The sequence below is a fragment of the Saccostrea echinata genome, unplaced genomic scaffold (genome assembly GCF_033153115.1).
Source record: "Saccostrea echinata isolate AGI-Se365-2 ecotype Australia unplaced genomic scaffold, CSIRO_AGI_Sech_v1 ptg000013l, whole genome shotgun sequence".
Taxonomy (NCBI): domain Eukaryota; kingdom Metazoa; phylum Mollusca; class Bivalvia; order Ostreida; family Ostreidae; genus Saccostrea; species Saccostrea echinata.
Window position 1 is genome coordinate 224,866 of NW_026889762.1, and position 144,179 is coordinate 369,044.

The 144,179-nt window shown below is 32.5% G+C and overlaps 4 protein-coding genes and 1 long non-coding RNA gene across 6 annotated transcripts; 3 read left to right on the forward strand and 2 right to left on the reverse strand.

Annotated features, from left to right (window-relative positions):
* The first annotated feature begins 16,611 nt into the window (after positions 1 to 16,611).
* Positions 16,612 to 17,662, forward strand: LOC133186405 (uncharacterized). The gene is made up of 3 exons (XM_061321661.1): positions 16,612 to 16,823; positions 16,992 to 17,151; positions 17,467 to 17,662. The coding sequence occupies exons 1-3, from the start codon at positions 16,623 to 16,625 to the stop codon at positions 17,652 to 17,654; spliced, it is 549 nt and encodes a 182-aa protein (XP_061177645.1). The 5' UTR covers positions 16,612 to 16,622; the 3' UTR covers positions 17,655 to 17,662.
* A 22,706-nt stretch (positions 17,663 to 40,368) lies between these two features.
* Positions 40,369 to 75,277, forward strand: LOC133186211 (uncharacterized). The gene is made up of 12 exons (XM_061321443.1): positions 40,369 to 40,422; positions 40,778 to 41,009; positions 41,224 to 41,340; positions 41,423 to 41,501; positions 44,950 to 45,038; positions 45,322 to 45,344; positions 45,531 to 45,563; positions 48,320 to 48,406; positions 49,800 to 49,875; positions 64,928 to 64,947; positions 73,927 to 73,981; positions 74,961 to 75,277. The coding sequence occupies exons 1-12, from the start codon at positions 40,369 to 40,371 to the stop codon at positions 75,251 to 75,253; spliced, it is 1,158 nt and encodes a 385-aa protein (XP_061177427.1). The 3' UTR covers positions 75,254 to 75,277.
* A 4,654-nt stretch (positions 75,278 to 79,931) lies between these two features.
* LOC133186406 (uncharacterized) lies at positions 79,932 to 83,053 on the forward strand. Of its 2 annotated transcripts, XM_061321663.1 has the most exons (4): positions 79,932 to 80,117; positions 80,582 to 80,641; positions 80,873 to 80,967; positions 81,861 to 83,053. In XM_061321663.1, the coding sequence occupies exons 1-4, from the start codon at positions 80,104 to 80,106 to the stop codon at positions 82,883 to 82,885; spliced, it is 1,194 nt and encodes a 397-aa protein (XP_061177647.1). In that variant the 5' UTR covers positions 79,932 to 80,103; the 3' UTR covers positions 82,886 to 83,053. The 2 variants fall into 2 exon arrangements, with proteins under 2 accessions (XP_061177647.1, XP_061177646.1); XM_061321662.1 differs by lacking the exon at positions 79,932 to 80,117 and having other exon boundaries at positions 80,236 to 80,641.
* On the reverse strand, positions 81,027 to 83,308 carry LOC133186407 (uncharacterized). The gene is made up of 2 exons (XM_061321664.1): positions 83,218 to 83,308; positions 81,027 to 81,794 (listed from the first exon to the last, which is right to left on the reverse strand). The coding sequence occupies exons 1-2, from the start codon at positions 83,275 to 83,277 to the stop codon at positions 81,030 to 81,032; spliced, it is 825 nt and encodes a 274-aa protein (XP_061177648.1). The 5' UTR covers positions 83,278 to 83,308; the 3' UTR covers positions 81,027 to 81,029.
* A 4-nt stretch (positions 83,309 to 83,312) lies between these two features.
* Positions 83,313 to 83,916, reverse strand: LOC133186408 (uncharacterized). Its single transcript, XR_009721035.1, has 3 exons — positions 83,809 to 83,916; positions 83,476 to 83,706; positions 83,313 to 83,361 (listed from the first exon to the last, which is right to left on the reverse strand). It is a non-coding gene; the product is annotated as an uncharacterized LOC133186408 (long non-coding RNA).
* Between the last annotated feature and the right edge of the window lie 60,263 nt (positions 83,917 to 144,179).

Sequence of the window (144,179 nt, forward strand, 5' to 3'; positions counted from 1 at the left end):
TTTGAAATAGAAAATAAGCATAAAAACAAGGAAAAATAATTAGTATATTTCCATGTTGATGATTAATCACATTCATATATGAATGAATATGATAAAAATCAATGATTATCATTTTGATAAATACTTACAATTTCATATAAGTGTATTAGACCTTTTTTCTTAGGAATATTAAATAGATAAGTCAAAAATTGCAGCAGTAATAAGAAAGACGTTATTTAGCGAAAAGAATACTTAAGATGAAGGATATATTTTTGTGTTTATCATCCAATCTGTATAGATCTACGTTCAAATAGCTAGTTTAACATAATAATTCAAAGACATTTCAAGCTTTTATTTATTTTTTTCTAGAATGTGTTGAATCAAAGCAGAGGGTGAGTAACAAATATGAATAATGTACTTTTTATCTTTATAACATATTCTAAACAAGTTTACGTAGATTTCCTGCAATTTATATAGAATAAAAATAAATACAAAATTGAACTGTTAAGCATTCTTATGTTTATTAATATTGAAATATTAATAATCATAAGAATGCTTAACATATGTAAGACAAGTGAAAATAGCATCTGAAATCATTTCACATTTCAGTAAAATTTTCACAAACATTAGAAGCAAAATTTAAAAATTCTTTTAGAATCACAAATTATGGGTATTCAAGGAATATATATTTCATTTTTTGCTTCCTCAGTTTTTCAGCAATATGTATTAAATAGACACATTGAATTTGGAAAGTTCAAGTCTAGTAGAGAAAATAATCTTATTAACGTATGGGCTGACAAATTCAATTTTGTATGAACGTACTCAAATTAAGAAATAATAAATGTATGGACAACGCTACGTCCATTGAAATGTTTGTTTTTCTTATGTCAATTTATTTCTCATTTCAAAAAACTTGGTTAGAGTCAATGCAGCCGACCTCAAGACCATTCAAATGAAGAAAGTTCTTGTTATAAAGGAAACCTAGGTAAATGTATGAATAAGAGATATTATTTACATTTACGTATTCTTTATCTCATGTATCTCCTCGACTTCAACCATTTAATAAGGGGTATTGGAATTGCATTATAATCTTTTTTTAGGATTTGATCGCACAAGTTTTGAAGAAGCTTTGAAGGAATTTCATCTGGAAAATCATATGAAAATCTTTCTGGAAAAGGGGATAGATTGCATCCAAACATTTCTTAAACAGAAGAAGGAAAATTTAAAAGATTTAGGTATGAATGAGAATCAGGTTTTAAAATGCCAACTAGCCATGTCAGCTATTGAGCATAAATATTTGAAACATGGAAGTACGAAGGTACCAAACACACTGTGAAAGATAAAATATCATACCTCCTGAAGAATAAAGTTTTCTGCTGATGATGCGGACTGAGAATGTGCAAAACCTATCGATATCGTGACATGCTCCAAATAATAAAGAGCAGAGAAATATTGTGTATATATTCGTGTAAACAATGTTCTATTAGAACAAAAATATGCTCTCAATTCAGTAGAAATTGCAGAAGCTAGTGCTGAGAAACAAATTTGATTTGTTCGTTTGCTTTTGAAAAGTTTTAATTATCAATAAATATCATGACAATAATTTCTTTTTTGACAATGTTCAAACCATGAGATATAAAATAATTTGTTTGAGAGAATTTATTAATAATGGGAATAAATACATATGTAATGGTTTGGGCCGTGGATATCGGCCTTGGTAGATCAGTCGGTAGAGCACCTGAATAATGATGCAGGGATCCCGGGTTCGATTCCTGGTCCAGGCATACAATTTTTTCTTTCCTCACTGTTACAGATTTTGGTGCCGTTTACCACCCTTGGACTTGCAGATAAAAGTCCTGCCAGGGGCTAATAAGAACTTGAGTTGTGTCTTCGAGGGCAAAGACAATTTAAGGAGGGAGGAATGTAATGGTTTGGGCGTTGGATATCGGCCTGGGTAGCTCAGTCGGTAGAGCACCTGACTAGCTATATAGTATTGCAGGGATCCCAGATTCCCGGTCCAGCCATACATTTTCTCCTTTCCTGTTACACATATGTGAAATGTTTTATCATCACTGATGGAACGAGAGAAGCCGCTCGTATTAAGAATACGTTTACGCATAAGATAAATTTGGATCTTTTTATGAAATACATGTATTCATGTAGACGCAAGAGGGTCCAAAATAATATTTTGGATTTTCATACAAAAAGAAATCGATAGTTATGTTAGGTTTATGACACATAGAATGCCAATTTAGCTGTCAATAAATGGAAAAGTATGACTGCTTAACTGGTGTAAAATGTTACTTTTTTGCTTTCTTAAAGGTTTACCAATGATTTTGAGGACTTCTTTAAAAGATGTCTATGTGTGTTGTAAAGCACATTTTTCTGTAACAAACACTAAGTAATCTTGTCAAAATTCGTTATGGCTGACAGGTAAACAAAATAATTATATTTTTTTCCAAACGTTACGAAAGTTTTAATCCCCCCCCCCCCAAAAAAAAAAAAAAAAAAACTTAAATCATTTATTCATATGGGGTCAAATTTTCTTGGTACGAGGAGAAAATATTTGATCTTCAGATTTGATGACATCATTAAAATAAAACAGCTGAGCTGTCAGATAATCATTTTTATTTAACATTCCAGGGGGAAATTGATTTGTTTATAATGATGTAACAGTTACCGATAGTGCCGGGATTAAGAATGAACGTAGTAAAATGAAATTTGTTTTGTTTAGTAAGAGATACAATGAATAAGACTAAGATGATTCTTATGTTATTTTTTAATGTCAACAAACTACATTTAATCTTAAATAGGAATAAGGTATTCGGTTCTTGTTTTGTCATTGTGCTCTGAACAGGAATATCTAGACACATTAAAAGAATGCGAGGGTTCGATGTACAAGTCCACACATAAATCATTGTTACTTTTTAAATGAGATCCAGTGGCATCCGTCTCATTACTTGCACTTTCATTAATGTCATCATAAATGTATACAGAACTTTTGATCGACTCTGGTTTTGATAATCTCTTTACACGTAATATATCTGAGTGGAAAGCAAGTACGTCTTGAGAACCTACATCTATATACTCTTTTGTAAAAGACGACGTAGTTACATCATGATAAGACTTGGCAGAAGAAGACTTAGACCTTTTGCAGCAAAATTTCAACCAGAGTACTGTTAAGACTATAAGTAGCAGCACCGACAGAACAAGCGTGCATATCATCCATTGGGATATCAGTATTTCTTTCTTTTTTGTAATGAAAATATAGATAAAAGTTGTTTGTTCATTTTGCTCAGCTGTTTCGGGATAATTCATAGATGTCCTTGACGAATTATATGTAGTTTGACTTTCCCGCTGTTTTGTAACTGATGTCCTGGGTGCAGTAGACATTTTTGCTGTCGTAATTTTGTCGTGTATTTCTAGAAAAAAATATAAAACAAATTATTGTTGGATTTGAGAAATTCTAAAAGATACAATAAGTCATGCTTATAGCGAACACGCTTATAATGAATTGACGTGAAGTGATTTCATTCCCCTTGACTTTAAAATATATTGAACACTTAACGGATATAAAGAATTACGCTTATAACGAAGCGAAATTGTCCGTCCTTGGCACTTCGCTATAAGTTGTTTTATTTATTCAAAACAACTGATTAAATAAAAAAGAATATGTTAAAAAAAAAAAGATGTAAACATAATTTCTACATCGATTCTTTTAGGAGAACCTTTTTTTTTTTTTTTTTTTCAAAATTAACATCTGAAAATGATATCCTATTCATAACTGTACCACATTCTTGATTGTTATGCCATTATTTTCACACTGAATTGTTCGCAAATTATCTGTTTGCTCGATATTGACAAGGGGAAGACGTCGGATGTAACTTGTAGACAGGGGATGCTTACCCCTTCGTATTTGCTCTGCTCCAATTTTGCATTTTTACATTGGATCTTTGAGCTTGATTACTGATCGTTAACTAATATTTCATTCTAAAGAACATGATAAAGAATTCATTTATAAATATTCAATACACTAGAAGAAAGAAAAAAAAATACATAATTTTGTAGTGATATGGATTTTTAAAATTGTACACCTCATCTACATGACTGTATTAGTAAGACATTCATAATCCAAAAAGAAAAAGAACAGAACATAACAACATGTGCATTTGTCGTAGAAAAGCTTTTTTTTAAAATAAATTCTATAGTTTTTTTTTGTTTGACTTTAAGAATATAACTTTTGGTGGTTTTTAAATGAGCTGAAAAGTCAGCAACATTTCAGATCAATAATTTCGAACAAATGGCATGCGTGTTTTTAGTTTTGAATCCACCAGAGGTAGAGAATACTAAATCAGTAGTAAGCTTTCAATTCTTATGTTACGTGCTACCAGGTAATTTTAAAACTAGCATGTTCAAAATACACCAGGAAGTGTATTTAGTGTGTGTATGAAGATTGTGCCTTGTTCCAAAGAACCGTTTGGCAAAAGTTCTTTTGATTTTAAAAGTTGAATGTTTAATAAAAATTGATAAAAAAAAAAATCAGAATGTATCTACTTTAACAGAATTTAATATACATATATAGTAAAAATTAGGATAGCGGACTTCAGTTCTCTGGACAATATTTATGATTTCTTTATTAATCTATAATAATACGAATTCTGGGCACGAGATTCAGATCATTTCCGTTTTTCGTAAACAAGCGTTTTATTAAAAGGAAATAAAATGAATCGATTTTAATCAGATGATCTTCAGTCAGAGCCTAATAAAAACTTTTGTAGTCTGATTTTTAAACACAATAAATTTTGGGAGACATTATGTATACTTATACAGCATTGCTAAAACAAGTCTGAATCAGCACATGAAATAATCCTTCATGTTCCAAAATAATTGATTTAACAAATAAACATGAGATTTAGATTTTCTTATTTCCTTTTTCCCAGGACAAGGTTGGCCATTTTGAAAATCTTGCATACTACTTAAACAAATTTTATACTCTGATGTCTAACTGAAATTGCCCTAGACATCTGGAAGATAGATATGAGGGGTGATCAAAAAATTCGCGAACTATCTCTATATTTACAAAATCACAATTAAGATCAAAATGAAATTGCACACATATATTCATAAACATGCTCTATAAACAGCAGATGAAACGTAAAGTTTTGCTCATTGTTTATGATGACACAATGTGAAAATTATGTCAATATGTAGATGACTTGTGACAAAAATGGTTGACTCAGTCGCAAAGAATGGTTGTTAAGTTTAATGTATATCTTGGAAATTTCTTGGCAGTAGCATAAAATGATTTGTACAAGGTATATGAGGACAAAAGACTTGCCAGAAGTTCAATCGTTAATAGGATTGATTGCTTTAGTGAAGGAAGGGAGATGGTTTAAAATGATGTTTGTTCCGGTGCCAAGTGAAAGTAAGCTGGGGAAAAGTTGAGCAATTTGTTAGGAAAGATCGCCAAATTACAGTTAGAAAATAATTGAATATCTTAAAAATTATATAATTATTAAATCCCTAAAATATCGTTTACTTTAGCCTTTAAACATATCAGATATGATTAAAAGAAGGCGGATATTCTTTATCCACAATGGATAAACGATGCACCCAATACAAAGGAGTCGGGTAGTGATGGTCACCATGCTCATTCTGGGGAAAAAATATCCTTATCCTATTACCGAGATTTGGTCATTTGTGACAAATGGACTATTCTTGCTATAAAAAATAACTTGCATGGTAAGATATATAAGATCCAGAAAAATCTTTTAACTTCTTTGAACTGAACGCCAAGGAATATGTCACGTGACGGCCTGGATCACGTGATCGTAATTATGAAGTTGTGTAGTTTTTGATGCATGTTACAAATGAAACAGGAAAGGAAACCCAAAAGTGAAAAACAAATTAACAAAACTTTCAGCACAATAATAACACCTTTTACAAAAAGTAGATTTCACATTCCAGTGTATTTTATCATCTAATACTGGTATTTGCAATTGTGTTAGCTCTTTCTATTGTTTAACGTTCATTGGAATAACCAATATGATTTTCCTAAAAAAATGTAAACAAAAATTATTAAAAGAAATGCAATTTTACTTTGAACTTTAAGTACATAAAATTCTGGCACCTATAATAACACATCCAGCAGCAAAATCACACATTGATCTTTGGCAAGTACATAATTGTTGGCAGTTTTCACCAAAAGTTGGATACAAGCAGACAGACGAACATTGGTTGCCTGTATATCCAAGTCTGCATTCTGAAAATTAAATTCATCTTTGAATAATGTATTCTATCTCTTGCTTTATTTACAGTTGATAGGTTTATTTCAATACATCATGAAACAATGCTTATCTTACTTATACATTTTCCTAGTGCAGTACTCCACTTATATCCATCACAGCAAACCAATCCTTGCGCTCTGCATAGACATGAAAATACCTCGCATTTAGCTTTTCTTGATAGAACCATTTTTATAATGCAAAAGCAGTCAATAAAGGTTACCTTTTTAAAAATGACGTCAATGTTAAATGTTCATATATATTCCAATAGTCCAAACGGTGAGTTTTCTGAGGTTTGAATGTCCTTATTTTGCAACGTTTCATATACGCAAATATATCAATACACAAGAAGTACATAAGTGGGTGTATATCGTATATAAGTTATCGATAATGTTTACCAAATACTACATATTTAAACAAATTCAAGAATTCACATGTTTTTCAAAAGAAAGGAAACAAATACCTAATGTCAAAAAAGCCCCCAAACAGTTAAAGAAAACTTAAAACTTTGAACTTAAAAAAAGGGTAAAATAAAATAAGTTTTGTTCTATATGAATACTAAAATAATTTTCTTTTGATTTGCGTCAAATTCAATTTCCTTATGTCAATTGATCCCAACTCGCATTTTTTCGGAGGTCAATGTTGTCATGCTTTTGATTTAGACTGTTTAACAATTATTATTCTTTGTTATCTTGACATTTTTTTTAAAATGAGTTACAAATACATAGGCATGCGTGCATTTTTAAACGATTTTGAAAGACATTTGCTTTTTCATACATATGTGCCTGTATATTCTTCCTTCAAGATTTGACCCGAACTTTGCCCTAATTTGGGTCTGCATCAACGCTTGGACTTGAAACTACATTCTACGAAAAAAATCCTATTAGACTCTTTGTTAGATACAGTGGTTTGCTGTCATTCATTCTATCTTTGTTTCCTCCCGTAGCAGATTGCACGAATATGAATACATCAATTTATGGGAACATTATAAATGAATAAATAAATAAATACATATCAACATAAGAAAAGAAAAAAAGAAAGAATATGATGTGTATATTAAATTACTATCATTATCGTCAAGAAAAAAAATCGCAGCAGACTGAGAAAAAGGTATGTCAAGTGCATTTGGTAAAAACGGTTAAATATCTCGAGCATTAGGAGACTCATAGAGGAAGAGATTGAAATGAGTAAATTTGACTTAAGTTATTTTAAATCTGGTAGGTTAGCAGAGGGCTAAGACCTGACATAGAATAATATTATGATACTAAAAAAAAAAAAATTATAGAAAACTTACCCCTCACATAAGTTGGCACTTACTCGGAAGATTTTCAACATGGAAAAATAAAGTAGAAATGTACTTCGTACTTCAAAGAGATGCATATGTAATTCTCTGTGAGGCATAAACTAAACTGAGTACTTATTTAATGCTATCCTCAAATTTTCAACAAATAGATTTCTATTTAATTTCCCCGTATTATAATCGAACCAAGCCGGAAAATATTGTTGAAAATGACTGAACTTTTGAAGATGAAGGAAGTTTTCATTATAGTAAAATTCATTAGAAACCACATTAATTATATTAACACTAAGCTTGTTACAATTAATAATTAATCCTCATACTTTATATTCTAAGTGCACTTTTATGTTTAAAAAAATTAATTAGCATATAAAAGGTTTTATCAAAGTTGAATATATAAGACATGTGAGAAATTAGAGCAGACAGATATGAGATCCTTAATAAAAGCAACAACTAATCGAAACTCCAAAATAAATTCGTTGTGGTTGCAAAATATTATCCGAAAATCAAAGGATTAAAAAAAACACATCTTAAAATAATGGAACAAAATGAAACAGACATAAGATGCAAAGAAATATTTACATCGGATCCAAATGTAGCTTATAGCAAGGACGACAGCATAGGCAAAATAATTATAAGATCACGTTTATACAAGACTACATTGCTAAGGTGGACCCCTGAAGAGACGGGTCTTAGGGCAAGTACCCATTAAAAACCCGCCGAAACACTCTTTACTGTATTACTATATATATATATATATATATATATATATATATATATATATATATATATATATATATATATATATATATATATATATATAATTCTGTATCAAAAAGGAAAGAATGTCGAAAAGTTTGGTATAGAGTGTCGGGTCCTATTAAATTTCATGGACGAGTTTGGCTGTTTGATGTCCCTTTATTACACCTTGTATCATCCTGTGAATTCTTTGAACGCGATCAATTTGTTCTTAATTTATTGGGGCTTCTCCCTCTTGCCACTTTAAACATTTTTATTAAAACTTAAAGAACAATAACACATTGACGCTTCCTAGCTACTTTTTTCATCCGCTCATGATTGTAGACCTCCTGAACATCACAGAAACTGAATGATTTGTTAAATTTTAGGAGTGATTCATTTAATGTAGTTTTAAAGTTATAAAGCTAAAATCTGTAAAACTATCACACTCCATATGCTGCAAAGACTAAGTCGACTCTCTCTTAAAAAAGCAACAAAAAGCAACAGCATGGGCGACGAGTTTGAAATGCCATCAAACCAAGGAGCTCTCTCCAACAAAAACAAACCCCATATCGTCATTAAAAAAAGCTGACAAAGTAACACTGTAGTCATCATGGACAGAGAAAAATATATCACTGAAGCACTACGTAAACTTAAATCAAAACACTACATTGAAGTTGACAAACCCGATTTGTCATATCTACATAATATCATGCAAGAAAAAGTATGCGATATGCATATTAGAGGAATACTGGACAAAGAAAGATATCGCTTTCTTAATGATAATGAGTCGTCCCTTAAATGCTGACATTTATACTTGCTCCTTAAAATACACAAGATCAAAGATAATATCCTGACCGCCCTCTCGAATGGCACTTGCAGCCTCAGACGGTTACCACCTGGGCGACCAATTATTTCCCAATGCGATACACCAACACATAGAATTGGTGCTTATTGTGATTACTTTCTAATTCCGATAGTTAAAAAACAATCGACCTACATAAAGGATACAACTGACTTTATCAATAAAATCGAAACTTTATGTCTACCATCGCAGATTATACTGATCACTTATGATGTAAGAAGTATGTACACTAACATGGAGTTCGATGAATTATTATGCGCTGTTGAAGAAGCCTACAGAAATAACGAAAGAGACTTATCAGATCTACCTTATCCCGATGTCTCAGATCTCCTCTTTCTTGTAATGTGCATACTCGAAAATAATTATTTTGAATTCAATGGAAAATATTAAAAAAAAAAAACAACAAATTATCGGGTGTGCAATAGGTTCAACTGTTTCTGCAGAGGTATCTGATATTAGAATGCTCCAGATAACCCAATCAATCACGGCTCAGCTTCAATATGCTAATAAAGTCTTGTTTTATGGCCGATTTAGAGATGATAGTCTCATCATTTTTAATGGTTCTAAGACTGAGATTCTGGAGTTCGTTGAACTTGTCAATCAGTGTCACCCGCACTTAAAATTCACTTTTGAAATCTCTGTTGATCAGTGAACATTTTAGACACAACACCCAGATAGCATGACTATGTTGGGCCAACGTTGGTAAATGGTTGTATTGTTGGCTGGTGGTTGGCGTTGGGCATTCAACGTTGGCCCAACGTTGGGCCAATGCCAATATGGTGCTTTTCTATTTTGGTCACATGTAAGTTAGGAAGACAATGTTGGCCCAACAATGGCGCTATGTAATCAATGTGACCTTTCCTGTATTTTTTAACGTTGGGAATAGCTGCATTGAACCAACGTTGGCCCAACGCTATAAATGTGCCCTTGTCCATAGTGACCAAAAGCGTTGGGTATACAACAATTGTCCATCGACAACCCTTCATATGCAGAGTAGGCTATATTTAATTTTTCTGTATGTTGGGCTTACCACATTGGACCAATGTTGGCCCAACGTATGTAATATATCTAAATGTTGGTGTTTAAAAAAATTAGTTACACAACGTTGGCCCAACATTGGCCCTCCTATGCAATGTGCGCTTTACTACAGTTTCTATACTGACGTTGGAATAATACATTTACCAACGTTGGTCCAACGTTAATATGTAATTTAAAAAAATGCAAAAAATATTAAGTGTTAGCTTAGCCGATGGGCGGATCCAGCCGGGGAGGGGTCTAGGGATTTAAGTGTTATTGAATTTACATTTAACCTAAAACTGCAGTTGGCAATCCCTCCCCCCCCCCCCCGCGGGAAACATGGGATGGGTCCCTTATGAGTTGCTTGAAAAAAATTTAGACACGAACTTTGTTTTGAGTTAATTGGTGTTTAACTCCCTCGATCGCCCTTCCCTCAGAAAAAGAAAAAAAAAAAAAAACCACGAAAATACACCTGTAACATATTAACTACTTGTGTTCACTGTGAAATCACTACAACGGCCCAGCGTTCGCCCAACTGGTGTAAACTCCATGTAGATCACTTTGAAAGGTGTAGAAGAAAAAGATGTAGTTTCATGTATGCGTAGAATGAATTAATTATGACTTGTTATAATAATACACGTATATCATATAGTAATACAAAATTTCACATATATATAAAGAAAAAAGATTGAATACCTTTTAAAAATATGTTATTTTTCTTTTTTTTGTCTGTTAACTTATTTCCGTTCTTCTTCTTTTTTTTTTTTTTTTTTTTTTTTTTGGTTTGTTTAATTGTTGTGGGTTTTTTATGTTTGTTTTTATTTGATTTTGTTTTTTGTTTGTTTGTTTTGTTTTGTTTTTTTGTTTTTGTTTTTTGCTAGTTACATGTAATAGTTAGACAAATATGTTCAGGCAACAATTTACAGACTTGTATAAAATCTTAGGAACATCGATTACATAATTGCGCTAAAGTGCTGGTTTTAGGGGGCATATTTTGAGATAAGAGCAAATTTCACTGTTTAAGAAATTAGGTCAACATCATCATTGCTTCTCACAGCAGGAGACTGGCCAGTTTCCTCGGTTACTGCGAAATCTGATATATGAGGATGGTCAGCACGTGTATCCATTTCACAATTTCGCATTTGAGCTGCTTAGTGCACACGTATATTTTTGTGAGAACAAAGGAATTTGGATATACTGCTTTGCGAGACAATATGTAAGTATATTTTATTATTTGTTTTGACTTTCCGGCTCAGTGTTTGATCTCTAACTTTTTTTACTGACATCGTACATGCACTTGTACTAATGTAGTTCTACATAGGCATTTATACACAGGAACGTACTTATATATTTTGCATATATGATGTACAATCTGAGAAATGATTTATATAATATATTTTACTTTACTTATATTATTTTACGAAGCAAATCATTCAGAACATCTTTATTCTCCATTGTACTACTTTCGTGTTTTCCGCGCCTCCCCTTTTAAGATATCACGTGATTTGCTGGTCACATGATATAATAATGGTTGTTGTTTCGTTGGATACTTGCACGCCCTGTGACGTTTGTGAAATCAACTTTTATCTTTTTGCAAGGGGGGGGGGGCATATCTGCTGTGATAAAATAAATCAGCTTGTTTTTCCGTTAATAATCATCATACCGCTGACACTTGTTTTTTTTAAAAGTCTATTAATGCTACGTAAGTGATGCACATGTATAAATTACTGATTAGATCTCTCTCTCTCGCTCTCTCTCTCTCTCTGCATGGAAAATCATGTGCTTCTTTACTTTCTGGCGATGGTTGATTGTTATATTCGATTTAAATTTTTTATTGATATATGGGACTTTTTTCTTGACTCCATAACAGTTTATATGTGTAGGAATTTCTTTAATTTGTTTTTTCCAAGTGATTAGTAAATCACTTAATTGTACTAAGAAAAAAGTATTACTTGCAGACATATAATATATTAAGACATTATTTCAAAAACTTAGTGGTACAGTAAATAGTTTTAATTTAGGCTGAATTGCAATACTGATTATTATTAACTGTTGTTAATAATACAAAAAAAAAAAAAAAAAAAAACCCACTCATTTTTATTGCAGGAAATTCTAGCAAGATCTATCTCTAATGTAAACCAACTCGAGACTTATACACAATTACATACCATTTAGAAACAAATTGAGAGTTTTACTCTATTTATTCTTAAGTATTTTTGATTGGCCTTGTGCTCTTGTTTATTTTATGATGTCAAGTAGAGGAGGGAAATCATATTGGTCTCATTGGAGGAGAGTTCGTGCCAATGTTACAAGTCATTTACAGGAATTGCAACAACAATCCAATGTAGATGTTACATCTCTTCAAGCACAAGCTTCTCCTTCTCATCTTCCAAATTATAATCAAGAATTACAGACTGATCACATTTCTGTGGATTCTGTAACTGAAGAAGTAGATAATGTGTCAGACCATTCTGACACAGAGGATGCTAATAGAGATAATGTTTTTCCAGAACATCATTTTGGTTGTAACTCAAGTGACTTAAATTCCGAAAGCTCATCAGAGGATGATGACCAAACTTGCTTAGTAGGTAAACTGCAAGAGTGGGCAATAAGTGATCAGGTTCCAAACAGTACATTATCAAATTTGCTTGCTGTTCTTAAACCCTACTTTCCTTTTTTGCCCAAGGACCCTCGCACATTACTTAAAACCAAACTTACATATAATGTTTTAGAGGTATGTGATGGGCAGTATTACCATTTTGGGATCATTTCCAGTCTTCTGAACAAAATAAAATCTTCTGTCCAATTCTTACCAGAAGGATTTTGTTTTGAAATTCAACTCAACATTGATGGCTTACCACTCTTTAAAAGTACTAACCATCAGTTTTGGCCTATACTTGGACAACTCCAAAATGTTGATGAAAAAAGTCCATTTATTATTGGCCTTTTTTCTGGCATGAGCAAGCCAGATAATCTTGATGAATATTTAAGGCCATTCATTGATGAATATAATGAGTTGAAGAGAAATGGATTTGAGTTTGAGGGAAAACAATGGAACCTAAATATACATTCAGTCATTTGTGATACCCCTGCTAGGGCATTTGTAAAGAAAGTAAAAAGTTTTTCTGGGTACCATGGTTGTGACAAATGTGTTCAAAATGGTGAGTGGATGGGGAAAATGACATATCCAGAGGTCAATGCAGGACTAAAACAGATCAGTCACTTGACCAAAGACTGGATGAAGATCACCATACGGGTCAGTCTCCTTTTGCTAACATTCAAATAGGAATGGTCAGTCAATTTCCAATATACTATATGCACCTTGTGTGCCTAGGAGTAATGAAACGTTTACTTCTATTGTGGATTGAAGGTCCTCTTCAATGTAGACTAGGTTCAAGGGTCATTGCCGACATTTCCCAGCTTTTGCTAAATTTGAAAGGTCACATACCAAGTGAGTTTGCAAGAAAACCGAGATCACTAAAAGAAATTGACAGATGGAAGGCAACTGAATTTAGGCAGTTTCTTCTATATACAGGACCTGTTGTTCTTGCTCAATTATTACACCCAAACTTGTACAAAAACTTTTTATTACTGTCTGTAGGAATTCATATTCTGATAAACAAAGGCCTTTGTCAAACATATAATGATTATGCAGAGCAATTACTCAAAACATTTGTGACTCACTTCTGTCAGATATATGGTGATGACATGGCTGTCTATAATGTTCATGCACTAGTCCATCTTGCCAAAGATGCTGCAAAATATGGCAGCCTTGAATGCATTTCATCCTTTCCGTTTGAAAACTTTTTGTCAAAATTAAAGCACTTAGTTAGGAAACCACATTTTCCTCTTCAACAAGTTATTAGAAGGCTATCAGAGCAGATAAATGTAGAGAAGGACCCAAAAATATTTCCTGTTTTGAAAGGGGTTCATAATCAGGGGCCACTACCAGATTCCCTGTTAACTGGGACCCAGCATAATTGTGTTAAAACTGAAAACAATGTTTACAAACTTAATCAGAAAGACAGTTGTGTAAGGATACAAGGGAACATATGTATAGTGCAAAATCTTGTACATGACGAATCTGAAGTACATATTGTTTACAAAAAATTTAGGCATGTAGAAGACTTCTTCACTGTTCCACTTCAGTCTAGTCTTCTTGGCATTTTGAAGGTTTCCCAACTAAGCGACAGAATACATACAGCAAAGCTGGAGGATATACAAGCAAAGTGTGTGCTACTTCCCTATAGAAATAGTTATGTTTCACTACCTTTTTCTGATGCTGTGTGGTAGGCGTATTAGTATTTCTTTGTTTCAACATTAGAAGAATTACCAGGGAATTTACTTATGTATGATTTACATGTTAGATACAATAGATGTTTACATATTGCTAATTTTTATACATGTACATTACTGTGAGCACAAGGTCAGCATTCCCATTTTTGGTTACAAATCAAGCTTTTCTAATTCAGAACCAATTAAATTTGCATTTTTTTTTTCATTTAAATACTGTATAGGGGGAAAATAACTCGCGGTGTTAGTATTCGCTATATTCACGGTGTTAATAAATCCGTGAATTCAAGAAACAGTGAATAAGTTTTCAATGACCTCATGTTTTATTTGGAAATTTGAGAAAAGACTACGATAGGTATATATACCTGCAGTACATGGGCATTTCAGTAATTAGGAGTAGTACCTGTCATTCAATTATCTTAATTATCACGCTTTACTTTAATTTTAATAGCCAACGCTACATGTTTCATCAATCAAAACACGTGGGTCATGGGTTTTGATTACTCGTGCGTAACTGATGTTACCACGTGTATTTGTTACCTGCATTATTACTGCGTATTAGTTTTTATCGACATTTTGGTTTTAAGAAATCATTCAAATAACTATCGAACTTGCTGAAGATGTGAAAGGATATTATTTCGTAGACCTACATTAATTAACATATTTATTACCGTCCAGTGGTTTTTATCGCCGCGATGATTATCCCTTCGGGAAGAAGATCTTGGGGTGTACATGCACTCATCGTAATAGCATATAGGAAAGTCATTCGACGTTTTTAATAACTGTACTTTTTTTTAATTAATCGTCAATTAATTATTAAATCTAACTATTTTATGTAAACCTACCCTGTTGTTCGTGAAGTGAATACATAACTCTGATTAATGTCGTTCTAGCTATGCTATGGATTTAATATAGACAAGGGAGGTAACTTTTACTATATAACATTTCCGCGAATTCAACAAACCGCGATCGTGTCCGAGGAGAGAAAAACGTGAAAATTACAACCCGTGAAATTAATCCCCTATACAGTAATTTAATTACTTTGCCCAGGACTGTGTATAAGTATGCAGTTGTTGAGTTTACGGATGAGAAGGAGGTGGAAGTGGTGCCCGTCAAGTGGTTGACATCCAACCATAAACAATGGTTTTGGCCAGTCTTCAAGTCAACGACAAAAGTAAACATGGCTATTAGACAAATGGTGACCCCAACATCAGACTTCACACCATTACCTGTGAAAGTCTTGTACCAGACAGGTATGAATGCATTTTTGAAGGGTGAATCCTATCATTTATTATAAATGAAAATAAAATCTGTCTTATACACATATATTCGTTAAAGCCAAAGTGGCCTTACAATGTTGTTAAACCATATTTTGTTGTGTTTGTTCTGGGAAGAGGTGTTATTTAATAATGATTTCGTGTGAACAGTTTATTAAAGCTATATAAGCATGTAATTGTGTGCATTCAATAATTTACAGATGATTTCATGAAAGCTAGGGAAAAATTGTCAATAGCAGAAGAAACATCTGATCTGCAAACAGAAGCAGAGGAAGAGAATCAGCTGAGAAAAAGAACGAGAAGGTAGTTTGATTAATATTACTCAGAAAATCTGTCCAAAAGGAAACGTACATGCAAGATCTGATGCTTTTGTCATCTAACCTTTGCTCAAATGACTGGTCTTTTCTTAGAGCAGCACTCAAAATAAATGTATTAAATTATATTCAGTTGATAACTTTTTCATATCCAGAGTTAACCCTCGTTATGAAAGCGATGATAATGAGACAGAAGATGATGAACCAGTAAGTAAGAAAAAGCCAAAGGTTGCAGTAAGGAAGTCCCCAAGGAAAGGGAAGCAAAAGCAAAGGATCCCACCACCACTCCCTCCTTTTCCAGAATGGCCTATCTCTGAGGATGAGGACACAAACATTTTGCCACCAAATCAGCCACAGTCTAAAATGCCAGATAGTGAAAGACCATCAACATCAACAACACTGTTTGAGAAATCAAAGCCCTCTCAGCCATCAGGTACATACTTATGAGGAAACTTCAAAGATACAATAGGATATCTGAATATAGTATTATGTTCCTTTTTAATCTTCATTTCTTTATTCTTTTTGCTATGATCTCATTATGCAGCTATGGATGTTAAAATGCTGACTTGCCTTGAGCACATCAAGGCACAAGTACACCAAAACACTAGACTCTTGCAAGCGATTCTGAAGAAATCTGATGAGATCCAGTCAGTTGAGGAAGGAGAGCCCAACCAATTTAACATTTTCCCCCTAAAAATAAAGGATGATGTGGACAAATTGGAGGAGAAGTTGGAAGACGTTGAAGTTACAAATCAACTCGTAAGTTTCCCCCTGCTTGTGAACCAAGATTTTATTATATTACTGTTCAAACACAAAAGAAGATCTGGTTCAATATACGGGTAATCAAATGTTTCAAGTGCAAATTTTGTTTTAAAAAAATGTACTGAAGTTATATACACAATGAATGTCTTTGGCATATACTTGTAGGTAAAGAATTTATGCACAATCGGTGGAGAAAATGTAAAGTCCACTGTCAGAAGACTCTTATCTTACCTTTTTGCCAATGACCTTGCCATTCGCATCAACTGGAAAGGGAAGGGAGGAAAAATTGCATTTTCCTCCCTTAGAATCAAGGATATAGTTACCAGTAAGAATTATTTTATTTATTTTATTCTGATTGGGTGAAAGCATCCCTCAGAAAAAAATTATTTAGTTGTTTAGTAAATGTAGATGTATAAGTTTTAATTTTGCCCCCTTTAAAAAAACTGGAAATATTGTTTTTCACCTCTCAGTTGTAGGTGTACAACTTAATTGATCAAAATGAACAGTAGACCACATACTGTCCATTACTGTAATATAGACAATGTGCAGTAAACTTTTTATTTGTCATGAGATTTAAGAACTTGAAGCCTATAAGATTAAGTATGCCATCACTATATGTCTACAAATTTGTTACTTTTAGGGACTGTCCGAAAAAACAGGCTAACAGCTGCAGCGACAGACAGCGAAATTTGTACCATTATAAAAGATTGGTTTCGCTTTGCCAGTGACCGAGAAGGGGGGCGAAAAAAAAGGGAAGAGAGGAAGAGGATGAACGAAGAGAAGAGGAAAGAGAATGAAAAAGGAGAAAGTGCAAATGACTCGGAGTGAATGAAAGAAAAGGAATGAAAACTTTTTAACATGAAGCATCATTGCTTGACACTTGATTAATTATAATAGATTTAAAATTACCAAAAGATCAAAGATTAAAATCAGCAACCAATAAGTGGATGTTATTTTATATTTTCTAATTAGAAAATTTCTGAGATGTCCAGTTTGCCCTGAAAAAAAATCATATTATTCAAGAAAGATTATTTTGAATGTCAATCAGAAATACACCTAAAATGGAGTTGACTGACTAGAAGAATGCGGAACATGTCGTAGATGACATAAATATATTATACTCTGATAGTCCTCAAATGACATTTCTATATTCTTTGTAAGTCAAATGTTGGTCATGCATTGGGTTATCAGGCTAAACTTTTTTCCCACTGTGTTGGCCCAGTGTTGGCCCTACACTTACCCAGCCGTTTACTGTTGGCCCAACGTTGGCCCTACACTTACCTAGCCGTTTACTGTTGGCCCTACACTTACCTAGCCGTTTATTGTTGGCCCAATGTTGGCCCTATACTTAACTAGCCGTTTACTGTTGGCCCAACGTTGGCCCTTCACTTATAAAGCCATATACTATGTTGGCCCAATGTTGGCATTGCGTTCATATATATTAACTTTACAATATTGGCCCAACATTGGCCCTTCCGTAACATGCCATGTACTATGTTGGTCTAATGTTGGCCCTACGATTACATAAATACATTACAGCGTTGGCCCAACATTGCCCCAACATGTTGGGCCAACAAAGGGCCACAGTGCACTTAGACATTGCGCCAACGTTGGCTGCCAACGTTGGGCCAACAAAGTGTGTTACATTGGACCAACATTGTCCCAACGTAGTCATGCTATCTGGGCAGTCTATAAAGGAAGAAAATTTCAAGAATCCAACAAACTAGATATCAAATCATACATTAAACCAACAAACAATTTTCAGAATCTACACAGAGAAAGCGCTCACAACCCAGCGGTATTCAAAGGTTTTCTCAAGGGTGTATGTATAAGACATGAGAAATATCAATAACACTACAACTCTCAGTATAATTCTACAAGACTTTAAGAAACACTTGTCAAAGAGAGGCTACTCTGATACAGAAATAGACCCTATTATCACAAGCATAATTAGAGCAGACAGAAATGAGATCCTTAATAAAACAGTGTTCAGCAGAAGAATCAGTAGTAAGACCAGTTACTGAAGATAAAGTAGACTCTATAGAAAATGGTCTTAAAATGTACAGAAAACGTTGCAGGGAATAAGAAAAAAGGTTCCGAAATATGAAAATGTAGCTGGTGAATTAGAGAGGATAGCGTCATTGATCGAAGGTCAAAACACTAAGCTAACGGGTTTTTTAAAGTATGTTGCAGAACAATCCGAAAGTAACAGCGATGAATTATACTATATGAGATCAGAGAATGCACAATTATGCAAAGAACTTGACTTAATGCGTGCAATGATCATACATATGGACCCCAAAATGCAGAACATTGAGTCCGAAATTACAGACTTGAGATTACGATGAATGCGTGACAATATTTTGATTCATAATTTAGCGTTATACAGGTGGAGAAAATCTGAATCAACACGTTCCTAATAATTTGAGGTAAAATCTTGGCGTTGATGTGAAGTTCGTCCGGATACATAGAAACAGCGTGAGAGGAACGGTGAATTCAAGGCCGGTATCCATCACTGGTAAATTGGTGGACGGCAGGAAAAAAGAATTAACTTCTCCGCGCTCAAAAACAGAAAAAGATAGATAAAGTGGATGTACCATTATACAGTACAGCTCAAGAGCCAGCGTCAATTTTGGAGGAGCGTAAGCGGGTATACGAAATTTCCGACTCCTTGAGAAAACAAAATATGAGATGTAAAGTTGAAAGGGGGCGTGGGATTATGCCGAATGGTCAGCGATATGTGGACCCTGTTCCAAAGCTGGAAATCTCAGACACACTACAGATTAGTCAAGAGGAAACAGAGACACTGGATAATGTTAACATCGTATATACTGAACCGACAAGGATAAAGAACTCAGAGATTTCTCCCACTGGACTAAAAATTCACGCGATAGAGGAGGTGAAAGAACTTTATGAAAAAGTGAGTATTGACCCTGTTTCGGCGGAAGCAGACCATCGTATCTTAATTTATAGAATTATAGACAACTCAGGGAAGTTTCAAGAAAGCTACTGGGATGAAGGAGAACATGGAGCAGGTCGCCGCTTGTTGAAGCACATGCAATCCAACGAAATAATCAACATCGGTTTAGTGATTACACGATGGAATGGTGGTACCTTAATTCCTTGAGCAGGAACGTTTCCGTTTTATGGAAGAGCATGTCAGTGATATTGCAAATCGGTTGGATGAGAATTAGGTATATCTTAATTAGTGCTTTATATTGTATAGAGCTCAAAAATCAAACCAGCAATCCGGAACTTATAAATCTGTTTTTCCGTAACTATACAGAAATATATTGCATGGTTCTTTGTTTAGTTAGCCTGTCCTCTTTCCAGTGACACAGTGAGGGTAAACACTAACTAGATAATATTGTCATATTATGACGGCACTGCAGTTTATCTAAATATTTGATTTTTAGTTTACTTTAATTTCGTAATAATAATCTACATTATCAATTAATCTTTCCTATACTTGGTTTTTCTATTTACTCTTCTTTGCTAACTTTCTTGCTTACTGAGGGAATTAACAAAACATGCAAAATTTCGACATTTGAAAATAAACATATATCCATATGTCTGAAATTAAAATAATATCTGTCAATTGTCAAGGTTTAAATAATGCACAGAAAAGAAGGGATGTCTTTCAATATTTCCGACAACAAAATCGCAATATTCTGTGTTTTATCGACACTCATTTTACAGATTGAATTGAACAAATCATTAGAAATGAGTGGGGATATAAAGTTTATTTTAGTTCTTATATTCCAAACTCAAGAGAAGTTGCAATTTTGTTTAATAATATTTTTTCTTTCAATGTACATGATCAGTTTTTAGATATATCTGGTAATTACTTGACTTTAGAGGTTAATTTACTATAGAAGATATAAAATTACATTAATGACTATATATGGACCTAATGATGATTGTCCAATATTTTTTGACAATATATCTAATATGATTACTAGATCAAATGATGAGGTCATTATCGTTTGAGATTTTAACATAGTATTAGATCCAGTTTAGGACTGTTTTAATTATTTGCATGTTAATAATCCTAGGACAAGACAAGTAGTACTTGAGATATTAAGCACACAAAATTTAGTAGATATTTACAGAGGATTTCATTCTGATGACAAAAGATTTACATGGCGGAAATCTAATCCCTTGAAACAGGCAAGGTTAGACTTCATACTTCTTTCCAACTCCCTTTTAAGGATGGATTCTTGTCAGCATTTTACCAGGTCCGGCACAATCTCTTGATTTAGCTATATAGCTTGAAAAAGCTATATAGCTTTATTAAGCTATTCAGAATAGCTTGATTTAGCTATTTTATCACACTTTTTTCTTAAATGTGTTATTTTCTCAGCATGCACAAAAAGTCGCACCTTGGTGCAGTGATAATATTCAACCTTGAACTCTTCTGAAAATAATGCATGTAAAAATCACTCATCAAATTACGTCTCCTTAAGAGACTTTGTACTCAAAGTTCTAAAAGTTTTGGGGCTATATAAAGCAATTGATACAGTTACTTCTTCATTGAAATTATAAAAGAGGCCCACTATGGTCAACAAGATAATTGACTGGTAATAATTCAGTACAATGAGAAGCAATCATACTTACCCACGCCTCGACGCACACAAGGTGGTGTACAGTTACTCAAACAATGGAAATTCATCTTTTGCTTAAAAGTATTCAAATGCTGCAGTGTTAGAACTATCTTTGATTTCAGTAGTTGTTTTGATAGCCCATTGTACATATTTGAATAGTCAAATACTTGCGATTTTTTGTCTATTTCTTACAAAACACATTTTTCTGAAAAACTGCACATAAATAGCTTTATCAAGCTATTTTGAATAGCTTAATAAAGCTATATAGCTTTTTCAAGCTATATAGCTAAATCAAGAGATTGTGCTGGACCTGTTTACGTCGTCAATGGGTCTCCATAAATTATGCGAGTCGTAAAATGCAAAATTCATATTTAATTGCACTGAAGGAAAAACTATTAGATAATTTATTAGTTTAAGTAATGTTGAATCTTTTTCTATTTAAATGAATAAATTTTTCGTTAATTTTTCTTTGATTTGCGACAATCGCCATAAAATTTGCAGTTCGGTAGCGAATGTCAACATGTCCAGATCATTTCCCGTAGAAAACCCTCTGAGGGTAGTTTTTGTAAAATTTACAAACTGTGAATATTATCGAGCATTGCAGAAGCCCAGGGACAGTTATGACAATTTAAATCATAGTTATTTATGCCCGGGGCATTCTGATCAGCCAAAGGAAAGCTTGGACTTGAAGGCCACAAACAACTCCGAGATTGCAGATCCACGTTGCCTCGTCTGATGTATTGTCGTGTGCAGTGAGCATGTAAGTTAGTACATATGTCTGAAGATTTTTATAATTTTGAAATTGAATAACATGCTGGTTTTTATTGATTTATGGGAATTCGCACGGGAATTATAGATCTGTTATCAATATATTTCGTCTGCTTATTCCCGCGCCTTGTCAACATTTGAAGAGGATATTATTATTATTGTAATTATTATTTCCATGTGTTCGTCAGTTTTATGAATAATAATTCACAAAATAGCATTTTTGTATATGATTACAACAAATTTTATTTCTAACGAGCCTAATGTGTTTAAGACACAACGATCATCAAGTTACATGTATTAGAAAAGTAAGGTGTTCCGCTTGGGTACAAATCAAACAGAAAAAATAACTTGATATTGTATGTCGAAATATACAATCGTCTAATAGATAGAGCAAAGTGAAAAATAATTGTTCAAAAACTATTTATTTATTGTTTTTTTTCCTTTTCTGTATATTTAGGATTTAAAAAATGTTTATTTATGTCTAATACACTATAATATATAAGATGTTAAACTTGTGGTAGAATCTATTAAAATATCTTCATTCATCAAAAATCAAATGAAATCAATAAATGAAATACAGATGATATTAGTTGTTTAATCTTATAATCAATTTCCATTACTTAAAAAAAAATAGTCTAAGGGATGTTCATGTTTAATTCTTAGGAGAAAAACAACCCTACTTTACCCTAGACTAGAAAAAAAAAAGATTGGAGGTCAGAATGCAGGATGATTGAACAAGTGGTGCTGGCAGATGGACTATTGAGGTACATGTATAAGAAATATGAAACAACTTTATCTAACTATCATGTAGTGCATCATCTGTGGTGCTATGTAAAATATATTACTTTTTTTTTAAATTGAAGGTCAACAAATAACTTGGACTTTCACAAGGTGGACACATGTTCAGCAAGAAATTCTCACATCAAATGAATGATGGCTGTCTGTGGAAAAGAGATTTTCTCAGAATATATCATGTCATAAGCAGGAATAATATATTTATCTGATCAGAGAAAATGTTTTGTAGAAATATGGAAGTCAATGTATGCTATCAAAATCACTGCTGCTTGTCGCGTGATTCCGTTCTTGATTTTTTTCACAAACTTTCAGTCAAAAGTAGTTTTATTTATAGTTGTATAATGTTTAATTATTTGACTTCCCTTATTTTAAAATGTATTGAAATTTGTGGGAAAAAATCCCAAGTATTCGGTACAATGCATGCTTTGTTGAATGTGATTACTTTACAAAATCTTTGATTCAAAACTGAAATCTTACTCCTAGAGTGAATTTTTCAAGCATTATCTTTCATTAGATTACAGTGTGAAGATTTACATGTACTGGTATTACAACAACTTGTAAATTGTATATTTCTAGCTCAGAGTCTATGTATTCAGTTGCTTTACATTTTCAAATACAGTTAAAAACTTGGAACATATTTCTGAGATGCATAAAAATGTGTCTGCTTTAGATCATTTAGTTAATGGGTGATTTTAAACAAGAGCATGCTGAACAAATTGCTGGTAGTGGCTGGGTTAAAATTCAGATTTTTACAAATGAACTACATATACTTAAATGTAGAAACCCTCAAGAAGTAATTTTTAATTCAATTTCAAAACAAGTTATTGACACTGATGAATAAATGTTTGTGCTACAAATTCTCAAAAAGAAATTTCATCCTTGAATAAGTATTTTGCATCTAAATGTGAAATTGAGTTTGATAGCTGCATGAATATTATTGTTGAAAAGTTCAAAGGATGTCATTTCCAGGCAAAGATGTCAAAGTGCATTTGATTGTCACTTATGATTGTTCTTTTGTTATCTTAAAACTCCAGCAAATTTTATGCAATATATAATCACATTGAGGAGATATATTTATTTGCGCTAAACAAACAATGTACTTATACTCATAAATGTGTGTAGGTATTTATTGCTTTCAAAACTCGGTCAACAAATGTGAAATATCCAATGACATAATACCAGGGACCTATATATATATATATATATATATATATATATATATATATATATATATATATATATATATATATATATATATATATATATATATATACACACACATGTATATAACTACATATACATGTATAAGCATGTATTAGTCCCTCTGATATTCATATATTGAGCATGAATGTCTAGATTCATGTGGCATGTTCACTATACATTTATATTTATTTCATGTTTATCTCATAAATAATGTATTGAAATCTTTTCTAGTCTATGAAATTTTGATGTATGATTTTTCTCATAATTTTTTGGAAGGTTTATTAATTATTCCTGGTTATATTGAAGGTTAAGTTGCTTTGAATTAGTCCTGTGCATGTGAAGAATGTATGTGAAAATTTTCTGCAATTGCCACTAGAAAGTTGATTTTTATAAAAATGTCAAACGTAACTTATTCATAAGAATAAAATGACAGAGGAAATTCGAAATGAATATTTTAAATATCATTAGTGCAAAATACCATAAAAATGAAATGTATAACTGATAGAAATGAATGTATATATGTCACAATTACACCAAATTGCTATATTTTTGGGGATTAAAATGTTTCTTATAGATTTTAAAAACACTCTGTAAATTGAGGGTTTCAGAAAGTGTGTAGTAAATTCGGGGGAATTTTTTTCTCTATAATTTGCCTGATTACCATATCTTTTTACCTTGTAAATTAATCTTGAACCTCTGAATATTCATCAGACAAAAATCTAAATATTTGACATTACATGATCAATTGTAAAAATTGAGATGAAATTTCATGTGAATTCATGAAAACTGAGAATTTTGAAAAAAAATATCGAGGAAATTCTGATTAAATGTATATATTGAATATAAAGGATTTCATGTTTTCTTTTCACCAACTCATTTCATATTTATTAGTGATCAAAAATAATTAACAACTTTAATTTCATGGTGTAAGATATTTTTTCAGTCGGCAAAATTTATTCATGTGCACAAATTTCAAAAGTTCCCTGTGTAAAAGTACTATTTTTAGGACCTATTTTCAAATGACCTTGACCGAAAATCGAGGCTGATGACACCAAAGTTTTTGGATGTTAAAATAGTGTAAACAGTCTGAATATTGAGTATTCAGAAAATCAAGATTCTTCCATTATAAGAAATATGAGAAGAATCCATCCTTAAATAGTGTAAAAAAAAGCGACATCTTATGAAGTTATAGATCAGGTCATTCAGCGGTGGCATTACATCTTCGAATCAGTGAAATTAAGCATGGATAAGGTTTATGGAATTTTACAATTCTTTAAACCAGAATATATTGAATTAATAAACAATCATATTCGTGTAATTAAAAAGCAATATGTTGTTTCAGTATACTTAAAAAAATATAGATGAGATACCAGATTCTGAAATTCAGTTGACTATTAATGATCAATTATTTCTAGAGACACTATTAATGGAAATAAGATCTGAATCAATATCCTTTGGAAACTATCTAAGAAAAGGAATTCACAAAAAGAAAAACATTTAATCCAGGATATATCCAAACTGGAAGAAGAATATGATTCTTCGTTAGAAAAATTAACTGAGAAAAATAAGAGAACTAATAAAACAACACAAGTTAATGGGAAATGTAATAAGATCTAGAGCCAAATGGATAAGTGAAGGAAAAAAAACCAACAAACTATTTTCTAAATCTTGAAAATAGAAATTTTACAAATAAAGTAATCCCTAAACTTATTAAAATAGAAAACAATGCACAAGTAGAGATAACGGAAGAAAGTAAAATTCTCTCAGAAGTTGACGATTTTTATAAAACATTATACATGCCTCAAGTTCTAGAGGATCATAATCTAAATTTTAGGGAGTCTCTAGAAAAGTTTAACCTTAAGAAAAAAACCCATAGTTTACCATAGTTTACTATAGTTAACTATAGTTAGCTATATTGATAACTTTGACACTATGAAAACTATAGTTAACTATAGTGATAACTTTGACACTTTTACTTACTATAGTGATAACTTTGAAAACTTATTTACTATAGTGATCACTATGAAAACTTTGATTTACTATGGTGAAAACTTTGATTTACTATAGTGATAACTTTAAAAATTTTGTTCTACTATAGTAATAACCATGGCACTATAGTGATCACTTTAAAAACTTTGATTTACTGTAGTGATAACTTTGAAAACTTTGATTTACTAATAAAAGTGATAACTTTGACACTTTAGTGATCACTTTGAAAACTTTGATTTACCGTAGTTATTTCTTTGACAATTTGATTTACTATAGTTAACTATAGTTAACTATAGTAAATTATAGTTTACTATAGTATTTTTTGTTAGGGAATGTCCCAAAGTTGAATGAACATGAAAGTTCTTCTTTGGAAGGAAAAAAAATCATATACAGAGGCATCAAACGTGTTAAACCAAATGTCTAATAATAAAAGCCCGGGTAATGATGGATTTACTGTAGAATTTTTCTGCATACCTGGGAGATACATAGGAGAAAATACATGGCTTATATGTAATCTGATGGATTAACTGAATTAAAACAAATTCCTGGAATGTTGGTCATGATAGACTTTGAAAGGCTTTAGACACAGTGTCAAGGAAATTTATTGAAAAAACTTTTTTATTTTTAAGTTTTGATCCATCTTTCTGTAAATGGATACAAACTATTCAATAAAACTTTATTTCATGTGTGACCCAGGATGGGTCTTTCAAATTAGGACGCGGTTGTCGACAAGATGGCACATTTTCGCCATATATTTTTCTCTTATGTGCAGAGATATTATCAATTTATATCAGATTAAAAACAATAAAGACATCAAGGGAATTGAAATAGGAAATACTGAATTTTTTAATGTCACAATATGCTGATGACACAATGATAATCTTAGATGGTTCAGAAAAATCGCTTCAGGCCTTAATGAAGGAAATAATAGAATTTCATAATATGTCAGGACTTAAGATAAATCAATCAAAAACCCATGTCAGGACTTAAGATAAATCAAGCAAAAACCCAAGTGATATGGATAGGTAGCAAGAAATACTCTAATGATAGATTTTGTCCAGAGATGGAATTTATTTGGACAACCAATTTTAAACTTCCTGGCATTTATTACATGTATGATGTTGATCTTGCAAAGATTACTAGATTGAATTACAACAAAAACTTGTTAAAATCAAATCAATTATAAAACAATGGAGAAAAAGAAACCTAACCCTGATTGGGAAAATTACAATTACTTTAATGAAATCACTTCTTATTTCACAGCTTAACCATTTATTTATATCCTTACTAATTCTACAAATCAGTATTCTGAAAAACCTGAGCAATTTACATTTTAGTTTTATATAGAAATCAAATGTCGATAAAATTAAAAGAAAAGTTGTTGCTCAGCATTATACATTTTGTGGTTTAAAAATGATTGATATAGGCTGCTCATAAAAGCCTTTAAGTCAACATGGATAAGAGAAGTTATTAATGAAAATAACTCGATATGGAAAATATTGCTTGAAAATGTAATTGACACAGATAAACTAATAAATACAGGATTATGTTTATCAAACTTAAATAAGTGTTTACACAATCAGTTTTGGATAGACACCCTTTAAATGCTTTTCAGGGAATCCAAGATAATTCAGAAATTACAGATTGGTATGAATATGTTAAAAAACCTATATGGTTTAACAAAAATTTTAAAATTGGAAAACAATCTGTTTTTTTTACATAAATCTTGGTATGATAACGGTATTATTCATGTGGTAGACCTCCTAGATAAATATAACAATTTTCTGTTAATAGATAATCTCCAGTTATTAAACCTTCGGGTAAAAATAAGTGGGCTAGTTATTTTGAAATAACTGATGTCCAATGGGAAACTATTCAAAATCTTCCATTCCTCGTGACACAGGATTGTAAATTACCATGGTTTCAATACGGAGTTAATCATCAAATTCTAACTACCAATAATCTCATGTATAAAATAAGCGAAGCTGACACTACATGTAAGTCTTGTACTTTTTGTGAAGAAGAAGAGGAAACAATTTATCATTTAATCTGGGACTGTATGTTTGTTCAGAAATTCAAAAAAAAAAAAAAAAAAAAAAAAAAAAAAAAAGTCTTTGTCAAGCAAAAGACATTGAATTAAATTTTAATGCTTAATCATTTATTTTTGGTGAAAAAGATGTTTATGAAATCTCAGAATATTTTAACACTATGTTGATATCAATGAAGCATTACATTTATAAAGTTCGTTGTCAGAATACCTGTCCATCTATACAAGGTTTTCTGATTCTATTTCAATCCTATTTTACAGCTTTGAATACACTTTCTGGAAGAAATGGGTCAACTTGTTATATTTTAATTTATTGATTTTTCGTTGGCAATCACTTTGAATGTTACAAGTGAATCTCTCAAAACTGCATTGTTCTAGTTTTTTTTTTCCTTTCTCTCTTTTTTCTGTTTCTTTCTCAATAGCGAGCTTAAATGAAACTGAGTATGTTCAAGATACAAATTGTAAAGTAAGAGCTTGCCTTTCTCTCTCTCTCTCTCTCTCTCTCTCTCTCTCTCTTTTAATAATTTTTTTACACTGATTTTGAATAAGTTTTAACTAAAATTAGTTTCTATTTGGATTCTTTTTTGTACATATATCTACATAGAGGTTCGTACATGTATTTGTGATAAGTGTGAAAGTTTTAATAAAAAAAATGCAAAAAATGCTATTTTCATTGAAAGATTACAGAATAACATACAAGCAACTTTATTTTTTAGATATCTAAATAACATTAATCAGGAATGAGATGGCAATCTCTCTCTCTCTCTCTCTCTCTCTCTCTCTCTCTCTCTCTCTCTTATTTATTGTATTTAATCACGTTGATGTGCACTGAATGTTATTACTATATATATATTACACATAATACAAAAAATACTGTTTTCCATATCTGGCGCTCTTGCTTATGGTGATGTCTTGGGATAATTAAGGATTGTGATATGGAAAACGCTATGTACAATTATCTTTATATTAAGAGACGGAGTATAGTGACAAAATGTTGCAGTCGACAGATTAATCGCATTTTGCCTTTTTATTTTGAATGAGAATCTTTAATTCTCAAGAGTCACAGATGGTGGTTTTCAAAACAAGCATGATCCCTATTTTATATCACCTATCCGAGGAGTGTCGAATGGCAACCTAAACGACAAAAATAATGATAAACGCGCTGACAAACTCATCTTTGTCATCGTCCTTTACCTACGTAGCAATACACCATTATCCACTGCCTATGAAGTTTATATCTCCTAGATGATTCGATGTTCAGGAAAATTTCCTACGTACGAACAATTTCAAAAACGAGTCATGCTACAATATATCTAGATGAGTAGAATATTGACTGACATTTTTCATACAAATTTTTGGGCCATTATCTTCTAACTGAATTGTCTAAGATTTTTTTTACCGTTTGCCCGGTCACGACGAAGATTACACGAAAGGGGATGCTTACTCCTATTTGGCACCTTGTTCCAGGTTGATTATGTTTTAGAAGTCCTTGATTGCTCTACTCCCAATTTGTATTGATCCAATGGACGAATGACTCAGGCCGTAGGGTGGGGCCACTATGGGCGATCAAAGTTTTTACAATGATATAAAAAGGGGAAAAAAGTCTTTAAAGAGCTAAGTTCACTTTATGCATAAAATAGCCCTGTAGGTATACCAATTTATTGACCAACATCTTATGTTCCATTTTAAACATCAAGATAAAGTAGAGACTTAGTGCTTTCATTTCCTATTAAAATTTTTCTCCTTAAAATCCAGGTCCTGGAAAATAAGCTTTATGGAATTGCAATGTTCTTGAATTTTAAGGAAAACAGGTATATTTAAGTACTTTCAGAGAAAAAAAAAATACGAGTGCACCCTCTGATCTAAAAAAAAAAAAAAAAAAAAAAAAATTACGCATTTCCTGACGTCATAATGCATTGATAGCCAGAAAATTACGTCATTTTTGGTAGATTCTCAATCGCCTTTAATGCATTGTCAGCAAAAACTAAGCAGTTTCAGTTATTCAGAAATTCACAGGGCCAAAAAAGGCCCTAAGTGAACCTTGTTCTTTTTTTTTCACAAGAACAGCAAAGCCATGATCAGTCATTATGTACTTATATGAAAGCATCCACAGGTTTTGTATATTCAAACAATAAAATGCTTTCTTTGGTTGAAAGTAAGGGATTTTATAATGAATCTGTTGTAATACGCGTAAGGCAGTTTTTTTCAGCAATAGCTGCAACGTTAATTCCCGTACTAACAAACTAAGAAAGACATTTCATTGTTTATAATTACATGTATGTCTGTCGTAATTATCATTTGAAATAAGATTAAGTAGATGAAATATTTTATTGTATTATTGATACGTACGTCATTGTACATTTTCATTGAAGGAACATCAACTGCTTAATTAATCTGTAGAGGTAAAATGCTGAGCGTGTTTACTGATTGATAAACGGCAACGGTTTTCATAAGAAACGAAGGAGATAATATTCAGTGGATATAAATATTTAAAAAATAAGTGCACTTAAGTATGCCATTTAAAACCTTTTCGGCTATTCATTTTAAGCTTTGAATTACAATAAATCGCAAAATTAATCGATGATTATTATGCATGCATATGCTTTTGATATTTATGCCTTGAATATTTTGTCATGCATAATACGGTTCTATAATTACAGACAAGGTCATTGAAAAGAACATGTATAAGCCTTAAAATCCGGAAATTTGAACTAGACCACTTTCGAATTTAAGGTATTCGCAAAAGGCAGAGACATTTAAATCGCATGGAAGAAGAATGTAAACATTAGGACATGATTTTCCTTATTGATTTTAAACTATGAATCGAGAGAGATTTGTAGTTTCATGGTGCGCAAATAATAAATGATTCATGCATATGAATGGATATGCATATCATTTTCATGATTTGTATCCATATATTTGCTGTCTAGCACCGAATCAGCTCAATTTTCCCTGTACTGCTAGGAGATAGATTGGAAATGAATTTCAAACCAGAATTTCAATCTAATATTTTCTCAGACGCTCGCGCCGAATTCATCGTCTATCATGAAATGTTCTGGCGATCTTCTAATAAAACTAATGTCCAAATAACTGTATCTCACTTCCATTCTCAATGACCGTGTAGAGAAATCCATCGGCATCGAAAGCAAGCTTAAAGACTTGCCTAGATGATCAAGCGGTCGAGCACACTGTTCCTGTACTGCTATGAGGCAGATTCCATAGGTGAGAACGAGTCTAACCCTGGGTTGGGGCGGAAGTGGGTATCCTAAAAGTGAATCTCTTTATGCTTTCTATATACAGTGGCGCCGCGTTTATCCGGACGCCATTTATTCGGACACTTCACCATCCGGACGATATTTTTTGGGAACCGATTTTTTCAACGTTATTTTGTCTCATTAATCCGGAAATTCGCGTTCCGTATCCGGACGGTCGATTTCTACTACAAAACATAATAGTTCATTGAAAAATAACTGGTTTATCCGGACGGTAATTTTTCAAGAAACAACATTGTCACACTTATCTTGCATTCGTGTTAATTGTTGTAAAAACATCGCAGTACAGTTAAGGCAACATTTTCTATAAAAAGGCACCAAAAACGAGACACTTAAAGTTCAACCGTCTTATTTTTTAGTATGAAACTCTATCTGAAATATCTTAACGGCTTTATGAAGAGTTTGTCCATCGCTTTTCACATCGGTATTTTTGTCATCATGTGACCCTCTACAGTCACGTGAGCTCCGATTTTAGGTCAAAATATGAAATGTCAAATTTAACCAAAAAGTGCAAGGGCAAGGCATACAATATTTGAACTTTACAATGTTTCATTGTGTCCCTTAGTATCTATTCTATCGAAAAACTGATGCTCATTCAGTCAGATTTCTGAGATATTTAAGTTATTCATTGAAAACAAACACCAGTATTCAAAAATAGGGTATTTTTCATCATTTAATCGGAAATTTTAAATTGCCTAATGAATTACAAAGAAATGAGCATCACTTTTTTAAAAACTATACAATAAAGTAAAGAATTTAAAATAAAACATACCTCTTGGGTTGTCGCCTTGCCCTTGCACTTTTTGATTAAAAATTGAAATCTTAACACAATCATTCTAAATATAGTTTTCAAACGCATCATTGACCCAGCATGGGAGATAACTCTGGTACTTAATAGAGTTTGTGTACCTCGCAAATTTTGAACAAATAATACTTATATACGGACTGTGCTGGGCTTTATTTCATTAAATCAAATCGGTATGTATAAAAAAAATCCTTGACTTTACTTTGTTTTATATATCTTCGTTCTTTTATACGCTACACAAGACGTATTTGACACCTACCGCATTTCCTCCGTTCGTCAACAATAGGCCTAAAATTTGCCGCAACATCATGTAAATCAATTGGAAAATGCCCATGGTTAAAAATATTGAAAGATTCAATAATTTGTGATACAAAATAGACAGCCGCTATCAATGATAAAATATTTATTCTTCCCCATTAGACACACAGAAATAATATCTCCAACAGAACTTAGTTGGTTTTTTTTTTTTGGTTTTTTTTATACATGTGTGGTTATTTTAGTTATCAAACCTTCAACTGTTTAGGGATTCTAGACTACGTTAAAAGTTTTAAGAACAGGAGGAAGGGATTGGGGTGCTTACTCCTGTATTTAATAACCTGTTTTCCTTTCTACAGATCTACCCCCCCCCCCCCCCCCTCCATCACTAGTGTGCCTCTGGCTCCTTTGATACCATTTACCTTACTTGCATATAAAAAAATAAATTATTAAACAGTGTTTACATCAGGTTTTACTTCTTTGTGTATTTAGCACAAATCACATTTGGGGGAGGGGGGGGGGGGGGCTTTTGTCTCATATTTTTGAGTTATTATCAATCCATGCGCAAACAAGATAATCATAGTAAAACTTTGTAATCAAGAAACATAGCTGTTAAAGAACAGGTGAACACAATATACATGCTGAAATTAAGATCTTGTTGGTACCCAAAAGCACAGACAGGCGCGTAGCCAGATTTGAAGTGAAATGTACGCAGAGAACGGCTGAGGTCCGCTTTGAGACCCCCCGTTGGTCCAGGGCGATGCCCTGATGAGGACCTACATGTAGGGGCGAGGTACCTGGAAGCTCATGGGTTTTACCAAATATTTCATTCAAAATCATGCCATTTCGATTTTCTTTAGAAAATACAAGACATAGTACTTCACATTGTTTTTAACACAAAGTTAAATAATTTATTGTACCTGTAGAGGCTGAATATTTTTTAAAATGATATATTGGTATCATCTATTCTTCTTTAACTTTCAGCAACAAATATAATTAATTTCAATTATTAACAAAAATAATGTTACATTTCAAATCATATTCTAGTGGATCACAGCATTCAATGGTTGATATTTTCTCAAAGATCTTTAAAAAAAATTATCAGTGTGTTGTAGAAGAATTACAAATTAATAAATCATAATGTTTTATTTGGTTGTGGCAATGATTTAATGAAACATTTCATTTTTTTTTTATAAAGACATGGTAATATAAAATTTGAATTTCAATCGAAACAGTACGAGATAAACTAATTTGAAACACAAATATTTGCTGGGTGGTATTGATATTTTTTCTCTTCTCACAAATCTCTCTCTCCCCCCCCCCCCCCAATCCCATTTTTTTAAATTTAAAAACGATGTGTACACATCTGCTTATTTGCGTATAGGCAGTTACGCGCCTGTCAGAATACATTCAAGTAAAGATATTCAAATCTTAACAGCCGTCAAACTTTCACACCATTGTACTGTTAAAAATTCAAAGTATTATTTATCTAGAAAATTTATTTAATTAAAAACAGCTTTTCAAATTCAAAGGCAGGCTGTGAAGGGATTTCTGAGCAGGTGCAAAATATTTCAAACAGTCCACAGTTCAAACAGTTCTTCTGGATGAAATCAATTCTGAAAACAAAATTAAATACCATTATGGAAAGTTCATTGGTGTTTTAAAAAAGTGATACTCAAAACAATGCATTGAGTGACATGGAAAGCATATACATGACTCTACTGTTTTTATTATCAAAACATTTCAATAATCTTGCTAGGAATATGTATGGTTTAGAGCTTATATGGAGCATACCTTTTTATTTTATTGGTGGAAACAATTGCTGCCTGAATAAATTGTTCAAATTGTTTGGGAGTAGCTACAACACAATATATATGTAATGAGTGAGAAACATAATGATTACTATTGTAGAATGAAATGACATTGCATTGTACAAAACAAACCATGCTATACTATATTTTCTGAAATTCATAAAATAAATGGAAACAAACTTTTGATACAAAACTTTTCTGGGAAATTGAAACCTACGACATTTGCAAAAGTAGAATTGGTAGCTATACTTAATTTAAGTAAAAAAAATCAATAGTATAGAGATAACATTTAATTCTTTCACCTATACAACATTAAAAAAATATTTAACACTGGCATACTATAAAATTAATGTGAAATGCTTTAGTGTGATCATACCCGGTGGAGAAATTGATGCATCTATTTTGATAGTTCTAGCTGATGTAAATTCCAGTTTTAACCAGTTCTGTGACAGCTACAATGACAAAAGAATTATACATATAAACAGAACATAAATACATGTATATACATATAAGACTGACTTAATGTACATGTAGTCAGACAAATGAAAATTCAAACATTTTATCTTCATTAATGTAGAAATTCCACAAATTTACAGCCTAGTGATACAGATAGTAAAAGTTCTATGATGAATTTAAAATATGAAGCACTGGTAAAAACTGAAATCTTAAAATTCACGTATTTTTGATTGCCAGAGGTATAAATTAAAATTTATAGGGTCTTATACTCTTGTATGTACAGTGCACATACATCATACACTGTGCAGTTTGACTTCACAAATACATTGTGTGACTGCATCTAAATTATACTATTTGATATCATGACGTGCTGTGCTTATATTATGTTACATGTTTGTACATGTATGCCAAAGGACAACATCATTGCATGTTTAAAAGTGTGCAACTTTCATAATGTGTGTGTTTTGTTTATGTGTGGGAAGGGGGGCCCGGGGGGGGGGGGGTTACACACAAGGCACTGCATTGTAGTTTGTGACGGACTGTAACAATACATCTTATTGTACATGTTCACGGTTATTTTACATCGATGTAAAGAATAGTATGTCTACATGTTAATACATATGCACATACACACCTTAATGAACACAAAGGGACCTAGGGAGGTAGTGTGGATCGTCTCAGTTTTCCATGTTTTCCCGAAATAACGTCATCATCTTCTCATCAAAAAGATAAACAAGGCCCAGGTCTCTTATTTTATCCCAATTCTCTTTAAAGATTGTCTGATTGTTGCATTTATCCAGTGCATATCTCAGCTGCTGTCGCCACGTTTTTAGATGTAAACAACATTCCGTGTCACCGAGTGCAAGCGCTTGACTGAAGCCAAATGCAGCCAAACGACACAATAAAAAGAGAATTATTTCGAAGACGCGTTGTTGCTATATAAGAGAAAATCACTAATGTTTATTTATTTAAACCTGAAAATACAGACATTCATTACAAATTCTCGCAATCATCATTAAATAGCTTTTATGAGCTCTATTTCGTTATATGGATCTATCAAGGCGGAGCAACTGTCATGACGTCAAACCTCATTATGACCTCATTACCATATTATCTTCATGTGTAGCCTTAACTGTACTGCGATTGGCAATGCAGTCAATTTGAAGGCGGTTACCTGTGACCTACAAACAATAGCGTCTATAATTAGCGTGTGTTTACCCCAATTCAATCACGTTTATCTTTATTATGAAGCTTAAAGAATTTAGCTGATACTTTGCATTCATTAAATAATAATCCGTTCAAAATCATACTGCTAACCGTATATACATCGGTAAATTCAGGAGAATTTTGGAGAGTTGTAAATAAAATGAACAATAAATAACGAGCGATTTCGTAATGCTCTTTATCATATCGATTGTGTTAGTGTAAAATACGACGTTAAAAAACGTAAATGTATTTGAAACGCTTTTTTTCCCACAAGACAGTATAGAAAGGTACATAATTGAAGAAATTTATATCTCTATTTAATGTACTACCGTTTACAAACGTCCATTACATATAAAACTAGCGTTACGTACAGAAGTTGACGTTTTTCAAGGGATTTTTTAATGATCGAAATTCAAACTTAGCGTCTGTAGAAAAAAATAATATTGATAATCATGATGATGGCTTGTGTTCACGAATGTTTTAATACTCTGTTTGAGTTAGCTTGCAGAGTTCAGTTAATTTTATAGTAACCCTGTGTAATGAATATACGGGGAATATACAGGGTTAGTTTATATTTGAACATTTTTAATGATGATGCTGAACAATTCTGTCATATCATATGAGCTTCAATAATTATGATATATGGCGAAATAGAACAACGTATCAGATCAAAATTTGCTCAACCCATGAAGTCACATGCCAAAGAGAAGGCGAATTAAAAAGGAGGTCTCGGCATAAAATTGCCCATCCATTTTTTTATTGTGTAATTAAAATTATATTTTAATATATTTTTTCATTAATCAATTACTGCTTTGAAAACAAGTAACCAAAATATAATTTAAAAGTTTTTTTTTTCTTTACTGTCACATTTAAAACAAGAATGTGCATATATACATGCTTAGAGAGTGCTTTTTGAGATGCGATTCAATTATCCGGACGATTCATTTCTCCGGACGATTTCGTTGGGGACAGAGGCGTCCGGATAAACGAGGCGCCATTATATATATATATATATATATATATATATATATATATATATATATATATATATATATATATATATATATATATATATATACATGTGTATATATATATATATATATATATATATATATATATATATATATATATATATATATATAATTATATATATATATATATATATATATATATATATATATATATATATATATATATATATATATATATATATATATATATATATATATATATATATATGGGATGGCAATCGAATACAGAATTACTAATCAGTTGACCGCGAGACGTCCGACCGACAGATTAACTGGTTAATATTACCAAAATAGATACGCATTTTCCTAACTTTTTCCCAAGTAAACACTATATATATTCATATACACAAAACAAAAAAAAAAACAAAAAATAAAAAGAGAAGTTAGTAAATAATTTCATTTTATAAATCGCAAAGATATATAAGAATGATATTGTTAGAACTTTTCTGACAAGATGATAAAGGTCATTCTGCATTGTCACCATAAACAGAAACTTAGTCGAACTGTCATTTAACTTTAACGTTTGAAATTTGAATTTTAAGTAAATTAGCGCTGATTTTTTTTTTTTTTTTTTTTTTTTTTTACATATTTTTAATTTCTAACCGATAACAGATTTTATAACCGATTACCATCCCTTAAATATATATATATATATATATATATATATATATATATATATATATATATATATATATATATATATATATATATATATATATATATATATATATATATATAAACCCAAATAATTTTATATGGATTTTAATGAACTGAAAAATTCAAATCCATTTGTTGCCCAAAATTGAAAGAACCTGCCTTAGATATCATTCTGCATAAATAACTTAATAAATTAACTCAGTTATAAAATTTCCCTCCCCAAGTAATTTCAAGAAGTAAGTATTCATTGCGTTTTAAGTTATTTCACAATTCATTTATACGCCATCAATTATATTTAATAAAAATTAGTTGAATTAGCCCTGATACGTTTTGGCTACTTTCCTTGGATCCACCTCTGATTCACTAACAATAAGTCCACGTGCAATAATTTCGCATTCGACTTTCATATCTTCAAAGTATTACTCAAAATTTATTTAATGGTAAATTACTAAGAGCACATTAAGTCCTTTTTGAAGAAGAAAAATAAGGATTTGTCAGACCATATAATGTGCGAAGCTAATTAAACTTGAATCACTGTTTATTTAAGGAAGATCATCGATTACATCACAAGGTGAGTTCGCCTCCTATCATATTTTTCCAGCACAAACGAAAACATAAAACCGCACGACAGCATAAGGATCATTATAATGATCATTATTCATTTTCAACGAAGGATATGTTGTTCACAATCCTACATGCCTTGTAAATGTTAGGAGCATTTCCAATTGCTTTGTAAGAAAAGCCCCACGAAAGGCCAAGGTCACGTAAACAAAATCGAAAGAAGATTTAAAAAAAAACAAACAAATTTTATGCATACAAACACATAATTGTAAATTTTATAGGCATATAAAGTGAGACCTTTGCACCTGAAACTTGGTCGAGAAAATGACTGGTTTTATCTTTACATTGATATGAGATGAACAAGCTATAAATGGAGTGTTTTAAAGTAAGGTTTTCTTGTTTATTACATTTTCAACAGTGAAATACTGTGATTTATTTATTGAATAAAAGTGATATTCTCTCACAGTGTGAAAGGATACCAAAATGATATTCTCTCACAGTGTGAAAGGATATCAAAGTAAGTAAGAAATAATTTCCGGACTGTCATAAGATAGAGATAGTAACTTGATAGAGCTAAAACTGCAAATTTCTTCCCAAATATGTTGCTAAAAGCCATGCTATGTAATGTTTTCAATCTCAGAACTGCTAAGCTGTGACGTCTCAACCGCTCAACTATGACGTCAAGCCTATGACACTTTGTTAAGAAAAGACAGAGGCAAAGGGAAAATCAAAGAAAATGTAATAAACAGAAAATTCAATGTTTTGTAGATGAATATGGAATTTATTTCACTCGTGAGACAGGATTTTTTGATATTTTCACTCGTGCTTCGCACTCGTGAAAATATCAAAAAATCCTGTCCCACTCGTGAAATAAATTCCATATTCATCTACAAAACATTGAATATCCTCTATTTATTCAATACATATGGCTTAAAACTTTTGTATGAAGTATCGGTTATTCCAGATTTATTAAGTTTGTGTTTATTAGAAACTTTGAATGTTATAAATTTATTAATATTTAGCCTATGGGAAATATTGTTACATGAAAAAATAACTCTTCATGTTTAATTTGCATGCAGGGTATTTTTTTTGTTTTTATTATCTATAAAATTAAATACTTTAGAAATTTATACCCAGTTTTACTTAAATGTAAAAGGTGAGGATAACAAACAGTGATCATACATGTACTGTCCATCATTCAAACATACACCCAAAGTAGGGAAAATAGGGAAAATAAAAAAAACTGAAAACCTAAATTAAACACTAGCTTGATTGTAGAATATCATTTGATCCAGAATATATTTTCAATAAAAAGAAAAGTAAAGCATGCAACTCAAAGAAAACCTTTGATATGGAACACCATTAATACCAAAGTTAACTCTTGGACATGAGTACCTAGAACAATCAAGAACAACAATAAAAATTTCCTATTAAAAATAATCGGCTGACCAGTCTAAATTGACTTATTGAAGATATTTATAAATAGTAACATAGCTACATGTAGCAACAGGTTAATTCTAAAGAAGAATTTACTAATACTCTACCTGTTAGACTTAATATCTTATAAAACAACAACAACAAATACATACTTTTATTTGTTTGAGATATATACTTTTTCAAAGAAACGAAATTTAAATATTACATATAGAACATTATATATATATATATATATATATATATATATATATATATATATATATATATATATATATATATATATATATATATATATATATATATATATATATATATATATATATATATATATATAATTCGAAAGTATTTCAAAGATGATGTCACAGTAAAAATAATCATAAAAGAAAACGAAATTGCAAAGTTTCCAAATTTCAATCAGCAAAAGCGCTTTCTGGATTTCATAATCCGTCTTCAGGTGTACACAACATTTGAACTCAAATGTTATGTACACCTGAAAAAAAAAAAAAAAAAAAAAAAAAAAAAAAAAAAAAAAAAAAAAAAAAAATATATATATATATATATATATATATATATATATATATATATATATATATATATATTGCATGGAATCTTTGCCAATAGGGTCTAAATTGGAAGTATTGCAACATGAGAAATTTAGGCCTAAGAAAACAACTTCATTTTGTTATTTTACTATCAGAGGTAAGTTCTCAAGTCACCTATATAACATAATCAATGTTATTGAAACAAAAATGTATTATTTAAGGATTTTTATCACATTTTTAAATCTAAAGATAACATACTAATCTAATCAATTATTTAAATTTGTTAGGTAGAAAAATAATAATTGTGACGTTTCAGTGATTCAGAGTGTGAATTTCTTAATGGGTACATTTTAATAACCAATATCAGGCGCCATTTGCTCACGTCATGTGCCAAAAGATACCAAAAAGAAAAAAAACCCAAAACAAAACAAAACAAAACAAAACAAATTGTAAATTTTTAAGAAATTTGAAGTGTGATTTAAATCCTTCAAATTATTCTATTCATGTTAAAGACAATACGCACAAAGGAGGTTACTTGCCCTGCCTCTGTGCCCACTATGAAAGAGGTACCAACTTGTCCAACAACTTCAAAAGCGCTTGAGACATTAATGAAAATGAAAAACTGTGAAAGCATATCCACCTTACAAAACTGCACAAAAGCCTCAAATTTTCGATACCACTGTGTGCTGCAAATGGATCTGAAAAAACTTGTTGAAGTATGTGCGCCATCTATATATTCACAAGGTAATTGAGACTAAATATTTTTTCTTTATTTTAATTTGTATTGTTAGAATGTTTTTTTTTTTAGATTGAATACTGTTCGTTATATCCATATATTTCATGTTATTAGTATAAGATCATAGTTTCTCTAAAAATCTCTTAGGTATACATAATGCAATTTTGGTTTTAAATATTAACATTTTTATGAAATAGCATAAAAGCTTATCATAAATTTCAGGCAAATGCGTTGGATTTGATACTGTTGGGAAAAGAATTCAACAAATTGAAGAAAAATCTTGCCAGTATTACAAAAATCCTTGTCCCATTGGATTTTCATCGTGGAATTCATCTGCCTGTAACCTTTTATTTGCTTGAGAGATTTTTATTGGAGGGGAAATTAAACTTGATGTAATGAAAAAATACAATATACCTTGTAGATGCCGATTGCTATATGCTGTTGACAGAATTAGAAAAAAATGATGGTAGAACAACGGGAAGTATAACAGAAAATGTTTGGTAAGTTTTGTTTATCGTAAAAAAACCCAGCAAAAATGGTAATATTGAAATGCTACAGAATAAAATAAATAATAAAATTGATATCAGCAAAATTCTTTATAAAATTAAATATTACTTTCGAGATAGTATTTTTTTTCAATCATACTAAAATTGCGTGTAAAATTATGTGGTCTTTATTCACTATGTTAAACAAATTAGATGTAATTATTGCATGCCTGAGGTCAGTACTATGCTTAACAATATATACCGAGCCCGAAGAGCGAGGTGAATACTCGCTCTTGTACGTGTACTTAGAAGGTGGCTTAATTACTTTATTGGCTAAAAAAATATTATTTTATTATATAATTCAATTAATAAATGATACAAACTCCTCAAGCAATTTATGCCCTCTTATTTATTTAACATTTTATGTCCTAGCTAAATGCAATGAAGAAATAGATACCCATTTGTATTAATTTTGAATTTTTAAATCTTGTTTTGGTGCGATGCAGATAAAATAAATTTCAAGAATTTATAGGGCAAATTATGAATGGGGGAAGGCATAATATGAAAAAAAATAAAAATGACGACTTACCTAAATTAAAAAAAAAATCTTTGACAAGTTTCCCGAAAAAGCTAGAGGAGAATTCTCCCAACTCCAATGTTTAAATGATTAGGGTGTAAAGGTCCATTATCTGGGGATGGGGGAACCAGCTTTTTAATTAGATGAACATACTCTGTACCTAATTAAAAGGTAGAATTACGTTTAGAAAAAAATATTGCAAGGAGATAGGCAAGCCCGCTGCACCCCGCCCACCCATCACCCTAGTTTCTAAGTGCGTGAATGTTATATTCTTCTGATAAGAAAAAGTAAAATAACATTTTAAAACTACTTGTATCAATTAGAAATTTCCATTTTATCCTTCTGTCTGCAATAATTCAGAAATGAAAAAAAAGATAGATTTCACAATCGGTATGTAATTCTTCCTACTGAGGAAGCAGGTAACAACACTGTCCTTGTTTGTATGATTCATTATTTTAAATGTATTTCAGAGGAACACAGATTTAATCATGCAGTTGGTAATTCAACTCATTTTCATAGTTTTCCTTTCTTTGGAAAAAAATTCTTAAAAATTATATGTAAGTTTTAATTTTTTAACATTACCAACAATTAAAATGAATCTGAGTTACCATTACTGTAGTTGATTCGTAAATTTTATAAAAATCCTTAAAAACTAAGAAGCATAGAGGGTTCAAGCAAATATTCTACCAGGCTTCTTTCTTTACTCCCAACTAAAATATTATCAGAAGGGAAAGACAAACTTCAGGAGTTTGCAGCCCTCCACCGACAAGTGGTGGCGTCTCTATATGAATGAAAAATTCTCGAGAGGGACGTTAAACAGCACCAAAAAAGAAACAATAAAAAGATGCTTGAGTTTCTAATTGACAATATTAATAACTATGTAGTTTCTGGAGACCAGATCTTCCAACAATCTGTCGGAATTCCCATGCGTGCCAATTGCGCCCCGTTATTATCAGACGTATGTTTGTATTCATATGAAGCAAAATTTATTCAAAAACTTTTACATGAGAAATGTGGCCTTCTACTCGACATTAATTTAAACAGATACCGACGAAGAATGATCAATTAACAATAGTTACTTCCATTCATATGTTGACTTGCTTACTGATCCATGGCGGGCAGCTGATCCCACCCTTGATGTTTTTAGAGGTCTTGTTGCTCTGCTACTGATTTTTATTGTTTCAGTGGACTTCTGAGCATATTTTTTTCCTTTATTATTCCAAACATTTTACATGACAAGAAAACTCTTGCTGTGGCCTTCAACTCGACATTTCGATATATCGACGACGTACTATCAGTTAACAATAGTTACTTTAATTCATATGTCGACTCGATATATCCCAGTAAGCTTGAAATAAATAATACCACAGAATCTGATACATCTGTTTTATATCTAGATATTTTACTAGAAAAAGACGTTAATGATAACCTAACAACAAAGCTTTATAATAAACGTTATGACTTCAACTTTTCAATCGTCAACTTCCCTTACTTATGTAACAATATACCCTTATCACCTGCATATGGGGTTTATGTCTCTCACTTGAATCGATACGCAAGGGCATTCTCTACATATGAACAATTTCCAAAACGATGCAAGCTATTGACAAGCAAGTTGATGAAACAACGATATCAACAGTCTCATTTGAAGTCATCTTTTCGCAAGTTTTACGGTCGATATAATGACCTTATCAGTAAATACAAGCTATCATTGAGTCAAATGGTGACTGACGTTTTTCATACTAATTGTTGGGCCATTATTTATACACTGAACTGTCTACGGATTTTTCCGGGTTTTTTTCCCCCGATCATGACAAGAAGCACACGGCGGGTGTGACCGGTCGGCAGGAGATGCTCACTCCTCCATGGCACCTGATCCCTCCTCTAAATTTTGAGGTCCGTGTTTGCTCTGCTCCAAATTTGTATCGTTTCATTGGACCTTCGAAATTGAATACTGTTCGTTATCTTCATATTTCACTTCATATTTCGTTACAGACGTTAAAAGTCAACTTACAACTAAACTGGAATCGGAATGACGTCAGTATTTATGCACTGTTCACAGATTTTTACTATTTGTATTTTTTCTTCGAGATCTATCCTTTTTCGTTGTCTTCACTTATGTCAATGATACATTGATTCAATTTCACATTGTTGAGAAAATGTTTGTTTGTTTGTATTTTGTTTAACGTCCCTTTCGACAAATTTTGTCCTATACAAGGTACTTACGGCCATTGAGCAGTGAGGTATCTTTTCCGTGCCAGCACCTACTGCGACACGGGATCCCGGTTTATACGGTCTCATCCGAAGGACCGGTCTCCGCGTCCCACAGTCGGATCAACTCCTTACTTCGCGACTCTAGAGCAGACGCTCTAACCACTGCGCCACGGGGCGACGTTGAGAAAAATGAGTTCTCTTTCAACATTATTATTTATATTGTGGAAAATGCAAGTCTCAGTACACATGTACTTTAATAATTTGGTTCCTCTTCTGTATCGATCCTTTTTAAGATGCGAAGTTTTTGTATCTTTTCATGGCATTACTAAAAAAAATTATAAAACCATTCATGCAAATCTGCTTTTGTGTACATCTGCATATTCTTATTTTATTATCGTGTTTAGTTTTTGTTTCAAAATAATTACAACTCAATGTAATAGTATTTTTTTTATATTATAGTCAACGTATTTTTAATATGAATATGCATCTTTTGCTTCAAATAATGAAGTTAAAGTTATTATACTTAAATTGATACTCAAATTGATAAAATGCACATTAGTATTTGCGTCATTCAATCCGGTAAGCAAGTTTTTTTTTAAAAATGAATTTCATACAGCTGGGCATGTAATGAGTTGAAATTGAATCAAATCATCATAAAATATCTATTAACAGGTTAATTATTACAACTGTGGCGGTTGCTGTGCTTGTCCTCGTGTTATCTGGCATGGTTATCATTATCATCATCAGGAAACAAAGAAAAAGTGAGTACTAAATATTGCTTTCATTTTTTCATGAAAAAGATATGAAAATTTAAATTCATAAACTCAATGTCACTTATGAACTAGAAAACATTTGTATAGAAACTTGGACCATGGACCATACTTAAAAAAAAAAAAAAAAAAAAAAAAAAAAAAAAAAAAAAAAAAAAAAAAAAAAAAAAAATTAATTCATAACATGCAAATCAACAAAGATTCTCTGAAAGACAAAATCTTTTACATGTGTATCTCATAGAGAGATGAATAAAAGAATATTCTGTTAATTTAGAACAGACAGGGGGTATCAATGATGTAAGTGAATTAATTCAACTTCATAATCTTGTAATCATATGCTTTTTCCTTTGCAAGTATCACTATTATCATATTTTAATTATTTGTCTTTATTTATCTATCCTGCTATTGGTTGTATATTTACTTTACTGCCACGCACATCTTTTTCAATATAATTTCTTGATATTTTTTACATAATTCTTTCAGGGCGTGTTCAGTTCTAAACATAATGTCTTAGATGTAAGGACGAGGATATCCAAATGGTTAACATTAAAAGTCAATCTGTATTTTTGATTATAGAAAATCCCATTTTTAGACCCATAATTATATAGTAACTCCATTTGCTATGTGTCTACAGTCCATGTAGACAAGTATGTCCGTTTTTTGTCATGATACTTTTTTATCCGTTTTCTTATGTGCTCTGGGGAGAAGACTGATTTTTCAAATAACCTTTACTCCGAAAATGTAAGTATATTTTGAAGCATGTTTATATGTATTCTTAGACAAAAAACCTGACAAAACTAGCAAATCTTCAATGATTAAGCGCTTATTTTCATATTTATTTAGAGTCCTTTTTTTCTTAAGAAAATTTTACTAACATATGAAGCAAAATTTTTAGGGAGAGTTCATTTTTTATCATTATTGGCGAAAGTGTTTAAATAGCTGAAAAGAAAATTGCTAACTATTCATTTTGCTATGCTTAATAGTAATGAGATCCTTCCTTACATCAAAACATTGCTAAAAGTACTTATAGCTGTTTTACAGGGAAATCGCTAGATTTGCCTTTCGCTTAATACTCCATTTATACGGTATTATATTCGATAGTCTTAATTTACATTCATGTACCAGTTTATCTAAAAGTAATATTGTTTATGTCTTTCGAGAGAACTAATGAATTGTGATTTTCTGCCTTACATTTACTGATTTTCTGCCTTATTTACTGAAAAAGGATTTTTTTTCCCGCTACGTACGCGGTCACAAGTTTTCTGCGGAAATTTGTCCCGGCATACTTAAAGTACATTGAAAGCAAATAACAGCAATCTAAGAAAACCTTAAATTATTCATAAGGGAATCCTGAAGAGCTTGGACACAGTCATTTACTATTCTAAACTTTTCGGTATAGATATCATGACTTTCGTGTTGCTAGAGCATTTCAGACCAATAAATAAGAAAAAAAAAACCTATGTTTATTAACTTCTTTTTTTTTATCAAAAAAATTATCAAAACTACAAATTTTGGGACGCGTTTGATAGACGCACATTTCTCCACTTTCACAAAGTAAAGTTTATCCTTAACATTTAAGAAAGGTAGAAAATTTGTTATTATTGCATTAATGAAAAAAAATAATACTGAAATTCAGAGTTGAAATGTGAGAAACCAAAACCAACACACCAGTTTAAAACATTTAAAAAAGAAATGAAATAAAATGGGCTTAGCCTTTCAAAAGAAAAATAACTATGCAGATGAAATTAACTATCAACATCTTTACAAAATTTTTTCAATGAATATGACAAGAAAATAAAATTTTCGTATTTATAAATGTAATGTATTAATAAATGTAATGTAATTTATAAAGTCCGAATTGTAAAATTTTTTTTCTTATAAATAGGATTTGTAATTATGTTCAGGATTATCCTTTGTAAAGTTAAAATAATTTGTATGACGTACGTTGATAGCATGACTACTTCGGGCCAACGCTGACTTACACTTAATGGCTGCGTTGGACCAACGTTGGCAACCCAATGTTGGCCCATTGCAAGTTTGCTTATCGGCCCTACGTTTTCTAACCTTTTTCCTAATAATTTTATTGAATACTTATTAAATCATTAACTTAACTTTGATTGGCATGTCTATTTATAAATTAGTCTGTATTATATATCCATCATTGACATTCTTAATTACCAAATGCTGACCATGGGTCCATTAAAAGCTCTTGATATTCATGTGCGACGTATATGTGTACATTGGTAAGCAAATTCGAAGTGTTGTGTGTGTTTCTGTTGAGGAGAAGCGTGGGGTTGGGGATAGGGGTTACTTTGTATGTTGATCTTTTTTTCTTTATGCGCATGCAGAAACGATCCATTTTATTACTGGGACAGAGAGAAAGAGAATTTAATTTTGCTGGTATGCAATGCACGTGATTTGTAAAACATTATGAAATCTTAATTTAAGAAAATCCCTCCCCGCTATATTTACACTTGCCAATAAAAATTAATAGATTTCTTTAATTTTTTCTATTTTCTAAATTTCATGCTATTACATTCTGCGTTGATATCGACGCAAAATGTTATAACGCAAAATGCAATAATTCTGGTTTATTACATTTTGCGTTGTTATTAAATTCCGCGTTGTAACAAGGCAGTGGAAATTTTAATTGCAAACACCATTTCCTTTTTCAAACATCATCTCATTTCAATTCAAAAATCAACTCTTTGTTCAAAAAATGTTGTATTTAATCCCATAAAAAGTAATATTAAGGAGCTTGCTGTTCACACCACAACCATATTTGAATTTCCACTTTAATAAATCTCTCTCTTCACTAAAATCTTCTTTAAGGACAAAAATAGTATTATCCAGGAACAATAGATGGTCATGTTAGGATTGCAGTTGTTTTTTTTTTTAAATATTCACTTATTTTTATCATTTTTCTTCCTCCTTCTTCATTGTCATCAGAGCAGAACCAGTTTATAACATTAGCTGCAATTTCTACATCAGCAGGAAATGCACACAGCATATTTTCCCGTCTAGTATAGTTGAAAAAAAAAGGAGATAACCTGTTTAAATATTGATCCAAAAAAAGTCTGCATCTCAAGGGAAATGCAACATAATAATACTCGTAAATATTTGACATGTTCTGAAATATTTAGTGCATAGTAAACGAAGAAGTGCAGGGCGTAATGTATGCGCAGATAGTTTAAACTGCGGATGCCTCATATGGAATCAACTGTGTTCGTCTATGCGTTTTTATATGAAGATGAAGGGTTATTTATATTCAGATCTCCAGTGAATCACGTGCTATAGCCGGGATATTTTGTCACGTGGTGATTTGCCGGATGATTTCTGGAGACTATGCTGCAAGTGGCGTTGGTGGATAACACAATAAATGCAAAGTTTAGAAAAACAAAAAAACTATCATTGTGTATTTCGCAGCTGAAGCCTATTCAAAACAGTTTTTTTTCTAGTTCTACCTACTTTTCAATTTCTACTCATCACTTTTACCATTGTAATTATTATTCAGAAAATCTTAAATTCTGTTCATATCTTACTCACTCCCATGTTGTTCGTTAAATCTTTTAATATGATCATGAATTAATATCCGATGAGAAATAAAAAAAAAATAATTGAAGCATAATAATGACAATGAATACTTAGTTTGAAGCAGGTCTTTGAAATATTTCACGCATAATTTTTTGCACATCATCATTAATTAATTACGTTCCATTTGAGAATTTTTCACTCATATTAAGAACCATATACCGGTGATTGGCTACCAAATTAAGACCTTGACTTCAGCACTCAGGGCCATTGAGCAACGCCTGCAGGGGCCTCGGTTTCCGAGGTCTTATCCGAAGGACCCATAACTTTCACTTCAAAGTGCCCAGCACTTGGCGAAGGGATAGTTACTTCCTATTTTTTTTTAGGTCAGTCGCGGCCGGGGTTGACGCCAACGACCTTCCGATCACGGAGATCACGGAGAGTTTCAGGAACAAATTTTTATTTTAATATGGTGAAGTGGTCATTCAAATTGGTTAAAATGACGAGGATATTTAACGGTGCATTGAGTAATAACGATGACTTACTTGCAACTTAAATTTGTTGTCTAGTCTACTATTGACTGACATCTTCCGTACGAAATTTCAAGTAATAAATTTTACACAGGATCGTATATGGATTTACTTTTATCGAATTATGACAAAGGGCACACAGTGGATTTGACACTGATCAACATGGTATGCTAACTCCTTCATGCCACTTGATCACCTGAATTTTTATGGTCCGTGTTTACTGTATGCTCACAATTTTTATTTGTTTGATTGCACTGGAAAATGAATATTGTTCTTTTTTCTTTTTCTTTATTCGTTTAAATTGCATGCTATTTTGATCCATTGTTGATGCAGATTCAAATGGCTTACATCTTTTGTGTGGAATTTCCAAACTTGTAATTAGTCACTTATTAATATCACAACGGAGTTGGAGGGAACATAATAATAACACGCTTGAGGGTTAGTTTGTCCTTGTTTGCCTAACGGAAGTAAAAGATTTGCGACGGGATCGATGTTAAATGTTGAGTATGTTTATTGATATACTGTCATACGAGGGGATGCTCCACTTTCCGTTGCTCTTGATTTTGTTTATTTTTGATATTGCTTGCAGACGTATAAATTTATATTTTTAAAAATTGCTAAATAGACCTTTTGATTGAGTAATTATTAAAAATACAATTATCATGACCAACATTTCAAAATTTACTTTCAGCAGCTGGAAGTTGAAGAAAAGAAAGAAGTTTCTGTGAATTCTGAGGAAGAACAAAGTCATTTATGCAATGACACTGGTTAGTATGTGTCTAATATTCATTTGAACTACACATGTTCGTTAAATTTCACTAGATTACGAATCAAAGTTCTGTATTGTTCTAGGGCAAACGTTTAAATATATTGACTTGCCGTTTCTAGACCCTTCATTTATCTGGAGAGGTACAGTTAATGAAATATCATTCGTTCCTAGAGTTTGATTCCATACTTCTAAATGAATGTCAAAGTTATTTTTTCAAAACTATTTTAGTTTTTTCTAATTAGAGACTTAAAGGGCCCATGCGATAGTTAGGTGTCTGTGGTCTGTCCGTCTTGCTTTCGGTCTGTCTGTCTGTCCGTCTGTAATGAAAATTGTGAAGCTAATGAACAGTGATCGATCTCAAAAAATCTTTAAACAATACAAATCTTTATAAAGGGTATAAAGAAGGACCTCTGGAAATTCCAGAGTAAGCATCCTCTGTCAACCGGTCACACCTGTCATGAGCCCTATATACTGATCAAAGAAACGGAACATTCCGTAGTCAAATTTGGTTCAAATACCAATTCCTAACGATTGGTATGAAACAAAGCCAAAATCCGACCAAGTGATGGTTTATTTTTGCTAAATGGTCATTAAAACGACCATAGAATTACGGAATGCTGACTTTAAAAGAGATTGTTGAAGTACCTGTAACATCAACGTATCTGTAAGTAACCTGCATTTGTTTAAAAGCCGATCCTATTGGAAGCATGCTCTTCAATATCAAATGAGTTTGGAGATGTCAACGCCATAAATAGTTTTTAAAACATTGCTATTACTGTTTTGATCTGATGTCAATATACATGTATTTTGGCAGAAAAGTTGATTATAGTTTGGTACAACATTGTGTATCGGTTTTGATTTTGATCAGTTTTGTATTATGAAAACTAAAAATTGAAAATTCTTTGAAATTCTTGTGAAACTCGATACCTTTGAAGTTTTGATTTGATTTCAAAAATAATACTTACAAAAAAAATAATAATACTTGGTTCATATATAATACACAATAATGTATGCCGGTTTTTGATTTCAATCAACGCTGATGATATGTTTACTTAAAACAGAAATTTAAAAAATTATTTCAAAATGCTACTCCTCCTACAATTTTGTTCTAATGTTAGACGATATCTATCAGATCTCGGTCGATTTTCACAAAACTTGCCTTCACAAAATAGGTAATAATAATAATGATGATGATGATGATGATGATGATAATAATAATAATAACTAGAAACTCATTGCGAGCAATGAGAGGTCTTCCGTCTGATTTTGAAAATAAAAACGTAAATCCAAGCTGAAAAGGTGATAAAAGAAATTCAGACACTCTGGAGATTTAACCCTGGTTGTCAGCGTGAAATCCAACGTGCTAACCATTAACCATTCACTTTTTTGCATCACTTCCTGTCACGACCGGAAGTAACGACGATACAAGATTTCCTCGCATTTCAAATAAAATGATGACTGACTATCAGTTCTGAAAGTTTTAGACTTCAGTCGTTTACTGTTGCCGAGCAATATCGTGAGAACAAATTCTAATTCTGAGGACAGGTAAACACGCGATCGGAAGTGAATTTTATAAAAAAAAAAAATCTCTGACGTTTCTCTATACATTTGCAGTATCTACAAAATGCATAAAAACATTTCAAGTACTTTATCGTTAAGCAATATTTATGAGAAAGTTCAATATCGAAATAACGTAGTTTATCATCTAAAACCGGAAGTTGACGTTTTTGTAGATATTTGCTGACTAAATAACATATTAAAAATTCATTTCAAATACTTTATCTACAAAAGATATTAATGGGAAAGAAAAATACTTCAATTATGTAGTTTTTCTCTTATAGCCGGAAGTTGACGTTTTTGTTTCCGGTGGGACCAACATATTTCGAAACTACACAAAAGATGCAATAATGTGATATAGGATTTAATTCAAAAAAGGAAAGTTGAAATTTTACGATTTCTTTGATCACTTCCGTACACGACCGGAAGTGCCGACGACGAACGAAAAGGCGATTCCACAAATTAAAATGTCACGTTCTATGCTCTCCAATAAGTCTCCAGTTCATATCTTTAACCGTTCTTGAGAACATTCGCGGACAACATTCCATTTAAAAATCAGGAAATTGCCCGTATCTTGGAACCAGAATGGAATTTTCCAAATTTTCCTTGTGATGAACAAACTTCATACAATGACTAATTTTTCCTGAAAGTTTCACGTAAAACCACTGAATAGTTTTCGAGAAAACGCCTGCACAAAATTTGGTCAAAAAAAAAAAAAAATAATAATAATAAGAAACAGTAGAATCACTATAAGGTCTTCCGTGAAAACGGAAGACCTTAATAATTAGAATCTCTGCTATTGCAAGCAATAGCGTATGTCGCCCCGAACTGGCTTTATTAGAAATGGTCTAAAGGTGTATTATTCTTTTTTTTTTATTTATTAAAAAAGCTTTTAAAAATACATGGTCCAATTGCTGGGATTGGACTACTGACTCTCGGATTGTAGAGGAGATAATAGTTTTGACAGGCAGGATTGTTGATTAATAAAAATTTTGATTTCCTCAAAAACCTCTTTTTTGTTTTATTGAACATGAAATACATCAGAACACACATGTTTATACATGTAATTAAATCTAACATATCCGGAGAATTGGATTCTATTGAAGGAATAATATCGCTAGTTTTTAATGACTACTGATTTCGGAATTAATTAACTAAATACAAGTGGTTTATATCAAGATAAAGTAATTGTAAATAAGATGATTTACACACACGCAAAAGAAAAAGCATCACGGCTGCGGAATATAAACTCGTATATTAGGGAAACTTGATTTACAAAAAGGAAATTTTATATCTCTGTTCATCTGTACAGAAATTCGCCGATTAACTAATTGAATCGACCAGAGGTTGATTTCGGGTGAGAAATATTTTATGTTGTTGTTATTCTGGGTGAGGCGCGCGCGTGTGTGTAAGGGTAGGGGGTTAGTAAAAATGTACAGTAACTTTTTTGACTTTACATTTATTAAACAGAATTTTATTTGGAAACTGCATGTGAAAAAAAGCATTACTCAAGAAAAAAATTATCAGAGAAAAACGACACTTATAAAAAACATACTTGCTGCATACACTATGAGGAATGTCAAAAATTATGGTCTTAATATAATTAATGATAGTTGTGCAATTTCATTTCATTTGTTAAAATAAGGTAGCAATGCTCAATAAATGTATAACTTGTATAATTATACTGTAAAAAGAAACAAATATCGTTTTCTTACAATTTCATAAAGTATTATCTTTAACGTAGGTCGCGGGTTTGCAGGCCTTTTAAAAGTGTCCGAAAACATACCATGAAAATTAGTTGTATGATTCCTCTACCTTTGTTTTACATTCTCTGAAAATTTTATAAAATTTGTCTGCATCGTTTTTATGTAATTAAATCCCAAAGATAACATTGTTGTAGTAACTTTTTCGACGTTATTGTATTGAATTATATAGGAAAAACGTCGATTTCGGCTCGTTTTCAGGCAAGATTTTTTTTCTCAAAAAATATTATTAACTTTTAAATGGTGCAGCCGAAATTCTTCCCCCTTTGGTATCTTAAAATAGAACTGATTTGAAATAAATCTATGTGAAAAAATTAACATGTCTTCGGGTTTGTTTTCTCGTAATTTAATTGTAGAAAATTGCTTTCATATCGCAAAATTTAACATTTTTAAGAACTACGTCATAAAATATCACGACGTCACGCTTGACGTCGTGAATATCGATCCGGTATACAGAGCAGAAAAAAATTAAAATATTTATAATTCACGTCTATCTGCTTTCATATGACCCACGAATCGTATCATAATAATTCAATAGCAATGAAATGATTATTAGACATGTTTCTCTTCTAATATTTTTTGTACGTCTCATATTTGTGAAAATTATCTCGAGGGACGTAAAACGACAATCAGTCCTTTAGTTTCTTTCTTTCAATGTATTTTCTTTATGTGTTGTTTTCTTACCGTTTCTTTTCATTTAGTTTTGTTTTTTTTTTCCTTTTTTAGATAAGTATGCTATTTTTTCAGCGTGCTGGCGGAATAAGTTATCCTCTTATTCAAGTATACATATGAAATGTTATTATTTAGAACATTCAGCAATGCTCTCATAGTTACGATAACTTCTTAATGAATGAATTTCCGCCAAATATCGTCCCGGCTAAATACATTGTATTTTCAGTATATATTTAAAAAAAAAATTTATTTATTTTTGCATACAGACAGAGGATAATTAAAAAAAAATCTGAACTTGATTTTATGATTATACGTATAAGAATAGAAAAAAAAAACCCAAACGAACGAGACAGTGGGACGAGAATCTAAATTTAATTTTATCGGACGTAATCAACAGGCAGGTTTTTTTTTTTGGGGGGGGGGGGGATTCAAAAGGCTTTCAATGTATATAACATTAATTCGACTGGTTGGATATGGAAAACAAAGTAGCGAATAAAATCTGTAGATAACAGCATTTTAAGCCGTTACTTACACAGGCACTTGGGGTATTTATTGACCCCCCCCCCTTTCCATTTTTTCTTTTTAATTCTGGGGTCGAGTCACCCTTTTCCTATTTTTGAATTCTAATATGTACTATATGTTATCAATAATGTACCCCTTTGTCTCTATAAGCTGTTTTTAAATATATCGTTTTTGACTGATACATAAAAGTGCCCCCTTCCATTTTTTTCTTTTTAATTCTGGGGTCGAGTCACCTTTTTCTTATGTTTGAATTCTAATATGTACTATATGTTATCAATAAGGTAACCATTCTGTCTCTTTAAGCTGTTTTTAAATATATCGTTTTCGACTGATACATAAAAATGACCCCCTCCCCCCCCCCCCCAACTTTTTTTCTTTTTTAAATCTTGGGTTGAGTCACCTTTATCTTATGTTTGAATTCTGACATGTACTATATGCTCTCGATAACGTAACCTTTTGTCTCTATAAGATGTTTTTAAATATATCGTTTCGACTGATACATAAAAAGAGAGATTTTCTCGTCGTTTAACTCACTTCTTAAACTTAAACTTCGCATGTAAAGCATAGAAAAACATGAATAATGCAGACACCAATATTTTTTTTTTACACATTCTTCTTCCGTTTCATATTTCCATTTAATTTTCATGTGCCCCTGATTAGTAAATATTTCGATTAAATCACCCGCATCTAAGGGCATCTTTACGGCATAAGGTTTAAATTGTCGGAATAAGAATACAAAAATAGGAAAAAGGTGACTCGACCCCAGATTTAAAGAGAAAAAAAAAGGAAAGGGGGAATCCATATCCCAAGTGCATGTGTTTAGTTACAGGAGGTCAGTGTCGCTAAAAAAATGTATTAGTTTATGATTCATAGTACCTTAGCAGTTTTTAATTAAGGAATAACTGTCTAATTTTTTGGTTTCATGATGTGATCAATCGATTGGCTTGCGTGATAATTTGCATAAACGCCGAAGGCGTTTATGCATAAAATTATCACTCAAGGCAATCGATTGATCATCGTCATGAAACAAAAAAAAATCTGACAGTTATTCCTTACATTTACATGCTCTTGATTCTGCAAATTCACGTGCTACAAGCCCCGCTTCAGTCTCTAATTGTCCCGCCAGGCACGTGATATTTTTTTTACCACGCCTATCGATGAACCAGTAGATTTATGTAGAAATAAAGCATTTTTACTATTTGAAATTTTATCTCGGACAAAGACATTGGAAATGTAAATACTTGGTGATAAACCTTTAAATATATATTTAAAATGTCCTTTTTAAAAATAAAGGTTAAACTTTTCATGTAATAGGGGTTTGCGATTGTTTATATAATGATTTTTTTTATTAATGAAACAAACTGTTTATTCAAATACATTCAAAGGAAAAGAGATCAGTTGAAACTTGTGCCCATATCGTTTCGCTATACCATGTGATATCTAATCAATCGCAATTTCGCGGATCTTTCCGACAAGCTGAAAATTCCGAGCTCTCCGGGATGCGATTGCATAATGAAACGCTTTCTAATACTTCCAGTGTTGGATTCGAATCGTTATAAGCCTTCATTATATTTGATCACTTCAGTTTGTTCTATAAATAATATTACACTAAACTACCATTTCCAACAAAAGTTATATCTAAATATTGTATCGACTATTCAAATCGTAAAAAGTCTTCATTATTTGTGATAAGTTGTGCCTTACATAATATAACAATAAAATACCAATTTCAACAAAATTTATAGCTTGATAATGATGTACTGAAATTTCTTTTTCATTGTGACGTCATAATCATATGTGCACAAGAAAGTCGCCCAAACTATATAAATTGCGTACCAAGTTTTAATGACGTCAGCAAACCCGCGACTTACGTTAATTGCATTAAAAAATACCTTGCATAATGTCTTGAAATTGACATCAGAAATCAAATGGAAATTCAAATTTCTGTTTCTAAATAGACATATTATTTTTTCATCACTAAAGCAATACCCATTAGCTAAACTTGGAAAACCATCAACTCGTATCAGTCCTTTCAGTACTTTGATTAAAAGAAACTTCTGATAGCATACAATGGTCACGTGACCGCGACTTTTATTAAATCATTTGTTCCTTACCTGGCATTAGCGACAAACTTTGAAAAAATAAAATATCCCATGCATAACTAGGATTGGTGATTTTTAATTCTGTAAAGTTTCAAGAAGATTTTGAAAGAGATCTACGAGAACGCTCGAGTATAAAACTAAGGTGGCTGAAGCGATGGACCTGCTCCAATTTTTTTGCGAAAAACAATTTGATCCAGTAGAAAGAATAAGCCTTTAAAGTTTCTAAAAGATTGCTTGCATAGTTACTGAGAAAAATAGAAATTAAAGAATTTTCACTTTTCGTCCGTTTCTATGGCAACGGTAGGAATTTAGAAAAAAAAATTGAATGTTTTTTTGCACACCTAGAAATTCTAATTATAATTTCTGTAAAGTTTCATCAAGATTGTCTTAGCCACCTCTGAGAACATTTGTGAGCATAATACATTTTTTTTCTGTTTTGTTTCCATGGTGACTGTGTGCGGCCAATTCCATTTTTTTTTAAAAGTAGAAATAACATTGACATATTGCAAGGAATCATCCATTAAAGTTTCAAAATGATTGCTTGAGCAGTTAGAGAATTTAGTTAAAGAATTTTCAATTTCCTCCGTTTCCATGGAAATAATTGACAATTTGATAATTTTATGTTCAAATCGCACAACTACAATTACTGATCATTATTTCTATAAAGTTTCATGATGAATGTTCAAGGGACCAGAGAGAACACTCCCGGACAAAATTCGTCACTTTTCGCACGTTTCCATGGCAACGGTAGCTATTTTGAAACTGAAAGTCTGCACTGCACTAGTACAACTAGTGATCGTCTTTTATGGAAAGTTTCAGGAAGATTGTCCCAGCCACCCGCTAGAAAATTTCCGGACAAGTTTTTAGGCGTACAATAGCAATATGTCGCCCGACATCGTTCGGTGCGACATAATAAAAGGGAAAAAGGAACCGAACAAAAATAATAAGGTCTTCCGTATAATTTGACACACAAGCATAAGTAGACTAAATGCTTAATTTAATATAAATATCACATTTTGCAGAACAAAAACCGAACATTTCTTAAAATTTTGTTCTGATATATAGTACGCTTTTTCTTGTAATTTAAACAATTGACCTCTTCAGTATAAATAAATCGAACGATTTCTTGATGGTCAAAACTAAGGAAAAAGGGGAGTGAATGAATCTTAAACCGCCTTTTGATTGTTTAGATTAGATCTTGGATCTCGAATTTTTATTTTCGTATTTCGAATCTCGTATTTCGAAACAGTAATCTCGAATGAGCCCGACCGTTCACGGTAGCTCAGTCGGTAGAGCGCTCGCTCCGTGATCGGGAGGTCGTGAGTTCGAATCTCGGCCGCGACAGACCCAAGTTGATAAAATGGGTAGCAACTGTTCCTTCGCCATGCGCTCGGCACTTTGAAGTGAAAGTTGCGGGTCCTTCGGATGAGACCTTAAAAACCGAGGCCCCGTGTCACGGAAGGCGTTGGCACGATAAAGATCCCTCACTGCTCAATGGCCCTGAGTGCCGAGTAAAGGTCAAAATTTGAAGCCCTTCACCGGTATATGGTGACGTCTCTATATGAGTGAAAAATTCTCGAATGGGACGTAAAACAACATACAATCAATCAATCAATCGAATGAGCCCTCTAGACTTTCTTATTGTTCTATATATGGGATTTTATTTTGTTTTCTGTTTTCAATATAATTAAGAAGACAAATAGAAGATCCAAGATATATATTTCATTGTATTGCTTTTTGATTTCCTTTAATGGAATTGCCATGTTTACTAAAATAGGATTTTCTGTGACATGCCTTAAAAACACAACTTCTCCTTCAGTTTTCGTCTGATATCAGTAAAACTAGAATTAAAAGTAGACTACACTAAGACAGTACACGGTAGCTCAGTCGGTAGAGCGCTCGCTCCGTGATCGGGTGGTCGTGAGTTCGAATCTCGGCCGCGACTGACTTAAATCGATAACAAATGGGTAGCAACTGTTCTTTCGCCATGCGCTCGGCACTTTGAAGTGAAAGTTGCGGGTCCTTCGGATGAGACCTTAAAAACCGAAGCCGTCACGGCAGGCGTTGGCACAATAAAGATCCATCACTGTTCAATGGCCCTTAGTGCCGAGTAAAGGTCAAAATTTGAAGCCTTTCAACGGTATATGGTGACGTCGCTATATGAGTGAAAATTCTCGAATGGGACGTAAAACCACATACAATCAATCAATAATTAGACTACACTAAGATACATAACTCTTTTTATTGGTTTTTGATTTCAATGAACAGTGTAACCATGGATACATTTATTAGAAATTTTTGTAAAATACTTAAAATTGCAACTCCTTCAGTAGTTTTGGCCTTATTTCAATGGGTCTTACATGTAGAAAACAAGTACACTACAGTAGATTATATAATTCTGTTAATCGATTTGCGATTTCGACTAGCGATATGCCATGGTTACTAAAACTAGAAATTTCCCGGACAGAGAGGTCTTGTTATTTTCTTCTTAATGTTTAAAACTTTTTTTATATAGTATAAACATTTATTTTTAAATGGAAGAGAAGGAGTTTTGTTCACCCTACTCACTAAAAAAAAACATCACTTTCAGAAGAACCATGGGCCAGAAATGCTGAAACTAATGTAGATGGGTCCTTTGGAAGTGTAGATTCTGAATTGTTCAAATCATGAACCAGGAGGTAGGGCGAAGCCACAATAGAGAATCAAAATTCAACACTGAAATACTGTGTATAGAAAAAAAAAATCAATAAAATTCTTCTTCTCATGTACCACTGGGCCGGAAAAGCTGAACTTACATGGAAGCATCCTTGGGTAGTGTAGATCCTAAATTAATCAAATCATGACCCCAGGGGTAGGGCGGGGCCACATTAGGTATTAAAAGCAGGAAATCAGGGCTGGGATTCATAAAAATTCTTAGTATAATCTTAAGTTTAAAAAATCACTTACGTTTTATATTTTATACTTAAGTCCCCTAAGTATTACTTAAATTTGGTAGAAATACTTAAGCGTAATTCATAAACATATTTAGTGCTTAAGTATTGACTTAAAGTTAAGTGTCCTCAGGAGTGTCTTAAGTAGATAATAAATACTTAAGTTTTCTTTATCAAAATAAAAATAATGCTTTACAGAAGACATTTTACTCTTTCAGTAAGAAACCATGCTATTGCATCCAACTAGAAACTTGTTTTGACTTTGAGATGTTTATTAACTGGTAAGATGCAGTATTGTGCAATGTTGATGACAAAGTTGTATCAGTTGTGATGTAATACATATGGAACTAAATACCTCCATCACAAAAGAGTGTGCTTTTTTTTCGGGAAATTGTATGCGTTGCTAGGGTGACCTAACTTAAGTGCTCTAATTTTCTCAGAATTAAACTAAGCTAAGAATTGCACTTAGAATTTATATGAATATAACTTAAGAATTTTTTCTTAGCTAAGAATTTATTTTATACTGAAGTGTGAAACTTAGCACAAATCTTAAGTATGTTTATTAATCCCAGCCCTGGAGAACACCAGGACCTTAGTTACTCAGGTGAGCGTTGTAGCCCATGAGCCTCTTGTTTGTTACCGTAGCATATATCAATCTCTCCTCCTATTGGACATTTTGTCATACCACCCCATCACCATACTTTTTTTTATCTTTTAAAACTTCTACTGTATAATTGAAGACACTCAGTTATGGTCAAAAAGATTTAAGTAATGAAGAAAAAAATACTTATTAGTTTTAGTATTCCACAGCCTGCAAGGCATATTGTCCCTGTTATGTTAATACAAGGACTGTTCGAAAATCATCAAGACATTATATCCTCTCTAATCCACGTGTTTTAATAAAAAAAAAATCGAATAACATGTTTAACAATGGCACAGAAGGGCGAACCATCCCCTCAAAAAGAGCATATCGACCCCGATGCAAAGTACCTCACTTTCGTTTCATACAGAATTAATTCACTCACCCACAGACGAACACAAACGAATGCGTTACTATTCCTGAGAGGGGATTATAACCATTGTCTATAAATGAAAGATGTTTGACAAATATTAAGATTCAGTTTAAATGGTACATTAACGTGCCCATGGTAGGATTATCCAGTGCAGTGCAAAGTATTAAAATCTGTAGTTCTTTGTAGCTACAAGTCCCATTATATCTGCAGTTAGTGTATAAGTTAGTGTAGAGGTTAGGAAGACCTTTGCGCCGATCAAACATCAATTTTAATAGACTGCGAAGGAAACGTGTTTTGGACTTAAGTTTGTTGCATTTGTGAACACCTGTCTGAAAAATTACTCAGTAAGTGTTACATGTACCAGATTAGCTAGACAACAACGAGTTATTACAGATGATAAAACGTGTAAGAGTCGGTACAGAATGAGATGTGTCTCAATGCAAGAGATATTTCATTGCAAACTTGACTGTTGGATAGCAGTAACATACAAACATTTAAGGAATTTAAAACAAATAAGTACTTTAGCAAACTATTGTTTTCTATATTTAACTATGGTTTACTAAAATTCAAAGTTTTCATTAAAGTAAATTTTATATATATTTACTATGAATTTCAGATCATTATATTTAAATCTTTTAAATTCTTACAAGGAATTTTCTGATATTAAAAGGGGATATATGTTTATTATCATATAATTTCAGAAGATTTCATCATTCATATATAATTTAAGTTAAAATAAGGCACTGAATTTACAAAAAAAAAAAATTCTTGAGTAAAGTTTTGCACTAATTCAAAGCATCAAAGTTTTTCTCAGTTTACCTCTACTGTTATTACTCTTTATAAAATGAAAACAATAAAATGTCCATTTCCCTTAGAAACAACTTCTTCCCCATCTGAGACTACTCCCTGGAAAATCAAAGCTTCTCCCTGGTACTACTCCCTCATTAATAGTCATTACTAATCAAAATGCTCAGGGGGCAGAGCGTTCAAAGAATCTCGAGTCTGTGACATTGATTCCGTCATGCCTCTGTGCATTTGAACATCATTGATGCTCAAAAAGTAAAAATTGCAGTCTGAGCATTGAAACAGCACAAGTTCTCCGTCATTCTTGTGACGTAATAATTCCTTTCTAGAAAGAACAGAAAGAACCCGTCCGGAATTGGATTCCAAATCGGTTCATTGCAATTTTACGCTTTCTGGACAATCGGAAGCGTGAAAGGAACGCACCATAGTTGTAAGCAAAGTGACTCTGACGTCAAAACATTTCGACTTGCGATGTCAAAAACATACTTGAATAACAGCAAAATGGTGAGCACTATTATTCTTTGAAATTAATGGTTCCCAAAGGGAGGAAACTATTTTTTGAAACGGCGATGCCTTTTTCCATATACCCTACAAGTGTTACTCATGTAACTATAGTAAATATTTGTTGGGTACATTCTCCTGTGAAGTCATAGGATTTTGCAAAAACTTTTATTAATTTAAATTCAAACCAATAAAAAAATATCTTTTGGAAGAATGCTTTTCAATAGGTGTATTTGTTAAACATTATTTTGAAAGCAGTCCCTATCTAGCCCACCGGTCGATAAATTAAGTACAGGTTTGTCTTGCGTTTATCTTTTTAAAACTCTGATCCTCGAGAAAATAAATCACTAATTACATTGTAGGTTTATTACTGGATGTTTACAGAAATACAGCGGATTTATCAATCTCATAGACGTACTCGGCTCCGCCTCGCTGTCTATGATATATTTCTGTAAAGATCAGTGACAAACCTAAGAAGTAATTATGTTATACTAAAATAAAATAAAGATACTATTTGAAGATTGCTTCATTTAATGGGACATATTCGGGTGTGTAATTTTTTCGAGGCTATTTTGATGATGATGTAAATTCCGTATTTTTTGTCAAAACGTAATATAGCGAAAGAACATTAACCTGCAAGCAAACTGTTGACTTAGATTTTTTTCGGTCATATGAAAATATTTTCGAGTTGTGCATCTCGTAAAAATTTCGCTTTAAAAAATTTCTTAAGCATATCAAGAAATCAACAGTATTACCCTGGAATAACAAGTATTTTTATATTTTTAATATATTTTCTTTGCTTCAATAAATTTATCTTTTCCCTCTAGTTAGTTATGGTAAATGTCACAGTAATTTCCGAACAGTCCTCGTATATGCAAAAGTGTGGGAACTTTATTAGTGCCTAGTTGCATTTCATAGACTAGTGTTGCAAAAGAAAACATCTAATTAAAACTGTGAGGCTTCCAAAGAAAATAAGGCTGAATATTTATAATTTAAGCATTTTATGATGTCGTGGTTTACATCTAAACTTCTTTTAGGCAAACGAATATTGATGCTTTAAATCCTCCTTTCAGTATCCCCATTTTGACATAAAACTTGTTTTAAATGAAATATATTGCACTATAAACAACAGCCAGGAAATTTTATGTGACTTTATTTTCCGGATTGGTGATCTGGTACGTAATTGTTCTTGTCTGCATGATACGGAGTGAACTTAATATGCTTCAGCATTTCTTTAAGTTATGCCAAGGGAATGGCAATCATGATGTTATATTTTAGCTATAGTTTCTTTGAAAATGATCATCGAAATGTTTGACTGTTTAATACTGTATGCAATCTTTCCTTAAAATGAATTATAGATCAGTATATTTTAATGTATATTATAAAGAAGAGATTTTTTTTTTAATTAATGGATATTGCAAATTCTACCTCATTTTCATTAGTCATATGCAGACAGTTTGATAAAAAAATCTGATTCTAGATACAAGTTCTTTGAGGTTGATTTTCAAAATATTCTCCAAAACTATATGTCAGTTAAGAATATTTTTAATATTCCCAACAACCAAAATGAATTTGAATTACCATATCTATATAAAATTCCAAAACTTCATAACAATACATACAAACAAAGAAACAAAGCGGGTTCCGGTAAGTGTTCTTCCAAGCCTAAAGTAAAGTATTAACAGAGGAGAAACATCAGGAGTAATGTGCAACAATGTATTTGAGAAGTTGTGCATATCAGATGTGGATACTTAAAAATTCCAAGGAAATTTTGGAAAATTTGAAATTAAAAAAAAATAATTAAAATCAATGGCATAAAAACTTACGACTTTTCAACTCTATATACAACCATTCTCCCCACGATAAATTAAAGTCCAGGCTTTTTGACATATTGACAGCGCTTTTTTTAAAAAATAAAAACGAAACTAGTTAATTTACTTATCTTGTCATTGTTCATTTACTTATTTTGTTAAAATCATTCTGATTGTACTCACAAGTACTCTGAAGTTGATATTAAAAAAATACTTGAATTTCTGATTGACAATATATATGTGGTTTTTGGAGACCAGGTCTTCCAACAATCTTTTGGAAATCCCATGGGTAACAATTGCACCCTGTTATTAGTATACTTATTTTTGTATTCGTATGAAGCAGAATTTATTCAAATCTTATACATGAGAAGAAGAAAACACTTGCTGTGGTCTTCAACTCGACATTTATATATATATAGACGACATATTAGCAATAAACAAAAGTTATTTCATATATCGATACGACATATCCCAGTGAGCTTACAATTAAAGGTACCACAGTGTCTGACACGTCTGATTCATACTTGATATTTTGCTAGAAAAAGACGTTAATGGTAACCTAACAACAAAGCTTTATGAAAAACATGATGACTTTCAGTTTTCAGTTGTAAACTTCCCTTACTTATGCAGCAATATACCCTTATCACCTGCATACCGGGTTTATATCTCTCAGTTTATTCGATAAGCAAGAGAATGCTCTACGTTTGAACAATTTCTAAAACAAGGTAACTTACTGACAGACAAGTCGATGAAACAAGAATATCAATAGTCTCGTTCAAAGTCATCATTTCTTTGGTCGATACAATGACTTTGTCAGGTGTGTCCGGTTGGCGGAGGATGCTTACTCCTTCATTGCACCTGATTCCACCATAAAATATGATGTTTTAGAGGTCCATGTTTGCTCTGCTCCTGGTTTAAGTTTTTTGAATGGATGACATAATGTTGATTCAATTTAAGTTAGATCATAACTTCAAGCAATATCGTCGATGGACGTCTTGATCTAACATAAATCGAAAATGAAAAGGCGCCAAAAGCTGGCGTTTCCTCGTGACAAGCTTAAAAACCACACAGAAATATATAATATGTTCAGTAAATTGCTATCAAGCTACATTTGCTACTGGATTTTGTAGTGGAAAAACAATAAATGCAGGCACATCTGAGCATACATGTATATTAATTCGCTAAAGTAAGAAAGATATATTAAGTGAGCCATATAACAATTTGGTATCTATATATATGTGAGGTGTGAGGGTATATTTTAAGAATTAGCCACGAACGAAAGTGAAGAAAATATATGATTTAAATTGTAATTGGAATCATGTTACCTTAGGTTAAAAATAACTATTTTTCTTAACATACATATTTAATATTCCAGATGCAGACATATTCGACACTGTAAGTATAGTTTAACATTCATTAATAGAAAATATGGATACTGCTATTATAATATTTTCTTTTACAATCTCGATGATAACACTAATTGGAATATCCTATTACTGTAAGATGCAATCTATAATGATCAGCCAGTTTCAGTTTGAGGGTATGTAACGGTACATATTGTTGTTCTGTACAAATTGTCGCCGGCTACCCTTACTTTACTCATTGTCCTCCATCGGTGCTAATTGTCACCGATGACAATATGTGCCGAAAGAAACCTTTTATTCTCTTGTATAATGGACGACAAAATGTACAGTCATGTATCGGTACATTTTGTCGTCGGCGAAAATATGTACTATGAGCATTTAAACATTTTGACGACGATATATTGTGTTGAAGAATATTTACTAAGAAGAGAGAGAGAGAGAGAGAGAGAGAGAGAGAGAGAGAGACTCGTGAACATCCTGATATGATATGTCAAGATGCTGTACATGTATTTCTTAAGAAATCAGCCTATTCTTGTTTTCTCGTTATATATATACTTGGAGATTGAATGCCATTGTTTTGCTAAGTACATGTGTAATTACTATCTAGAAATTATTTTTAGCGTTATTCTTATACATGTGCCGATATAACTTGTGTCGGGGTTGACACTTTAGCTGACCTGAGCTGAATGCTCTAGTGAGCTTTTCTGATCACATTTTTCTGTCATCTGTCGGTCTGTTTGTAAACGTTTAACAATTGCAGCTTTTTCACAAGACCTACTCAGCCATTTTCAACCAAACTTGTCAGAAAGCATCCGTAGAAAATTTGAAAGGGTTTCAAGTTTGTTCAAATGTAGGTTCATGCCCTTTTTCAAGGGGAGTAGATAGAAATCAGTGAAAATTAAGTGATATCTTTTAAAAAATCTTCTTAAAAATAATTTTAACAGTAAAGTTGAAACTGATGAGAAAGCTTCATTATAATGTGTAGATTCAGTTTATTGGGATCAAATCTCTTGGGGGAAGGGTGAGGCTACAATGGATGATAACAGTTTTTTTATAGAATATATCCGACAATTTCTTTCAAAATCTTCTTCTCAAGAACTATTTGGTCAGAAGAGATACTTACGTGACAGCTTCATTACATAGTGTACGTACGTTAATTTTTTTAGGTGATGGCACAAAAAAGGTCCTTAAATGTTCAGTGGCCCTGATGTCATGAGTGCCGAGTAGAGATCTAAAGCAGTCCTCCACCTGCAAGTGGTGGCGTCTCCATGTAAGTGAAAAAAAAAAAATTAACACCCAAACAAAAACAAAATCCGTTTTTTTTTTTCAAATCAAAACCCCCAGGGGTAGGTGGGGCCACAATGGGCGATCAATGTTTTACATGTTAGAAATATATAGGAAAATCTTTTAAAAGTTTAAAAAAACAACAAAGCAATGATCAATCACTTGTATGCAAGCATTGTCATGTGAAATGCACTGATATCGATGGACGACAATATTCGCAGTGACGGTAGGTACACATTGTCGCCGAAAACAAAATGATCAGGACGACAAAATGCACTATCACAATATACGCTGCATGAAATAGCATGCGAGACACTTCAGTGTGATATACAAATCAATTACATTCACAAAACTACAAAACAAACAACCAAAAAAGCTTTAAGTAGTAATATCCGTGGGAGCAACAATATGTGCAGTGAAGGTAAGGCAAATAATGTAGCCAGCGACATTATGTGCATGTGTAACTTTTCAGCCGTGTACTGATGGACGACAATATCTTCAGCGAGGGTAGGTTCATATTGTCGCCGACGATAATATGTACAAAAAGACAATATGTACCGTCACAGGATATGTTAAAGCAACACCCATATATTTAGCTGCAATAATGTAGCCCTCTCCGATTTTTTTTTTAATCGGATATTTTCAGGAGAGGGCTACAATTCCACTGCATCCCCGTAATGGTGCAAATATATTATTTAGATACGGGCGACTGCAGGCAAAACAAATTCTTTTTGCATTCAACTTACTTCCAATAAGACGGAATTTTTATTCACTATCAACATCATAGGCCTTTATACGCGAAAACCAAGTAAAATAAATCTGCGTGTTTTCCAGTCGTTCACCTCAGCAGCCATGACAGTTCTCGCGTCATGTACTGAGGCTTGCACTTGAAATTTAGAATCACTTGATAATGTAAATGTCGGTGTTGATAAATGTTTGTGTTGTATGGTATCACTAAACATCGATAAATAAAAGCATTCCATGTGATATTTTTATCATAAACAGTGATATTTATGCTTATAATAAGGGAAATCCATACAGATCCGCTCCCCTAGATCCCAAATTCTCATTGGTTGTCCCAAAATAAAATCGATCAAGGTCAGTAAACATGGCGGATAAATTCAAGTTGTGATGTTGACATACACGAAAAATAACCTATATACGGATTGTTTTGTGTATTTTTGGATCAATTCATGTCCTGCATAACTACATTTTATGAGTTCAGGTATGATATATTAACAAAATACCCACTTACTGATAATTTTAGCCGAAATCTGTGCGGTAGTGAATCACTCCCGCACTTGCACCATTACGGAGATCCTAAGGAGTTGTAGCCCCCCCCCCCCCCCCCAAAAAAAAAAATGGAGAGGGCTACATTATTGCAGCTACCATATATTCTAACTAGCCTAAAAGATACAATATATCATCATTGTAAGCTATGTAACGTGAACTATAGATAACATTTTCTGATATTTACATTTAAAGATTTATTATGTGTCTTAAAAATGAATAAAAGACGCAAAACATAAAATTAACTTAATCTTATCATTTTTAAACTGTCTTAATAACGATCGTCACGGGGGGGGGGGGGGGGTGGGGGGGGGGGGTGGGGGGGGTGGGGGGTGTAGAATTTCAAACCCTTGACGTCCTATCTGTAGATCAAAAATTTGCCGAGTGAAAATGAAACCAATCAAGAATTCATGTAAACAAATATATGAAAAGAAATTTAAAAAGCATATAACTGAATATCATGCGTGATTCATAAGGATTTAAAGTTTATGAATCTGATACGCTGATTTATTTTCATCAGGTTTTCTTAAGCTGAAGATAGACAGTGTTTTTGAAGTTCCAATCTGTCTTTCCTCTGAACTGAATTTTTTAAAAATTATTTGACATTCTGTTCAATAAGTAATTTTAATGAGATTTAATTAAAGTTATTTTGATCATCTTAATCATCTTAAGTTTAAGAGTTTGCAACCATTAATACTTTTAATATTTGCGTTCGGAATAATTTATTATTTTCATTCTTATGTCAAAATGCCGGTAGTAGTTGTCCAACAAATTTGAAAAAGATTCATTTATTTTGAGGATTCGAAGTAGTTGCAGCCAAGGAAAGGTTCACAGGAATTAGAAAACAATTTATTTAATTTAAATTATTTGTCCCAAACTATCGCTTTGTTCCTGACATTCTGCGTCAAATTTAATACATTTCGAAATATTAAATTTTGTGTGAATTTTGCCACAAAATGTCGAAAAGTTATTTATATCTTCATATATGTTTCTTTTAATTTTAGAGTGAATTGACGAATAACTCTAGTTTTCTGATTTTATAACATCATCAATCAGTTTGTTCTCTTAATAACTCGCAGAAGGCTTTTATGCATAAAACTGTAAGTAAAGCAAATTGTAAGACATTTCCGTCATTTGACCATTTTGATTTAAAATTATATATATAAAGGATTTGATCACGTGACCGACCCACTTCAATTCCCAATGAAGTTTTTAAACGTGTTATTTATTTCTTAAGTATAATTACATTTTAGGTTCTTAAATTCAATGCTAATTTTTAAAATTCAAACGATAAGAATTGAGTTAAAAGTTTTGGATATTCTTTAAATTAAACATTTTGATGTTCTTTGAGGCCAGGTCGGGAAGTGGGGATCTTTGTTTTTAGTCACGCATGAAAACGCTAATGCTGTTTAATGCTCTTTTAAGGAAATTACCCAAATATCAAACTCATCTCGATCAGAAGGTCGTGAGTATGAATCTCGGCCTCGACAGACCTGAGTCGATAAAAAAAAGGTAGCAACTGTTCCTTCGCCATGCGCTCGGCACTTGGAAGTGAAAGTTGTGGGTCTTTCGGATGAGACCTTAAAACCGTGGCCCTTTCCCGTGGCAAGCGTTGGCACGATAAAGATCCCTCACTACCTCACTACTAAAGATCCATAAAAGTCCGTATTTGGATTCATCGACATCGGAATGGCCCCGAGTGCCGAGTAAATGTCAATATTTGAAGCCCCTCACTGGTATATGGGGACGTCTCTACATGAGTGTAAAAAAAATCTCGAATGGAAATTCAAACAACAATCAATCAATCAATCAAATTCATATCCTTCACATAACCAAATAAATATAGAAAAAATACAGGGTAAACTAATATGTATGTATAGTTCTGCTTTCCACTAGAAATGGACACCAATTGATCCCAACCACTGAGTATTTTTCCATATTCAGGATTTTTTTCTCCACATCTTTATGCATTTGGTTTATCTTTTATTCTGAATTATTCAATTCCTATCTCTTTCAAGAAGATAGACATAAAGCACCATATTGCTGATCTATATACAGTACCGACCGGACACAACCTAACACCAGAGCGAACCCAAAGCGCACCCCGGGTTCACTTCCTGGGTTCGCTCGGGGTCCGCTGCGGGTTCGCTTTCATAAAATTTGGGACCGCTCTGGGTGCGCTTCGGGTTCGCTCTGCGTTCGCTCGGGGTCAGCTCTGGGTCCGCTAGAGCGAACCCGGCGTTCGCTTTCTGGGTTCGCTTTACGCACTCATGCGTGAAGCGGACCCCGCTTTAATCTTGCCGCCAGTAAGCCCCGCCCCTTGTATATTCCAAATATAGTAGTGAAATCGATCATCACTGTTTTTATGGCGATCGAAACATGTACATGTAAGTGACAATATGGAGAACGTTGATAATTTTTCAAGAATTCCACCGTACATTCGACGTAGAATTATCATTTTTATTTTTCTTAACTTACAAGCTAAGTATATCTCGAAAGAAAAAAAAGAAAAGGTGTTAAATTTATTTTCGATGTATCGGATGGAGTGAAATTGATAAGAGTATCTTAATAAAAAAAAGCTTTCAAATTCATTTGTTTATATTATTCATGCGTTTTTAAATAAGTTGGAACATCCAATTGTAATTGCAATTGCTAAATCGTAATTTAAATGTTTGAAAGACACACAACTGAATTACGATCTTATCTATAAAATAGCTGTGATATACTGTACACGTAAAATGCTAAGTTTTCATATTTAGCAGTTTATATTTAAGCTAGGTTGTCGTCCATTACATGTATATGTAGGTCGTGATAATCACTAAAAATTCTCATACAGTGTAACTTGAGTTTCGTTTTACAGATCATTTATAATTTACTTCCATGCTATAAACCATTGTTTTATAAGGCGAGTTTAACTGAAGACTTATAAAAAAAAAACAACAACAACAATCAAAAAAACCAAAACAAACAAACAAAAACTAATAACTGGCCCACTGATAAGAATATATTATTTTTCTTAAGGTGTTTTCAAATACATGTAAATGATCACTTGAATAGTTTGTGTTCCTTACTGGTTCATGACCCCCCCCCCCCCCCCCCCCCGCCCAACTACATACATGTACATACTGGAGCAGCATGTTAACAAACAAAATTCTAAATGCTTAAAAATAAATAAATACAAGAAAGAAAACAAACAAAACAAGAATTCAATAACTGTAAACTCGCATGATTAAGTAGATGAAATTAAGATAATAACGTCCGATGTTTGGTTTTTTTTTTTTTATTGTTTTATTTCGATGAGCCACCCACCCCTTGAATTTCGCATTTATAACGTGCCCAGACGAGGTACATGTAACTTAAGGGGCATCGAATGTAGGGGGGAGTATATACTCAGGAATACCGTGACCATGGAGACAGTATATACATCCAGCTAGCAAGTGCCAATTTAAAAAAAAAACACCGCAGTTGCTCTTAATACCCGCAATATTTTCGAAACAGGTGGATGATTACCGATACGTGATGACCTTGGCTTCACTTTGAAACTACAATTATTAAAGTGTTGAAATTAAATAATTATGACAATTACAAAGTTCAAATACAGGTACCTATGTAATGAAAAAAATATATGTATTAAGGTATCTTTGCAAGTTCAATTTACTAATGTTGGAATTACGTGTACTTTTCATGCACAAGTACAAAACGTACCCGTCTAGTATATTTTTTATGTTCATATAAAGTATTTCGAAAATTACATGTAGTACATGTAAGAGGTTCATGAACATGTAAACCTGTATAATTATATATATCGACGCGAAGGAAAGTGATAAGCATTTTTGCGGTTTTTATTTTTTGTTTTGTTTTTTTTTTTTTTTGACTGACTTGCAAGTAGTTACAAAAATTCAAAAACATACAAAGTAAGGTCTACATGTAGGATAATTAAAATTGACAAAATAATCTTTCCCTATATACATGTATTTAAATCAAGCTATTTATCAAATTTTGGTAAAAGATTAATTTAAAAAAAATATCATAGTAGCTAAATGAGATTTTCTTTCTCCAATTTACGTATTGACATAATGCACACTTATCCTGTACAATGTACATTTAATTTTTTTTTTTGTGATCAATTATTAAGATCGATAATTTCGAAGTTGATCTGGAAAAATTAAAACGTGCATGTAAATTGAAATAATTAATAAAAAATAATTAAATTAAAGCACGTACATGTTCTTATACTGTATCTTGAGATAACAAAATTCTATAATTTATCGAAGACCATTTTTTTTTAAGTAACATATGTTATAACCATTATTATCTTCTTTTTTTCTATTATAAATTAAAGTACTTATTGTCTGATAAGTTTACGCAATGTATATTTATATATTAATGGATTATAAAAATATAAAGAAAATAAATATTCAACTATACATGTAATATGCTACCTGGATAATAAAATATATAATGTATCAATAGATTTTAAAAATAAAAAAATAATGCAAATAGATGTGTAAATATTGCATGTTGTCTGGAGAATTAGAGTATATAAATGTAAAATCATGTTTAAAAATCATATTAATAATATTTTTACACTGTATATTCACACGCTTTGCTTGTACAATATTTAGATTATAAAGTGGCATGTTGACTGGTCGATGCGCTGATGGTCAACACATTTTATCACTTATCCTGATTGACAGACCTGTTCAGCATGTTGATTGGTCGAAGCGCTGATGAGTTAATCGATAATCCTGATTTGACAGCTCTGTTACGCAATACCGAACGCGCGTTCGCTTTCTGGGACCGCTACTGAATTTGGGGTTCGCTTTCAGCGTTCGCTCTGGGTCCGCTCTGGGTTCGCTGCGGGTTCGCTACGGGTGCGCTCCGGGTTCGCTCGGGGTCAGCACTAGCGGACCCCAAGCGAACCCGAAGCGAACCCAGAGAGCGAACCCGGGGTGCGCTCTGGGTTCGCTTTCTGTTAGGTTGTGTCTGGTCGGTACTGTATATCATTTGAAAAAAAAATCATAAAATAACTCCTTTAAAAGACTTTTTTATATCTATTTGCTTGAATACAATAACACATAAATTTTGACCGTCTATCAATGAATGGAAAGACAGTGCTATATCTTTAAAAATTATTATCTAATGAATTTAATAGGTTAAAAATACCTGGTTCTCCCTTTTTGTAATCTCGTTGGAAATTCGACTCGACTAGATATTTGAACTAACGCCTTCACCGAATCTCGGAAGAGTCCTTCATAAATCGCGTCTGGAAAATCAGGCCCAACTTTAGCCGGATATATCAAAAGTCTTCTGTCTTCTATTTCCAAATCTTCTGTGTGAAACTGCAAAACCTATGATGATTTGATTACTAATTCATTTTTACTAATAATTATGTTAGACAGAGCTTCTATATCAAACCTTTGAACTGCAAATCTAATGTTGTCTTCGGAATAGAATATACTTTTTGTGAGCTAATTTATGTTGGTAAAACCAAGGGTTCATTAAAAAAAAAAGATTACGGGGGCATTGGGGTTCAAATTTACAATTGGGGTCAGCAGCTTTTACACAAACACTTTCATTTACCTGATCATTCTATTTTATCAATAAAAGTTAGAATGCCATCAATGATTTGCCACCATACTAATAATCCATCTTTAAGTACACCTTTTCCGTTGAAAAGGAGAAGAATATCGGATAAGGAAACTAGGCATGACATTACCGTATGGATGCAATTTCTATGTCTATAGTGTTGGGAATCTTTCCAGTCTACAGTGTAGCAATGTAAATGTGATTGGACTTTTTAACAATTCACAGAGACGTAAGCGTGTTCATAGGCAACAGTCTTACAATAAACCATTTATACACTATGTCTCCCTTGATTCATTACTACCTTATGTAAATCAACAGTACTACGTTAGGTTTTATCACATTCGCACCCAACTTTACTCTGTACCTTTGAAACTTTTAAAACGTCTATTGGAAAAGATCCAAGAAAGTCCATATTTGGATTCTTCGACATCGGAATATAGGCTCGGATCTGTGTTTACAAATGTTGCAAATCATAGGCTTTTTAATCATCCGCGATTTGTGGAAGAAAATACTGCAAATATCGTTGAGAAATTATATTCTGATTGATGAGTAGATTTAAAAAAATTAAATAAAAATTAATTATTTTAACCAGAGAGAGAGAGAGAGAGAGAGAGAGAGAGAGAGAGAGAGAGAGAGAGAGAGAAAGAGAGAGAGTCATTGCCTTCGGGGTGAATATTCAAAGTTTTAGTTCGTGAAAAGTCAAATATTTTCATTTTAAGAGCAAACTCGTAACTAGAGGTGATAGAAGATAAAACATTTTAAAATTTGATGCAGAATAACTATTGAGTTTATTCTTTTGATAATTCTTTTAAAAACAGTTAAAAGAGGATATCTTTCCTTATTACAGGATATTAATGCGACAGATAATGACGAAGTATTTTTTGTCTTGGATTCGGAGAAAAGTAAGTCAAAATTTGTTTAACATTATATCTTATACAAGGAGAATATCCAATGTTTATTAATGAGTATAGAATTTATTTCACAAGTGGGACATTTATTAATTTTCAAAATTGCAAAGCACGTATGAAAATATCGAATCATCCTGACATATGAATGAAAGGAGTTACTTATAAGTTTCCATATATTAAATTTCCATTTAGTACATTTTCTACAAGGAATATCTTCTTTATAAAATTCCTCCTGAAGAAAAGGAAAATCGAGAATCTCTTGAGATTTTTAAATTTCACTAATAAAAAGATGCCGGATATAATTTCGATATTTCTCATCGTATAACTTTCACTTGCTACATTATAACTTTTATTTAAAGGATTAATAAGAATCTTTCACGGTAAAAATGTGATAAAGCCTAATACACTACTCTTTACAACTTGATCAATAAGACGGTCATAAAAATTGACTGATACATGAACTTTATACAAATTTGATATCTTCTTCGTTATTTGTGCTGATCCAAACGTTTATTACATTACTAATTAGCCAAAGCAACTGGCAAAATAATGTTTACTCTTTTTTGTTTTGTTTTGTTTTGTTTTGTTTTTACATAAAAAATGTAATAGTCTATTCAGAGGCATTTCTTTCATATGAGATACAATTTTCAACCATTTCTATATCTATTTGTACAGTTATGTACTGCATAGTATGATATAATTCAAATAGTATCACATTAATAAATGTTTTGAACTTTTTTACATAAATAAAAAATAAGGAAAATCTCCTTTTTAGCTCAAACAAGGAATAAACAATGCATATCTATATAAATAATTTCCATAGGTAAATGGCCATGGATATAATTTTACATATAAATTTTTCTATTCAACTACATCGATATATTTAAATAAAATAAAAATAAGGCTTGGAATTTGCATGCTGATTAATTAAATTATTTTATAATTTTTATCATTTTGTTTGTTTTTTTTTCAGCTGAGGGATTTGATAAGTTGAGTTTTGAAAAAGTGTTAACAAAGTACGAACTCCAAAGTGTTGAAAAGATCTTTAAGAAGAATGACATCGACTGCATTCAAAGTTTTGTTGGCATGTCAGGCGATGAACTTGATAACCTTGGACTTACAATAGGACAAAGAAAGAAATGTTTGTCAGTAATCAAAATCTTAAATAATCGCAACACAGCAACTGTTTCTGCGACAAATATCACGGACAGAAAGTTGAGCTACTCACTAGCAAAAAATCCTCAATCCTTATCTAATGTTTTCTAATATTCTAAATTTCCCATCATCGACCTAACACGAAGTGCGAGTTTGATATGCTTTTATTTTAATATATTATTGCTATGGATAACAAATAAAATTCTTATAGTATTCTTTAGGACGTTAAGAGAGACAAAAAGTCATAACTAGATGCTGCATGAGACAGTAATACCCGCACTAAGGTGTTTGCCTCTAAATGCACACTCCTTCATATTGGGCTTACCAAGGAAAAAGTTCAAACAATTCTATAATTTACACAGTACATGTATTCGTCAAATCGAGCATAAAATGCTTAGGTGACCATGTGACCCATGAACCTCTTATACGCATTTCATATACTTAATTCATTACCAGTCTGAAATAACAGAATTTTATTAATGATGTAAATTAGGTTTTGATAAAAGGGGGGGGGGGATATAAATTTTTGGCCCATAATTGGAACTTTTCAAATTTATTTTCTCAACAACAAATAATATTATTTTAGTACAAAACGTTTTTGATGAATTTATCAAAATGTGCAAACTTTTTTTAGTATTTGATTAGGCAAAAATCTCCTTGAAAAGCCATACCCAATCAATTTTCCTACCCCCCGCCCCCCACCCCACCCCAACACACACACACAATTTGCCTGTTTTTGGAAATAGGCCTAGATGGCAAAGTTATGTTAAAACATCGTTTGTTATGATAATTTAAAATTTGTTCTTGTACTGTACATGTATGTGAACACCTTATTGAAAATTTCTACATCACATTGGGCTTGCGTCACCCTACCAGTACTAGTACTAGTTTTACCATTATCATTTTTAGATTGCACATGCTATGTGACATGGTGTGGTGCAGTTTTACATGTATATCAGTGGAAATTAATTCATTTTGTGTTTTAATTGGATTATATTTCATGAAGTTGACAGGACCTATGACAGTCAGTTAGTACAAGTTTAAGTATATATTGGGGTAAAATAAACCGAAATGCAAATGGTTAGGTTAAAGTTTAAAAAGGATCAAAGATCATCGGCAATCTCCTATGCAGAGTTGTCGTTCGTTTCTCTCTCAGACACTGAATGTATGAGCCCGATGGTAGAGAGTGGATCATCGGATGCCACAATAGACGAATTTCACATTCTGAAGAGTTATCTCCCGTTGTCGACATTACATTCAGTTACAGGCACAGATCCGGGAATTTTTTTCCGGAGGGGGGGGGGGGGTGTCCACACCTCAGTCCAAAAAAATTCCAGCCCAGAATTTCCTGAGGAGCAAAAAAAAAAAAAAAAAAAAAAAAAAAACCAAACAAACAAACAATATAAAAACAATGATGGTGGGGTCCATGTTTTTAAAGGGGGAGGGCATTTGAAGTCATTTTTTATTTGCTTCTGTAAATCAGTATATAGTCCTATTTAAATAACTCTGCAAATTCCAGGGGGGGGGGTGTTCCAATCTCCCTAGCCGCTCCCTGTCCCTGAAATGACAAATGATCATGTGACTCCTAAATAGTAGAAAACTTTTTCATTTGACTATACATAATTTTGTTTCTTGTGTTATTATGTTATGTACATCTAATGGTTTAAGGTTATGAACCCCTGGAGGTCATCCCCACTCTCTTAATGAACTGAAAATGTTCATAATATGACTACATCAAATTAAATAAAAGTGCATCAATGATAAGATTACTTGACATTTCATTCAAGAATTTGGGTCAACCCATGTACCCTACTAGAATTAGGAATGAAAATCATTCAAAGAGATGGACCATTAAACTATTTGTATATATTCACATTTTTTTTATGTCAAACCAAAGTATTAGACTAGTTTGCATACATGAACAAACAGGGGTCTGGGAAGGGGAGGGGCAAGGGGAAGGAGTTATCTCTTTACATCTTAATTGTTGAAAACTCCTAAAATGAATGCACTACTGGACGAAAAAAGTGCTGAGAATCCCAAATTTTACTGATAATGTTTGATAATTACTGATACTGTGCTGTTCTTGCTGATAAATACTGATAATTACTGTCGTCTTTACTGTTGAGTCTGATAAATACTGATAAATACTGTTGATGCGCTGTCGATGCTGAGATTTACTGATAATTACTGTGGTCATTGTTCTTGAGCTGAGAAGGTGCTAAAATAGAGCTTAGGGTTGTTTAACATAAGTCACTGTAATATACAAATCATTAAGGCTTTTTTTTAAAAAAAAAAAAAAAAAAAAAAATTTGGGTAAGGAGGTTGGTGAATTTTTCATTAAAAAACACTGAACTTGAAATAATTATTAATGGATGTGAAAAAATCGGGATTAAACAAAAAAAAAAAAAAAAAAAAAAAAAATCCAGCAGAATAGAAAAATTTTGATTCGGACCTTTATTCACTCGGTCAAGAGAGGACCAACAATCATTTTCATGGCCCTAAGTGATAGCATTTTTTTTTTATTCTTTCCCAAAGATATGCATATTTTAAATTTTTTTTTAATGTTCCGTCTTTCTGATTTTTCCCCCTGAAAATATGCCCGAAACTGATAAATGTTATGCTTTTTTAAATAAATTGAGAGATGGAAACAGGGGTGAATATATTTCTTCTTGAGACTGTACTTGCAACTTGGAGCAGGAATAATCTTTATGGACGCACAAAAAATTTAATTTTTGTTATCGATTTTGTTGACAAATTAAATTGATAGAAAAATGTTTAGCAAAATAGGACACAGTACAAAAATAAAAAAAAAGGAAAAGAAATGAAGTTATATACATTGTACAAAAGTATTAATTAAATAAAGTAACTTAAACATGTTAAAATAAAATAAATTTATTTTAATTCACGTAGATCTTTGCTCAGTATTTAATTTCATTTGCTAGTTTTACGTATATTTCTTGAGATAAAGTTAAAAGAATATCCGAGGGGAGCGTCTACATGTAAATTCATGATTTGAATCTCTGCTAACAGTGTTTAAGGGCCTGTAAAACGGAGACGAGAATTTCGACTTTATCTAATAAATAACTATGCAAAATTTGTACGAGATTTTTTTTTATAAGATGGTTTAGTGATTTGGCAATTATCATCAACTGTTCACAATTCAGAAACGCAAAAACTCCGCATTGCTGAATCCGAGAAAAAAAAATCTGTTATGAATTTTGAATGTCAGTAACATGCCTCAATCGCACTCATGAATCATGGTATAGCTGAATTTTGTATTGTTCCTTGATTCTCTAAAATAATTTATTCACTTATGTTATAGATAATAAGTAATTATTACATGTATAACTTATGGAGCTTAAAACTAAAGAATCAACCTTGCGCCTATCAGCTTAGTTAACAGTCTTTCATCCCCCCTTTTTCTTCTATAGTCTGAATAACTACATGATATTGAATCCTGTCGCGTGTACATTGAGTACACTGGTCTTGCACAACGAGAGATGGAATGGACAACAAATATTATACTCTCTGTACAAGGTTATTTCTAATTTTACTAAATGCATGTCGTATAAGAAATACAAAATGTACTAATATTTGACCCGATTCTCAAAACGAAAGTAGAAACTTCTACACGTGGTGGACATGTATATATTTTACACGGTGTTTTAGAATAACCGAGTAATTTCAAGTTTTGTTTTATTTTGTATTTTAACTGACTGACCGCGTATAAGCAGGTTAAATTGATTTTTTTTTAATTGATCTAGTTGTTACCAGTAATTACGGAAGAAAGAAAGATGCGTATTTCATTGAATGAAAATCACACTGCTTAAGATTTCTAGTTCCTGATGGCTTAAAAAATAAAATAAAAATAAAAAACAAAAACAAACAACGAAAGATAGATACATGTAGCTTGATACCACAAAAAAAAAAAAAAAAATTGTGAGGACATAAATTATAGAACTAGAGCGCACTAGCTAAAAGAGATAATTCAACAAATTTTAGATCATAATTAAATCTTATTATTTGAACCTGTCACATTCTTCATTAAAGGGCATAGAATATGTTATATGAATAGATTTTTGTGAGAAATATTTAATACCGCCTTGTTAAAAGGAGAATGGTTTGTAGAGGGGGAGGGGGGGGGGGGTCTCAACTGATAGAGCAGACGGAACTCATGTTACTTGTCAAATATTCAAGTTCACTACATGAAAATATAAATTTAATTGCAGCCATTGACTGTATTAAAGATGCTTCCTAAAATTTTTAACGACAGTACAAATACATGCGGAAAAAAATATGAGATGGGATTTTTTAAAAAACCTTTGTGAATAAAACACTTGTTTTAAACAGTACCTGCATAGGTAGAGTAACCACTGCATGAACACCCCCAGCCCCCACCCCCTTCAGATATTGACAACAAAGGAGAAATAAAAAGATAAAGGAAAACATAAACATTTATGATCTAATTTTAACATTAAGATGTAAAAAAAAAAATAATAATAAAATAAAAATAAATAAATGAATAATGAAATGTGAAAACAAATAATTCATGTGACTTTTTCATTTAGAATCTAACTAGTAAGTAGATTGTAATGAATTTTGTTGATAAAATACTTTCTTTAAAATAATTCGCGAATCGCCAATTTTCCCGGGATAATTGACCTGACCAATCAGAGAATATGTATGACGTAGAGTAATCGTCACCAAAAGTTGCGAAGCGGAAGGTTAGACAAACAAAACTAGTACAGTACATTTATTTTCAATATAAAAAGATTATTATGTTAAAAGATGTGCTTTCGGACTTTGCAACAGTGATAGTCGGTATCCGGGTTGAAATGAGGGGGTGATATTTTACCCGTTCCCTAAACCCAAAACAAATTTAGACAAATGTCGACGGTGGATCAAGGCGTGTAATCGTCCACACACACAACTCAACGTCGACAGGATAACGAAAAACACTTATGTCTGCTTTAAGGTATGTTGTTACAGAATGCAGTCTAGGAATCCACGCTATGACAAAAGATTTTGCGTATTTTATCAGAAGTTACGAAGAGTGTTAACAAAATCAGCCAGAATTTCCTTTGCTGTTCTTGAACATCGTCTGTTATGTCAGCAATATCTCGTGCGTGTATGCCGGGGTTACTGTCTAACTAGGATGTATTCTATAGTGTAAGGGGTTAACATGCACTTCACATCATAAGATGATAAAACATTGAGAAGTGAAAATTTTGCATATGGGTTGGGACCTATTCTGCCAGTATATTACACATATCTATGAACTGATAAAGATAATTTAAATATGCAGAACATTATGAATATGTGTTTAAATGAAAATTTATGTTTGTTAAGAGTCATGCTAATTTGATTGCAGCACTTTATGAATGGCTGTGGTCCTACACCAACATATCCTGACCCCATTCCTCTGACTAACAGTAGCAGCACACCCAAGCCATCCAGACCCCCTCCAAAGAACAGAGGAATCCTTAACAATCAGTCAAGGTAAAAACTTATCATTATATATTATTCTCATGCAAATTTTATAAAAAGAAATTTAAATTTGAAAAATTGTAACTCTATTTATTGAACAATCTTGTAACTTTTATAGAACTTGTAGTTTATTTTAATATCTTCATGGTCTAAACAAAGTTAGCCCTATAATTATATGTTGATATATGTGAAACATTTTGCTGGCAGATCAATTTTGCAGTGATCGTTGTTCTATAATTTCAGTAAATTAGAAAATCATGAAGACCATGGAGAACAATATGATGAATCTACTCATCATATGACTGGTTTGTCAACATGCACTCAAACTGAGGAAAAATGTAAGTGCATGGATGCCAATTATGAATTGCAGACAATATTCAACATAAATGCAGACAACAGTTTATTCAATTAAATCATGAAAGTAATGAAAGTATATTTCACTTAAATTTGAACCAAGTTCTTTCATAAAATCAACATCAGGATGTATTCTTTCAACATGTAATTCTTTTCGAGTGAATAAAATAAAATCACAAAAAGTAACTCCAGTGACCAATGGTTGTCCTTGAATTTGAAAATAGAAAGCATGAGACTTTTTCAAAGAAATTTTTCCATCAGTTTCAAGTAAACAAAAATTTGGGAGGGAGAGAGATTCTTCAATGGTCAAATCTCTGGCAGTGTATGGGCACTTGATTTCAATAATTCCACTTACACCTCCGTCACAGACTATTCCATCTGGTGTTGCCCCTAGAAATGGAAATTCCGGATTAATGCAGAGTCCACAGTCATGTACATGTAATCCCTGCCTTTTAACATACATTTCCCTGGCCTTCTTTTCATTTGCAATTCCATATGAGGTGGAAGTAGAATTAAATGGTTTTGGATCTAAAATAGTTCTGACATACTTCAAAGAAATAGATTTTCTGTGTAATATTTCATAAAATTTTGATGCTGTAAGGCGTTTTTTTCTCTCTAACTGCCATCTCTGTGAATTATACTGTTCTTGTGTTTCTTCCTGAATTTTATAAGCTTCGTTGAAGTCTATTGCTAGAGATTCTGATAGATGTTTATATTCATCTGGTAGTAAAACTGGACAGATATAGGGTAATTTTAGATCTCCACATTTTGTATCCACTGTCTTTTGCACATGTGGCTCATAGAAGGATGCCTGTAAAAAAAATTACATGAAGTATCATTAAAAAAACTAATTTATTTATTTGCAATTTATTTCCAGGGGTTGAACCTATGGATGTTTTACTACTGGCTGCAGAAAACAAGAAATTTTTGGAGGAAAATAAAAGCTTAAATGGTAAACTTCAGGCTGTATATGGAGCATATGATCAACTTCATCGGAAGACCTACACAGAGAAGAGAAATGTAAAATTGCAAGCTGAACTTTCACAGGAATTTAATGTTGATGTCATCATTCATGACGCAAAACAATTCAAATATTACACAGGTTTGACACCTGATCAGTTCCTTGGTGTATATGTTTTTTTGGTACCGAATGATCAAGTTATCCCAATACAGTTTCCAACTAACAGAACAGAAGAAGTCATGACATTGACGTTGAAAAATCATTTATTTTTAACAATTATGAAATTGAGATACGATTTTCATTATTCTGACTTGGCTTTCAGATTTAGAATTAGTAAACAGACAACAAGTGTTATTTTTACATACTGGATCAATTACATGTTTTTGAGATTTGGAGAGCTTTCCATCTGGCCTCATAGAAATGTCATCAAAGAAAATATGCCATCCAAATTTAAAGAAGAATTTCCGACAACTTTTGGTATTCTTGACTGTACGGAAATAAAAATAAACAAACCAGCATCTCTTAAGGCCCAATCACAAACCTACAGCGACTATAAAAGCTGCAATACTATGAAAGGTTTAGTAGTGTGTGATCCAAGAGGTTCAGTTACGTTTGCTTCAATGTTATTTAGTGGTGGTATATCTGATAAGGACATTTTTGTTCAATCGAAATTTGAAGACATGCTTAAAGACTTGCTGGATGAGGGATACCTACTCCAAGGAGATGGACTCATGGCAGATAAAGGATTCAACATTGAAGAGGAAGTAGAGAAATGTGGGCTGCAATTAAACATACCACCCTTTGCAACCATTGGAAAACGAATGTCCAAGAGTGATGCTTTACTTACCAAGAAAATTGCTAAACACAGAGTCCATGTTGAAAGAGCTATTGAGAGAATCAAACGTTTTAAAATTTTATCTGGAAAATTTAAACTTTCTTAATTCACTTTGATTAACCAAATATGGTATGTCTGTGCAATGCTTTCAAATTTTTTTTGTTCCTTGCATTAAAAACAAAACCTGAGTCAATGCTTTTAAATTTGAATAGATATTAACGTGCAATTTCACAACAGAGCATTTTCTTGTCAAAGTGCATTATCCCAGTATATAATGTACATGCATTATTGATGTTATTTGATGAAATATAATTACATGTATATATCACATATGATAAAGTATTAAAAGATTGACTAAATTAATAAAATATTTGTTATATATGAGAGAGAAAGAAAGAGAGAGAGAAGTAATCTATTAAATTATATTACAATACGTACATGTGTGCTCAAACCACTTCCTATTCCAACTTCACCCAAATGTGTCACTTTTTTCTTCATGATATTTGACACCAAGTAACCGATTGGCAATCCTTTTTTTAGGCCTTTAAATGGTCAACATCTTCCCCATTCACATAAAACTTCCTAAAAATAATCACTTTTAATCAAACAACTATAAAATTTAAATACATGTACACATTATAAGTTTAAATTATTGCTAACATTTAATAATAAGGTTTTAATGTGATTTTTGTTTACCTGCATTCTGTCAACACACTTTCTACGGGTTTCTGTTTTCTATCAGGATGGGGTTTAATAATGCAAATTTGGGGGGCAGCTGAACTTTCAATCTTGCTTCCTCTTGGCACAGACCATTGCTGGGGCAAACTAGTACACGTTAGGTTATCAGGGACTGCTTTAAAACCCATAAGAATCCAATGCTGAAGAGCCATCAGCAAGCCAATAATGTGAGAGCATGACCCACTGGCTCTGGAAAAAAAACACGATTGCCAGGTTTGATCTTACAATTTTCGTAGCAAAGATATCGGAACGTTTTATGCAACAAATTTGAAAAAAAAAAGAAAAACATACCCAGCTGTGCATGAACAATGCGCCAATTGCAAGGAACCTGGCGATAGGTCTAGATTTAAAGAATGCGGAGAGCTGTTTTTCCGTTGGGAGCGGTGACATTTTGCGGAATTCGGACTTCATTATCCTTGTCGCTTTTGTACATTTTCACCCTCTCGAAATAATTCTCGCTGTAATATTTAAAACCCTGCTGCTTTGCTTTCAATGAAATTTCTCCCCCTATATGATTTTCGGATATGTCTGAAGGCAAGTCGGATAAAACTGCAAAAACGTATTTATCTTTACTCTTTGTCGCCATGTTTATAAAGAGATGTTTGTCTAACCTCAGCATCCGTGACGTAGTTTGTGAAAAGGGGCGGGGCTTACAGAAAGTGCGGCGATTCGCGAATTAATCATCACTCAAGCTTTTTTAGCACCTTCTCAGCCAAAGAACAATGACCACAGTAATTATCAGTAAATCTCAACATCGACAGCACATCAACAGTATTTATCAGTATTTATCAGACTCAACAGTAAAGACGACAGTAATTATCAGAATTTATCAGAAACAACTAAAATTATCAGTAACAACAGTAAGAATAACAGTAAATATCAGTATTTATCAGCAAGAACGGCACAGTATCAGTAATTATCAAACATTATCAGTAAAATTTGGGATTCTCAGCACTTTTTTCGTCCAGTAGTGATGTTAACTTCAAATCCGACTTGTACGTCATCATTATTTTTAAGTGGTGGTGTCTCCGTATGAGTGAAAAATTCCCAAGAGGGACATTTAACAACAAACAAACATTAATGACTTAAAAAACACAATATGCATGTACATTTTTAATAGTCAACAGATATACTTCTGATCATATCTCTAGTTCTCCCTTGAATCAGAAATGATGATATAAATATTTTAAGAATGATTAAGAGTTGAAAAGGTTGTGCATTTTAAAATTCACTAAGCTCTGTGGTTGAATTAGCTATACCAGTTTAGCTTATTTTGCTACTCAAAGCACCTTGATTAACTATTTTTAATCATACTGTTTTCTGAAATGTGAAGCTTTTTCAACATGGATACAAGTCATACCTTTTCAGATTCTGAAAACAATGCATGAAAAAAAAAACTGCTTTTCAAATACTGTAACTCTTTCCAAGTACTTGTGATCATCAGTTTTTTAGCTCACTTAAGTTTTTCTGGTTTTCTGATCACATTTTGTTTGTCATCCATCTGTCCGCCTGTAAACTTTTCACATTTTTGTCTTCTTCACAAGAACCGCTGGGCCAATTTCGACCAACCCTGCCACAAAGCATCTTCGGGTAAAGGGGATTCAAGTTTGTTCAAGTGAAGGGTCACACCCTCTTTCAAGGGGGGATAATCAAGAATTAGTGAAAATTTGGTGGTATCATTTTAAAAAAGTCTTATCAACAACCACTGACTGGGCCCAAAAAGTTGAAACTTTCTTTACATAGACTTAGTGTAGCTTCAAATTTGTTAAAATTATGACCCACTGGGGTAGGGTGGGGCCACGTATGGGGATCCAATGATTTACATAGAAAAATGCAGGGGATTTTTTCCATCATAAATCTTCTTCTCATGAACAGCAAGGGCATTATTGTCGTCCGTTTTCGCAAAAGGGACCTATGGGACATTAAATCTCTGTCAGTCTGTCCGTTTGTCAGTCTGTCCGTCTGTCACAATAAATTTAACCTTGGTCATAACTTCTGAATAATAAGAGATAGGGCTTTCATATTTCACATGTACATTACTTACAAGAACTTTCTAAACATACCATGATTTTTGAACCCATGACCTTGACCTTGAAGTTTGACCTACTTTTCAAAAAAATTAACATTATTTTAAATGATCATTTTTAAAAGAGAAAAGATAGGGCGTTCATATTATGCATGTATATTACCTGTGACAAGACCTTTCTAAATATATCATGACTTTTGACTCTGTGACATTGACCTTGAAGTTTAACCTACTTTTCAAAAATGTTATATTTCCTTATAACTTTTGACTGAGAAGAGATAGGACTTTTATATTTGACAGGTACAATACCTGTACCAAGATGTTTCCAAGCATGCTATGATTTTTTTACCCCTTGACCTTGATGTTTTACCTAATTTTCAAAAATTTTAACTTTGGTGATTACTTTTGAATGACATATGATAGGGCGTGCGTATTTGAAACAATATGTCATAAACAATGGCATCCCATCCACTAGGACACGGAAAGCAGGGGACCACAATTCTTTGAATTTGCTTGTTAGTCATTTTGATATGGAAACATCCTCATATAGTGTAGATTCAAGTTTTTTATGCCCTGCCATGAATATGGCCGAGGCATATAGTGTTTGTCATGTCCGACTTCAATAAAACGTCATATGCTGATACATACTGATGTAAGCTTTTCAACTGCATCAAAATTTTTGACCTTGAATTTTCCTTTGACCTTGACCTTACTTTTCTTGAATTAGTGTCTAGATCAGTTTTGAATAAACAATTCAAGATATATTTATCAAACTTCATATGCTGATATATACTGCTGAGAGATATCAATTGCATCAACTTTTTTGACCTTGACTTTTCCTTTGACCTTGACCTCACTTTTTTAATCAGTGTTTATCTACATTTTAAATAAACCATTTCTGATATTTTTGTTGAACTTCTATGCTAATAGACCTCTCTTTTCTCAAATAAGTGTTAAGCTCAGTTTTAAATAAATCATTCAAGATATTTTTATCAAACCTAATATGCTGATATGTATTAGTGAGAGCTCTTCCACTGCATCAAAAACGTTTCACCTTGCACTTTCCTGTGACCTTGACCTCCCTTCTCTTTAATTTGTATTTTGCTTAGTTTTAAAGAAACAATCTAAGATATTTTTATGTAAGCATGCACTTATAGATAATTTTGTGAGAATTTATCATCTATATCCATTTATTTAGATTTTTGTTTCAATTTTAAAGAAACTGTTCAAGATATTCTCATCAAACTTCATATACTCATACAAATTTTCATGTTGCATTAGTAATATACATTCGGCGAGGCATTTATGTCCTATGGACATATTTCTAGTTTTCAAATCATGACCTCCGAGGATAGGGTCAGGCCACAATAAGGGATCAAAGTTGTATAGAGATTTAAAAGGAAAAAAATATCTTCAAAATTCTTTTTAAGAACAACAAAAGCATGAATAATATGGAAACATTCCCAAGAAGTGTAGATTCAAGTTTGTACAAATCATGACCCCATGGGTTAGGGAGGGGCCATTTTTTTCCTGCCCCTATTTGCTATCCACATGGAAATGCAAATTTTAAAACCATTTTACACATCCACAGGACAAAATCAATCATCTTCGAAATAATCATGATTTAAGGCTAGTGCATAAAATATAACGGAAGTTCTGGGAACCAGGATATTTAAACATGTTAAATATTTTTTTTTTTTAAAAATTGACCCCCATTTGACCCCCAGTGGGAAAATAAGAATTCCGAAACCTTACTGCACATCTGCAGGACACCACCAACCATCTCCCAAAAGACGATTAGGCTACTGTGTAAAATGTAAGAGGAGTTCAGGGAACCAGGGGCTTTTTGCATAAAAAAACGTCATTTTTCGACCCCCATTTGACCCCCAGGTTGAAAATGAAATTCCGAAACCTTACTGCACTTCTACAGGACACCACCAACCATCTCCCAAAAGACGATTAGGCTACTGTGTAAAATGTAAGAGGAGTTCTGGGAACCAGGGGCTTTTTGCTTAAAAAACGTCATTTTTCGACCCCCATTTGACCCCCAGGGTGAAAATGAAAATTCCGAAACCTTACTGCACATCTACAGGACACCTCTAACCATCCCCCAAAAGATGATTAAGCTACTGTGTAAAATGTAAGAGGAGTTCAGGGAACCAGGGGATTTTTGCATAAAAAACGTCATTTTTCGACCCCCATTTGACCCCCAGGGTGAAAATGAAAATTCCGAAACCTTACTGCACATCTACAGGACACCACCAACCATCTCTCAAAAGACGATTAGGCTACTGTGTAAAATGTAAGAGGAGTTCAGGGAACCAGGGGCTTTTTGCATAAAAAAACGTCATTTTTCGACCCCCATTTGACCCCCAGGGTGAAAATGAAAATTCCGAAACCTTACTGCACATCTACATGACACCACCAACCATCTCCCAAAAGATGATTAGGCTACTGTGTAAAATGTAAGAGGAGTTCAGGGGACTAGGGCCTTTTTGCATAAAAAACGTCATTTTTCGACCCCCATTTGACCCCCAGGGTGAACATGAAAATTCCGAAACCTTACTACACATCTACAGGACACCACCAACCATCTCCCAAAAGATGATTAGGCTACTGTGTAAAATGTAAGAGGAGTTCAGGGGACTAGAGCCTTTTTGCATAAAAAACGTCATTTTTCGACCCCCATTTGACCCCCAGGGTGAACATGAAAATTCCGAAACTTTACTACACATCTACAGGACACCACCAAACACCTCCCAAAAGATGATTAGGCTACTGTGTAAAATGTAAGAGGAGTTTGAGAAATAATTGTGTGACAGACGGACGGACGGACAGACATGAGTAACAACAATATACCCGAACTTTCTTTAGAAAGTGCGGGTATAATTATAGAAACTGTATGTAATTTATTCCTGTGAATGTCTAAGATAAATCAAACTGTATTAATAAAAACTCAGATGTTAAAACGTCATTTATAGTAAATCAGGTCAATATTTTAACACCAAATATAAAGTATTTATGCAACTGTCTTGCTTTTTTACATGTAACAAATCCAACCATTGTACGTAAATTTATCAACATTATCAATCGCAATATTCTTATAGAAAGCTATTTCAAAACTTCAGCACTATTGCTTTTAAGAAGAAAAAAAACTAATTTTTTTCTTTTGCTAACATTAATCTTTGAAATACATGAATATGTAAATGGATAGCATTAAGGTATTACACTCGGCCAGCTCGGCCGATTCGTACCTCATCAAACTTCGGCTGTATCATGTAAACCTCCACTGAACCGGAGCTACTTTATACCCAATATGGCTGCGCCCTACATATACACGTGCACAGTGTGCTGAATTCGATCCGTTAACAAACATGTGATTATGTAAAGATACTAAGTGCATCTTTCTTGGTAAGTGTTATTCTTAGTGTTACCTAGATGCTTTTGAAAATTTTTTATCGTATATCAGATGCATGTTTATTATTGTTTTCAAAGCGTTACGTTTTCCCTAAGCGGTAAACAGGCAGCCTTATCACAAATGTTAAGCGGAGACGCATATAAAGTTTCCTCGTACAGCCGAGGTTTGATGAAGGTGACGTAATCAGCAGAGGTTTGCCGAATGTTAGGTATTAGAGGTGTAATGCGCCATTTCCGGTAAAAATGACGGCATTTACCGAGGTGTCTGACATCGACAGTTTTCGGAACACTGTACTTCGTAAACAAAAATGGCGTGTCGTCAAGACGGCCTAGGACGCTAACATAAAACATACACCAAAGAAAAGGAATATAACTTAGCGGAGGAGAGAATAAATATGATATTACGTAGAAAACACGTTAATATATTTTGTTAGACAAAATATGCAGTCAAAACGATGATACCTTCAAATACACACTTCATGGGTTTTTCCAACTTCTAAAAATAGGACCATTTTCGAAGAACGAACGAAGTATACCTTTCTTCAAAAAATTTACATTCGCATCGCGATTTATTGTGATTTTCTCAATAACAGCAAACCTTTTGAGGGGAAAAAATATACGTAATAGGTAGCATTGCGTGCATTGTAGAATCTGCAATTTACAAGTGACGTTCAATGTCCATACGTAAAATATCTGAGATGTTCATAATATATCGGTTAAAAATAGAATGAAAATATGTTTACAACATTAAAGAAAAAAAAATAATATTAGATATGGGAATAAATGATTTATTCTGGGTTGGGTTAGGGTGATTTTTGTTATTTTATTTACATGTACATAAATTAATTTGTTCATTTTTACATAAGTTTACTGTTTAGAAAAGGGGGGGGGGTGAATATTTTTTATTGATATTTTTTATTTACATGTGGGGAACAAATTAGTTTTTTTTACCTTTTGATTAGTGTTTCTGTCAGTATATATTTTAGTCTACATTGTATAGTAATGTTTTGATCTGTAAAGAACTTCATGCATATGGAATCTGCAAAAATGTAGGTCATTTTACAAATCTTTGTCTGGGTCAAGGTCACTGTGACGAGGTCAATCTTCTGAACAAATGAATCTGACTAAAGTGAAGTGTATTCAATATGACAATAACCTGTTGTTTATATATGCTCATCATTTCATTAATTATCACATATCCCATGACATTTACAAAAAATAATGGCTTCAATTTTTAGGGGTACATCGCTATGATACAGAATATAGATAAATATTGTGGATGGAATAAATTTCTGTTGTTGTTATATTATCACAAACACACTTTACACAAAATTGATATTGTTCTTTTATTGATCTTTCCTACCATATTTTTCTTAGACAGAATATTACAAACGGTTTTATGAAAAAAATCGCCAAAATTGTCACTCAAAGTTAACAAGTTCTCTCGATTACAAGTATTCATATATCATACCTGATGAATTTGAACTAAAAAGAATGCATATATGCAATCTGTACTGCTTAGTGTTGCAGCTGAATACATGAAACATTCAACTGTTTGCGACTAACTAGAGTAGAGGTAAAAATTACATCTGTACCTTTTGTCTATTATAGGTGCACCAGTGGTTAGAGGGTACAAGCATGAAAATAAGTATTGAAAAATTATGTTTGGGCAGAATTGCATGAAACTTTGGGAAATATTGCCTGAAGGGTTTTCCATTATAACTAAACTGAATTTAGTCATATTCAAGGTCATGACCATTACACCCCTAATACCTTAATTTCGAAGAGCACTTTAGTGGTCTTTTACTATCTCACCTAGGCCTGTTTCATTATTCCTAGCAGAAGCAGAATTTATTAACACGCAAAATTCTTCAGAGAAGAAAATTCTTGCATTTGTCTTCAACTCGACATTCAGATGTATTGATGACGTTTTATGAATTAACAAATGGTCCAAGGGCCTTAATGGTCACCTGAGTATAATACAACACTGTAAAGGATCCATAGAAGTATAAAACAAAATTTACTGAAAGACAAAGCAATGTTGCCCAAGAATTTCAAAAATCTGGTTAAAATACCCTAGCTTATTGTAGCGAGCTAGACCCGAGTGATCTCCTTGGGATCATACTTGGTTTTCCCAAGCCTTAAAGGGATGATATTGAATACAATATATATATATATATATATATATATATATATATATATATATATATATATATATATATATATATATATATATATATATATATATATATAGAAACAAAATAAAAGTGAATGTTTGGTTTAAATGAGCAAAGCATCTCAAAGTCTTAAAGCCTTAAAGGGATGATATTGAATACAAAATATACAAACATAATGAACACTTGCCTGTTGTGCAAGGTATTCAATATATGTCACTTGCCTAGTGCTACAATTCAGTACGCAGATACTTGGCTATATAAGGTTGCTATTTGCCACTAATTACAACAAGACACCCTGGCTCTCTGTGATTCTTTATCCAGTCTCTTGTCAACCTTGACTTTACCTGATAACTCATCCACTGTCACACAAATCACCTCAGTGTAAAAAAATTGTGTACTATTACAACTTTTGCTAAATATATATTAAATAATCTTTATGCCAATCTTTTATATTGCTTTCCAGGCAAGAATCTGACTTTGAGATGCTTTGCTCATTTAAACCAAACATTCACTTTTATTTTGTTTCTATATATATATATATATATATATATATATATATATATATATATATATATATATATATATATATATATATATATATATAACATTCTTTCTTGTATTGTCATTCAATCAAATAACCTGTTAATTAAATTATATACAAGGATTTCTTGATTAACACAATTTAGCAAAAGGGGGTGACTCTCATTTGCTTCATTTATTACAACTGTGCACTCTGTTTGCCTCCAAGATACCCAGGAGCAGAGAAAAGGCACTTTTACTTATTATAATATTTAATACATTTACATTGATATAATTGCATCTAGTTTGTTTGCTCAGTACTCAAAGGCAGAGGAGAAGATTTTCAAAGCACTTTTTGCTAATTAATCAATAGAGCCCCAGCAAAGCACAAGAACATCTGACCTAGGGGCCATGAAATTCACAATTTTGGAGGAGGCACTCTTCCTCATCATAACTATGTACTTAGTTCATTGCCTTACTACCCAGGAGAAGAGGAGAATTTTCTCAAAGAATTAAGCATTTTCACTATATAATCATTAAAGCTCCGCCCCAGCGCCAGAACCCCTGACTCTAGGGCCATGAAATTCACAATTTTAGAAGAAGCACTCTCTCATCATAACTTTGTACTTAGTTCTTTGTCTTAATACCTAGGAGCAAAAGAGAAGATTTTTAAAGCATAAATCATTTTGACTACAGGTATATAATCATTAGAGCCCAATCCTAACACCAGAACCCCTTACCCCGGGGCCATGAAATTCACAATTTTAGATGAGGCACCTTTTCTCATCATAACTATGCAGATTGTTTGTTTCCTTAATACCCAGGAGCAGAGGAGATTTTTTTTAAAAAGAAATAATGCATTCTCACTATATATTCAACAGAGTCCCGCCCTAACACCAGAACCTTTGAACCTGGGGCCATAAATTTCACAATTTTGGTAGAAAGCTCAATGCTTTTTACAATCATGCCAACAGTTTGACTGCTTGATATCCAGGAGTAAAGAAGAAGAATTTTAAAGATTGCATTATATTTGGTGGTTTTGGCCCCACCCCTCAGACCCTAGGGGAGTAGAGACCATGTGATTACCAATTTTTGCTCCCCTTCACCGAAAAATACTATATGCCAAAATTGGTTGAAATTGGTCAAGCGATTTCAGAGAAGAAGCTGAAAATGTTCAAATGTTAACGCACAAAGCACGACGACGGACGAAAACAGATAGGAATAGGTCACCTCAGTAAACTCAGGTGACCTAAAATTGGTTACTTTCATTCATATGTCAACCTACAAGGTAGCTCAGTCAGTAAAACCTTTCATCGTGTCATCATAACCGTTTAAAGGCAACTTCTTAAAAATTCCACAGTCGTTATAATGATATTTTCAAATAATTATCTAAAATAGGGTTGTAATTTTTTTTTTTCGTTTTCATACCATTTGCTAGATCATTGCTTTATACTAAATGCGACTACAGAATGCTCTGTCTACTTGATCAATACATAGGGATTAAGGCGGGTGTGACTGATCAATAGGGGATACTTACTCCCCCTAGGCACCTGATCCTAAATCTGGTGTTTTCAGGGGTCCATCCATTTGTAAATTATGTATATATGTTTACATATATATATTATTTATGATTATAATTATACATAATATCACATAATTACACATCATGTATATAATATGTATATGTAAATTATTAGATTTTAGGATATAATTAATTCAGTTGAATTATCATATTTGTTTCTTTACAGCCTTTCAGTTCATTCATTTGAATAAATCCACATGGAATTTTTTACATCAAACTGTGTTTGAGTTATTTATAGATGTATGACATCACAGTGGCCATTTAAACCCCCTGTTCCTTTCTATGTATGTCTTGTGTAGTGTCAGGGCCAACTTGAATTTCATTGGTTGGTTAGTTTCCTTTTCTTTGGTTTTATCTAGTTAATTATTTTTGTTTGAGATCTTGGTCTAAGAAGCAGACATCTTGTCTTATTTATATTTCTTTGCATATATTGACAAAAGTATTTATGACATGACCAAGACAGGACTGCATGAATGTAAGTTTACTTTTATTAATTTCATTATCTCTATATAATTTTTCATCTGCTAAATTCCAAAATAATTATATCATAATATAGAGTATGAAGGTTCCGACTTTGTGATTATTTTATGACTTTGTAAATATTCAGAGTAATGATTTCATATATCAGTATACGTTATATTTTTGAGAGGAATACAGTTATCTAATATTTATATACAGATCACTGAGTAAGAGTTCTATGGCTCTATATCACATATAGGCATGATGTATATGTATTTTGAATATTGCCTATTTAATTATATTATTCTGGAAGAGTTCAGTATAATTTGATCTCAATGTTTTATCTATATATTCCAAAGTGCTTATATACTGATTAAGGATATACGCAACGTAAATTACCTACTGATAATTTTTCGAGATTTTCTTGATTTAAGATTATAGTACCATCAGATGTTCGTAGACAAAAAATCAGCATGCATTACCAGGGGGTTTTAAAAAGATATCAATTGATGAAAGTTCTTGTATAATTCAAAGAAAAATATACAAAAATTACTAAACATATATTCTAAATTTTTTTTTATCCAAACTTGTTTTAAAAGAAGTGTACAACAGCATATATAGACATTAAAATGTAGGACACGGTTCTTTTAAGCATTGGAACTCTTCAACTCCAGGGGAAAAGACAATAAAGTTCAAACTACGTTGCGTATGTCCTTAATAAAGATAACTCTTAATGTTTCATATGAGCACAATTAATGGGTAATAACTCTTCATTAGACCGTGCTATCTGGCAAGTGATCTACATGTATTTATTTTTTATGTATTCCTATTTACTTATTGTTGTTATTATAGAAATTTGAATGTAGCAAAATTCGTAAACTCTAAATCATTTGTTGCGTGTTACACGGACCATCACCATTTGTCGATTTTCTACGGTTTTATAAAATCTTTACTAAGTGGTAACAATTTTTCAACGAGACCTCAGAATCCTATTTCATTGAAAAACTGTCGAAAGCTTAGGTTTTCTTTATGTACATGCAATGCATTAAAGATTTTGCATTCACCTACATCTTGTACGCTGTACAGTTAAGGTGCGCAATGGAAATATCGGCAATATTTGTGATTTAAAAATATATTCTTAATTAGAATGGCGATTCCTTTCAGTACTTTATTTATATTTATATCGGGCATATGTTATTGTCGTTATTAACTACATATTGAAGACGATTATATTTTATATTTAGACTTGTCACGTGATTTTAACACATATTCATGCAGTATTGAGGTCACCTATAAATTTCACTATTGCAAGGGCATAACCAAGTTAAAATTCTTAGTTAAGTTTATAAATATTTTCAACACGCATTGTAGTTTCTGAAAAATGCTGCGATCCTATATAGATTCTGCTATTTCATTGTTAAAATCACGTTTGTATGACTGCATGCTCAAGTTTTTGCTGGTCAACGGTATTAAATGTAGATATATTTAGTTCATTTTCAAGATTTCACCAGGATTGCAGCACTTTTCAAATACCTTAATACTCCTAGAATTTATTTGTAAAAGCTTACTATAATCCATTGAGTATATGCCCTTGCACTAGATCGATTTATTGATACCCTTACATTACCCTCCGATGTACTTGCGTACAAATATACAGCGGTATAAATTAAATAGGAAATATACGGAAAAAATATGAATAAAATCATAAAGAAGACACTGATTCTAAATTAATAGCCTCTTAAATATCTGCAAAAAATATTTTATTTAATTATAAAATATATTTTTCGCTGTGAAAATATTACTTGATCCGCCTCTCACTGCATACAAACTGCGTCAAGTTTTACGAAATAATGTCATTTCGACAAGTACATTGCGATCAGCGACTTGTTTATACCTTGCTGTTTAGTACTTTAATGACAAAACAGAATGTTATAGTAATTTATTATGTAGTTTGATGGTTTCCTACAGTTTAAAATAGCAAATCATTTCATTTTGTGGTATTTTTAAGAATTGTTAGTTTACATTTTCCGTATAAATTAGGCCCCGCCTCCTTTTTGTAGCCTTAACTGTGTTGCGTAACGTATTTGTTAATCTCAATATTTGTACGACCTACTTATTTGATTTCATGTACGCCTTGTCTTGTGTGTTCTTCAGTGCATTTTATGTTGACTTCCGTTCAATAAATGTTGTTCTTATTATCCTGTCTTTATCCTGCATCATCCGCCCCGAACAGGCACAGAATGAAACACATCACATCTGAAAGAACATATATTTCAGTCCGCCTTCAATATCGGAATATTTGACGTTCTAGAAGAAATATCACGGAAATGGTAATCTTCTGGAAAGACAATCGTTATGGCGTACTTACTCTTCGAAAATCTTTTACATTCATCGTAACTTTTCAACGGTTTGTACTGTTGTCTTTTACTAAGGAGGCGGAGTCTAATTATTTCTACCCTAGAGATTTTGAAAAATTTTCTTGAATTGATTTTGGCTATTATATTTATTGTTTTAAGATTAAAAAATCGAATATTTACCGTCCCGATTTCTAAGGGGGCCATCTCAAAAGTTGTCAAATTTTACAATTAAGCCATGTGGGAATTTGTTGGAAAAACGCCAAATTATCACATGTTTTTGTAATTCTGCTCTAGAGATTTTTTTTCAGCCATGTACATGAAAGTTGTTGTAAAAAGTCACCAAATTGTGAAATTTCAAAAAATGTTGACCATCTAGGTTGGTGTAGAAATTATTACAAAGTTAATTTTTTTCAATACCCAATATCTCTAAAATTGCCATATCGCGGTATATGTACACAGCTAATTCTGCAACGTACGTGTAACGTATGGTAGCACATACCATATGTTACATGTACGTGAAACGCACGTAACACATACGTGTATTCCAACTGCACGTTACACATATGTGGTATAACGTACAGATAACGTGCGTGTGACAAAATACGTTTCACATAACGTACGTGAAACGTGCGGTTGGAATACATGTATGTGTTACGTACGTTTCACGTACGTGTAACACATGGTATGCCCTACCACATGCTTTAACTAATTTAAAAGTAATCTGAGTCAGTCATGACCTATTGCTATCTGTTTTGTCCATCGTCATTCACTGTGCGTTGTCCTATAATATTTGAACATTTTCAGTTTCTCTAAAACTGCTGAACTAATTTCGATCAATTTTGGCATAAATTAATCTGTGGGTGAATGGGAACAAAAATAGTGAATTTCAGGGTCCCTGCTCCCCCTGGGGCCTAAGGGATTGAGCTAAAACCATCAAAATTAATGCATTCTTTCAACCGGGGCATCAAGCTAATTGTTAGCATGATTGTAATGAGCATTGAGTCTTCTACTAATATTATGAAATTCATGGCCCCAAGGGTAAGTGATTGAAGGCTTTATTGATCATGATTCATTGAAAATCTAAATAATAGTCCTAAGTTTAAACCTATTCAACATACCACTTTCTGTTTTTTCTAACTACTCCAAGTTGGGAGATTTCTTTTTTCTCCCGCAATTCCTCTATTGTTGTCTGTTTCATTCTTTCCGGTCTCTTTTGCTAGAGCTCATGTAAGGGAGGTAACCCAGTTTTACAAAAATTCATTTAGATATTTTTCATAAAGATTTCAGTATTTACCCAATTTTTATTTATTTAATCTATTGAACGGAGTATTCTCCTTCTACAGATAAATGTAGAATTTTCTATAGTTTTCTGGATTTTGCAAACAACATAATTCTTCATGCGATATAATTCTATAGGTAAAATCTAATAAAAATCAATCCCAAATAAAATTTTCCTAATAAAACAGATAAATGTTTTTCAAAGCACAATAAGATACTGTGTACATGTATGACATGTGTGTCTTAGACACCAAAATCAGTTTTGAATAATAGCCACTTCTTCTTGCAGCTGTAACATTTGTGTATGCGTATGAGTTCACAGTTTGAATGAATTTAAGCTTCCGAAAGATATGATGTTGATTTTTATTAATTTCATCGGTTGTGTTACATATATTTGCCTCACGAATGTTTTAGACAGAATTCAATTTTGAAAGATAGCTGATATACATCACAAAGAACTAAAAGATATCAATAATGCAAATCAATGACCATGAAACGCATATTCAATTAATGTAAATCTGTAAGTCACCAAACTTCGCTTATTATTAATGATACATTTTTCGTTAAAATGAAACCTGAAGATAACGAACAGTGATCAGTGAATTGAATATTAAATATAGTTCGCTGTTCAACATGCATTGTGGATTTTTGGTTCATCAAAATCAAGCTTTGCTCTGAAAGAGATTGTAACGATTCATTATTTCTTTAATCAAGTGATATATCATACAATTAGAAAGCGAGTTACATAAATACTGTATTGCGTTGATAATTACACACATTCATTTAAAAAGCTATAAAAGGAAATTACAGCCTGGTTTCTATAAGATTTATATCCATTTCCTGGATCACAAAATGCTGTGTTACATGAACACTCATAATGGCTTTTACCACCATATCTGGGATACTTACATTAAAATATACATCCCATATCATTTTAAAATGTAAAGTAAATAGGATAAAATTGCTTATATACTAAAACAAAATATGCATAAATGTTTTAAACACTGAAAAATTGATACATAACTTAACAAGAGGTCCATGGGACAAAATGCTCACCTGAGAAACTATGACCCTTCTGTTCTTTTCCCTATACAGGTGTCTCTCGATCTCTCGAAGTTCAAGGGACCGCAAGAAAAGTTCGAGAGATCGAAGGGTTCGAGAGATAGAAAGTGAATAAAATCCGGAATTTTCAGTTCCGATCATCATTGTTCTTCTATTATAAATACCGGGAGTTTATGTTGATAATGTCATTAAACATTTTCATTCGTATTTTACACGTAATTCTCTTGATTTCAACAACAATGATCGTATTTTGAATAAATAAAACGATCTCTTTATTAAATAATAAGTTTCAATATTTATTTGTTCTCTTTTCATGAAATTGCATGAAACCTGAATAGCAATCGTCGGTGTGACCACCCCCGGAGCTTGATCGGGTCCTTCAGCAGATTTCTCGTATTGAATCGGTATTCAATTCTTGAGATAGGATTTCTCGTGCAATGTTTGTCATACTGGGATTATGTAGACTCTAATAAAGCGTCATAATCTATGGAAAATTATTGACACGTCTCTTAAATTATTTTCTAAAAATTATTGTCTCGCTGTCTTGAAAGTCAAAATAAGTTGTAAAGCAATTCCTTTAGAATTTACTAATAATATAACCAATTTTAAATTATATCAACACTCGGATGCTCACAGGTATAGTGTCATCTATGTAAACACCCAATTAACACCTCCGTGCCAGCCCCTGGCGTTCACTGTTATCCAGGTAAGCCCAAGCTGCATTAATTTACACTTGATTTGCGTGTACACTCGCGCAATCAAAACTTCGAGAGATACAGAGTAAAAAACAATGAAATGTGTGTAACGGGACCCAGGTCTTGGTTCTCGAGATAGAGAACTTTGAGATATCGGAAGTTCGAGAGATCAGAAGTAAATTTGCTTAGTTATATAGAGGGAAAAAATGGGACTGGGAGTTCACCTCGAGAGATCGAGAACTTCGAGAGATCGGAGTTCGAGCATCGAGAGTCACCAGTATATTCCTATGTAAAATTAAGATAATGTATTGTGGCCGCACCCTACCCTAGATGTCATAATTTGAACAAAACGGAATCTGAGAATGCTTCCTTATAAATATGACTAATCATGGCTTTACAATTCCGTAGAAGAAGATTTTCCCTGTATATTCCTAATTAAAATGTAATTGCCCATTATGGCCCGATCTTAACCAATAGATCATGATTTGAACGAACTTTAATCTAAACTACTCGAGAATGATTCCATACAAAATGAATAATCGTGACTTCGCTGTTCCCGAGAAAAAAGAATTTTAAGGACTTTCCTATGTATCCTATGTAAAGTTTTGATCGCCCATAGTGGCCCCACACTACCCCCGGAAGTCATAATTTGAAGAAACTTAAATCTACACAACCTAAGTATGCTTCCATACACATACGATTAATCATAACTTTTTAAGATTTTTCGTATGCATTCGAATGTAAAACTTTGATTGCCCCACCCTACCCCTGAGGGGTCATGATTTGAACAAAACTGAATCTATCTACCTGAGAATGCTTCCATACAAATATAACTTATCATGACTTTGCTGTTCTTGAAAAGGATAACTTTAAATGTTTTTTCCTATATATTCCTATGAAAAACTTTGATCGCCCAAAGTGGCCCTATCCTACCCCCAGGGATCATGATTAAGCAAAACTGAATCTACACAACCTAGGGATATTTCCATAAAAATATGATAAATCATGACTTTGTAGTTCTTGAGAAAATGAATTTCAAAGATATTGCCTATGTATTCCTATGTAAAATTTTGTTTGCCCTATTAATCCCACCTTACCCCCGGGTGTCCTGATTTGAGCAAAACTTAACTGTTCACTACCTATGGATTCTTCCTAACAAATATGGCTAAGCATAAATTTGCTTTTCTTGAAAAGGAGAATTTATTTTTTTCCCCTGTGTATTCCTATGTTAAACTTTGATCGCCCCACTGTACCTCTGGGGTCATTGATTTAAACAAAATTGAATCTACACGTCCTGAGAATGCTTTCATACAAATATGACTAACCATGACTGATGTTCTTTAGAGGAGGAATTTTAAGGACTCTCCAATGTATTCTATGTTTAATTTGATTGCCCAAGGTGGCTCCTTCCTATCCACGTGAGTCATCATTTGAACAAAACTGAATCTACACTACCTTAGGATACTTCGTACAAAGATGATTAATCAGGACTTTGCTGTTGTTAAGAAAAATAAGTATGCTTCCATACATATACGATTAATCATAACTTTTTAAGATTTTTCGTATGCATTCGAATGTAAAACTTTGATTGCCGAACCCTACCCCTGAGGGGTCATGATTTGAACAAAACTGAATCTACTTACCTGAGAATGCTTCCATACAAATATAACTTATCATAACTTTGCTTTTCTTGAAAAGGAGAATTTATTTTTTTTCCCTGTGTATTCCTATGTTCAACTTTGATCGCCCCACAAGTTTTACATAGGTCACAGGAAAAATCTTGAAAATTCTCAAAGAAATTATTAAACCCTGGGGTGGTGTTGTTCTGTTAATTTTTTTATTAAGGAATATTTTGTTATTTATAGCAGTCACGTGATGACGTCGTGGTGGTGCTTTTCGTGGTGGTGCACTTCTTGGCCTCAGACTCTCTGTTGTCTTTATGAAATAGTTAATAATACTTAACGTTTTATTGGCGACTTTGATAAATTATCAAGCTTAATTTTCTTAAAAAAGTCTAAATTTCCCTAGAAATGATTTGTATGCTTCCTTAACATACCCGCGGAGTTGAAAGGGAAACATTCAATCAGCAAACTATGCACAAGGTCCTTTAAACGCTTTTCTTAGGCCGACCTACTGAACATTATTACTAATCATGTTAATAAGAAAAATATCATTTACAGAATGGACCAGGTGTGAACTGAGCAAATTATGCGTGCGCGAGTATTAAAGTATTATTTCTTTGCAACTTTAATAAAGATCTATGTAAAAGAATTTAGTTAATTTATCTGCAGAGTTATTGTCTTTACAAAGGTTAGCCCATTTGATTTCATGTCTCTCATTCCTTTAAAAAATATGAACATTTGTAAATTTTTCCAGTTATAAAATATTTTTTTAAAGGCAACATAATGTGGTCATACCACTCTATGTAACAATAATGCCCGATTAAATTTTGTTCTTCAATTCAAATTTGGTATGTAAAGAAAAGCATAGTTTTAGGGTTATCCTTTACACGTCACATTTAGAAATAATGTGAAATTAAATATATTATATACATACTCTTAGAAAAAAATATTGATTAAATTCAATGAAAATAAAAAGAAATGTCTACAAACTTAACATTTCAAGACATTTCATGATGACTTTATCATCCTATGCATACCATTCCTCTAAAAGGAATACTTGTTTGCTCAGCCCCCGATTTGTATTGTTTCAATAGACTTTTGAATTTGATTACTGCTCGTTATCTCCATATTTCATTTCATTTCATTTAAATACATTTGAATCAACACAACATATTTTGATGCAAACGTAAAATTTTTAGAACTCCAGATATTGATAGGAAAAAAAAATAGTTTTACCTTTTCTCAATCTACAGTCTGACACATCTCTCTCTCTCTCTCTCCTATCTATCTATCTCTATTTATCTATCTATCTACTTATCCCTCTCTCTCTCTCTCTCTTTCTCATCTATCTATCAATCTATCTATCTATCTATCTATCTATTGATCGATCGATCGATCGATCATCTCTCTCTCTCTCTCTCTGAGAGAGAGAGAGAGAGAGAGAGAGAGAGAGAGAGAGAGTATTGAAACAAGTAGTATATGTCTGATATGCATAAAGCTAATTAAATTTATGGCTCTTATTTTTAGATTAATACATGTACGTTAAATAAGAATGATAGAAAACTTTATATCTATATATGTACAATGTAACATTTTATTCAACCAGTGATAATTGTACCAGTTTAACAAATGTATACACAGGTCAACAAAGGTATAAAGATAAAATGGATACCTTTAATTCATATAATTTTATGCTGAATGCAACAAACAGGCAACAGGTAAACTTTCCACTCAAAATATCACAAGCTAGCATGTTCTGAAACAGTTAAAATTTGCACTGAATTCATACAGTGAAACACAATTTAAGCACATTCCATAACAATATACAGTTACTGGTACATGTAACTGTAAGGAACAATACAAACAAGCAAATTTAGAGAATCATGATCTCCCACTCTTGATGTACATTTTTTTTTTACATTTTTAAATTAAGGTACATATATGTAGTACAAAACACTCATGAAATCCTTTTTAACTCATTTTTTATAAAGTACCCATGTAAAAAAAAAAAAAAAAAAAAAAAAAAAAAAAAGAATTATATCACTATATTGTCAATAATTAATGATCTTTGAGAGTTTAAAAATGTTAGAGACATTCTGTAGATTGGTCACTTGGGAGCCTACATTTTTAATATGTGTTTATGCCATATAAATGCAGGCCCATAGAACGTGTTCCTGTTTAGGGAAAAGCTTTCATTTTGCATATAACTTACCTTTATTCAGTCTCCCATGCTGAGATATCGTTCATTCCTCTCTCAGACATACAGTGAATGTATGACCTGATGGTAGAGAGCAACCTTCTTTTGTCAGCTAGTCCATAAATCCATTTAAATCCACTTAAAACATGACACAAGTTCCTATTTAACACCATAAAAAAGCTTGATGTTTAATAATCCATCATGTTAGTAACACAAACACAATGTGCAAATCAAAGAGCATAGAAAAACTAGTACCGCTGCTGTAATTCTGGGAGGGCGCTTGTAACTTCGGGAGGTTGCAAAAACGTCATCTAGAAATTTTTCAAAGAGGGGTAGTTGGGGCAAATATGACAGGAAAACAGATGAATTTGGGATGTGTTTTTGGGTGAAGTCAATTGGGGTCACCCGGGTTGGTTTAGAAATCCCCCTCCCCAATTATCTTCTGATTTTTCCCCCGAAAAATGTAGTTCTGGCATCTAAAATTTTCAATTTCATCAAAATTGCACACACTAAAAACATATTATTTGATGTTTTGCACCAACAGGAACAGATTTTAATAACTTCCAAACATAAACTGATTTCTAAAGAAAACCACGGTCCTTTATCAACACGTAAACATCGCTCAGCATGCCATCTGTGTAGATTTCTTGAGCAGTGGCTCTTCTATCAATGAACTTTACAAATCAATAATACAATATTTAACGTAAATAATCCTATTTTATATGATTATTTATAAAGATATAAATATAAACAATAAAACGTGTTTTGCAGCTATTACAGAAAAAATTACATAAATCATAAAGCGGGATATGTACTTTTTCTGCAACAGCTGAAACATTAATTCTCATTATAACAACCAAAGAAAAACATTTTACTGTTTATATTTCTCTATGTTGTAATATAATGCTAGCATTGCATTCAAAAGCATATCTTCCCTAAATTATTTTCTCTATATACCGTGTGAATATTGGTAACACAAAACTTCCCTCTGTATTATTTGGTAATGTCACTAAAGTCAGCGACGTCGTTTTGAGTACTACACCATTATATACATTGGTAAAACTAGAAAGTGTATAAAGCAAGCCATACTGGAATCGGGTACAATATTGAGAGAGCAGAGATTATGAGGAACTATAACAGAGAGAGAGAGAGAGAGAGAGAGAGAGAGAGAGAGATCATTATATATTTATCTGTTCGTTGGGTGTCAGACCATCCCCCTTTTGTAACCTTTAACATAATAAATTTAGACTGCTTTCTGAATCTTCATTGTAAAATATAGGACTTACCTATCAAAAAATTCACAGCATGACATCTTAACGTTTTCATGAATTAAATTGATTACAAACAAATTCATTGAAACTTTCAAACCGTTTTATATATAAAAAAGTACATGGTAGGTTTTAAGAAGTACGAAACCTTAAAAAAAGAGATGTTTTAATGAAATAAAAGCCTTCGAAGCACAGCAGTGAATTCAACACAGTTTAGAAATACCTTATGAAAAGGCTGAAGATAACGGGGATCGATCTCCAAAATCTGATAAATAAGACAAATGTGTGCATTTATCAGATAAATGGAATAATTTGTTGTCAAAGTTGATATACACAAGAATAGATATGGTTACTTCATGTCCAAGATACTCGATTTTTAATTTACTCGAATTTTCACTGTGCTCAGCTGATCTCTATGAAAAAAAAACAAACAAACAAAACAGCAGTTGTTATGAAACTGATGTATAATTCTTCATGTCCGTAGCAAATAATGTCACCAGTCTTGCATCATTGGCAAAGAATACACACACGTATGCTTGCAAGACCAAATAGCCTAGGTCTACACACTGCGATCAGAAATTTGTGCAGGTGTTGTATAACCATTCCGTCATTTAAAAAAACACACACGCACACACACACACACATACATGTGAAAGGTGTCAAACGGGGACAGGGGTTAAAGACTGTCAAAGCGGGGACTTCTTTATTTTTATTATTTCATTGACTTTTGACCAAGAATATTAGTCCTCCTATAACTCTGATGGCGAATATAATGAGAATATGTCAATATCTTTAATTTCAAGCCAAGCACTTTTTACAGCACAAACGGGGACCTATTTCACACTCATTAATATTCACACACCAGTACCTGATTCATTGTATCTAATCGGGGACATTTTCAAAAAAGAATGCAAAATACTCCCCTTTGTGCCTTTTATTCATTAATTACCATCGTTCTCATCACTGATTAGGATTCTTGTCTTCATAGGTACTTGAATGTTTTATATTTTAAATCAAATATGGAGATAACGAACAGTAATAAGCCTCAAAAGTCCATTGAAACCCATAGGCACTCCCCAGCTTAATTGTTAAAAAATATATTTCTACTATACTATAAACATGTTATGTTTATAGTATAGTAGATGCATTTTTTTAACAATTAAGCTGGGGAGTGCCTATGTTGAAACCGTACAAATCGTGAGCAGGGCAAACACGGACGTTAAAAGCACTCGAGTTCACAGTGCCATGGAGGAGTAAGCACCCCCTGCCGACCGGTGTTGCATGATATTTGGTCCGCCTCGTTTAAAGGTTGGGGGGGGGGGGCTTATACGATATAAGGCCGCCTTTTATAAGAAAAGGTCCGGTCCGTATAAGAAAAGGTCTGCCTACGTTTAAAGGTCCGGGTAGTGTAAAACGGTTTTAATCTTGATTTAAACACATAAAATTAAAGATAGTTTGTACAATATATCTCTAGAGCAGGGATTCTACTCCTTATTTAGTTGCTTTTAGCAGTGCCGTTTATTTTGTTTTAACATTTCCATGCTTGTGGTGTAAAAACTGCATACAAAAATCTCCTTGGACTACAAATGGCATTACAAATGTAGTTTTTTTTTTTTTAAATTACCTTGATATTTTTATGATCGATGATTTTAGCATTTCAGAAGAAAATCCAGGTTTGTATATTAACACTACCCCACCCCCTATAAAAAAGAGCCCAGACGAGAGATATTATTTTGTTTTGTGTCTTTCTTAAAATCTATTTTTTTAAATCTTTTTTTAAGCTTATTTCTAAATTTATTTTTCTTGTTGGTTACATTTTATTGTGCTTTTTTTATGATGTATAGTTATAAAATTTCGGAGGAAAACTCAGATTCATCTAATACTAGAGGCTTTTATGCCCCCCCCCTCCCCCAAATCCCCTTTAAAAAAAGTTACACAGTTCAGATTTAATTGTTTGTTTGTATTTTTTTTTTATTTTTGTTTGTTTGGCTTTTATGCCCCCCTCCCCCCAATCCCCTTTAAAAAAAGTTACACAGTTCAGATTTAATTGTTTGTTTGTATTTTTTCTCCCTGTTTCAAAAGTTTTATTCTACGATTTTATGATCGGTAATTGAACATTTTCAGAGAAAACTTAAATATTTACAAATGATCCCCATCCTTTTCCAGAGAGAGAGAGAGAGAGAGAGAGAGAGAGAGAGGCTAATCAATATAATAAACCACATATAAACAAAATCAAACCCTTCGTCTAAAATACTTTCAGTCCTGGTATTTTTTCCCAAATGATAATTATGTTCCGGAATTTATTCCTTTTTGGAACAGTTTGGAGGAGCAGTTTCGATTGCACCTTTCCTCGCACAGATGACTCGAAGAACTTAATGAAGAAATCATCCTCCAGCCGCCACTACACTTATCACAGGAAGCAGATACACAAGATTTGCTGAAGAAACACAGCATTATAAACGCAAATAATATCTATCGCTGTAATATAATTTTTATCCAGTGATCATTTCGGCACTGAACTCCGTTTTCTCATTAACAAAAGGACCCCCCCCCCACTCCCTTCCTTCACGTATCTGCTGAAAATGCAACTTTCTTAGACAAAGCGCTCTTCCTTGCAGTGGAAAGCAAGCTCACAGAGCAATCATCTTTACTCCGTCTTTACTGTTTCCTTATTAAAGCAATACCAGAATCCACAAACTTTTATCATGGTACGTGACTTGCAAATGAAGGAAAGTTTTTGACCGTTAGCCAGTCATTATATGCTCCATGATAAATAAGTACCTATTCTTAGGAAAAGAAGGATTAATTTTTTGAAAAAAAAAATACCAGTGTGTTTATTCCTGCTTGATTATAGATGACAAGTTTGCTAAAGTTAAGACAAAATTAAAATTTGATTGCACGTATTTATTTCCGCTACGCAGATAATAGTGCATTACCACAAGAAGTGAATTCGGGATTTGCAGTGTGGTTAGGGTCCATATTTTGGAATGAATAAGTACAAACAATTTATCAGGATGAAGATTTCCGCAGAGGATAACGGTGTTCATGATCAAACATACAATTTAGAGACCAATCATGGGGGAGGGGGGATTTCTGCTACTTTCTCTTTTAAGCATACATTTTGTGCACCCCTCCTTCAGGTGTGACGTACATTTTTATATTTAAAAGAAATTACTCCTCACGCATTGTCACAACAACACAACTGTATTTTTAAATAAAATTCGATTTCGCGTTATGTAAAGAGTTCTCCATGTAATACATCGTCGGAGACCATAATGGTTTGGATTTAATTCTTTCTTATAACGTTTCAGTCTAATTTCAGATCAATTGAAAAATATTTATCTCTCAATAATCGCTGATAATTTATTTTAGTCATTTATGGACATTGGCAAGTCACGGTTATCCGGAGGAAAAAAGTTTAATTCAAAGGTTTTTCTACTTATAAAACTGATTTAGCCCCCTCCCCCTCTTCCTCGCCTGGGATGCATTATACTACCGGAAATTTCTGCAGCCAATACCGAAAATATTCATATAATCATTCTTCAAAATTTCATTAGGTAATATTCGAAACATACGGAAGCCGGTAGGTGCCAGGTAGAAAAATATTTTTCTGGCGGCCGCCAGATAATTTATCTGGCGGCCACCTGAAAATTATATTGCCACCGCCAAATATTTATCTGGCGGCCGCCAAATATTTATCTGGCAATATAAATAATAAGAAAGCGAAAATTTTGGACAGGTTCTTTCCTGTAGCATAAAAACTAGAGAAAGGGGCGGTGCGGACCTTTGACGCAATATAATAAAAGGTCCACCCCTTTTATTTCAGATATCTTACTATTACAAAGCGATAATTTTGGACAGGGTTTGATTCCTTAACATAACTAGTCAAAATGGCAGGGCGGACCTTAAAACACAGCAATAATAAAAGGTCCACCCTCTGTATTTCAGATATCTTACAAATGTTGAACAGGGTTTATTTTCGTAGCATACAAATAATAGAAAGTGACAAGAGGACCTTAAACCATCCCATATAAAAGTTTCGTCCTCTGTATTTCAACTATCTACTTTTTACAAAGCCAAAATTTCAGACATGGTTTATTTACGAAAGTAGCATAAAAGCTGTAGAAAGTGGCAGGGGGGACCTTAAAACGCGGCATAAAGAAAGGTCCGCCCTCTGTATTTCGGATATCTTACTATTACAAAGCGAAAATTTTGTACAAGGTTTATTTTCGTAGCATTAAAATAAGAGAAAGAGGCAAGGCGGACTTTAAAACGCAGTAAAATAAAAGGTCCACCCCCTGTATTCAGGTATTTCAGATATTTTACTGTTAGAAAGCAAAAATTATGGACAGAGTTCTTTACTGTAGCATTAAAACTAGTTGTTCTCATAGTGATCAATCGTCTTTTTGTATATATACTGAAACGCAAAAGAAGTAATCTACAAATATTTGAATTTTTTTATCTAATGATTTTCAAAAATGAATACACTTAGGTAAAACTTGATTTGAAAACATCAAAGATTTGATGAAAATGTTAAATGATTATCTTTTAACTTTAGAAAGTAACACATGACTGTTAAAACACCCCCACCCGGCCATTCAATTACAACGTGCAAGTCTGCCATGCACAACAATTGCAGCTTGATTTCTACGATGCAATAGGTTCGTCAATCTCGAGATCTGAGCGAAAGAAATATTCTTTGCCATTTTTAAATGCCTGTTTTTCAGATGATGAGGTCGAATTTTCTCTAGCCAAGCGCAGTGTAGTAACCCTTGGACTTCCGGTCAAGAAGTGTCATTCATGCTAATGAAACGTAAGAGACTGTTGAGGCGTGATGTAGGTCATATTTGCATCTGCAACTCTCCATCACCTTTATTTTGATATTTTCCAGCTAGAGCAATGGAAATATTTACTTAAGTCATTTTCAGGAAGCCTTGGCATCGCTTAAAGGAAAGATAGGGGAATTTATTTTTCGGAACATTGCTGATTTACTTATGATAAACATATAAAATACCTTAAAACCCCATATTATTGCCAAATATTTTGTTAAACATGCAATTTCTGATATTTGTTAAGCAGACTCAAACTTAACTTCCGATAATGGTATGAAAATCATTCAATTGTTAAATTATCGATATTTACAAAATAGAAGAAGTCCTTACTTTCTAGATTATATCCTATATGTAATATTTCCCCCTAAAAAAATATGATGTTGCGTTTCTTTTGCGTTTCAGTACATATCAGTTTTGACTGAATCACTTATGCTACCTTTATGGTATCTGTTCTATTTTTTGTCAATTTGTTTTCTCATTTACAGTTTTGCTTTTTTTTTTTAATCAGATGTTTACAGTCTTGTTATATACTTCAACCAAACTATGTGCTTGTATTCACAACTTTTTTTCCCGCGGCTCACTTGCTTATTTTTTAGGAAGGTCACATATTATACAATTATTGCTGGTTTTTGAGGTGACTACGATGATTTAGACACCTGAGGAGTACAATATTCACCGAGCCCGAAGGGCGAGGTGAATATTGTACTTTGAAGGTGGCTAAATCATCGTATTGACCGAAAAAACAGCAATAATTGTTTTATTATATGATTCAATGATTAAATGACACATACTCATTAAGAAATCCATGCCATCTTTGACTAGCACCCCCCCCCCCTTCCCCTCCAAAAAAGGAAAAGAATTCTCCCAACTCCAAATTTTATTTAGTTGGATGTAAAGGTCCATAAACGAGGGGAGGGGGCTTTCATTGAAATTTTTTATCCTTAAAATTTAAATTAAAACTTTACATTCTCAAAAGGTGGAGAGAGGGCCAGGCCTCCTAAAACCCATCTCCCACCCCACCCCTCACCCAAGAATCTATGTGGCTTAATGTTATGTTATGTGTGGAAGTCAGGTGCAAGTGAAATAACTTTCCAAAACTATTTGCATCAATTTGGAATTTCCCTATCTATTTTTGGTCCAATGTAGAATAAATAATTCCTTATATTGACCTTGAAGGTCACGTGCAGGTCAATATAACGTAGTATTTTTCTAACATTGTTGGATCTCAGCCAATCCGAGAGATGGGAATAATTCAATCATATAATAATTCTTTTTAACTCATGATAGGTAATACTATCCAACAATATCGAGCCGCCATTGGTATTCAGATGTACAATGAAATCGGTTATTCCCTTTGTTTAAGGCCTCATACCTACGTTTTTATGACACCCGCCGTGTGCTCCTTGTCATGATCGGGAAAAGAGAAAAATCCGTTGACAATTAAATATGTAAATAATGGCATAACAATTAGTTTGCAAAACGTCAGTCAACATTCGACTTAACGATAGATTGTATTTACTGACAAAGTCATTTTATCGACTATAGAAGACTTCAAACGAGACTGTTGATATTCTTGTTTCATCAACGCGTTAGTCAATAAGTTGCTTCGATTTAGAAATTGTTCGTATGTAGAACACGTTTTTGTGACATGAAAATATGCCCCCTATAACATTCCCAAATAATTCTTAAGATGATTTGCACACTTGTAGTTTAAATGATAAAAAAGTGTTGGTAAGAGCTAAATAGAGAGTGGAAAACCTACGTAATAAAATCTAAATTAAATTTTGCGGAAAACATATTACATACACATCTAATGATTATCATTATTTAAATTGAAGATTCCTGCACTTCCCGTTCACTCGGCATTTCAGTTGCGACTGCTGAAAATGGGGTACTAAACCAATTTTCTGCAAAATCATTTGATTGGTTGAGACCAAAATACGCATGTAAATAAGTGAGTTCGTAAGAAAGGTCATGACACAAATCATTTGGAATACGTTTCCTACTGTATCGGAGACAAAGGGCGGGGTGCGGCTCGAGCTCTCGTCCTCGCCTTAAGCCCCGCCCTGTATCTCCGATACAGTAGGAAACTCGTTCCCTAAATATACTAAGTAACCAAGAGTGGAATGTTTATCATAATACAATCGGGGAAATGTATATTTGAATTATCAGGATACATTTCAGGGAACATTTTGTGTATTTATTATTACAATACAATAAGGGATTATATATATGCATACATTTGATATACATTAGTACAGTACAGTTACTGTAGAGGAATTATTGTTAAGAATTATCGCAAAACAGTAGGGAATATTATGCATTACATGCAAGTATAGCAGTAAACTAGAGAACAAATGGATAAAGCATATTAGTAAGCTATAGGGACATTTGTGGATAAATTATCCCGATTCAGTAGGGAGATCTTTGTAATTTATAACAAAACAACAGAAAACATTTGTGTATAAATCTTAGGAAACAATGAAAAAAAATGCCTTAATCAAAACAATACAATCTGGGAACTGTGTGTTTCAATTATCACAATACAATGGGGGGGGGGGGGGGCATTTGTGTATAAAATCCACAATACAAAAGGGGACATATATATGTGAATAAAAAATCACAATACAATAGGGGACATTTGTGTATAAAAAATCACAATACAATAGGGGACATATATATGTGTATAAAAAATCACAATACAATAGGGGACATTTGTGTATAAAAAATCACAATACAATAGGGGACATATATATGTGTATAAAAAATCACAATACAATAGGGGACATTTGTGTATAAATAATCACAATACAATAGAGGACATTGTGAGTATGAATAATAAAAGTGCAATTTCTTGATCTTGGAAAGCATAAAGCAACTGCGCGAAAGTGCTGTTGAATTTCAAAATACGAAGTTTTTTTTTTTTAATGAAATAATAATGAATTTTTTTTCTCTGATACCAATTACTTTTGATTCTATTTTGTTTAATTTGTTCCAATGAAAGCTTGAAATTGGGCATGGATTTTGTTTAGGAATAAAATACAGTTACTGTACAACCCCCACCCAACCGACTTTTCCTCCAAGAGCATAACTCAATATTAAAGAAAAACAATAAATACATCGACAATAGTATACTTATTCTTAAAAATATATGTATGAAACAAAAGAAGCAATATATAGATTAGACTGGAAAGAAATTATTTACTTCCGTTAAATGACATCTTTTGATAGAAAAAGTATTAGTAACAACTAACAAGTGGTCATGGGTGGGATTTCACTTAAAATGTTATAAAAATTTTCAAAATCATCAACCAAATGAACATCAATAGCAAGCTCAACAAAGACAATAAATAAATCTGTGTTACGGAAAAGATGAAAAATAAGCGCACCTGTTAAGCGAAAAAAAAAAGAGTCGAGAATTTACATACAACTTTGCAGTTGCTGATCTGTAGCTCGTTGATCTGCCAGAGGAAATTGGAATGGGCTATTAGAGAAGTATAGTGCCCCCACCCCCCCAACCCCTTGACCAAAATTGACAAAAAAAGTACATATTAATTGCGCACAAAAGAGTACACTGTTTCTTGATTTATTTCTCTGTATATTTAAGCTGCCAGCTCAAAATATTACAAACCATAGAGTCTTAACATGCATTATATTTTTAGTGCATGATCGTCTGCGAAATATGAGGATTAAATCATTCCTCGATGGTTTTCCCGGGGGAATTGGATTTTATTGGCTGGATAAATGTTCGTATTTCCCTCATGATAATGAAATGAATCGTTTGCGGTATTATACCGAAAAAGCCAAGCCTTTGTAAATAACATTCAATTTAGGCTCCACTTTCTAATTCACTTTTGAAAAAGTCAATTGTCTTCCGTATCTTTTTTCCCCTTTTTCAAAACACCCTTATTGGAAAGAAGATAATTGCTAATTTCGTCACTGTTTGCCAGATGAACCCTTTCTAATATTATCAATTTTGCAACTCTCGGAATTTTAGTTTAACGAACGATACGTATTGCAAAGGGGAAAATGTACGATGCTTTCGATGTGGTTTAGCACAACGGCGACAGGGAAATATGATGTTTTATGACCCTGTCAAGTGACTGTATTGGACCAATCAGGTAACGCGTTGTATAGAACAGTTATAATGAGGTATAATAAATTCTTTTAAATTCTTTTACTACTTGTAACAACATTGAAAACCCTGAGGTATGTAAGGACGAATTTTTGTTAATATATGACTGTACATGTAAGAAAAAAAATAATAAAAACAATTTCAGCTTTAATTAGCTAAAACAAGATACATGTACGTGACTGTCATTATATTTCTATGTCCGACATTTGAGAATTTATATCTGGCAATATGATCGCACATTGCCAAATCAATATTCGACACTATAAGGAATCATTTATTACAGAAACCAATATCCTGAATGTTTTCTTTTTGAAATTACATTTATTTAGCGGCCCTTTTAAGAAATGAGATGTCATTTGTTGTGTACATGTCTTATTAGCCTCAAAAGGAGGAAACGTTTGAAATTAAATTGTATCAATTAAAGATAGCAAAGGTGAAAAAAAAAAAAAAGAAAGATATTTTTTAAAGGACAGAATCATTTATAACCGCTTTTGATAAAAAGTAATTTACTTGTGAAAAGAAAAGTATCAATTTTCATATACTAGATTAACTTTTATAAGATAATCCTAAGACATGATTATGTGCCTCTTTTTCATGTTTCTAATCCAACTAAGATAGGCACAGAAGCAGAATTTTTTTAACACTGAAAACATACTTTTTTCAGCGTATACAAAAAGATTCGCTTGGAAATTAAAAAAAATCTTTTTAAATACATGTATATGAATTTTTACGTACTACGTAATAAATTTTTTGTTTAGAGACAATTTACACCATGACGTGTGTGAATATTTGTTCCCATTAGTATTTATCGTTGATACAGAAAATACATGGTTTTATTTGGGATGGATTTCCCCTTTTTCCGGGACATCTGCTTATTTTTTTTTATGTTTCAATGTACATGTGCTTTATATATATAAATTTTTAACCGGGCTAGACTTTCAAATATAAAAAAAAATGCCTAATGTATAATTGTACAGTAAATGTTTCATATTTTTGAATTAATACAATCCGTTTCTAGAACCTGTCTAACCCCCCTCCCCCCTTCAAAATTACTGGATCTGCTTCTGGAATTGTACACATGTAAAAACAAAGGCAACTTCAGAATATATTTAAGGAATGTTTTTTAAGTTTTGTGTGGGTTATTGGTGTGTAAATCACACAGACTTGTCACGTAGGCATATTTCATGAAGCGCGCTAGCGCTTCATGAAAAATATGCCTACGTGCAAGTCTGTGTGATTTACACACCAATAACCCACAAAAAAACTTAAAAACATCCCTTATATCTACATTTTACAAGTTTAAAAGCACCAATAATATACTCAGTATTTGAATTTCTTTCTGTCCTATATCGTTATATTTTTATTAACGTCTCTGTAGCCTCATTGTGATGTCACTTTAGCGCGAGTTTCACCGTGTATATTTCTACGCGTGAGTATACACAAGAATGACTTTCAAATCAATTTCACAGTTAGCTTAGTAGAAAAACACAGCAAATGTAAATATTGACAATTTAGGAGCTTGGGAGAAGACATATATATATAACATCGTCTAGAGTTTATATGTGTTATGAAAGTTATAATTTGAATAATTAGAAACTGAATTTGACGCATGCGACGTCATAACGTCCTATCGTCGTTTTGAAGCGCCTCACTAAAATGATCATAAAATAGTGAAAGAATGAAATATTTATAAAATGGTATATATTTAGATTCAGAGAGAGTTGGTCTATCAAAATTTACAAAAAGTCATTTTGTGAAATATTGACCTCAAGGGCCTTTTTCTCATGACGGCAATCAAATAATAAATAAATCTGAATATTATTCTTCACTGTTCTCCACGCCTCCCTCCGTTCTCTCTTTCGACTCTGATTAAGTTCATTTTCGTAAACATTGTACGACAACGATAACGAATTCCACAAGCTACAATTTATTCTGTGTATTATAAAAGTATGACATTGTAATTTGAAATTAGTAAATAAAATGGTTGTAGGAGTACATACAGTGCTTAATGATAGATAAAAGATACTTTTATTTATTCCGATTTATCGTAACTAATCTACATAAGCTAACTTCATGAATCGCGCAGGTTTAGTTTATAGTTTTTGCAATATTTGAACTTTATTTGCAAGTGCGATGTAATTGATGTGCATAAGTATGTACAGTAAATTAAAACAGGTTGTAGCGATATTTTACTGTTATTTAATGGAAGAAAGTTTAAAAAAAAAAAAAATCATACCCCAAAGGCAAAAAAAAAGTATTCTGCGCACACTGATCAATTTGCCGTTACATATAACCAGCATAAGACCTCCTCTGCTCATTCAACACCACATACATGTAGAACTTTTTTTTTCTTGAAGCAAAGTATTCATTAATATTTTGAAATTTCTTTACGTATCTCTCCCCTTCAGAAATCTCAGGCTGTCGAAATGATATGAAACTTTAAATAAATGTTAAATCATATAACATGCATTTGTCACTAATGAGGCACGTTTAGGAATTTCAATCTAGTCCCATGCATATATATGGATATGTTTACCGTCCTTAGCCAGGCAAATAACAGATCACAAATAAATTGGTAAAAACACTGTACCTCCCCCATCCCACCTCCGCACTAACCCCTCCCTTTTAAAAAAAAATGCATGATAAAGTTCAGATCTGGTAAAGTGTATACTTATATGTAGTATTAAATAAACTCTGCAAATTATACAATAAAACTCACATTAATTTAATTGTGTATTATTTTGCCACGAAATCAAGAACAAGTCTACGAAAATCGAACTGACTGCAGAATTCAAACGCAATATAAACAATATAATTTCGAATTGATACCTCATTTTATATTTCATGAATAAAACAATTTTCAGCATAAAATACTACTATACGATTGATAAATTTATGAATGACAATGAAAACTTCCAGTGCGGAAATTATGCTATAGTAATAAAAATGTACTATTGGATGAAACCTTTACATTCAAGGAAAAAAAATCAAAATCAGAACTGGACGTTCAATGTTCTTCTTTCTTTATATAGTACTGGTGAAGCAAGATTTAATGAAAACATAATCCGATATATCGCGACTGCTAATTCTTCAATCATTATACTGTAATAATTTCAATAAATTCCGAGAGAATCCGAACAGAAAAATTAAGAATGAAGCCAATGCGTGTGAGAATCCTGTACAAAGTGCAGCCCTTCATGTAAACCGAGTAGCATTCCGTGTGAACTGCTTTGTGCAATCCGTGTACGCTTCGTTCAAACCATGTAGCGTTTTGCTAAACTATGAGGCGTATATGATTTGTGCAGTGTGCGACTGGGCTAGTATAACGATAACCGTTCATAAGTTTTCAGATGGAGCACTTTCTTATGTTTTGTTATGATATGAAGACTCAAAGGCCTAATGTTGATGAATAAATATAAAGAAAAATATGTTTTGGAATAGAGTTCTTCTGAACCTTAGGGTGTCAAATATTCGGAAACACGATGCATTTTTGTGGAAAAAGCCAAGGGATTTATCAGAAGACTTCAAGACGATCATGACTGTAAGCTGTCACACCATATGTCCAATCAGCCAAAATGTAATAAATAAGTACAGAAAAGAGAAACTACTCAGTAAAGACGGGGTGTTACTTACCAAAAATTAACAATAGGAAACGCATCAACATAATTTTTCTAACGGAAATATTTGCATGCAGATAGATGGACAGGTAGGCAAATGTTAAACAGTAATTAAATAATAAGACGCATGCTACACATGGACACCTGTATTATCCGTTTTCAAATTAGTTCATTCCTGTGTTGGAAACAACCCCATAGAACGGGGGGTGGGGGGTGACAGGGGGACCGTCCCCTCACTTTTTCTGAGTATTTTTTTTCTAGAATAATCTCCATTTAGATGCCGTTTGCCCCCCATCACCCCTTTTTTGTTGCTGTAAGATCGAGCAAATTCCAAGACTTTTTTTTTTTAATTCTGTACCAAAATGTAAGGGGAATGTCCATTATCACCCCTCCCCTTTTCGAGATTGGACGGTTTATTTTTTTTTCTTTGCCAAAATGTTTGGGAAGTGTCCCCTTTTAAAACCATTGCTAGGGATTGCTTTAAAATGATAGGGCATGAAAAGTAGACTACTAATTAAAACCATGTATAAACTTTCTTTTATGAAGGAACAAACGAAAATAACGAGATTTCCGAATGACAACTGAGGGCCGGTGACAACTTTGGACAGATAACGTTAGCACGCTTCAGATTCTGTAATCGAAACGAAATCGGACACAAATTTTATGCTGTAGAAACAAGGTAAAACAGTAACTTAGCAATGAAATTCACGGTCGGAATTCACAGTGAAACAGATTGCACAGGTGTCAGATTACAAAGTATACTAAACGGCGCTTCCTAGCCATGCTTCTTCAAGATGGGCAGAAGAAGTGATGAAGATTTTCTGAGATTAATTAAATTTTCACTGTATAACAGTCTTTGCCGTGAATTTAATATTCTCGGTATCTAGAGTGCTTTATGCATATTCCACTTTAAAAGCACTAAAACATTGCCTAGATTCTTACAGAAATGAATGATTTGGAAATACCTATCAATTAATTCTTTTTCTGGCATCAAATTTGATCTCAATTGAATTAAAAAAAATTTCCTAAATGACATCTCAAGGATAAAATGGATATATTAATGGTCCAAAAGGTATCGATATCAATTTTATAGGATAGTTTCGTTTGCCTGTTTGTTTGTTTATATAACGCGTCCCTTTCGAAAAAAAAAATCACTCATATTGAGACGCCACCATTTGCTGGAGCAGGGGTGCAAATTTGGACCTATTCGAAGCACTCAAGGCCATTGAGCAGTCAAGGCCATTGAGCAGTGAGAGATCTTTTTGGTGCCAGCATATACTGCAACACTGGACTTCGGTTTATGCGGTCTCATCCTAAAGACCGGTCTCCATGTCCTGCAGTTGGATTTGAACCCGCGACGTAAGGCCACGCGGGTGACTTTAGAATAGGTTACCTAGTATATTTAATTTACTGCGCCTGCAATCACATCAAAGTTCCGACTCACATAATACTTATTTACTCCGATTTCTGGCGTTGCGCGGTGGTGGATAGAGAGTTTTAGAGTGTTTGCTTTAGAGTCGAGGGGTAAGAAGCTGATCCTTACCTCGAAGGTTCGAATTCGGCAGAGGAACGTTGAGACTGGTCCTTTGGATGAGACCGTATTAACCGAGGTCCTTTGTAGGAGTAGGTGCTGGGACGGAAAAGATCCCTAACTGCTCAATGGCCTTGCGTAAATATATACATTTTATGGTTAAAGAAAACATGGAGCAAGGATCCGATAAACCTGAAAAACACTTTTATGAAAAAAACGTTGGTATCTCTCCGAAAAATACTTCAAGTCCATTTAGTCAATGTTCATATCACAAACATGATTTAAATGTCATTATTCATCCAGAGTTGTAAAGCGTGTTAACGTTAGTCTAAAAAGATATTAATACTCAGGATTTTTATTGCCAGGGTTTGAACCCCAGGGATACAATTTTATCTTTTTTAACGCTGGTTATAGAATAGGTTTTTTTTTTTTAAAAAAATCAAAAACGTTTTGTTTTGTTTGTCATAATTTCATAAATTTCAATTATGAGAACTTTACTCTTAATATTTAATTCACAAATTTGATATGATTTTTAAGTATCTAATGCCATAGCATTCTGCACGCCTTGTTAGCCCATCTCCTTTATATAGAAAACCTTTTCCTTCAATGTCCTTTAATTCATCTTTAGTGTTTAAAGTATTTAAATTAAAGGCTCATGTGTTTGACTTATTCGTAAAAATTAAGATTACTCTTATTGATATATTTTAATACAAAATTATATAATGTATCAATTCAAAGCAAAATTTGCGCTCTTATGTGTGTTAATTGCAACCAAAATCTTTAAATTTTTCTCCGAAAAAAAAAAATTTAAAAAAATTCAGATAAAAAAGGGAAGACAATCGAATAGAGAATTGACAAATTGTAAATCGCAAAATGAGTATATTTCGATGATAATGTGAAAACATTCAGTAACAAAAGTACTAAGATGTACTAAAAGTAATAAAATAAATGCTAAGCCGATCATACATCTGTAACCCAGGTGTTCCATTCGCGTGAACGTTTGTCGGACGGACCGCTGTTCATACATGAGTAAGGATAAATAATATATCTAAATTCTCTCTCTTAAAATAAAATACCGGGTATAAAGCAAGAATGATATCTCAATGTAATGTTTGTTTCAGAAAAGTCACGTGACTTGTTTTTCACTATACAAACGGGGACCCGTGTGTAACCCCCAAATACAATCTTCGGTAATTGTGAAAAGTTCACACTCACACACATGTTTTAATCCTATCTAACCGGGGACATTTTTTCAACATGTTGAAAAACGGATCTTTTAGGCTTTTTGGGGTAATTAGACATCCCTGACTTCGAATTTGGCGCTATTTTTAATCAAAGACAACCGGGGACGTCCCCGGTTGGGAGGTTGTCCCCGGTTGGAAGGTGTGTAGACAAACGATTGTCCCCGTTTGACACCTTTCACGCACGCACACACACACACACACACACACACACACACATATACACACACAATGATTTACATTCTCTCTCAGAAGAAATTGTAAGATAATTAACGAACAATAATCATGAAAGTAATATAATGAGTAAAAAATTGTCAGTCTAAGAATGACCTATATGTTTTCGTGGAAAGACTGAGGAGGCAGCTAGCGTAGGAATATGAATGCTTCTTATTTACATTTTTGGGGAAAAAGTGATTTTCTTAAAATCATTTTACGTTAATTTTGTTTTCTTCCACGTATTACATACACATCGTTATTCTAAATATTTGTTGTCATTTAGAAATGCTTTCTTGAATCGAGGTTTTTAAGATCCATGTAACACCAACTTATTTGTCAGCAGCCTGACAACCTAAACATTTATCGTACTCAGAGCATGCTCTGCTTATCGAAAAAGTTGGGAGAAATAAACACCATATGCAGTATGAAATATTACTTCCCGAATAAGGAAAGTTGTCAATAGAAAAACTTTGGACATTTCGTTTGTCATACAGTTTTGTTGTTTAATGACCATTATCGTATATAGTCAGTTAAACATCCAAACTTGAAACAGATGTAGCAGATTCTGTGGTGCCTTATATTGAGTTCACTGGGATATATAGGCTCGACATATGAATGAAAGTTACTATTTTTAATTTGATAAAACTTCGTCGATATATATAAATATCGATCTGAAGGACACAGAGAGAGTATTTTTTAGATGAATTCTGCTACATAGGACTGGGAAAAGAGGTCGGATTATTTAGAAGTACAGTAAGTGCCAATCGTGTTTCCAAGAGATTGCTTGCAGACCTCATCACCAAAGACTACATACAAGAACGCAAGAATCTTTTTAATATCAACCTCAATGTACTTTTGTGTAGAATCTGAGTTGTTTTAAACAAAGTAATTTTGTAGATAACCAATCATAAGAAATGAAATTTTCCGAGTTCCAGTTTTAATGAGGAACAGTTGTCGATGATATCAAAATGCCTAGACTTTGTTTTATCACATAAGTGGCTGTGAAATGTAAATACTAGTCAAAAGAACTTTTCACAAGTTTTGCGCTTTTAAAATTAATTTTCTAAAATTTCTTCGGAGTTTTTTAGAATCCACATTTGATTAACACCACTTCTTAAATATATTGCAGCACAGGGGTTCTGAAGTTTTTCCTTCAAAGCAGTTATTATTATTATTACTGAGGTTTGAAGATAGAAGCAGTGGGTCACTACAATCAGACAAGTTGGCTGCCTTGATTCATATAACATTTCTTAATTTGTAGAAATCAGTTTCTATCTATACAGCATTTTTTCTTATTACTAGAATGAGTTATCCTTAACTAAAAAGTATATCCAATTCATTCGTTTTGACTTCTTTGGAAGATGTGACTCTCTTGAATTATTAGAGCATTGTAATTCCACTTAATATTTTGATGGTCTCCATTATAACACTTAAAAATGTTGTATCGTCTAGTCAAAATATCATTTTTTTTTTTGTTGTGGAACCTTATACCAGAATCTAAATTAAACAGGTCGAAATAACCCTACACTTCAAAAACTAAACAGGGGCTTCACGTCACAGAGAACAAAAGAACTAGTCTGGACCTAAAAGGAGCAGTCTAAAATCACTGATGATGTAAACTTAACACATCTGTGAGTTTGTGTACCTATAATGATTTCCAAAAGCAAAGTTTTGTGTAGTGTTATGATCTATTTGAATCAAAGAAAAGTTTGAGCACTCTCGTATAGGTGTGAAATATCCACCCTCATAATTTTGAATCAATAACTTGCTGTCTATCTTCTGCATTCACAGGTGATACATAAACATCCCCTTCTAGATCGTTATCATCAAAGGCAGCATTGTTCAGCTCATTATTGTCGAGAACAAGTAAGTAGGTATGCTTTATTTCACTTTCAACTTCATACGGATGGTCCTTTAATTCTTCATACAAAGAAGAATCTTGTTCGTTAGCAGGATGAAAATCTTGAGATTCATATAAACTTAAATGTACACTTTCTTCGATGTCTCCTGAATTACTTGGTTCTGGCGAGGTGACTGATGTATTTATATTAACATTAATGATCACATGGCTTGGTAGTTTAAGATTCCGAAGGTATATGACGACACTTAATACGATGGCAAGCAACAAGACTGATGATATACTAGCAATTAAGACAGCTTGATATGATCCACTGACGAATGGAGAATGAATGCTAGTGTTCATTTTAAAACTTGTGACTAATTGGAATTCATTTACATTATCATTTGTAATGCGCTGTTCAACATTTTGAGTTGTTTTCTTGTTCACAAAAATTAAGTTTTGTTCTGAAAAATATTGTATTAATTAATCAGTCAGCAAGTCAAAGAGATATCAAATTACCTTGAGGATAAGACAATTTTATTTAAAAAAATATTAATGAATTAAAATTACTACTTGTTGTTTCTAAAACGAGACATCCGTTTGCTGGATCACATAATGCAGGTTCACATCTACACTCATACTGGCATTTATCTCCAAAGCTCGGATATATACATTGAAACATACACCCCGTCCCAGTATATCCTTTAGGGCATTCTAAAATGTAAACTCGATAAGATAAAAATGTTCACTATATATCAAGGAATATGCTTTATATAAAAAAAATTAAAACAGAAGGAATGAATGAAAACATACCCTCACATTTCCCAATTTGAGAATTCCATTTGAAGCCATTACAGCATTCAAATCCATGCTTGCTGAAAAAATAAAGGCAGACAATGGGGAAAAAAATCAAGCTTGTAAGTAAGAAGTTTTTCTTCTCAATTACAGCGTAGTTGGTGTCTCATTATCCGCTCTTTGAATAGCAATTTTGCTCCAGTTATGTCTCCTCTTATTGTTGTAAACCAGGTGAGGATACTTAAAAACTCAAAGGAACTTTCAGAAAAATGGAATCACAAAATTTATTCAAAAACTACTACATGAAAAGAAGAAATCTCTTGATGTGGCCTTCAATTCAACATTTAGATATATATCGCCGAAGCTTTATCAATTAATAAAATTCATCTTCATTCCTTCGTTGATTCGATACATCCCTCTGAACATGAAATAAAAGCTCCAGCAGAGTCTGACAAATCTGTTTCATATTTAGATATTTTACTAGAAGGAAGACGATAATAGTAACCCAACCACAGGTTTTTATGATAAACGTAATGACTTCAACGATTCTATCGCCAACTTCACTTATTTATCTGGCAGTATACCGTGATCACCTGCATATGGAGATAATGTCTCCCATTTGATTCAAAACGCAAGAGCTGTTCTAGGAAGAAACAATTTCTAAAACGAGGCAAGTTATTGACAAACAAGTTGATAAAACAAGGATATCAACAGTCTCGTTTAAAGTACACGTTTCGCAAATTCTTTAGTCGATACAATGACCTTGTCAGCAAATAAAATCTATCATTAAGTCGAATTTTTCATACAAATAGTAAGGTCATTTTCACACTTAATTGTCTATTGTCTACCGATTTTTCCGTCTGCCCAATCATGACAGGAAGCACACGGCAGGTGTGACAGGTCGACTGGGGATGCTTACTCCTCCATGGCACCTGATCCCACCTCTGATGCTTTTAGAGGTCCGTGCTTGCTCCAAATATTTGTATTTTCAGTAAACCCTTGGGCTTAATTACTGTTCTTTATCTTCATTCGTCTCAGTATCCATTTAAGGAGTATTTTTTTCAATCCATTAAGGTAATTGAGTATTTGTCATACGGGGACACGTATATCCATATTCTGAATTGTTCGTTATATATTTTTATCCTGACTGTAACCGAACTAAGACTCAAGTGTAGAAATATAAAAATTTTACAGTTTAAAGGTACGGTATATTTAAAAAAAATTTTGGCCACATGTAATGTTGAGCGTGTGGTTTCAGAAAAAGATGATTTTAAAGGAATTTCCCAAAATATTTACATTTTTGTAAAATGGTTCCCTATTAAGGAGAAACATGACTTTGAGCTGAAAAAAAAAAACACCATCAATCTTTTTTTTATATGTTGTACGCAAGTATTACTAATTTAGTATGTCCTGCATATCTTAATACAGTTCTGTCATATGATATTTTGGCTTATTTAAGGGATATAGCCACACAAATATTGCTCCTCACAGTGTCTTTATGAAGTTTCGATTCTTCCTGTTTTCGTTTCAACTATTACATGCATGTCCATGATGTGAAATTTATAGCACAGATAAAACATATGTGTGGGGACATATATTTTTTTCAAATATTTCAGAATATGAGTTTTAAATTCTTAAAGCATTTTTTTTTTCGAAATTTCAGACTGCATCTGGATGACAAAAATACGCCATTTTTAAGATAGATTGAACGTCCAAAAATCATTTGGGAAAAAAATCTTAATAACCAATAATTAAATAGTTTAAAATTTACGATTGAACTGGTCTTTCAGTTTAATAATTAACAGTGGCAATATGGAAAGGTCATGATTTAATCAATATCACGAAGGAAATCGTTGAATAAAACATCAGCGTGAAAAAACGTTGTATGTTTACATTTTCCGATTACGGGAAAAACACCTGTATCACCACATGAAAATTTAACAATAAATTTTAAGAATCTCTGCTACAAAACAAGAAAAAAAATTATTGTGTTTCTTGCTTTAAAAAAAAATAACCCCCAGAATGCATTGACTGTGCCTTGTGTTTATGTTATAATACTGATCTTGCAATCAACGTGAACTTAATTTCCCTCCACTAACAGATCATATATGACGTCATTGACTTGTTATACAAGCAGCGTAAAGAAACATAGGAATGGGTCAATTTCACAGTTTGACATATCTTTAAAAACTAAAACATTTTTATATTAAATGTTGAAGCTTAGCAAAATGTACTGTTGCTGTTTAACAGAGACTATATGACGTAGTAATTTGCATCATATGACATGTGTCCTGTCTCTCCTTAGGAGGCCCCATCAAAAACCCAAGGGTTGAATGAATAACTTGAGTCCACTCTTAAGTAGGATGCTTGCTTGTCATTATTGAGGAATTGTGATTCAATTTTTTAAAACAATTGTTTTACTACTTGTATGTACAATTATTTTCATAGAGCACTGCTGAACCTAGCCTATGAAATTCATCTTTGATATTTACATATCATTCTTCATTATTTATTTTATCCTTTTTTGGAGATATTACTTAAAAATGCAAAAATCACGATTTCTTACTTTTACCTAAGTTTTTTTTTTATATAACAAATTTTAGGGGAAATTTTCCCAGTTCACGAAATTTCATATTATTATAAGTAATTCCTCTCTAACCTTAAGTACTCTTTCGAAAGATATATTTTGTTCTACATCCCTAGCTTTGTGCTTACCCAGTGTTTCCGCTTAATAGCCCAGGTCTCAAACATATCTAATTTTGTTTCACGTTATATATCAAATCTTTCATTTCATTGAAAATACTATACATAATTTTTTTTTCTGCGATGCTAAATGTTGTGTATTAAAAAGTATCATTAAGAATAAACAGCAGAGCGAAGTAATTAAATTCATTAACTATTTCCAAAGTAAAAAAATACATATTAATATATTTATAGCAATTTTCTGTTATTGTTCTTAACTTCCATATTTGGAAATCGTCCAAACCTGATAAATAAGTGTGAAAATAATGGCTTAACTATTCGTAGGAAAGACGTCAGTCAACATTCAACTTAACAATAGTTGTATTTGCAAACAAGGTATGTTTTCATGTATATAAATTGATATATATATACCTGCAAACAAATTAAGGTGCATACCATTTTCATAGGAAATATACTTCTAAATTATTAAACTATATAAGAGATAACGCAATGGAATTTCCTCATAGAAAACTCAAAGCAATTTACAGGCGAAGGAGGAAGTATAAAGCTATGTTGTTTATTTTGAAAAAAAGAAACGAATAAAATTCAAACCTCTCCTTTTTCCCTAGATGTTCAATTTTGTTTGTTTAAGTATTTTGCCTTAGATAAGATTTTTTCCTGAACAGAATTCTTGCAAGAATAGCATTATTAACGTGCAAAAAGTCCTCTAAAACCACAATCAATATTAAAACTTCTTTTTAAATCATTACCACGTAGCAACTAAGCTGTAAAAATATTACTCGATGTAGATGATGTTAAAAATAGAAAGATTCAGAAACATAAGCATCGGAGACGATTTGTTATCCTAAATCATTATTTCGTATTCTTTCTTTGCTGCCATTAAAAAAAAATAAATAAAATTTGAACACAAAAATCTACTAAGCAATCTAAATTTTACTACTTACCCGTAGCATTCTCTTCCAGAAGACATGCTTGCTTAAATCTGTACTAAATTACATATTAAAGTTAACCAACTCATATTGTCTACACTGTATTACGAAAACATCTGTTAAGTTGATATATTTGTGGGCATTTCCGGTTATATTCAGGAACAGAGAGAGAAATCGGGAAATAAATACCAAGGTCATAATTTTACAATTTCAAATTAAAATTTAAATGTTTATACAGCATTTGTTTCATTGAAAATGATATTAAGCATGTTTGATCTAAGGTCTAGAAGTATCCATGGGACTTAATTTTAATTCTAGTTTAAATCAAATTACACTTTTGCTCAATCTGACTACATTTTTAATCCTGCTCTCATTTCTCTCAAATTATATACGACATGGACACTTCGATTTTTGGTATAAAAGAAGTGAATGGCTAAGGTATGTTTGCTCCATGTCCATATCTTTCTAATGGAAAACAGGCATATTGTTAGGTTTCATTAAAAAATTTGTCAATTTGTAAAAGTTACTTAAAACACGATTATTCCAATAAGGTCAATTCTTCTGATTAGAAATTCAGCTGTTGTAATGCATTTTAAGAGTCCTTGTTACAGGTGAACACAATTCAAAGTATTTGTGCTTCACAAACATAAAATTTTTAACATGCATGTGTATATAGAATATGAAAGGTTAACTTCGAACCAAGTTTTTAATACTTAAAAGTAACCGTTTTCACGAAACATTTTATGGCCATTAAAGGAATAAACACTTTCAATATATTCATGATATTATTTTTCGAAGCCCGGGACCAGAAAGGAAGTGAATTGAAACCACTTTGATTGGTCAAATGCAAACTGTTTTGGTCTGATTACAGAGCTTCCACATGAAAAGCGCATTGCTAATGATTACAAAACTTTTTTGATAGCGATAATTATATAAATAAACTTTAAATATTTCCCGATCATGACAAGGAGCACACGGCGGGTGTGACCGGTCGGCAGGGGATGCTCACTCCTCCATGGCACCTGATCCCACCTCTGATGTTTTTGGAGGTCCGTGTTTCCTCAGCTCCAGATTTGTATTGTTTAAATGCACTTTGAGCTTGAATACCGTTCGTTATCTCCATATTTCATTAAGCTGTAAATGAGTATAAGGCAATCAGGTTTCTGTGTACGTGGATGCGTGTTTTCAAGAATTGTCACTTAATTATATATTCCACTTCAAAGAACCTTATGATAAAGGGGTACATCATTTAAAATTTCAATGAATTTTATTGAAAGCTAAGAGAGTTTCACTAATCGAAATATTAACCGATCAGAATTCAGAACACGTGCATATATCAGTGTGCTTGGTACCATAATACAGGGACTCATAGTATTTCCCTTCACTCTAAATTTTGTTTTGTTTTGTGAAAGCTAAAATAAAAAATAAAGCCATTGCACATCTATGTCCCTATATCTCACATTTATCTTCAAATAATATCTCACAAAATAAACCTACAGTACCAACCAGACCCAACCTGACACCCAAGCAGTCCCAGAAAGCAGTCCCCGGGACTGCTTTGGGACATCTCTGGGACTGCTCTGGGACCGCTCTGGGACTGCTATGGGACTGCTCTAGAAAGCAATTCCAACAGTCCCAGCAGTCATTGGGACTGCTTTCTGGGACTGCTTTGTTCACTCATGCGTGAAAAAGGTGTTGAATGACATGATAGCTACTCCCCTTGTGTATTCTGAATTTGCAGGATCCCTGTTGCTGTTTTGTTTACTTTCAGACTAGAGGTATTATAAATAAAAAAAAGGGTTTCTCACAAAATTTTAATTAGTAGAGATGTCTTCAGGGGCTGTAGATTTACGCAACTGTAGCTGGATTTGTGGGTTATTTTTTATTTGTTTTGTTTGTGTTTACCTGGCCAATTAATAAAAAGCAATACAATTGCTTAAATAGTTTCAACACCTGAGGTTTCAATCGCCTTTTGGGCACGATTAGCAGAAAGTCATTGCATGTTATTTGGGTATCAGTGTTACACATCACTGAACACACACACACACACACACACACCCTCACACACACATACACACCCTCACACACCCTCACACACACACACACACACACACACTCAAACACACCCTCACACACCCTCACACACACACACACACACACACACATATATATATATATATATATATATATATATATATATATATATATATATATATATATATATATATATATATATATATATATATATATATATATATATATATATATATATATATATATATATAATATTTATTAGGGATGTCAACGAATATTCCAACATTCGAATATTCATTCGATGAATTGATATTCGAATGTAAATTTAAGATTCGAATATTCGGTGTTTTACAGATTTCATAAAAAGAAGTACTGTGATTAATAAATTTTGATGAAATGAAAAATTTCTTGGAATGTCTTAAAGACGTTAAGAGTATATTTATAAAAATACATTCAATTAATCATTGAATGAGTGTCTGATAGAATTCGTCAGTAATTACATGTAATATTGTAAAGGGCTTAATTTCAGAATAATTGTGTAAATTACTTGATTATCTCGGATTGTACGTAATTCTGAATTTTATATTCATTATCGGTAAATTAATTAATTGCCTAGGAAAATTTTCCATGGAAATATTTCTGTTTATATTTTAAAAATATTCTTTCAAAGATTATAATCATATGTCTTATTAGGCTGATAATTGTAATTTATTAGACGTATTGAAATCGAAACAGTATACGACTATCCTGCCTTAGGTAAGAAGACTAGTTCCTCAGTTGGAGCTACTATAAATTTATTAAGTTATTAGATTTGTTAAAATAATATTTTTCTACATTTAAATCAATTATTTATTTCAAACATTAACAAATATCAAATGGAATTCCTTATTGTACACCTACACACAATTTTACTTCCAATATAAGAATATCTACGCTAAACCTTTCATGAAAGTAGGATGATGCTAGTCAAAATACACCAGACTTACTTATTTTATCGAATATTCGAATATATTCGAATACTTTCATTGAATATTCGAATATGAATTATTCACAAAATCGACATCCCTAATATATATATATATATATATATATATATATATATATATATATATATATATATATATATATATATATATATATATATACGTACTTGACGTGGTTTGCGGGTCATGACACATAAACATGGTTTATGGGACCCTGCATTTGTAATAGGCTTATTACAAAAGGAAACATATTTTTAAGAATAGTTTTTGATGTAGATCCCAAATATAGAAAAATTATAAAGTTTTCTCATATTTGGTTTCAAAGCTATAGATAACGTTGTGGGTCATTACATTGTGGGTATATGTCCCACAGCGATATATATAGTAGATAATATATATAACATACTTGTGGGTAGGAACCCACAAACCATATCATAGCAATATATATATATATATATATTCTTTGTGGGAGATATCCCACAAACCATGTTTTGATTTAAAAACAATTATATATAGCATACAATTGAATATGATTTTATAGAGCTAAAATAACCACATATCATTTTATCAGACTAGTATATAGTTTTTTTCTTTGAGGTAAATTTTCATCAAAGTTGTCTCCTAAGAGGTAAGTGCACCCTATGGGGCATACTCAAAAAGAAGGCAGATGCGATATATAGTAGATAATTATATATAACATACTTGTGGGTAGGAACCCACAAACCATACCATAGCAATATATATATATATATATATATATATTCTTTGTGGGAGATATCCCACAAACCATGTGTGGATGCAAAAAATATATATATAGCAAATAATTGAATATGATTTTACAGAGCTAAATAAACCACATATCATTTTATCAGACTATTACATAGGTTTTTTTCTTCGAGGTAAATTTTCATCAAAGCACCTGTAAGAACTAGAGCTGTGTCCTAAGAGAAATAGAGCACCCTGTGGGACATGCTCAAAAAGAAGAAAGATTTGTACAAATGCATTAAACAGAACGTCCAGAGATTCGCTAAGGAAGTTTGCTTTGTAAACTCCTTGTAATAAGTGAAAATTAAATACTGTTCTTAATGAATCACAGAAGTATGCAGTGTAGGCCAGATACAGCATGCAAAGCACCCATTGAAGTGATCATCGATATGTAGATGCACCTCAGGAGGAAGTCTAATTTGTGTACCCCTTTTTATAAGCTGAAAACAGACCAAAAAGATTTCCTTAACCGGTCTCAAAGATCTGAAAAATGACTTTTAAAAAAGATGCATCGTATATATAAGTTTGGTTTGTAAATCCCCAAAGATAAGCTGGTAACAGACCACTTTCCTTAACTGAAATCATTGACGCCTTAAGTGCTGGTCAAACGCAGCATAAAAATTCAGAGAACATTTCATAGTGATATATGTATAGTAATTTACAGGCCTAAAAGAGGCCCTATAGAATCACAGGTTCCTTCCATTTTCAATAATTTAGACCTGACATTGAGTGATAATCTGTCATCTGTATCCTTTAACATTTCTAAATTGTCTGGAAATTAAGATATCATTTTAGATGTACAAAGTATAGGCTATTATAAGAAAAATAATACCAAATATACCTTATTTTATTGAAAAATAAAAAAAAAGTTATGGTTAGATAAGAGAACACACGAAAAGCAATTGACTGACCTTTACGCGATGATAGATGCTCTCAAAGGAAATTTAGGGGTTTTTTTTTTTACAATACATTATTTTTAGTTTAAGAGAGTACATGCTATAACTAGTAAAGCAACACCATATTTACCATGTTTCAATGAAAAATTTAAAAAAAGTTATGGTCATTTAAGAGAACACACCCATATGGATTGACAGATCCTAACATGATGATTGATGGATCCATGCTTTGTATGAAAATTCAAGTTTTCATTAAATATCAGAAGCTCTAATTTTATAAATCAGTAGCATTAAGAATTCTAAGACTGATTTTTCACACCTGTAAATACATATTAAAAATAAATTTAAAAAGGGCATCGCAAAGAGGAGCATCTCCTCGCAAAAAGCTTGTCTATATATCAAGGGAGCATTCGACATCGATCCCGATGCAAATTACGTCACTTCCGTTTCGCACAGGACATAACCCACAAACAAACACATACACATGATGGATTGCGTTACTATATACCCTCCAAATCCGTTGCGAGGGGATAATTAGATTTTCAAGGCGTGTACCAAAGCTATCAGAGATATCCCTCATCTTCCTTTATTGTTCAAATGCAATATGGCTCAAATATTTTTTATTTACGTGATTTAACCCGTCTTTTATACATTTCCAAGTTGCATGTTATCCCAAAATCATATTTAAATTTCCAAAATATTTTGGTTCTGAAAAGGAAAATGCCAATTTTACTTCAACTGAATGGAGTCTGTAACTACAAGTGATAGTCATCTATACCCACCCCTTTAGATACATGTAGGTGCTGATAATTCAGATCATTTTATATATGTAGGAATATTAATTTGACTTTTCTAAACAAGGACGGGACTTATACTTTTTTTCATTCTTTAAGGTGTGGGAGCAAGACTTTTTTTAAAATCAATTAGTATTATTATTGGGTTTTTTCACCGATCCCACCCTGGTGCAATCTAATTAAAATTGGATGTTAGATCCGCTCACACACTAACGTTAGTGTAGCGAGTATACGAGCGGATCTAACATCTAATTTTAATTAGATTGACCCTGGTGATAAATATTGCCTGGTCCCTGAGTTCGAATGTCAGAGGCATACTGATTTAGTCATGTCTGTTATTTTCATAAATTTAATCTTTCCTACATTTTTATGAGAAGAACAATAAAGAAATCTGAGAAGATATTTATGATATCTAATTTTTTTAGCCATTAATCGCCCATTTGTTTCATGCAATTTTATTTGGGAAGGGTTCAAAAACGTTAACCTTTCTTATAACTTCCGAAGAAAAAACGCTTCAGACTTTATTTTGAATTTTTGCACATTATTTACCCAGAGTAAAATCAAAGAGGATTACATTTATGGAAACTATACATTCTTTATTTAAATAAGTTTCTCTTTTTGACAACAGCTAAGAAAATTATCTTGATTTTTTAAATAATGACAACTATGGAAACTTATTTTATAAAATTTGATAAAACAAACCTAAAGAATGCGCGAATTTTGCTCTAATAGTCACAGAACATCATGTTGTCCTGTAATGGGGATAAAACATCTTGTATTATTGATGAAAAGTATAGTATAGCCTTTTAATTTTTGTTATTTAAACTTTAAACCTTTTAGAATGAACACTTCATATCAAAAGGCTTTGTGATTTTGCCCCTATGTATATTTATTGCCCAACAAGAATATTCACACCAAAACCAGTTTTTTGTATCAAAAATTACACAGGGTCATTATTCTACGGCCCATTTTTTTTTTTACAATCCACAAGGAGAAAAATGACCTCATGGCCATAGTTTCTACAAAAAAGTGGGTCATTTTTCTACATAGAATATTGACCAGGGGTCATATTTCTACGTAGAAAATCCCCCCCCCCCCCAAATATTGTACGTGAGTCACTTTTTCATTACAATGTGTACAGTGTGTACCTACATGTACCTTCACTGCGCATATTGCCGTCTATCAGTACAGATCGCATGACAATGCTTCCATATAGATATGACTAATCATCGCTTTGCTGTTTTTGAGAAGATTTTTAATGAATTTTCCTATATATTCCTATGTGAAACTTTGACTGCTCAAAGTGGCCCCAACCTAGCCTCGGGGGTCATGATTTGAAGATACTTGAATCTACACTACCGTACATAGCACAGGTGAGCTAAATATGTCAACCTCCACACCAATTACATTGGCACCAGATAATTTTTACAACTGGACAAGTACATATAACGAGAAAAAAGAATAGGCTGATTTATCAGATATCTCAAAATTACGGTAACGAGACTTATCAAAGTGATGAACACTAATCCTGGACACAATTTATCTGACCAAAACCTTTTCTACCTACAGTATTGCGAATTACAAGCGTAAAGAAAAAATTAACAAGAAATAAAAGCCAGCTAAATGCCAAAGGGTTTTACCATGTTTACGGTGAATGAAAAACTCCATCGTGTCAAACCACTGTCTGGAGTCCGCATATGACTCTCTCTTACCGGCCAGAATGGACTCGAACATTTTGGTCTGGTTAACGACGGAAGTAAAACAAAGTCTTAATCGATAATTTCTCTTTAAGAAACTTGGTTTTCATGAAATAGAGTTTAATATAATAACATGAAGGATTAATAATTACGCGATTTATATTTCATGCTAGTTCGTTTTTTTTCTTTTGTTTCTTTGTTGTTACACGCCCCTCTCTAGAATTTTTCACTCATATGGAGACGCCACCACTTGCCGATGGAGAGTTGCAAATTTTGATCTCGTCACTCAAGATCATCGAGCAGTGAGGGTTTTTTTTCGTGCCAGCATCTACTGCCACACGGGACCTCGATTTATACAGTTTCATCTGAAGAACCGGTCTCCACGTCTCGTTTGTACCATTATGTCTAGAAGATGGCTCTAATGAGTGAGAATTTAATTGACCAATCACCCGTCAAATTTACTGCTTTTAAACAACTGTCTATTTTCTAAAGCCAACGATTACCCGGTACTGCTACCTGTATGTTTTACCTTTGCAGGCATGCTTATAAAGCTACATGTATCTTAGAATTGAAGAGCACGAGATTATCATATTAGATATATCTAGGGTAATTTTGAGAGGCGAAGTTGCCAGGAAAACAACTAACAATTGTGAAATTAACATTGTTAAATTTTCATTGATTGATGTATTAAAAAAATTATGCATTTAAAGGTTAAAACTTTCTGAAGTATGTTCAATTAAACCCTTTTGAATTAATTGTTCTTTCTTTTTTTTATTCGGACGCGGGCGGAGGAGGGAGAATGCAGTCACGTATACTACTTTTAATATCCCCCCGGACTTTGCTGACCTTTAAGAATTTCGGACTTCCTTTTAATAGTTTTTATACTACAATAGCATTTACTGCTGTATGTATTGGTAGTAGCCGGTGTTAATGATAAAGAAGAAACATCATTGAAAATATTTAAATTAAGTTAAGAGAGAGAGAGAGAGAGGGGGTGATCAACTGGGATCAAACGACAAGAAATGATATTAGTATTTTGAAAATTATATCTATTTACTACTTGGTCTCGATACTTGGATGATTAATCTTATAAAATCTTTCAGGGTTTAATTTTATCGTTTCTTCAAAGAGGAATACATGTATATGTACCTACATGTAACAATAGTGATAGTACTTATTTCTTTTCTGAATTACTGATCCAGTAAAACAAATATCTATGCACTGAATAGAATTTTTTATTTGTTTATATTTCGCTAACTAGACTGTAATAAGTATCTCTGTTACATGTATATAATTACAGCTCAATACACAAAAACTGAGAAGAGAATGGAGTAAACTGCTAAATATATGGAATGGACATCGATAAAAAAAGTTCTTCTAAAGATTAAATTTGAAAAAAAAAAAAAATAATACATATTAATTGTGAAGCCAAGCATTTTTTTTCCAATGGGGGAGGGGACACGCTCATTTAAAAAAAAATCCGACTCGGAACTCGGGTTGACTCAATGACCCCCCCCCCCCTTCATCCGCACATGTAAATAATGGAATCTGGAAATAGGAATTTTATGTAATTAATACTTGTTTTAAAAAAAAAAAAATGGAAAAAAGATAAATACTTAGAATGGAACTACCGACATCTTTACTATTTAAGATATTCTAAGACGTTTTCGGTTTACACCCTAAGATATATCTTAGATATTCCTAAGATACATGTATGTCCTAAGAAATATCCTTAGACACGTCTTAAGACGAATCTTAGGGGTTTTTTATATAATGAGTTCTGTGTGCACTGATGCGATGCGAAATTTCATTCACAAGTGCATGTCTAAAAAAAAAAAATAACCAAGTTGACAAAGAAAACACAACATATGTCCCTTGCTAAATTTTAATCATCTTTCCTCCTCTTTAGAAGAAAAAATGAAAATGTTGATAGTTCCGAATTTGAGAATCGCCAAGTCAATTTAAATGGTCGCCAATTTGGCGACTTATAGAAAATTTTAGACGCCAATCAAAAATTTTAGGCGCCATGGCAACTAAATTAGTAGCCAATTAGAGCCCTGAGGATTAAGGTTTATTTTTCTTACTATCAAATGAACGAGTCAACCATTTTTTCATACATGCTCACAATAGTTAGACAGATGAATATGAGAGAGAGAGAGAGAATTTTCATGATATGGAAAAATATAATTGCTACCTTTTCCGTAAGAAAAATGCGATACTTTAAGTCACTTATCGACCCATACATCTACCGAACTTATTACAGACTGGATAAAATAAGAAAGAGACGAAATTGTGCTATTAAACAAGTATCCATCCATTCATTTCCCTTTTATAACATTTACGAGAATCAAGACAATCCCTAAAAATCGTTAAAACGTCTATATCTCAGATCCTGTAGTGACGTCGTCACCGAAAATTACCCGAAGTGTCACTTTTGTGCCTGTGGAATTTAGTTCGCATCTTACTTACTTCAATGTTCAACATCATAAACGAAAGAAAAGAGATTAAAATATCTCAATTTTTACGGCCAATTACTGCTAATACCGTATCTTGTTCTTTGGGACCAAGTTACGCACTTTGAAAAGAAAAATCTTTGGTTAAGATTGTCCATATTTAATTAACGAAAATGTGCACGGTTTGGTCAATATTCTTGCAAATTTTAGCTATGATAATTAATAATTTATCTCAAAGAACAAGATATATATTTTATATAATGTGAAAACAAAGAATAAATTACTGAGATAATAAAGAATATTTTATTAAGGCCTGTATATTTATTTATAAAAGTTTATTCTACAAGTCTAGAAATTTACGTTCCTCGATCGTTATATATATGTAATTATAAGGTCGGTACACACGGTAAGATTTATATAATAATATTTCTATTGTAATTCAAAATCTTATTGTGTGTACACTCTTAATACAGTGTAACAAAATATTTTTTTTAATCTTATAAAACTGTATTAAAAAAGTGCAATATGTTCTATTTCTAAATACAAATCTTAGCTTGCCTTTCGTCCCAACCAGATGGTTGGTCATGTATTAAGCATCCTATTTTTGTTTATATTACCAGTTGCTTTGATTCGAAAAATGTATGTTTACATAATTATATACATATTTCCATAATTACAAAATATATTATAATATTTTGTCATTAACTATAAGCTACTCATTACCATGATCAGATCAATGCAAAAATACAGAACGTTTGTTCTATTATGGTAGAAAAATGAAATACAAACTAAAGGAATCGCCAAAGAAAAGAAGTGGTTCAAATACTGAAATTGTTTTGAGAGAAATATTGCGGGAAAACTATACGTGAATTTATCAACGTCTATCTAGAATCTTTTAAAAATAATACTTACAAGTATCATACTCAGTATACAAATTGTGTGTATACCTGCCTTTATACAAAGTTCTGTGGCTTTGAACAGTCTCGTACAAGCAATTTCAGTTTCGGGGGCACAGCCAAACAATTTCAGTTGGAGAGAGGGGTATTACGAAGCAAAAGTTCCCTAACAAGCCCCCCCCCCCCCCCCACACACACACACACAAATCAGGCGTTGTTATTGAGAGGGCAAAAGCATAATGTAGATATGTTTCTACATGTATATATATACATGTATCGGCAAAATTATTGCCCTCTTCCCGTTTCCTGCGGTCATGTTGAATATTGGACTTTATGTGTCTATTTTTTTTATTCCTTTAGCTTTGGACTGCTACTTACGACAACCAATGTGATTGTGAATAAAATATACAATAACAATACTTTTTACGATAAACTTTTGATATGGCCTTTTAATATGTAATTCTGCTTTAGTTGATAAGCAGTTGAACAAAATCATATGACAAAAACATTTCTGTTTGTAAGAAAACATTTTCGACTACTAGGCAGTTTGTTTCCCGACTGTCTAAAAAGTGCAACGTTTGCGAACATCTCGAAAAATATCTTTTTGCGAATATTGCGTAAAAAATCACCACATACATGTATTTGTTTCATTTGCACCCATGTTTATTTACAAAATTAAGTCAGTGACAGATTGGGGGGGGGGGATTGTTTGTCTATAAAAATGGGGGAATCCGTGCCTGATACATGTATGTTATCTTGAACCTTTCCCGTTTACTACAGGTACATGTAGTTAGTCATATAGTGTTTTCATATCTATAAAAATATTTTTAACTTGTCCACCATGGGTAGGTGAAAACAAAAATTTAAACCAGAAAGAAACATATTTCTGATTCACCTTTAAAATTCTTAAGTGTCTCTTTTTTGCTAAAACTATTTAAAACTACATATATATGTTTTACAAACAGGTTTTTGTATGTCATTCTACAAATATCAAAGGCGGATCAAGCCAGGGGCCCCCCTCCTCTACATTTTTTTTTCGGATTTGTAAGTTATACAGTAAAGTAACTAAAAAAAAATAATTAGCCCCGAGGAAACATGCACAGATCCCTCCTGATCCGTTGTTACGAAGGGAAGCATGCAGCCTGCTATAGAATAAAATATGTTTGGACACTTTTCGTATTTTCACTTGTCAAAAAATAAATTTCGAGACTTTTCTGTTAATCTGTGAAATTAGTCTTATCCGTAAACGATGCATCTTTTCAATAAATTGATGTACGCAAACATTTCACATGTAGTCCAGGTAACTGTGCGCATACATGTAAATATGTATAAAAACTATCTGGTTTATTCCTTCTTTTTTATGTCTTTCTCATATCAATCATGCAACTCTTTCTCTCTTGTGTGTATGTATATTGTATTACATGTATACGACTATATATAAATATGTTAATTTACAATGCACCTTCTTTTTGCCCCATGAGGGCCCTTAATTGGTAAATAAACAAATTGAATTGAATTATATATGCATGTGCGCTTTGTATTGTCCTGAAACCGAACAATTTCCTGCTTAACACTGGCAACATAATCATCTACTTTCTTTAGTTTCAGTATACTTACCGAATAAACTTAATTTTTAAAGTTTATAATAAACTTTAGGACTATTTAAGATTATTTGTAAGTTTAAACCCGTGCATTAAAACATAAATCTAAACTCTAAAGTTTATAGTTTTAATAATGATATAGATTATAATATCATATGTATAATGACATTCGGATCTCTGTAACATTTCGTGCATCTTACATACTTTCTTCAGAATTGAGCCCCTCCCCATCCCCCAAAAAGGAAAACACACTTGGTACCCCATCGTTACATTTTATCTGAGATATCGGAAGTGCATTTATAGTTTTTGTATACAAAGAAAGAATACACCTTACAGGATGTCGCATATTACAATCGTTTATTTTTTTAATATGCGAAAGATTTTTATAATTTCAAAATGATTTGCATGTATATACATGTATACATGCTCCAAATCTTCCTCATAAAACATGATATATATGTACTTAAAACGGTTAACATTCCTAAGATGCTATTTAAGTTTAACATTTTCATTCAAAGTACATTGAATTTGAATCGATGATTAGACTCATTGGTGCTTTTTTAACCAGGAGCAATAATTCGGTTCGGGACTTGGCTGAACAGGTTAAATTCTTTATCACTGAAAATATTTTTTTCGGTCTTTTAGATCTCATAAGATAAAATAGAGATTTTTTTCATTTAATATAGAAGCCAGACATACCTTATATTGCTTAAACAGTTTTTGGAAAAATTTTAAATTTTTTATAATTTTTATGGATTGCAGCCGTAATCACTGCAATAAAATGTAAACCTAACTGCAAGGGAAAAGAAGTACATAGTTCTAGCATTTCCTTTTTTCCTCCGTATTTCTGTTTGATTTTCGTTTTTATGCTACATGTATAACTAAATGTCGAGACACCCTTTGGTTATTACGATTGTTAAAAAAAAATTAACAACATCAACAACTAGTTTTCTTAAACAAAGATTATAGTCCTGGCGAGTAAGTTTGGATTTTTAGATAGACGTCTACAGAACGTAAAATGTGTGACGTCGCGTCTGAATGTTTCGTAAAATCTCGACGCTCTGCTATAAGAAGTACAGTATTTAGTGATATTTTTGCGATATAAACGTTGGAGTCATATACATAAATTATATACCATTTAACTCTAAAAAATTCTAGGCTTTTGAAAATATTTTGAACGGCGCAGATTTGAAACGCGGCATTTTTTAGCCAACACCATACCTTGTTCTTTAACGCAATTCAAATTTTTTTTTTCATAGTGCGTTATTTTTCAAAGTGCGTTATAACTTTACATTGGTGAAGGCATTTATTAATGAACTATGATTTATGCAAGTTTGATTTGGGTACTGCTTTTGAAAGCTGGGATCAGACTTAAACACTGTCGTTAATCAGACGTTAGTTCCAGTATACTTGGGGGGGGGGGGGGGATAGAAACAACAATATGTAACATACATGTATAAAATAAACAGCAATTGCAGAGTGGGTAGGAACCCACAAACCACAACAAGTCAGTTTATCGCATCCCATCTCCAACCTTTATCAAATGAAAATGATCTCATTGAAACAGCATTAGGTTTTAAGTAGCCTCTGTGTTTGGTTAAATTATTTCCTCTGTTACAGCTATGGCCCACACCAAAATTTCATACATTTTTCTCTTTGCAACCTTGTCTAAATAATACCTAATAAAGGTCATAACACAAAATATTTTCTTCTGGTGACTGTGTTCAAGTAATGCCAGGTCAAGGTCATGACAAACCCATGGTCATATCCATCTCTGTGTAAAAAGATATAAGCAGCAGTCAAATGAATTTTTTTCCTCCAAAGTTATGGCCATGACATTGCCATCCCTTCTCAACACTGGTCATCTAGACAGGAAGTTAAACAGACAGACAAGGCAATTCCTAAATACCAGGGCCAAGCTTAAAAAAATATTTGTTTGCAGTTACCGACCTATAATTTTTAGAATGGGCAGGTAGGTAGTTATTTTTATTTTGGAAAAAAAAGATTATAGTTTTCAAATTTTTGTTACATAACAAAAATAGGCTTACTTAACACAAGCTCCACATGTTAAAAGTCACTGATTGATAATACCAAAAATCTAAAATGGTAAATGAAACAGTTTCAATATCCAGAAAGCTTAAAACTTAAAAAATAATAATAATACAAAATAGCTGGAAAAAAGTTTGGGTCGGGTGCATTTTCAGTGGGTCACTAGGAAACTGAAAAAAACCCCCATCAAATTCTTATTTTAAGCCCAGGCTAACTTTATTTGCAGGGGTAAGATAAAACTAAAAAGGTAACACTTTTATTAGTAAAAGATTATATTTTATTTCTCAAAGTTAGAAAAATGCTTTATACATTATTTCATATACAAGATAAATAGATGTGACATTCTATTTCATATACAAGATAAACAGATGTGAACATTCTTGATATTGATAAAAACACTACCTTGGGTATTATTTTTTTAAATAATAAAATAACACGAAAGAATAGGTTTGCTGAAAATAAATGTCACTGAATTAAAAAAAAGAATCTTAGGTATAAGAATAGCATTCTTTTATCCTCATTTAATCATAAAATTTCATTTGATTTATGGTATATAAATAACCAAGGATTTATGGTATATAAATAACCAAGTCTCTGATAAGACTGTAGCTCTACTGGACTGAACTTGTAATATTCAATTGAAATCAGGTCAACCTGTAAAAGTAGTAGCATTTTTCACAAGAATTTTACAAATTATTCTACTTCTAGTAACCATGGCAACACCATTTAACAAAATCAAAAACAGATATAGAGAATTAAAGATTTTGATATAATCTACTTGTGTAAAAACACGAACTAACATTCTATGACATACCTATATCATATATTTATACTGATCCAAAAACCATAATCAGACACATCTGAATACAAAAAACCTTAAGACAGTGACCCACATTCTATTAATGTGATAATTACTTAGTGAACAACAAACCATAAACATATGTATAACTGATCTGCCATAACAGAACTTCGATAATGTTAGAACAAACACTCCATTACAGTGATCCACAATCCATGAACAGATACAAACATGTACATTTGACAGTGATCCGCAAACCATAAACATTCCCACAAATATGTATGCATATACACAAATGTCTTAATTATCTCAAAGACAAAATAAGTCATGAACCATCTACAAAAAAATGTTAAAGCAAACATTCTATGACAGTGACCCACAATCCATGAACAGATACAAACATGTATATATGACAGTGATCCACAAACCATGAACATTCCCATATATATGTATGCATATACACAAATGTCTTAATTATCTCAAAGACAAAATAAGGGAACAAACTACAGGAGAAATGTTAGAACAAATGTTCTTTGACAATGACCCACAATCCATGAACAGATACAAACATGTATATATGACAGTGATCCACAAATCATGAACATTCCCATATATATATGTATGCATATACACAGATGTCTTAATTATCTAAAAGACACAAAAAATCATGAACAAACTACAGGAAAAAATGTTAGAACAAATGTTCTTTGACAGTGACCCACAATCCATGAACAGACACAAACATGTATATATGACCGTGATCCACAAACCATGAACATTCCCATATATATATGTATGCATATACACAGATGTTTTAACTCAAAGACACAAAAAATCATGAACAAACTACAGTAAAAAATGTTAGAAAAATGTTCTTTGACAATGACCCACAATCCATGAACAGACACAAACATGTATATATGACCGTGATCCACAAACCATGAACATTCCCATATATATATGTATGCATATACACAAATGTCTTAATTATCTAAAAGACACAAAAAATCATGAACAAACTACAGGAAAAAATGTTAGAACAAATGTTCTTTGACAGTGACCCACAATCCATGAACAGATACAAACATGTATATATGACCGTGATCCACAAACCATGAACATTCCCATATATATATATATGCATATACACAAATGTCTTAATTATCTAAAAGACACAAAAAATCATGAACAAACTACAGGAAAAAATGTTAGAACAAATGTTCTTTGACAATGACCCACAATCCATGAACAGATACAAACGTATATATGACAGTGATCCGCAAACCATGAACATTACCATATATATATGTATGCATATACACAGATGTCTTAACTCAAAGACACAAAAAATCATGAACAAACTACAGGAAAAAATGTTAGAACAAATGTTCTTTGACAATGACCCACAATCCATGAACAGACACAAACATGTATATATGACAGTGATCCGCAAACCATGAACATTCCCATATATATATGTATGCATATACACAGATGTCTTAACTCAAAGACACAAAAAATCATGAACAAACTACAGGAAAAAATGTTAGAACAAATGTTCTTTGACAGTGACCCACAATCCATGAACAGACACAAACATGTATATATGACCGTGATCCACAAACCATGAACATTCCCATATATATATATGCATATACACAAATGTCTTAAATATCTTTAAGACACAAAAAATCATGAACAAACTACAGGAAAAAATGTTAGAACAAATGTTCTTTGACAATGACCCACAATCCATGAACAGATACAAACATGTATATATGACAGTGATCCGCAAACCATGAACATTCCCATATATATGTATGCACATACACAATGTCTTAATTATCTCAAAGACACAAAAAATCATGAACAAACTACAGGAAAAAATGTAAGCACAAATGTTCTTTGACAGTGAACCACAATCCATGAACAGACACATAAAAGTATACATGACAGTGATTCACAAACCATGAACATTTCCATATATATGAATGCATATACACAGATGTCTTAACTCAAAGACACAAAAAAATTCATGAACAACTTACAAAAAAATGTTAAAGCAAACATTCTATGACAGTGACCCACAATCCATGAACAGATACAAACATGTATATATGACAGTGATCCACAAACCATGAACATTCCCATATATACATGTATGTATGCATATACACAAATGTCTTAACTCCAAGCTACAAAAACCATAAACAAACTACAGGTAAACTATAGATTAAAAAATGTAAAATGTTAGAACAATATATAACAGTGACCCACAATCAAAGAAGTTGAACAGACATATGTATGTATATATGACAATGATCCAAAAACTACAAACAGACTATGGGACAACCACTATACCAATAAATAGAAATATTTACCTGCTGGAGAATGATAATACACAATTGAAGCTTTGATACTATAAATAACAAGCATATTGACAATCTAAAAATAAACCATTAAATTTTGAGAACTAAAATTTGATTTCATTAACTTTGTTATTGTAAAAATCCTTCAAAAACTCACACAAATACAAGTTTTGATGTACAAGTTCTGGGCAGATGGTACGTGAAAAATCGATGTCACTTTATAATTCTTTTTTTCCTGTAGAACAGGTATATTTTATCTACTCAGACTTGTGAACACGATTTTTTAGTCCTTATTTATCATTAATTGCATACATGAGTTATTAATAAAACATAATTTGTATTTGATTTTAGCAGTGTATCAACAGACTTTTCATATTTGAAATTAATTTTTTTTTTTCTGCATAATAAAGTATACTTCAAAATGTACTGGTAGTATTTTCAGGAGGAAATGTTTGTTCCCTCTAGGTATCTCTTTTCTTGAACAAATTCTTCTGCAGATTGAGATGGATTTACTGTAGAAAATGTTTTATATTCAGTCCACATATCAGCTGCAGAGCAAATAATTAGCCACACACACATGAACACCTTTGGGTCCTGGCTTATCTGTGGAACAAGTTTATATTCTGCAAAATGGTCTTCACTGGTTTGTGGAACAAGTACAAGTTCTCCAAAAGGGTGTGCCTCAATAATCCTCTCTAAGGAACATGCAAAGGAGAACTGACAATATAATATAAGTTATGCTACAAGTCTTAATTGAAATTTCCTCCTATATAATATTTCAGAAGAGGTACACATACCTGTACTAAAATGCCTCAGCTGTTGAACTTG

What these genes read in the sequence shown, in the direction of transcription:
- LOC133186405 (XM_061321661.1), top strand. Translation starts at nt 16,623, where the DNA reads ATGCTGACTTGCCTTGAGCACATCAAGGCACAAGTACACCAAAACACT. An exon ending in TTGAAGTTACAAATCAACTC is followed by an intron (nt 16,824 to 16,991) that starts GTAAGTTTCCCC and finishes ATATACTTGTAG; the next exon opens with GTAAAGAATTTATGCACAAT. An exon ending in AATCAAGGATATAGTTACCA is followed by an intron (nt 17,152 to 17,466) that starts GTAAGAATTATT and finishes TGTTACTTTTAG; the next exon opens with GGACTGTCCGAAAAAACAGG.
- LOC133186211 (XM_061321443.1), top strand. Translation starts at nt 40,369, where the DNA reads ATGAGAAATTTAGGCCTAAGAAAACAACTTCATTTTGTTATTTTACTA. An exon ending in ATCGTGGAATTCATCTGCCT is followed by an intron (nt 41,341 to 41,422) that starts GTAACCTTTTAT and finishes TATACCTTGTAG; the next exon opens with ATGCCGATTGCTATATGCTG. An exon ending in AGACAGGGGGTATCAATGAT is followed by an intron (nt 45,345 to 45,530) that starts GTAAGTGAATTA and finishes TAATTCTTTCAG; the next exon opens with GGCGTGTTCAGTTCTAAACA.
- LOC133186406 (XM_061321662.1), top strand. Translation starts at nt 80,520, where the DNA reads ATGAATGGCTGTGGTCCTACACCAACATATCCTGACCCCATTCCTCTG. An exon ending in ATCCTTAACAATCAGTCAAG is followed by an intron (nt 80,642 to 80,872) that starts GTAAAAACTTAT and finishes CTATAATTTCAG; the next exon opens with TAAATTAGAAAATCATGAAG. An exon ending in CACTCAAACTGAGGAAAAAT is followed by an intron (nt 80,968 to 81,860) that starts GTAAGTGCATGG and finishes ATTTATTTCCAG; the next exon opens with GGGTTGAACCTATGGATGTT.
- LOC133186407 (XM_061321664.1), bottom strand. Translation starts at nt 83,277, where the DNA reads ATGAAGAAAAAAGTGACACATTTGGGTGAAGTTGGAATAGGAAGTGGT. An exon ending in GAAGTGGTTTGAGCACACAT is followed by an intron (nt 81,795 to 83,217) that starts GTACGTATTGTA and finishes TTTTTTTTACAG; the next exon opens with GCATCCTTCTATGAGCCACA.